This window comes from Bidens hawaiensis, unplaced genomic scaffold (genome assembly GCF_021521415.1).
Source record: "Bidens hawaiensis isolate Kalapana, Puna unplaced genomic scaffold, B.hawaiensis_p1.1 tig00030876_1, whole genome shotgun sequence".
NCBI lineage: Eukaryota > Viridiplantae > Streptophyta > Magnoliopsida > Asterales > Asteraceae > Bidens > Bidens hawaiensis.
In genome coordinates this window covers 55,493-170,099 of record NW_027495178.1, presented here as the reverse complement: position 1 = coordinate 170,099, position 114,607 = coordinate 55,493, and the positions used below count along the sequence as shown (strand labels likewise).

Genomic DNA, 114,607 nt, shown 5'->3' with positions numbered 1-114,607 from the left:
CTTATCGCTTGCGTTGTTATGTGAAGTTTGTTAACGTTAATACTAGTATAAAAATATTAGCTCATTAGTTCTTGTTCTTATCTTGTGTTCTCGAAAGACTTGTTATCCCTGACTGGCTTTGCTTTATCATTTGAGTGATTTACCATCTTGAACCGGTCTATTACACACGTGCGCACACACACTCCTCCGGGCAAACATTATATGGAGAGGAAGATGGGTGACCGGTTAAAATGGGAACATGGCATGGGGGTGATGGTTAATGTTTGTGATCCTTGAGGTCTCATGTTTGAAACCTGACTGAAAAGGGTTTTCATACAATGGTGGTTTCCTTCTTGATAGTATTCAAGTGTGAGTCAGGCCAGTGGACGGTTAACATCCCATCTTAGGAAGGCTTACTTGGACATTGGCAACAAGAATAATAGCAATGAAATTGATTTCATGCATACACATGGCTTCCTTGATTAGTTTCTCCTCCTCCTCCTCCTCCCCTGTATGCATGATGCATGGATGGATGGATGCATGCATGTATGTATGTAGTATTTGACAAGATGTCATGCATGTATGTATGTATGTATTTGACAAGATGTTTAATGTGATTTAATGCGATTTAATCGAGCCTTACACTCGATTAGACGTTATCGTTCAAATTAACGCGCATACGCAAAAGATTTTATTTAATTGGCAAGATGTTCATTTATGATAAAACCAAAACAATGTAAACCAGAGTTTTTGACATGATGAACCGTTGTAAATGTTAGATATTAACAATGGTGCTATCAAAAGATCTGTACATATTTGTTTGATAGGCCGTCTAACTTTTGAACTTTGACCCATATGAAAATGGGTTGAGACGGAACGTATCAATGGTTAGAGAGTTCGTATAACCTTCTGCTTTGGCTCGTTAATGCTACAAATCATTTTTGACATCTTTCCGATATTCACTTAAGTTTCTAAGACCTTATACATTCTTGAACCACTTATGTTACTCATGTTACTAATTTATACTATGGTTCGATCGATAAATGCTTGGATACTCGCGTAAATGTAACGAACAAACTTAAAACGAGTCTAGAACTTGTTTACCTTACTTCCAAGCTATAACATACAACCAAGTAATGACTTTGTAATACTTCTAACACTATGGAGATACTTGATTAGAACTTTTATATGGCCATAACACCTTTGCTTTGCTTGTATTTACCTTAATGTAGGGACGTGTTGGGGGATAATATGAGTATCTCTATAGAACCTCCTTATGGTACAACATCATCTTGATGAAGAACAAAGCTTTCTTCATGTTGAAGCACGCCAAAAAAAGCCAAAAACACTTGGTTTTCTCTTGATTTTGGGTATAATATGGATTGGGAATGATCAAAGGTATTATAAGATAGTTTGGGATGAAGAAATACGTTCATAGGACTTTCTTTTATATGCCAAGGGTTATAAAATGTCGCCTGCCACGTTAACATCATGATGTAAAAAATGGTAGTGTTGATTTTGCGTTGAGACGGACTGTCTCATCTTGTAATGGGGTGCCACATTGAGACGAGCCTTCTCATATTTGATACGGCCCGTCTAATCGGTCAAAACCACCATTCAGCTTTTAAACCTTGACATGGGCCTCCTAAAGTGGTTATACGGTCCGTCTAACCAATTTTTGGGCTATTTTCATTCTTAGCCCTTAAGTTAAATTTTGGGTTAATTACCATTTGGTCCCTTGACTTATAAAGTATCAAAATGAAGGTCTGAACGTTATCTTTACGCATGTGTATGCCTTCTTTTTGTTCGGGATATTATACCTTGGTCCCTTTAACTATTAAAGGTTGGCAAATTTGACACGAAGTATTTTGGATGTTACATCTATAAAAGCATTAAATGCCAAAAGTTTCTCTGCTTTGATAAGTTCCCCTACCATGCAATTTTAATGCTTTTGTCATATTCTGTGTAAGCTTGTTGCCACCAAAGACATATCCCAGAATTCACATGAACACAATACAAAGCTTATGCTCCATTCGAATAGTTTTGGTTACATCATTTTACACATAAAATAAAGTATAGGAACACGTCACATGAAAACAATACAAAGCAATACATTTAATTGAATAAAGAGACATAGCCAAGCATATGAAGAGAAGTCACAAACTTCATGAGTGGTTGACTTTCTTCCAACTCTCATAATCGACTAAAAACTCGCACTTAGAACACTTGAATATCATCCTGGAATAAAGTTGCATCTTACCATATAAATGGTAATGAACATCAGCTGCATTCTGTTCAGCAAATGTGAGAGGATGTGGGTGAGTCTAATGGGTGCCTCCAAACTTCAAATTTAAATGCATATTCACGTTGCGTGTATAGAAGGTATAGGTATGTGTTTCAGAACTTAGTATTAAAGGAGCACAAGCAGAATGCATTGACTGATCACACTTATCACAATGATAGAAACAATAATGAGGATTCAGTTTGTTCTCACAAATTTCACAAAAATATTCACTCTTATGGGTTTCAACTGGGAGGTAACTCAAGCGCATGGGATGCTTGTCATAAACGTGCCTAATTGTCTCTGGCAACAACAAAGCACACCCCAGATGTATATATACATCGCAAACACTACAATTGAAACCCATCAGTTTTGCCGAATAATCAAAATTTTTGAAAATGTCGATACTAACGGGTAAAAGACACATATGGCACTTAAATTCTTTGGGAATCTCCTTAACTCGTGATAGGAGATGACATGGGTGAGCTTTATGTGTGATATTTTCAGGTATAAACGCACAACTAACATCAACACAATATTTGCATTCGAGGCAAACATAAGTATACCCATTGCAAGGAAAGCCACAAGCATCACAATGAAATATGTTGAAAAACACATCTGGGGCATTTGGCATTAGAACGAGGGTATGTTGTGGGTGACCTAGGTGGTTGTCGATTTTTGATGGGAGACGAGTACACCACTCATGAATAGCAAAGTTGCAACTCTCATCTTCATCTGCCCCACACTTGTAAAACGGTATCTCCATGATTGGTCTTAAACATGCATTGCATATTAGTTGTATCTTTTTCATTGGGTCGTGACACATTATCAACGAATTATTTAATGAGGAGGTTGATCCCCCTAAACTATCAATGTATTTTGTATCAACTAAAACCAGATCATGTTGATGATAGATAAGTTGTGGGCTTACCTCATCAGTTGTAGGCCTAGTTTCTTTTGAAAATAGATGTTTTTGTATGTTGCAAGTTTCATCAGGAAATGGTAGATGGAGAAGATGAGGATACTCGGCATCTACAAAATTTTTAATGGTTGGTGTAACTTTGTCTGAAAGATTGAATATATAATAACATGGTTAGTGTTACTGTTATGACATCTCAAATAACGAACCAACTAAAAGGATTAAATCATATTTATAAAGATTTACTAATTACCTTGATGCACAATGGACATGAAGGGCTCTCTTCTTGATGTTGCACAATCCACATGGGCGTAGTACATACATTCTCGCATTTGTAAATCCAACGTCGGTGAATAAAATCAGTGTCGCATACTCTGCATTTTGGGTAGTATAAAGCTTTTTGTTCCTTCTTGGGGAAGGAATAAGAAAGGGTGAGTGGATGGTTATGATGGAAACGGTCATTTGTAGTTTGAATTAACAAACTTTTTGGTAGCTTAATACAACTTGAGTGTATTGTGAAGTCTACACATGTGGTACATAGAAAGAAGACTCCTTTATGTTCTTTACCACAAGCATTACATTCACATAAAATGGGTTTGGAGAGGAGAGACACTAGTGGGTGTGGGTGGCTTGGGTGATGGATCCTTCTTATGTCCTCATCCACGACACATTTCACATAAATGGTGAAAAAACAAAAAGAATCTGAGTATGGACACATATAACATATATTAGCACCTTTATGTTTTCTTTTACAATAAGAACAGGACCAATGGAAACTAGGTTGACTGAGGATAAGAGGATGTGGGTGTGATGTGTGTTCTAACGTTGTTGGGAGCTCTGCACAGAATTTATGGAGATGGTAAACACATAAATCATCTAAAATACATTTGTAGTAGTACTTGTGGTACTCGTTGATTTCTTCTCCGCACCGCTTACAAGTGCATAAAAACTCTTGTGTAACGTCAAAATCATCCACCTCCTCCTCCTCATCGGATTCTTCTAGTTTTTCTTGTAAATCAATAAGCTTCAGTGGATGCTCGTGTGGAATTACCTTCATCATAATTATTTATGTTTCTCTCATAAGACTCATAGGATTCTTATAGCAAGGAAGATGGTTCTTCTTGAAAATCCATGTAACGAAGTGGATCTCTTTAAGTTTTCTTTTTATATTTTATACTCCTGCTTTTTCCATCTAACTACGTTTCTTAATTGGGTTTTGGGGCTTTATTTAAGTTACTTGCAACTGGAAGCAAGAATGTTGTGAGATTAGAAAGATAGATATATAACAAAAGTTGAATTAAAGCTAATAATTAAATTCAAGTATAAATTAAAGGCCAAACATATCAAAAAAGAACTTTATTTGTTAATTGGGTTTTGGAGTTTTATTAAGCTACTTGCAACTAGAGGAAAGAATGTTATGAGATTAGGTTGAAACATAATTAAAGTTGAATTTAAGTTATTATTAAACTAAAAAATACACCTCTTGATGATTACTTTTATTTTTTTAGATTTTGGTTCCAAATAATCAATGAAGCATAAATTAAAGCTCATTGAAGAATGAATGTATTTTAAATTTAAACATAAGTTAACACTTGGAGAATTTCCAATAGCAATTTTGGAACAAATAGGTGACACATACCGTTGGGGTTCAGGCTTCAATCACACATGAACAAAACCAAAAGAAAAAAACGAGAAAATTCCTAAAATAGCCTATTTATAGAATGTGGTTTCAAGTTTGTCCCTCCAACTTCAAGTTTCCAACTTTGTTCCTCTGGTATCCCGTCGCCGGCGACATGTTAGCGAACACCGACGATGTGTTAACATAACATAGGGTTGACAATGCGTTATGTTGGTAACATAGGGTAGCAACGATGCGCTAATGTTTAAAGCAGGGGTTCCACGATGCGTTAGCTGATAACACATCGCTGCTACCCTATGTTAGCAACATAAACGTATCATGTCCCCGGCGACATGTTAGCGAACACCGATGATGTGTTAACATAACATAGGGTTGACGATGCGTTTATGTTGCTAACATAGGGTAGCAGCGATGCGTTATCAACTAACGCATCGTGGAACCCCTGCTTTAAACATTAACGCATCGCTGCTACCCTATGTTAGCAACATAACGCATTGTCAACCCTATGTTATGTTAACACAGTGTCGGTGTTCGCTAACATGTCGCCGACGACGAGATACCAAAGTTACAAAATTGAAAACTTAAATTTTGAAGGACAAACTTGAAACCAAATTCTATAAATGTGCTATTTTAAAAATTTTCTCAAAAAAAATACTCATCAACAAGAACTTGTATTTAATGCTTAAAAGACCCACTTTCGTTCACTGCAAAGACATTAAATACACCCAAAATAAAACTAACCATGTGACACAATACTATGTCCTAAAACAACTACTTGCTGATCCCAAAACATGTTTATTTGACCAACTACTCTTCTAATTAGTACTAACCCTTGTTCTAACTAAACATTATATACATGAAAAGGAACAGAAAACAAGATATGGAGATGACAAGCGTTATGAATTTTGGTTTTATATAAGACTGAGGGTAGTGGGGCGCGGATATAGGGGCGTGGACGACGTGGTAGCCGTGCACAACACTACCCCAGTTGCGTGGACATGGGTGCGGACGACCGGGGCGAGCCAGTCTGCGGGGAAGAAATTTATCCGCTGGACATGGGGGTGGTGAATATAGCCGTTGGAGGGGAAGAAATTCAAACATTTTATATTTTTTTTTTGTAACAAACCATACCACTTCCACTATAAATAACAACACCATTTTAGTATCACCTAAACACTTGGAATAAGAATAACACACCAAACTATTAAGTTGTTTATATATGTTATCCAAATCACCACTACAAATTGTGAAAACCTTTTAATCTTCATCAAACAAGCACCAGAGTGCAAATTCATGAACTCCGAAGTTAAGGTAAACACATATAGGGTCAACTTATTTTATAAAGAAGGACAAAAATGAGAAGGATAAGAAAGATTTCTAGCAAAAAAAAAATAAAAATTCAAACAATATAATAAAAATATCATAACTCACGATTTAATAAGAAAAATAAAACATGTAAAAACGCAAAAAATGTTCCACCGTCTTCCTCGTTCTAAAAGAAAATAAACAATGTTGATGAAAAAACATCATTGTGTCTTTTTATTTATCACTGTGTATTGTGTATAAGTTTGTCATTGATTGTACTTTTTTTCCTTGATATTGTGTTATATTACTCGATATTGTGTTATATTTTGTTCGGCATTGTGTTAAATTTTGCAACCTATTTTGTCTTTGGTTATATATTACTGTGTTATTTGTTCATTTTCGGCATTGTGTCTTTTCGTCGGGTTTTTTTTCTGGAACGGCGAATGACGGGGGAAACATTTTGGTTTTTTCTTTTTCATTTTTTATTTATATTTTGAGTTATGATTTTTTAATTATTTTTTGAGTTATGATTTTTTAATTATTTTTTTTATTTTTTGTTGATGAGTTTTTTGTGTGGCCACAAATCCTTCTCACACTTTTCATTTTTCTCTCATTTTGTATTTTAACTTTACCTATATGATATATTAAGCATTTATTATATGAGCCGAGTGAGCTCGAGCTTGACTAGGCTCAAGCTTACTCGCTTTGTTTAGTGCTCTTTTTTATAAGCTCGAGCTCGGTCTCATGTGTAGTACCTTAAACGAGGCAAAGCTTGGGTGTGTGGCGCGAAGAACAAAAGAGTTGAGACTTAAAAATATGCTAGGCTTGTTTGGACTCGACTGGCGTAAAAGCTCTTCCAATAGAAAGATTGAGCTCGGGCTCGACTTATTTCGAATATTTATCGATCCGATTTCAAGTAACTCATGAGCGCTCGTATGTTTGTGTGAAAGAAAATGACTAAATTGGATTATAGTGAAGTTAATAATCTGTGTCCGCTTTGACTAAAGCAAAGCGGTATCAAAGTCAAAATTGGTTGCTTCATTGAAACGTTTCAACTCTTAAGAGCTAAAAAGTCTAATCATCGATTTAATTAAAATCATAATTTACAAATTTATTATATGAAATGCTAAGCTATATTTTTACTTTTGAAAAATATTCTTTATCTTATTAAATATTATTCATGTTTGTCAAAATATGATTTTTCTTTCTTTTTTTGGTATAATTATCACTCACCTATTTTTATTTTATCAAGAACCGTTACTGTGAGTTCAACGATGGGCTTCGTAATGTATTCAAACTTGAAAACCACGGGTGGGAAAATTAGATCGAACAAAACAATTTGCCACACTAAAAACGACCCAAGTGCAAGACTAAACCAAAGTATTTTATTATTATTATTATTATTATTATCATTATTATTATTATTATTATTATTATTATTATTATTATTATTATTATTATTTGGTTTAGAGTGGTGTGTGTTTGGGTTAAATTAAACAAATTTCAACTTCATGATATGTTTAACAGACGGTTTTGGGTGTTAAACTTTACATTGATGGGCTCACGGATAAACGGACGGATAGAAAAAACCGATCAAAAGAATTATATTAAACTGCAATATAATTAAGAATTTTTATTACATGCTAGCAAAAAATGAAGTTTGTATGTTGTTAAAATTGTGTTGAATAAATTTGTATGTTACATCAATAATCCAATTTTATTTTCATAAATACATAATTCAAAGCATTATGATTTCATTTTGGAATATAATTTCAAGTTATAAACCAAAGAACCAAGCCTAGGTGGTCCCACCTTGGTATGAAGTCTTTTATTATTAGATCCAACTAACAAAATGATTTTCTTTTATAACAAGTCACTTTCCAAACAAAACCAACAAGTTGAGATTAATTAAATCTACATTTTTGGGTCAGTTTTGGTCTAAGTTTGGATCTTCAGTTTGTTTCTATTCAAACAGAGTTCTTGCCTATTTTATAGTTATATATTTGATTGCTGCATATAATTTCTAAAGGCTCGTACTCACGATATCAAGATGTGTAGTAAAATCTCTAAATAGTTGAGGGTTACTTTTATGATAGACGTATTTAAAATAACTATACTATAAAAGCAAAAGCAAGGTTATGTTTTCATATGACATTATTTTAGGGTTTGACATAGGATTTTACGTAGACGTCATATGAGCAGTTTCATATTTTACCATCTCCTATTCTAAAGACAATAATTATGTTATAACCCATGACCCAGTTTTCAAACTAGAATAATGACCCGGTTTCTCTTCAAATACATCCATCTTCATATTATTGTGTGATATTTACCAACTCCACTTAAGTGGTAATTGTGTTAAAATTCTAAACTTATAAATGATAGTATATTGTTAGTTCACTTATAATTTATACTAGCAAATCATTAAACATTTAAGTCAATATCTAATGTTGTATTTAAAGAGGTTTTTTTTGAGATTTTTAAATTGTAAAAACAAAATTATCATTATTTTATCTTATGAATCTATAACTTATGTTATTATATACATATTATTAAATTTATTTTTTTCTGTTTTTTATTAATCACTTATGTAACATACGTGCTTTATCATATTTTAGTTGTAAAGCATAAACAAGTGTTTATCCGATTTCAGTTAGAAAATAATAGAATACTTTTATTTCATTAAAAAAAATGGTATGTGGGTTATATCTTCCACATACAATCCAGGCCGACCCGAACCGAATAGAAACCAACCAATCAAACAGTTTGCTTCCAAAGGTGCAACTGCATAGACTTATTCTTATCCTTACTAGCCACCTCACTTGTCATGTTTCTGCCACGTGTACGTTGAGCCAAAATTTTATCAATATTTTAGTTAAAAGGTGCTAATAAAAAAATTACTATTTTCTTCTCGAAATGCAATTACTATTTTCCATGGCATGGTTTTAACCACAAACATGTTTTGACAACCCAATAAAAGAAATACAAAAGTCTTTTCTTCTTTTGGTTTTGTAGAATATCTATTTAATTTGCCTTAGGAAAACAAATAAATTTTCATGTTTATGAATATTTACTGTTTTAACACTATGCTATCATATTGTGGTGATAAAAGTGTTCACGTTACCTAGCAAACACCAGAGTTCAAGCCTTATAAGTGACTAAAAATGTGAAGAATAAAAATTGGTTGTTAAAAAAAAGACATTAGTTATAACCAGACCTGGCTATCTTGACCAACAATCCCAAAAATAGGTATCAACACCTGATTATGCATTATGTGTGTAACAAGGCCGTAAACCATAAGCAAAATCGAAATGTATAGTAATTTAAAAAAAAAGTAAACCAACACGTTTTAACCTGAAAATACATTCCGACCCCAAACCCGTTTTCGACTGGAACCCATCTTGACATGTGACCCAAACCCAATCGACTTGACCCGCTTGTTAGTCCTAAATATAATCCTATCGTTATTTTTTTAACTTTTAAAAAATTTCTTGCTACCATAAACTGCATCTGCAAATCAATAAGATTAGGTAAAACATTTCTTGTAGTAATCTTCAATATGTCAAACATTAAACCTCTACAAGACGAACGCATGCTATTCCACACTAAACAATAGCAGTAGCAATATCTTTATTGATATCAAAATTTAAAGTCATGAAAACTTAACTTTAAACAAACAAAACAATATTTCATAATCAATTCTCATAATGAATTTCTTATTCCATAATAACAATAATGATAAAACATTAACAATATCTATCAAAAAAGAAACATTTTATAATTATGATCATGTTATATTTCTTTTTTCTAATCTTAATTAATTATTACTCATAACAAGATATAGACTACATGACAGGTTGGTTTTACCAGATTTATAGGGACAAAAAGATCAAAGAAACGGTGTCGTGTCACATTAGAAAACCCAAAGTGGGAAAAGATAATAATTAATTAATAACCGAACAAGCGATAAAAAATAATACAAAATAAAATAAATAAAATCTAAATACAAAACGACAATACGGTGGATTCATTCATTCCGGGACAAACTATTATGTAGGTTCCTGAAGAAGATTCATTCAATCAAATCAATTATTATTATTTTTTAAATTTAATTTTGCAGTCAGATCATAACACCCCAACCATATTATTATTATTTCCAATCAATCAATCAATCAGTGGTAATATATCTTCATTCTTTACTTTCAGCACTCATTATATTCAGTTAATATGTTTACTATAACTGCTTTGTTACATGCTAACTGTTGCTTGATAAATTAGTAATTTAATATTACCAGTTAAAGATCAGATCTTTCTTTAGTGTTTTTGTTTCTGGTTGTGTTTTTTGATCATTTACTCCAAAAAGTTTATATCTTTTTGGTTTTTGGAGGTGGGTTTTTTATTTAATTTTGTGGGTTTAATTTTCTTGATTTTTTGTTTTGTTTATGGTTGTGTTTCTTGATCATTTACCCCAAAAAGTTTAAATCTTTTTTGTTTTTGGAGGTGGGTTTTTTATTTAATTTGTGGGTTTAAATTTTCTTGATTTTTTTAGAAGAATTTAATTTCTGCAAATTATGTGAAAGATTTGATTAATTTGATTTTGTGGGTTTACTAAAAAGTTCAAATCTTTTTGGTTTTTGGAGGTGGGTTTTTTATTTAATTTTGTGGGTTTAATTTTCTTGAATTTTTTTATTATTTTTTTTAAAAGAGTTTAATTTCTGTAAATTTTTGAAGATTTGATTAATTTGATTTTGTGGGTTTAATTTTCTTGAATTTCCCTTATAAAGGAACCTTATTAGTTTCATTTTGTGAGATTTGATTAATTTATTATGTTGAAATTAGGGGTCTTTTTGAAGAAATATGAGTTCTTGATGGGATAATTAGAGTAATGGCTGCAGCAGAAGCAAGAGCAGTGTGGCAACGAACGAACCGATATTTTGTTCAAGAAGATGCGAAACGAGCTCCTAAATTAGCATGTGTTCCTCCACCATCATCATCATCGTCTTCGGTGTCGAAACAGACTGAGACGAGACCTCCAACGAGTGGAATTCCCGATTTTGCCCCTCCCACCGCCAACTCGGTGTACTCGAATCTTGAATCGGATTCAAGATGGTGGCTTAAGTTGCAGCCTAACTATATACACCAAAATGATTTGACTAACGAAAAAGTAAACACTTTAGAGTCCGAGTTTGTGGACGTTATGGATTCTCGGTCAACTGCGAAGGGTGACCGTTTAGTGGAAGAATCGTATGAGTTTGTGGAGATGGATTCTGTTTATGAAAAAGTGGATGAGTTTAGTTTGGATTCTGAGTTCCCTCATTGGATGGAGAGTGAGAAGAATCACGAGCTGCCGTGGTGGCGGATGACTGATAAAGATGAGTTGGCGTCCTATGTGTCGCAGAGATCACACGGTTTCATTGAGAATTGTGATTTACCTTCGCCTCAAAACGCAAGTTTTAAAAAGGACATGTTTGATCATGATCAATCACCACGTAAAGTGTCGACTTTTTCAATGCCACAAACGCACCAATGTCAAAATGCAGCTAGCCCGAATGCCGGTTCTGAGCCAGTCAGGTATACTTTGACTTTTTAAGTCAAACGGTTCACGTTTGACTTCCGTTTTTAATCATATGTTCTTTGGATTTGGTGAAGCAAACACTAAAAATTAGAAAATATTTTGGTAAATTTTAAGTATATGATGTATATGGATTAAATTGTTAGCTACAGTTTTGATTTTTGACTTCAATTATTGACTTTGACTTGATATGATTTCTAACCAGCCAATTAAGCAAACGGAGCAGTGACAGCACGGTTCACGGCAGTTCTAAAACTTCTGAGATGGATCTAAGCAAGCGTAAGCTTCTAGAAGCGCTCTGTCATTCTCAAACACGAGCACGAGAAGCAGAAAACGCAGCCAAACGAGCATACGAGGAGAAAGAACACATTGTGAAGTTAATATTCAAACAAGCATCTCAACTGTTCGCCTATAAACAATGGGTATACCTTTTACAACTTGAAAATCTTTATAACCAAATAAAAACCAACAAGATCGCCCCCGTGTTTCCTGCTTCACCATGGCACGTGCCTCGTCGAATAACACACAAAAATTTGTCGGTTAAGAAAAAAATCCGAGAAAAACAAGGTATTGGCGTTCCTAGTAGAAAACATGATATAGGTAAGTATGCTGTTGCTTTTGCTGTTGGATTAGGTCTTGTTGGTGCGGGTTTGCTTCTTGGGTGGACCGTAGGTTGGATGTTCATCTAGTCAGCGTAGTTGGTATGTTTGATGCAACTGTAACGCGTAGTGTACAAAGTTGTTTTCGTTAAATGGCTAGCTAGCTCTATATAGTATGGGTATCTTTGATAGTTTGTAACGAGTTTGCAATCAAACTTTGTGTTTGTTATGTGACATTCGATTTTTATTCATGTTTTAAATATTAATGTGAACTTTTATACGTAATTTTTCACTTTATTATTTTGAATAGTTACATATAAAAATTCTAATCCGATTAAGTATATAGAATCTGTGTTAAATAGACAACATACAATCTCACTATTAGTATTTCATTACAACTATAGTGTCAATTATGAGAGAGAGTTCAATTTCTTTTTTAAAAAATGATAAAATATGGCATTATTTCTTTCAGCAAAATATTTTAATAAGCCTTGAACAAACAACCTAAACTAATGTGCTGCTAGTCATATGAATTGACATTTAAACACTGGAAACATTTTTGAAATCGAAGATGAAATATTTTTGTTATTTTAGTAATCCTATCTAACAGCATAATAATTCCATCATGCCATATTTACTAGTGACGAGTAGCGGTTATCTGTTTAGTAAGTTGTATCGAATGGGAGTTGATTATAGTGACTTCAAGTAATCAACTAAACTTTTATGTGTATCATGCATATTATCAGTGTATATATGTTAAATTGTTAACATTATCAAGATTAGAACTTAAGATTATGTTAAAGGGGGAAGTTTTGTTACAAGTGAAAATACAAGGACCAGAAATGGCATATGTTGATTCTATACTTTAGTCCTATTTCTGTAATAGCTAGGGACTAATCTTGTCAAGTTAGAAGATAGTTAGTTAGCAATCGGTTAGTTGTATAATAACAGAACTTGTGTAACGAATTGAACAGCTAATGAATTGACAAGTTTCTCCTCGGTTATTCTTTTTTGATTTTTGTTAAGCTATACGAAGTGTCAAGAATTATAAAGCAGAGAAAAAGTCGATCTTGGTTGATATCAAATTTTGTGTTCGTCTTTTTGGGCCTGATTTCCACCAACAGCTTCTCCTATTTGTTCTAAATGATTTCAATATTCGTTTCATGCTTCAATTAGCAATAATTAAGTTTATGTTTAAATGCAAAGTGATTTTGGATCAATTTAGGCTTCAATGAGTTTTGAATTATGCTTCACTAATTAATTGAAAGAAAAGTATCATCTAGAGCTCTATTTAATGAGTTTATGCTTTAACTTTAATTTATACTTCAATTTAATAGTAGCTTTAGTATAACTTAATAACATCAATTATGTATCTATCTAATTTCACAACATTCTTTACTCCAGTTGCAAGTAACTTAAATAAAACTCCACAGCCAAATTAAGAAACATATTTAGATGGAAAAGTAGGATTTTAAATTTAAAAACTAAAAAGAAAAAAGTGAAAGAGATCCATCTCATTCATGGATTTCCAATTAGAAACATCTTTGTCCTTGCTATAAGAGTCTTTAGTCTTAACACATGAATACAAATAGCTATGATGAAGGTATTAGAACACGAGCATCCATTGAAGCTCATTGATTTACAGAAAAAACTAGAAGACTCTGATGATGAGGAGATGGAGGAGGAGGATCTTGTTACACAAGAGTTTATATGCACTTGTGAGCGGTGCTGGGAAGAAATCAACGAGTACCACAGGTACTACTATAAATGTATTATAGATGATTCATGTGTTTACCATCTTCATAAATTCTGTGCAGAGCTCCCAACAACGTTAGAACACACATCACACTCACATCCTCTTACCCTTACCCTCTGTCCATGTGATTTCTCTACATTCTGCTCTTATTGTCAAGGAGCGCACAAGGTTACTAAAGTACGTTATATGTGTCAATCCGATTCTTGTTTTTTCATCATTTATGTGAAATGCGTCGTGGAAGAGGACATAAGAAGGATCTACCATCCAAGCCACCCACACCCACTAGTGTCTCTCCTTTCCATACCCATTTTATGTAAATGCAACGCTTGTGGGAAGGAACATAAAGGAGTATTTTTTCAATGTACCACGTGTTTAGACTTTGCTGTCCATATTGATTGTATAAAGCTACCAAAAAAATTGTTAATTCAAACTACAAATGCCATTTTCTGCCATACCCATCCACTCACCCTTTCTTATTCCTGCCCTAGAGCGGAAATAGAAGCTAAATATTGCCCAACATGTAGAGCATGCGGTGATCATTTTTTTAACTACCAGAATCTTTGGATATACAAATGCGAGACATGTATTTACTACACACATGTGGACTGTGCAACATCAAGAAGAGAGTCATTTATGTCCATCTTATATATTGGTAACTAATAATTCTTACTAATACAAGTTTTATGCCTTCAATTAGTTCATAATAATAATAATAATGTTATTTTGTTTACAATATTTCAGACAAAGGTGCACCAATAGTTAAAAATTTTAAAGATGTCGACTATCCTCAACTTCTCCGTCTACCATTTTGTGATCAAACTTACAGTATACCCAAACATCTATTTTTCAAAGAAACCAGGTCTACAACTGATGAGGTAATCCTACAACGTATCAGCCATCAACATGATCTAACATTAGTTGATACAAAATACATTGATAGTTTAGGAGGGCCAACCTCCTCAAAAATAAATTTGTTGATCATGTGTCATAACCCAATGAAAAAGATACAACAATTATGCAATGTATGTTTAAGACCAATCATGGAGATGCCATTTTATAAGTGCGGGGCCCATGAGCACGAGAGTTGCAATTTTGCTCTTCATGAGTGGTGTATGTGGCTGCCGACAAAAGTTGACAACCATCCAGGTCACCCACAACATACACTCATTCTAACGCCAAACGTCTCGTGTGTCTTGTTCAACATATTTATTTGTGACGCGTGTGGTTTACCTTGCAATGGATATGCTTATGGCTGCCTCAAATGTAAGTACTATGTTGATGTTACTTGTGCGTGTATACCTGAAAAAATCACGCATAAAGCTGACCCAAATCATCTTCTTTCACCAGTTAAGAGGATTCCCATAGGAAATTCGTGTGTTATTTGTCTTTCAAGTTATATTCTAGATCCCATAAATCGTATATTTTTACCAAACCTAATGGCCTTTAGTTGTGGCATTTGTGATGTATATATACACATGAGGTGTGCTTATTTATTGCCTGAGATAATTAGGCACGCTTATGACAAACATCCAATGCAATTGAGTTACCTCCCAATTGAAAACCACAAAAGTGAATACTTTTGTGAAATTTGTGAAAACGAACTGAATCCACATTGTGGTTTCTATCATTGTGGTGAGTGTGTTCAGTCAGTTCATTCTGCTTGTGCACCTTTAATACTTCGTTGTGAAACAGAGACCTATTCATCCTTTCTAGGCCCCATATATAGGTTCTTAAATGTAAAATTTGGGGGCATTCATAATATTGATGGTCACCCGCATCCTCTCTTTCGCTCAAGGGGTTGCAACTGATGGTGAATGCAATATATGTCATGCACAACTTCAGTACAAGATGATATTTAAGTGTGTCGAGTGTGAGTTTGCAATTCATTACGATTGTTGTAAGGACTTAAACCGCTCATGATGTTTGTGATTACTCTTTCATATGTTTGGTTTTCTCTTTTTCTGTATTGAGTTACTGATTGTTCCTATGTACTTCCCTCCTCATTTTATGTGTACAATGATGTAATCGAAAGTTGAATTCTAGGCGTTCGTTTAGCACTCTTGTAATTGTATTGTTTTCCATGGTGAATATAAGAGTACAAGACTTCTTTATTTGAATATATTTGCATGTCTTAATGCGAGATTTGACGAAATGCCCAAGAGCCTTTTGATTACTTGAATTTTGTTACATAAGCTTCAAGATTAGTTCAGCATTTTAAAGAAAAAAAAAAGTCAAAATGCACCTCTTAGTTTCACCTTTCAAACCGTGTTTTAGTTGATTTTGTCATGCTTCTTGTCATAACTAAGGGGTTGTTTGGTTCATTCATCTTAATGAACTTCTGTCTCATTCAGCAGCAACAATAAGTCTGAATTATTCAGACCTATTTTTAATCATTCAGATTTTTTCTGTTTAGAATCAAAAAGTCTGAAGTCTGAATGAATCAGATGTTTACATCTGAATGATTCCATTCAAAATGCACCTCTTAGTTTCAACTTTAAACTGCGTTTTCTTTGATTTTGTCATGCTTCTTGTCATAACTAATTCTACTAACTCTTTAAAGATAGTTGACGTGCTTGAGGCTAGTGTCATTTAATTATAAACACTTGTCATATTTCTTGACCAACACATGAACGCCGCTCGTTTACTTGTGTAACCAATGGATCGTCTTAGGCAATGCTGCTCCCCACATCTCGTCAACATATGGCGTTTCGTCATCAAATTGATGGCCAAACCCTTCCGACTATCACCATGTGACCCTTGTTTGGTACAGCCAATCCGGCCAACGACACTCATATGAAGCATAACACTGTTTTAACCCTACAAAAACATTTACCTCCTTTTCATATGGAATTTTTTTATCACATCCCATCTTAAACCACATTTTAAACCTTTTAGCATTATGTATAAACATCCAACAACACATGTGTTCATAGTCTATTATTCATACCTATTTTCTCATCTTACCTTCAAATATTCCACGCACATATAAACATAAATGTTACATACGCGCGCTAATCAACTCTCGACACCATGCACCTAACATTCAAACATGCATAACCGAACATGTCTTTCAGCTCAAAAACTAATTAAATAGGGCATATATTACTGCATAACCGTTACACAAATCTTTGCGTGATTACTCCTTTTATCCTACACTTAACATAAGCACAATGCATGTATCATTAAGTTATTTATTGTATTTACCCTCAAAAACTAGCACCACTTGTCACAACGTTTGTTCTTTCAAAATTACTACCCGAATCTAAGGGTGTTACAAGTAAGTAGGCGATTTTCTTCTTCTATTATAACTGTACAATTTCACAGCTTCTTTTATTTGTTCTTTAATCGATTTCTTAAACTTGATTCGTGCTTCAGTTAAAGTCTTTAAGAATAATTTTAGTTTATGTTTACATGTGAGTGACTTTGAATCAATATAGTTCTTCTTAATGAGTTGATGCTTCAACTTTAATTTATACTTGAATTTAATAGTAGCTTTAAATTAACTTTATTTGTGTATCTTGTCACACCCTCAAAATCCACTAACGGAGTTTTACCGCCAGAGGGTGTGAACTAACAGGATCGGAATCATTAGTTATAATCAAACCATAAAACAAAGTTTCAAAACCATGAAAACGTTTACGAGTAATTAAATGCGGAAGCGTAAAACCATAGCAAACAATGTTACGTCACGCAGGACGACTTAAAACCCAATGATAACAGTTTAAAAATAAGTTTGCATAATTAAAATGTTTCAAGCAATGCATGTTCCTAAACCGCGCGCCCGCCTCGGCTACCTGAGAATAACATACTAAAAGTGTCAACACAAGGTTGGTGAGTTCACAAGTTATATAAAAATAGAGCGTTTAGCGTTTGCGTTCAGCGTTTTGCGTTAAGCGTTTTGCGTTACAGCGTTTTGCGTTACCAGATAGTGTTATGTCAATTATATATCTATAGGTAGCTAGCCTATAAAACAAGTATCATTAAGTGTTCGACACCGAAGCTGACTGTTTATCATTTGCCTTGCCACCAGGTCATCCAGACCATGGTATGTGTTTAGCCAAGATTACACCCACTCGACCTCCAGTCGAGTTTAGCGTTGGGTGGGGTTTGTCAAACCCAGTAGTACTACTCAACAATGACTCGCTATTATCCAATATTAAACGGTTCGATGTGAATGAAGGACTTTAGTTAACGCGTTTGCCACTTAGTCTTTACAAGTGATATATAATCTATATTAACAAAATCTTAAATGCGTTTCGGAGTATGTTATCTCCCCCAAGTGAAAAGCGTTTAAAAAGTTTAAAACGGGGAAAGTGAAACTCACTGTTTGCGAAGTATTCCCAAAATAATTCACCAAGATGCGCGTCACAGAAAAACTCTCTCTAGCGTTCTAAAACAATAAAGAGATTTTTCTAAGTGTCGGAATATTATTGAGTCTCTAGACCCGGCACATAATACCTATGCACACAAAATGTTTCGTGTTTCGTTTGTGAATCGTGTGTGACTTTAACAAGTGTATTTGTGATACGTTACATGTGTAAGCAATTATTTACGTATCATGTATTCATAATGAACATCACTAGCAATTACTCCCCGTAAGAGCAATTTGGTCAAATCATGACAATCAATTAGCAATTATTCCCCGCAAGGGCATTTTGGTCAAAACACGACAATTAATTCGCAATCACGTTGTTTCATGCAACTTTCACAAACTCAGCAGCTAGTTTCTTAACGACAGAATTCTACTTGAAAAACTAGTCTATTCCACCGATCATAGCATCACAATTAATTTACCAAAAATCATCACAAAAGCATATATGTCTTAGGTTTCCAGAACATATTTTATTATATTTTTATTCCACATATGTTTCTCACAATGATCAAAACATTACAGCAAACTCATAACAGTCAAATTCATGCGCAACAGAATGTTATTTGAAATTCCCGTTAAACGAAAAATCCAATAAATGCAAGACCACTTGGGTTAGGTTCCTAACTCAATAAGTCAACTTCCAGAGGTGGAACCAACCCAATTGGTCTCGTAGTTCATGAGATATAACATTTACAAAACAACCTAACAGCAGGTCTAACAGCTCAGCTTTGCACAACGTTTTTGTAAAATCATAAAAGTTAACTTTTACACGTCCAAAAATTGCAAATTTATATTCTTTAGAAACTAGACTCAACCTAGTTCACTGTAGTATCAATAATCTCAACCAATTCTCACATTTACATTTATTTACAGTCGTCTAAACATAACTTACAATCTGTCCAGTACCAGTTTTGACCTTTAATCACAATTAAATCGTTTGACCAACCAAAACACCTCCAAATTTGGCGTGGTTGGACTTTCTGAAAACTAGACTCAGAGTACTACTTTGTAGACTCATAATTTGCTCAGTTTGCTTTTATATTCAACAAGTTACACATCATTCAATCTTAACAATCACTGCTGTCAAAAACTCAGCAAGCCTAAACAATCATCTAACATGCATCCTAAGCATACGACATAACCCAAAACATGTAATACACATAATTAATCATAGAAAATTAGTAGCAACCCTCTAGGGTTTACAAACAATCAACGATTCATCAATCTTTCACCGTTCAAAATCACATATGATCCTCAATATCAACAACCAATACATAATCAATCATAAGAACACTTAATATGATATTCAATAGTTAGGGTTTCATATTTATACCTTAAAACGCAGAAATAAACCAAGGGAAACGTGAGGGGTGCTTAGAAACGAGTGTAGGATGCTCCGATTATGAAGAACAATATCAAAACAAGGTGATATGTGGGTGTGTGTGAGCTGCCGATCGCAAGGAGAGGGGAGGAAGGGGCTGCCGATCGGGGTAGAGGGAGAGGAGAGAAAAAGTGAGTTAGGGTTTAGGTTTATTATTATTTATAATAATACTATGTTACACTCAAGTCCCTCAACTTTCGATTGTAGCTTTTCTAGCTTAACTAACTAGTTCTAGTACATTGAGTTAACGTTTATAACGATGCTATCACACAACACATAAGTCTAACACATAATTATCACATAATTACTGTTTTGACGTTTTTCGTTTATTCACCAATCCTTTGCGTCAACTCGTTTGCGTTTCGGTGCAAATCCCGAAAGACTACACATGTAGTAAGTGTCAAGCGTCATTTAAACCCTAGTTTAAATGTAATGAGGTGTGCGTTATAGATTCAGTGATCTTAAGTTTGAATTGACGGAGTTGAGTTAACGGAGTTAACATGAAATTGACGATTGTCACATCATTCCCATGTTAAAGAATTTTCGTCCCGAAAATTTGAGTCAAGTCGTGACGAGTGTCTGAAAAAGTAAGAAAAAATTTCAGTTTGTCATATCATCCCCTAGTAGAAAGAAATTTCATCCCGAAATTTAATTCATACCTCCGGTGATTTCTGACGGTTTGCCGGGTTTCACGGTTTTCTGTGTTTGGTTAGCCCTTCAAAAAGGTGAGGATACTTTTTCTTCATTTGATCATCGCGTTCCCACGTGAACTCCGGTCCACGTCTCAAGTTCCAACGAACCTTAACGATTGGAATTTTGCTGTGCTTGAGCGTTTTGGTTTCCCAATCCAAAACCTCGACTGGTTCCTCAATGAAACGTAACTGTTCATCAACTTGCAGTTCCTCCAAAGGGACTACTTGGGTTTCATCAGATAGGCATTTCTTCAAATTGGATACGTGGAATACATTGTGTACGCCACTGAGTTCCGTTGGTAGGTCCAGTCGGTACGCCACCGGACCAATGCGCTCAGTTATCCGGTAAGGACCAACATATCGTGGGTTGAGTTTGTTTCGCTTACCAAAGCGAACCACACCTTTCCAAGGTGAGACTTTAAGTAACACTTGGTCATTCACTTGAAATTCGAGAGGCTTTCGGCGCTTGTCGGCGTAACTCTTTTGGCGATCTCGTGCTGCTGCCATGCGATTTCGGATTTGAACAATCTTTTCCGAAGTTTCGAGTACCAGTTCTGGACCAGTGATTTGGCTGTCACCCACCTCTGCCCAGCAGAGTGGTGATCGACACTTCCGTCCGTACAGCGATTCAAACGGCGCTGCTTTAATACTTGCGTGGTAGCTGTTATTATACGAAAACTCTACCAAAGGTAAGTGAGGTTCCCAACTTTTTCCGAAATCCAACACGCATGCACGCAACATATCCTCCAGGGTCTGAATAGTTCGTTCACTTTGCCCATCCGTCTGAGGATGGTATGCTGTGCTCATATCAAGACGGGTGCCTAGTGCGCTTTGCAGCGACTTCCAAAAGTGCGAAGTGAAACGAGAATCTCGATCAGAAATGATTGAGACAGGCACTCCGTGTCTAGACACCACTTCTTTCATGTAAACACGAGTCAGTCTTTCCATTTTGTCCGATTCCTTAATCGCTAAGAAGTGTGCAGACTTAGTCAACCGGTCAACGATCACCCAGATGGTATCGCATCCCGTCGGTGTCTTAGGTAAACCCGTAATAAAATCCATTGAGATGTGTTCCCATTTCCACATTGGGAGTTCCGGTTGTTGCAGTAGACCAGATGGTTTCTGGTATTCTACTTTGACTCTGGCACAAGTCAAGCATTTGCTCACGTAGGTGGCAATGTCGGCTTTCATGTTCGGCCACCAGTAAAGTGCCTTTAAGTCATGGTACATTTTATCTGAGCCAGGGTGGATAGAATATCGGGACTTGTGTGCCTCGTCCATTACCAGAGTTCTCAACTCTCCGAACCGTGGAACCCAAATCCGGTTCTCAAAATATCGGACCCCGTCCGATCTGGTTTCAAGTTGCTTGTTCATGCCCCGCATGAGTTCCGATGGAAGATTATCATCTTTCAAAGCTTCGAGTTGCGCCTCGCGAATCTGGTCAGGTAAGTTGGCATGAATCGTGAGTTGCAATGCTCGCACTCATCTGGGTTTATCTGTTTCTGTCCTGCTGAGGGCGTCGGCCACTACATTGGCCTTGCCAGGGTGATACTTGATGGCATAATCATAATCCTTAAGCAGCTCGACCCAACGACGCTGTCGCATGTTCAGCTCCTTCTGATCGTAGATATGCTGGAGACTCTTGTGGTCGGTGTAAATGGTAAACTTGGTACCGTACAAGTAATGCCTCCATATCTTAAGGGCAAACACCACAACTCCGAGTTCCAAATCATGGGTCGTGTAGTTCTTCTCGTGAACCTGTAGTTTTCGAGAGGCATAAGCTATAACCTTCTCGAGTTGCATCAGCACACAACCGAGACCTTGTATCGATGCGTCACAGGGTACCTCAAAATTTTCCGTTCCCTCGGAGAGGGCTATATTAGGGGCGCTACAGAGTTTGGTTTTCAACAGTTGAAAAGCGGATTCTTGCGCGTCACCCCAATTGTACTTAGTGCATTTGTGAGTCAAAGCGGTGAGGGGTTGAGCAATCTTTGAAAATCCCTCGATGAAACGTCGGTAGTAGCCGGCCAGTCCTAGGAATTGCCGCACCTCAGTCGGAGTCTTAGGTGCTTCCCAGTTTTTGATGGCCTCTACCTTACCGGGATCGACATGGATACCATTCTCGTTGATCACATGTCCTAAAAAGTGAACCTCGCGAAGCCAAAACTCACATTTCGAGAGTTTAGCATACAGTTGTTCCTTCTTCAATAATTCCAGAATTACCCTTAAGTGTTCTTCATGGTCAGCTTCGTTCTTGGAGTAGACGAGAATATCATCAATGAAAACAATCACAAACTTGTCGAGGTACGCCTTGCATACTCGATTCATGAGATCGATAAATACGGCTGGTGCGTTGGTTAGTCCAAAAGGCATAACCGAAAACTCGTAGTGACCATACCGTGTTCTGAATGCCGTCTTTGAGATATCTTCTTCGCGCACTCTTAGTTGGTGATAACCAGATCGCAGATCGATCTTCGAGTAGTAACTCGATCCTTGAAGCTGGTCAAACAGATCATCAATTCGGGGTAAAGGATAACGGTTCTTGACCGTCACCTTGTTTAACTCCCGGTAGTCGATACACATGCGGAAAGTCCCGTCCTTCTTTCGGACAAACAAGACAGGGGCTCCCCATGGCGATGAGCTGGTCGGATAAAACCCTTATCCAACAAATCTTGCAACTGGGTGGACAATTCCTGAAGCTCCGCCGGTGCGAGCCGATACGGGGCTCGTGCTATGGGTGCTGCACCGGGTGTCAACTCGATTTGGAATTCGACTTGTCGTATAGGAGGGAGTCCAGGCAAATCCTCCGGGAAAACTTCCGGAAAATCTCGCACAACTGGTATATCTTCAATTCGCTTCTCCTCCGCGGGTTTCTCAACAATCTGCGCCAAAATTGCCGGATGACCCTTTCGTAGGTACTTCTGCGCCTTCATAAGGGTAATGACGCTGGTGGTCATGCCGCTTCTCTCACCTCGGATCGAAATGATCTCGCCGGAAGGGGTAGTAATGTGGACTATCTTGTCGTGACATATAATCTCCGCTCGGTTCTCGGACAACCAGTCCATGCCGACCACGACATCGAAACTACTAAGCGTAAAAGGAATAAGGTCGATATCAAAGACATGACCTGACAGTTTTAACTTACATCCCGCAAGTACATGAGTCGTTACTATAGTCTTACCGTCAGCTAATTAAACAGGAAACTTAGCATCTAACGGAGTTGGAGTTAAGTCTAAGAGTTGGCTAAAGGCTTTCGACACAAAACTCCTATCAGCTCCAGTGTCAAACAATACAGAAGCAAAACAATCGTTCACAGGGAACTTACCAGTCACCACGTACGGATCATTGCGGGCTTGACCCGACCCAATTACAAAAGCTCTTCCTTTGCCATTGCTTCCACCACTACTGCCACTTCCATTACTTCCGTTGTTGTCGTTCTGTTTCAGCTTGGGACAATCTTTCCTGAAATGACCTTCCTGCCCACATTCGAAACATCCCTTCGTCGTCATAGTTGGTTTAGGAGCACCCTTTGCCGCAAGGTCTCCTCTACATTCCTTCGCCTGGTGACCCATCTTTCCGCATCTCTGACACTTGACACGGTCACATGGGCCAACATGATGATAGTTGCACCTATTGCACTTCGGATATTTCCCAGCATATCCGCTCGAACCCTGCCCGCTACCGTTGTTATTGTTGTTGTGACTCTGATTGTTAAAGCTCCGAGTGAATTCGGGCTTACGGTAGTGTTGTTGCTGTGGGAGGTTCGAGGATGAGGATCTGGTGTTGTCAAACTTTCTCTTTCCGCTGCTCGGGTTGCTGTTGCTGTTGCTGTTGTTGTCATTACTCGGGTTGTCACGGGCTTTAGCGGTTGAACCCCTAGGTGGTAACGCACCTTGGGTCACAGCTTGATCCATCAGTTTGTGAGCTAAACGGATCGCTTGTTGAATCGTGGCTGGTCTGGAAGACGTCACCATGCCCTGAATTTGCGGTGCTAACCCATCAATATACATTTCAATCCTCTTACTCGGCGGGTCTACCATCCGTGGACACATCACAGCCAACTCGTGAGAACGGGTAGTGTAGGCTTTGATTTCTGAACCCACCATCTTCAATGACCAAAATTCTGACTCTAACTTTGCAATCTCTTCTCTCGGACAGTACTCTTCTCGCATCATGTTCTTGAACTCCTCCCAGTTCATAGCGTTAGCCAGTTCCAATCCAAGGATCTGCACGTTCGAATTCCACCAAGTGAGGGCAGAATCCTCCAGTGTTCCAACAGCGAATTTGACCCTACTGGCAGGGGGACAATTACACATCTCAAATGCCGACTCGGCCTTCTCAGCCCAACGCAAAAAGCCTATAACTCCCTCGGTGCCCTTAAACGTACTGGGCTTGCAGTCAAGGTAATTCTTGAAAGTACACGTTCCAGTTGGACCTCCAGCTTGGTTCTGAACATGTGCGGCTAGAGCGGCCGCCGCATGGTCATTCAGCAGAGTTTGGAGTTCTGCTGCAGTCAGGTTGACGTTACCACGTCCGTGTCCAGCGTTTCTTCCATCTAGGTGTTATCATCCTTAGATGTCATCGTCTGAGGACACCTATGAGTGTGCCTCCTCCTCCGCCGGTTCTTCCTCCGGTTCTTCTTCAGGTTCCTCCTCGGGATCTTCCTCGGGATCCTCCTCAGGCTCCTCTTCGGGATCTTCTTCGGGTTCCTCTTCAGGCTCTGCCTCAGGCTCTGCCTCAGGTTCGGCTGCGTTCTGAGCAATTTGCATTTGTAAGACATCGCAACGCTCTAAAGCTATCTCGGTTCTAGTCCTTGCTACTTGGAGTTGCTCTTGCAAGTCTATCATCTCGGCTTGCATCTTTCTCATAATCTTCATCTGTTGATCACTAGCCTCTTGCATTTCCTTCATTGCCGCTGCCATGCGGGCAATCTCCTCCTTAGTCTCGGTTCCGTCTTTTAACAGTCCGGAAACGTTAGCTCTCGTATAGCGCATGTAACCCACATCACGCTCCAAACATGAAACAACAGCTGCGAGAACTCGCTCTACAGGTTCGGTTATGGGTGGTAGGGTGTTGGGATAAGCAGGATGGTTCGGGTGAGGTAACGGGGGAACTTGTTCGCGATAGACCATACGTCTGATCATGTTAGGGTACCAATCCCAGCTAACGTCGTTTTCGTATATGCCTCAGGATAGGCGGTACCTTTTCGGTGCGGGAGCTTCGAGTTCCGGGATTACACGGGGCGGCGATGCGGTAGGTATCTGCGGTTCCTTCCCGTGAGCATGAGTCATCGGATCAGATGAGGATGAGGGTGGCGGCGTCGACATTCCTACAGGTAAGCCGTGTATGCGCGCGCGTATGAGTAAAAGAGGTAAAGAGAATAGATAACAAAGACTACACAAATCTATTCAGTGCGTATCATTATAACTAATGGGTCGTCGTGGTTATAGTCTAGTATGCATGCAGCTTCTAGTTCGCTATAATCAATGGCTCTGATACCAATCTAACCCAAAACATGTAATACACATAATTAATCATATAAAATTAGTAGCAACCCTCTAGGGTTTACAAACAATCAACGATTCATCAATCTTTCACCGTTCAAAATCACATATGATCCTCAATATCAACAACCAATACATAATCAATCATAAGAACACTTAATATGATATTCAATAGTTAGGGTTTCATATTTATACCTTAAAACGCAGAAATAAACCAAGGGAAACGTGAGGGGTGCTTAGAAACGAGTGTAGGATGCTCCGATTATGAAGAACAATATCAAAACAAGGTGATATGTGGGTGTGTGTGAGCTGCCGATCGCAAGGAGAGGGGAGGAAGGGGCTGCCGATCGGGGTAGAGGGAGAGGAGAGAAAAAGTGAGTTAGGGTTTAGGTTTATTATTATTTATAATAATACTATGTTACACTCAAGTCCCTCAACTTTCGATTGTTGCTTTTCTAGCTTAACTAACTAGTTCTAGTACATTGAGTTAACGTTTATAACGATGTTATCACACAACAAATAAGTCTAACACATAATTACTGTTTTGACGTTTTTCGTTTATTCACCAATCATTTGCGTCAAATCGTTTGCGTTTCGGTGCAAATCCCGAAAGACTACACATGTAGTAAGTGTCAAGCGTCATTTAAACCCTAGTTTAAATGTAATGAGGTGTGTGTTATAGATTCAGTGATCTTAAGTTTGAATTGACGGAGTTGAGTTAACGGAGTTAACATGAAATTGACGATTGTCACATATCTATCTAATCTCTCAAGTCTCAACATTATTTACTCAAGTTGTTATAATTAAGTAACTTAAATAAAGCCCCAAAACCGAATTAAGAAACTTAGTTCGATGAGAAAGTAGGAGTACAATATTTAAAAGAAAACGTTAAAGAGATGCGCATCATTTTATGGATTTCACGTAAGGACCATCTTTTTCCTTGCTACAAGAGTTTTAAAAGAGTCTTGTCACAGAAATATAACTAACTATGATAAACGAATTAAAACACGTACATGCACTTGTAAGCGATGCGGAAAAGAAATCCACGAGTACCATAGGTACTACTAGTATAAATGTATTATAGATGATATATTCATGTATTTACCATCTTCATAAATTCTGTGCAGAGCTCCCAACAACGTTAGAACACAAATCACACTAACATCGTCTTACCCGTTGTCAATTTGATTTCCCTACGTACGCTCCTCTATGGTTCATGAAGGTACTAAAACTTCTGAGATGGATTAAGCTTCTCGAAGCTCTCTGCCATTCTCAAACACGAGCACGAGAAGCAGTTTACGCAGCCAAATGAGCATACGAGGAGACACATTGTGAAGTTAATATTCAAACAAGCATCTCAACTGTTTGCCTATAAACAATGGGTATACCTTTTACAACTTGAAAATCTTTATAACCAAATAAAAACCAACAAGATCGCCCTGTGTTTCCTGCTTCACCATGGCATGTGCCTCGTCGAATAACAAACACGAATTTGTTGGTTAAGAAAAAATCCAAGAAAAACAAGGTATTCGTGTTCCTAGTAGAAAACATGATATAGGTAAGTATGCTGTTGCTTTCGCTGTTGGATTAGGTCTTGTTGGTGCGGGTTTGCTTCTTGGGTGGACCGTAGGTTGGATGTTTATCTAGTAATCTTAGTAGGTACGTTTGATGCAACTGTAACGCGTAGGTACAAAGTTGGTTTCGTGAAATAGCTAGCATTATATATAGTTATGGTAGATTGGTATCTTTGATAGTTTTGTAACGAGTTTGCAAACAACCTTTTGTGTTTGTTATGTGACATTCGTAAATTGTATTTACATGTTTCTATCAATTATATCGCCCATCGTAGCAATATTTGTTTTAGCTAAATGGGTTGTATTCGCGTCGGCCCATGAATATACGAGTCTTCTTTGGGTTCAATGAATATACGAGTCTTTTTCGGGTTCGTGTCGGACTCAACCTCCAAGCAAGTCTATTTTGGCATCTTTATTTCAATACTTAACTCTCCACAATGGTAAACTCTCATAATATTATTTTGAGATTCTAGTAGTAATTCTATTTGTTTGGTGGCTTGATTTATTGATTAATATTTTTTATGGGTTTATTGTACGGATGGTCCTTGTGGTGTGTTCAGATACGGATGGTTCCTGTGATATGTTTAGATAATTAAAACATTGGTCTAAACTTATACTTTAACATAACATTGGTTGGAGACGGGTTGAATTTAAGTAAAACCGAACACTTTCAATCTTGCCACGGTGAAAGAGAATTTCGCTACTTACTTCAACATCTGGCGTTGAAGTAAATTTTTGCTCTCGATACACAATGTAGGTAAAAAAGGGTAGATGACGCAATGTAGGTAAAAAAAAAGGGTAGATGTTCTAACATTATCGTGTATGTCTATGGCTGATTTCTCGGGTGTTTATAGTCGTCAACTTGGGCTTCGATACACATTAGAAAACGTTTTAGGATTTTTGTCTTCGATTTCACAGCTTCTACCTTTTGTTCTTTACTCGATTTCATAAATTCGGTTCATGCTTTAAATTAACAATAACGTTAACTTATGATAAATTTCAAAGTGACTTTAACTTAATTTATGCTTCTATGAGCTTTAATATATGCTTCACCGATCGAGTTTTGTTAATAAGTTTATGCTTTAACTTTAGTTAATACTTCAATTTAATAGTAGCTTTAGTTTAACTTTAATTATATGTTTGTCTAATCTCACAACATTCTTTTCTCTAGTTTAACTATAATAAGTTAATAACACTCCAAGGCCCAATTAAGAAACATACTTAAATGTTTCATGGATTTCCAATAAGAACTATCATATTCTTTTATATAAGGTGTTTGTTTTTTCAGAGGTAAAATATTTGTAGTATATGGATTACATCTGCAGCCATCTGTAGCAAAAGAGGTGGACCAAACCTTTGCAGTCTGCAAAACGAATACTGTTTGTTTTTTAACTTCTGCAGACTGCTAAAATCAAATAGAAATTTTTAAGTAAGCTGAAATTTAAATAAAAAAGTTCTTCAACATCGAAATTTAAATAATTGTCAAATAACAACGAAATACTATTTACAAAACCACAATAACATTTTTTTAAATCACTTGTTTTGTACTTTGCATAAACAATGTTATTTGATAGAGGTTGTGCTTAAAACAATATTGAAGGTGAATTGTGAAAGTTGAGAACAATTCCTCTTCTGTATTTATTCTTTCTTTTGCCAACATATAAAAATATACAACAAAGATGAAAATACAAAGAAACTTGTTTTAGTGTGAAATATTATGTTCAACAAGATTATTATATATCAACAAAGCCCAAGCCTAATTCATCCTATTTTAAAGCCTAAATGTCCAATCCTATAATCTTAGGTTCATTCTCGTCAAATCTGATAACATTATTTCTTTAGCAAAAAAATACATGACCATTGTCATATGGAGAGACCACATATGTAGATTGCTAAAATAAATGCCAACGTCTGTAAATTGCTAAAATAAATTGGTGGTGGTGTACGAACTGTGGTAATGGGGTAGTGGTGGGTGGTGCTGGATGGTGATATTGGTAGTGGTGGGTGGTGGTAGTTAGGGCTGTTCAAAAAGCTCACGACTCGAAGCTCGCTCGAAATTCGTTCGAAAAAAGCTCGGAGAAAGCTCGCTCGAAATCGGCTCGATTGTAAACGAGCCGAGCCTAGCTCGACTCGATTTCTAAACAAGTCGAGCCTGAGCTAGCCCTGGCTCGACTCGAGCTCGCTCGATAGGCTCGAACTATTTTAATTTATTATATATATATATACATGCATGCATATAATTATCGAGCCCAATTATTTTAACACATGGGCTTTCCTTTAATCCAGCCCAATTTCCTTTCTCACTCCATAGTTCATATTCATAATTCCATATACTGAGTAACTGAGAGATGAGACTTCATAGTTAACACACTCAATAATCAGTATACATTCCATTTTCCACCCTAACCCTAGTCGCTCATATTCACCTCCGCCGCCGGTCGTCGCTCATAGATAATACTTCTCTGCTTAATTTTGTATTTGGTTTGGTTTAGACTTGTTGAACATATTTTGTTTCGATAGTGTTATTAGACGTATTTATTTAGTTTGTATTTGGTTGGTGTTGATCTCAACGTCATATTTATTTAGTTTAGCTTGATGGTTGCATATAATTTTTATTATTACAGGTAAACTCGAGCCAAATCGAGCCGAGCCGATTCGGCTCGATTTAAAACCGAGCCGAGCTTGAGCTCAATTTTTTAGCTCGAATAAGAGCTCGAGCTCGAGCCGAGCCAGCTCGATTGAATATCGAGCCGAGCTTGAGCTCGCCTTGGCTCGGGCTCGTGAACAGGCCTAGTGGTGGTGCTAGATGGTGATAGTGGTAGTGGAGGGTGGTGACGATGGATGGTGGCGGTGGAAGAAGGTGGTGGTTGTTGGTGGTGGTAGAAGGCGGTGGTGGTGAACGATGGTGGTAGACGGTGGCGCCGGCGGACGGTGGTGGTGTACGGTGGTGGTGGGTGGTGGGCCGTGGATGATGGTGGTGGCGGACGGTGGGCGGTGGTGGTGGCGAACAGTGGGTGACGATGGTGGTGGCGGTGGACGGTGGTGGTGGGTGGTGGGCGGTGGATAATGGTGGTGGCAGACGGTGGGCGGTGGTGGTGGCGAACAGTGGGTGACGGTGGTGGTGGCGGACAGTGGGTGACGGTGGTGGTGGTGAATGGTGGTAGTGGTGGTGATGGTGGACAGTGAGTGCTGGTAGGGTGTGGTGTTTTAAAATTCTGCAGACCTTATAAGATTTCAGAAGTGGATGAGCCAAGTTTGCATCAAGAAGAGCTTGCGCAGACGTTTTTTAATGAAACATCTTCGAGAAAACAAACAGCCTGCGAATAGCAATGTACGTGGTCTGCACGGCGCTGACAAAAGAAGCTGCGCAAACAGTTTTTAGAAAAACAAACAACACCGAGTATTTTAATAAGTTTATACTTTAACTTTAGTTGATACTTCATTTTAATAGTAGCTTTAATTTAACTTTAATTATGTGTTTGTCTAATCTCACAATGTCACACCCCGACAAAAGGCGGCGGAACATGCCGGGGTGCAACGATTGCTCATAAGCGCATGACACTATTTAAAGAGACAATATTTAACAAACTCATTTCATTTCACAACATCGAAAATGTCACATAACCAAATATTCATAACTCAAATACAACAAAATATAGCAAATCAAATATTGTTCATTTTTGCTAATATCCTAACGGTATTTGTGACGTTTTCTTCACCGAACTCCATATTCAACCTAGATGCAAACCTGTAACATTTCATAAAATAAAGTTTATCAACACAAAGGTTGGTGAGCAATTCATAAGTTTGAACAATAGATATATAGTATGAAAAGCCACAAAACTAGTATACAAAACCATAAATAATAGCTATAAACTTGGATAAATAGTTATCGCTAACAAGTTAGCGACACCCAACTATAAGGGGTTGCCAAATAGTTTAGGATTTTATAGTTATCGTTAATTGCATTACGTTAACGACACCTTGCCATGAGGGGTTGCCAAATGGTCTAGGATTTATAGTTCCACCATCCAAAAGCGATAAACACATTGTCAAATAAGCATAGAACACCAAATCGAGCAATTATTCAAGTAAGGTATACAACAACGTTTGTGGTTTAAGACCCAAGTATAAAACATTTAGTTTAGATAAGTTGAAATGTCACCCCCAAAATAAAATATAGAAAACGGGGTATGAAGTTACTCACGTTCAAGTAATAAATTTGAAAGATTGATTATTTGGAGATTTGCCGGAACGACGAATTTAACGTATGAAGCCTAAATAAAAGAAAGTCTTGGATTTAGAAAGGTTGTCTTGAAGATCCTTAAATAAAATAATTGTTGCAAAAACTAATCAATTAAAGTTCAAGGTTTAAAATGTAACTATTTAAGAATTTATAATAATAACCCTTTTAAAAAATAAGTTTGCTCAAAACCGGGTTAAAGTATCTAACCTTAATATTTACTTAACCAATGTTAAGTAATAAGGTGGGGAAAATGCTAAAATGCAAGTTCCATTAGGCTAAAGATACTAAAACGGGTTTTTAACGAGTGTTCGGGTTGTCGGTTCGGGTCTTCACAAATGGTCAAACCCAAAGTCAACTTTCCAAAATATTAATTGTTATGAGATAACTCATTAAAACATACTAACACTTAACCAAGTATGTATATCTATTGTTTAGAACTAACAACGCACGTTAAGCGAGTGTTCGGTTTTGTCGGTCCAAACTATGTTATGAGATCAAGTTGGATCCAACTATTCCAAGTACTTAAGAAAATAATTAAAATCAGTTTGTAAACTATTTTTTAAAGAAATATACAAGTCTTGATAGCTAAAAACACACTTGTGTGTCTTAAGCGAGTAAAAGTCGGTATAGTTCGGTTTGGTTCGGTCTCCATCTCACAAATAGTTCATATATGGTTTCTACATGCCTAAATATCATAGAACTTGTATATTGGTTTATAAATGAAGAAAACTTAAATTTTACAACAAAAAAAAGTTAACTACAAGTCTTTTAAGCAAAAGTTTCGGTTTAGTTCGGTTTCCATCTCCCAACGAGTTCATAGATGGATTCCATATGCTTAATATCAAAGAATTTGTAAAAATGATTTTTGAAACTCAAATCTAGCAACAAACATGTTTAAACAACTATTTTAACAAAACTAGTAAACAAAAGTTCGGTTTCCGGTTTGGACTAGTTTCGGTTAAACCGAGGTTAGTCTTATAAAAACCCACACCATGGAACTTGTAAATAAGATGAACAAACTAAAGGGTTAGAAGTTAGTCATAAGTGATATGTATAATAAGTTATGTGTGTGTAAATATATATCAAGAACACGAAGTCCTCCATGAAGCCTTGCCTTATGACATTCGAAACTTAACTAACCAGAGTCGGTGAAGTAACAAATAAAGGAAACAAGGGGTGTGTATTATATATATGTTGTACCACCATATTCAAGAGTTAGTAATGTTAGATGAACAAGTTAGAATGAAAGACTATAGTTAGTTTGACTTGAGAAGTCAAAACTTCAAGAATACATAAGAAATAACAACCTTGAATCTATGGAGTTTTGAGAGAGTTTTTGGAGATGTAGCAAGAGTAAAATGAAGAAGATGGGTGTGTATATATAGGGAAGGAGTGAAGGGTTGGGTATAAAGATTCTTTTATGGTTTGTATAAAAATGGGTATGTTTAAATGGTCAAACAATGCATAATATAAAAAAAACCAATATTTTATATATTTTAAATGACAAGATCCAATATTTTATATATTTGAAATGTTCGGGTTACAAACGGGTCGGGGTTACATAACAAAAGTGACCCGAAATTGACGAATGTCACACACAATATTCTTTTCTCTAGTTGCAGGTAACTATAATAAGTTAACAACACTCCAAATTCCAATTAAGAAACATAGTTAAATGTTTCATGGATTTCCAATAAGAACTATCTTATTCTTAACTATAAGGGTAATAAGAGTCTTATCATATAATTATAAATAACTATGATTAAGGTATTTGAACACGAGCATCCATTGCAGCTCATAGATTTACAGAAAAAGCTAGAAGAATCTGATGAGGACGAGGACGCGGAGGAGGAGAAAGATTTTATCACACAAGAGTTTTTATGCACTTGTAAGCGGTTCGGAGAAGAAATTAATGAGTACCATAGGTACTACTATAAGTGTGTTATAGATGAGGAATCATGTGTTTACCATCTTCATAAATTCTGTGCAGAGATCCTAACAACATTAGAACACACATCACACCCACATCCTCTTACCCTCTGTCAACTTGGCTTCTCTAGGATATGCGATTATTGTGAAACACGACACAAGGGTGCTAAAGTATTTTATATGTGTCCACGTTTATGTTTTTTCACCATTTATTTGCAATGTGCAGTGGAAGCAGACATAAGGAGGATCTATCACCCGAGCCACCCGCACCCATTAGTGTCTCTCCTCTCTATACCCATTTTATCTAGGTGTAGCGCTTGTGGGATTCAACATAAAGGTGTCTTTTTTCAATGTACCAAGTGTTTGGACTTTGCGGTACACACTGATTGTATTAAGCTACCAAAAAGTTTGTTAATTCAACAGACTACAAATGGCATTTTCCGCCATACCCATCCACTCACCATTTCTTATTCCTTCCCTATGGAGGAACAACGAGATAAATACTACCCAAAATTCAGAGTATGAGATGCTACTTTTTCTTCCCAAGAGAAGCTTTGGATTTATAAATGCGAGAAATGTATTTATTATACCCATGTGAATTGTGCAACATCAAGAGAAGAGCCATGCATGTCCATCTTGTATAGTGGTAACTAGTAAATATTAATATATGTAATTTGTTTCCTTTAATTAGTTCCTTATTTAAGATATTATAACAATAACCATGTTCTGATCAAAGGTACACCAACCATAAAAAATTTCAAGATGCCGACTATCCTCATCTTCTCCGTCTACCATTTTCTGATCAAACTTACAGCATACCCAAGCATTTATTTTCCAACGATACTAGGCGTACAACTGATGAGGTAAGCCTTCATCGTATCAATCATCAACATGATCTAATTTTAGTTGATACAGAATACATTGATAGTCTAGGAGGGTCAACCTCCTCAAAAATCAATTCGATGATAATGTGTCACAACCCAATGAAAAGGATACAACTATTATGTGATGCATGTTTGAGACCAATCACGGAGATGCCGTTTTACAAGTGTGGGGAAAATGAAGATGGGAGTTGCAACTTTGCTCTTCATGAGTGGTGTACTCAACTGCCAACAAAAGTCGACAACCACCCAGGCAGAACATACCCTCTTTCTAATGCCAAACATCCCACATGCGAATTTCAACGTATTTATTTGCGATGTTTGTGGCTTGCATTGCAATGGGTATGCTTATGTTTGCCTTGAATGTAAATACTATGTTGATGTGACTTGTGCGTTTATACCGGAAAAAATCACACATAAAGCGCACCCATGTCATCTCCTTTCAAGAGTTAAGGAGACCCCTATAAGATTTAAGTGCATTATGTGTCTTTCATACATTAGTCAAGATCCTTTGAGGTATACTTATAAACCGCAACAACTAGGTTTCGGTTGCAACATCTGTGATGTATATATACATCCAAGGTGTGCTATGTTATTACCTGAGACAATTAGGCACGCTTATGACAAGCATCCCATGCGGTTGAGTTACCACCCAGTTGAAAACCACAAGAGTGAATACTTTCGTGAAATTTGTGAGAACGAATTGAATCCTCATTATTGTTTCTATCATTGTGATGAGTGTGTTCAGTCAGTGCATTCTGCTTGCGCTCCTTTAATACTAAATTGTGAAACACATACCTATTCCTTCTTTACACGCAACGTGTATACGCATTGGAGGCATTCTTAAGACTAGTGGTCACCCACATCCTCTGTCATTTGCTCAAGGGATTGCAACTGATGGTCAATGCAACATATGTCGTGTGCAACTTCAGTACAAGATGATATTTATGTGTGCCGAGTGTGAGTTTGCAGTTGATTACGAATGTTGTAAGGGCATAAATGATTCATGAAGTTTGTGGTTTCGTTGTCATATGCTTGGTTGTCTCTTTTTTTATTCCGCATTTTGTGTGTTAAATGATGTAACCAAAAACCGAATTTGAGGCGTGTAATCCTTTTATTTCTTAGTGATTTTAATATCTGCTGCTTATTTATTTGAATGCATTTGCATGGTCATTATAACATAATTATTAAAACTTTCAATGTATGGTAGTCAAAATAGTTATTCATAGTGATTTTGAGATCAATTGCTTCTTGATTTTTATCCGCTTGATTCCTAATTTAGTACTGCTACCGCAAGTTATATGTTCGATGCAATTGTAACACAGTGTACAAAGTTCTTTACATGAAATGCCCAGCTAGCCCTACACTGTTTAGTCTTTGATAGTTTGGTAACGAGTTTGAAATCAAACTTCTGTGTTCGTTATGTGACGATCGAAAATTGTATGAACATGTTTCTATCAATTCTATGATCAGTGGTATCATAGTTTGTTTTAGCTGTGTTCATATCACTCGTTTTTCAGGTTCGTTTCAGGCTCAACCTGCAAACACATCTAGTTTAACCCCTTAACAGCGATTATAAAGCAAGCCATCTCAAACTCAATAATTATTGTTAAGGATGTACTTTCATTTTTATACTTTTAAGTAAAACATACAATGCTTACTCCAATCATGCTGCAATTTCCATTCAGTCTTAACAAAAGTCAAACTTCAAGTAGTCACATATGATGTTTTTATAAAACAAATTATGTTCATATAATGCAATGTTGCAATAAACAATGAATAGCTAACACATGACAACAAAAATGAAAACTTGGAAAGAATCCTAGAACAAATAATAATAATCCTTGGGAAAACAAACACTCACCAGTTAGGATACTATATTAGACACATAGATTTGGTGAAACTCAGAACCATATTATTGGTTGCTTCGGTCTCTGTCACCGGGCCGGGTCAAAGGACAGTCTCGGCGCATGTGACCCTCTTGGCGACATCCAAAGCACACCCCCTTCATGTCTTTCTTTCCTACCCCATTCTCTTTTTTGTGTTGACTTCTTGAATCTTCTTCATCCTTCAACGCGTATATCAAATTATCAAGAGTTAAATACTCTTGTTGCATCAATTTCGTCTGAACATGTTTCCAAGAAGGCGGGAGTTTTGAAATAATAACACCAACATGAAACTTTTCATCAATGTTTATCCCGGTCGTACTAATAACACCTGCAATCCTGTGAAGCTAGTGGACTTGTTCAAGAACCGAAACACCGTCAACCATTTGAAAACTGATGTAGTTGTTGACATGAGATGTTTTTGTTCCATAATCATCATTATACGTCTTGTTAAGGTCGTCCCATAATTGTTTAGCATTTGTAGATTTGACTGAGTATTGGTCAAAGAGATGGTCAGATAGTGAGTTCAAGATAGTGTGGCGACAGATGTAATCGTCATTGATCCACTTTTGTTCACGGGATTTTGAACGGTTGATTTCTTCAAAAGATGATTCTAATGGAACGGGGAATTTTGGGCATGGTGTAACGATGACATAAAATAAATTTAACTGGTTTAAAAAGAATTCCATCTGGCGTCTCCAGCAGTAGTAATTTTTATCCGTGAAACGTGTGGTTGCGATGGGAATGAGGGGATGACACGTGTCAGCTTCATAAGCCAGCCTGTTAGGTGGATTTGAAGAAGGTCCTGCTTCAGTTTGCATCTTTCTGTTGTCTTTATCTCTGAGTTAAATCAAATTTGTGAATGTTGTTATTAGATAATATACATGCATATTCGTAGGCTAAAATACAATCATGAAATAGTACCAGAAACCCCTAAAGGCGTATCATTATTTATACAGGAATACAAATATTTATATTGCTATATGAACCGAATTCTCAAACAAATATAAAGTAAGATCATAAATATGTTTGCTAAGTATATTGAATTTGTGTTAAATAGCTAACACAAAATCTCACTGTTAGTATTTCATTACAACTTCTTTAGGAAATGATAAAATAAACCAAATCATAATTAGCCAGTTATTAATACGTGGATGTATCGTGATAAACTGTAAATTAACAAGCTCTGCCAAAAAATTTATCATAAAAAGTAAGTTGTACCTCGTCCTTGATTCCATCTTTGTAATGGCTTCGTCTATATCAGAAAAGCTTAAGCAAAATGCTGACCATTCATTAGGGTTCAACGTAATTCCTGAAAAAAGAAAACCAAAAACCAGAAATAAGATCAAGACTAAACATTATAAAGAAGAATGATTAAGATAAACATATCATCAACATAAAAGAGATACCATCATATCTCCGCTTACCTTGTTTCTTATAGTACTCCCTTATTGCCACCGATTTTGTCCCTTTGCACTTCTCAATTGAAACTCTCATCTGACCTGCTAACTATGCAAACCAAGAAGAACATGAATTAAAAAATAAGACAAATTTCTAACAGTAATATATCAGAGCATATAATAACGAATGAATAGGGTTACTAAATTTACCAATTCAGATTACTAGTATCAAGATTCATATTTTCACAAGCCTTGAAAAAACATAAAATAAATTCTGAAATCTGAACATCAAATCATTTTTGTTAATTTAATAATACTAGCTAAACGCGTAACAGTTCATCATATCATATATTTAACCGTGACGACTAGCAGTTATGTTTACAGTAAGTTTTATCAAAAGGGAATTTAGCTTTCATATATGACACTTAACATGTTTATATCAAATGGGGTAGGTTCAAAAGGGAACTCCAAAAAAGTAGGAAACTGAAGAGCTAAATCCCGATTAATCGCTAGTTGCCACCCCACCGCCCGACTAGCGACTAGCGAGTTATAACTTACAACACTGATCCTAGCTAACCGCATAATAATTTCATCGTGACATATACTTAACCGGGACAACTAGCAGTTATCTGTTTACTATCAAACGGGAGTTAGATTGAATTTAAAGTTTTAAACTAAACTTCTATATGTATCATTTATTTCATCAGTGTATATATGCTAACATTATGTCATTATCACGATTAGAACTTAGGATTAGCTATATTTATTAGGGTAGTTAAACTTCTAAGTATTTGGCCGTTAACTGTCAGATTTGATCGATCAAATTACACGTTTGGAATTGTATTTGTCTTTGTAGTTCATTTATCTATCAGATGCTATTATCATAACGCATTCATTTTCGTTAAATCTTTGTTATCCATATCAATCGGTTCACATTTATCATCAAGTTCTTATTTTTTTTAACTACAATAACCGCTGTTCTCGATTTTAATTCTTTCAAGCTAAGCTTTGGCATATGATATCTAACATATTTATATCAAATTATACACAATATTAAACTAGGGGTGAAAACGAGCCGAGAAACTCGAGATCGACTCGTAAAAAGCTCGATCGAGCCGAGTTTAATCGAGCTCGAGCCTAAAAGAACGCTCGTTTAATAATCGAGCCCGAGCTTCACTTATCAAGCTCGAGCCAGCTTGCGAGCCTAAACGAGCCTGTCATTTATATAATTTTTAAAAATATATATTTAATAATTATTAATTAATATATATATAATGTTATGAAAAAATAATTAAAAATAACTTAAAATAAATATTTTTATACATAAAATTATAATAGAAAAAAAATATAAAAATAATTGATAAATAGTAAACGAGCCGAGCCCGATCCAAGCTCAAGCTTGAGAATCTACTCACGAGCCAAGCTTTGAATATAGAGCTCAAAACGAACCAAGCTCGAGCTCTGTGTAAGTTAAACACTCGGCTCGGCTCATTTGCACCCCTAGATGCCAATCTTCAAGTCAAAAATCAATCATTTTAACAGCATAATACTATTATTATTATTATAATAATAATAATAATAATAATAATAATAATAATAATAATAATAATAATAATTAGTATTATTATTATTATTCTATTCATCCGAGTAAATATGACTTAAACAACCCTAGGCATACTAGAAATCTATAACAAACATTATCAAGTTCCATATATCACACACACAATCAATCAAAACTTATTAAATACTTCATCTAATTATTTTAACCTAATTATTAAATAACATTAGGTTAAATTGTTTAAAACAACTCACCCTGCATATAATACGTCCACCGGCATCTTCACCGTTCCGGTCATCAACGGACAAATTATCCGTCTGCACTTCGTCCGCCGTGTGTTGTTCTTCTCGGACTTCATCGGTCGGAGAAGTAGACAGCAGAAACGACTCAACGATTCGTCTAACTTGCCGCTTGCTGTTGAGATCGGAGAGTTGGACGCTGAGTAGTTTCTCGGGCCTGGTTTCGGACGGAGAGTTCGGTATCGGTGTTTAAATCGGCGGACTTGAGGATTCCGATTACTGTTTCTTCCAATTCCAATTCCATTGGAGTGAGTAAGAGTAAGAGTAAGAGTAAGAGGAAGCAAATGGTTATGGAGGGAGGGGTTTATTTTGCAATTAAGAAGGAAGGTGGGTGTTTGGAGGGGTTTTAAAAACTTGTTTTACCTCGAGCTTGGTCGAGATAATTAAACGAGCTTTATACACGTTTCCGTTTCTTGCCAATTACATCCACATCACTAACTCAGTTAAATTTAATCGTTAGGTCAGAGGTAGACATGTCTTTTCACTATTTATTTATTATAATACTTATTTTAGTGAACTGTGGTTTTCGTCCTTGTGGTTTGTCCAAATCTGTGGTTATAGTCAAATAGTTTCAAGTTTGCAATTTTCATACTTGTAGTTTCATTTCACTTGCAATCAAACCCGAATTTATTAACCTCGTTAATTTTGGTCGTTAATCCATTTGTGTGCCCCTCACGTGACGACCAGTTTTGTCGTTTCTCTCCCTAAATAAAATAAACTTCAGCTTTAATTCGCAAGCCCCCTCACGTGAGAGGCTGGGGTGTATGGGGAAAAAATGAACAAAACTACCCATCACGTGAAGGGTACACTGATGGGTTTAACGACCAGACTTAACAATATTAGGGAATTCGGGTTTAATTGCAAGTAAAATGAAACCATAGGAAAGAAAATTGCAAATTTGAAACTACTGGACTAAAACTGCAGATTTGGACAAACTAGAGGGACGAAAATCGCAGTTCACTAAAATAAGTATTATAATAAAGAAAAGGTGAAAAGACATGTCTACCCCTGACTTAACAATTAAATTTAACGGGGTTAGTAATTTGGATGTAATTGGCAAGAATTGGAAAACGTGGAGGGTCCATATGCAAAAAATAAACTTTTTGGACTAAATTCGCATTATTTGACAAACTGCAAGGACTAAAATGTCACTTTACTCTTGTTTTTAATAGGATTAGTTTTGCCATTCAAAATAGGGTGATGGCGCAGCTTGTTTCCCGCTTATGTCTCTTTATTGTAATTTGATCCTTTTATTATAGTGATATAATATATCAAACATTGATATTTAGGGGAAACATAACATACAAACTAAAAAATTGTTCTACATGCAAATCAACATTATGATGTAGTTACAATATTTTGTATATATAATTACACTATTTGATTTACACAATTAGACGATTAGTACGTTAATTTAATTTGTATCTTATTCAACCCATATATTTATTAATTAAATTATATCCGTTTTAATTATTTATGTATTTTATAGAAAAAAAAACCCTTAAATAAGCATGAGCTTGACTATACAATGTTAAGTTAATATACATAAGTCCATAAAAGGGTCAAAACTTAAGAATACATGAGGCTCATTAAAGCTCAACGAATCTAAATGAGCTTCCCATATAAGGCTCGAGCTTGGACTCGATAACTAAACAAGTTTCATTTGAGGCTCGTCTCGAACTCGAAAAATATCAACTCGTTTCTAGTTTTTTAACAGACTCGGATCGAACTCGAAAAAGATCAACTTGTATCAAGTTATTTCCCGGGCTCGGATCGAACTTGGAAGTCGTAAACATTTGATAGAATAATGTATAATAACATCAATTAATATTTTTATTAAAGAATCAACTTCTTAATGGCATATATTTCAATTTAAAAGATATAGCTTATATAATAAAACCACGAGGATGCAAATAGAAAATAATGAAAGACAAGTTATAGTTTTCTACAGTTCAACAATTCTATGACGCCATTGTGTAACCTGATTTAAACTAGAGTGACTAAAATAAATTCTCACAAAAGTTCAAAGAAAAATAAAAAGATAGGTTCCACTGAGATAGAACTCGGGTTACTGGATTCAGAGTCCAATGTCCTAACCACTAGACCTTAGAACCATTTTATTTATGTGTTTATCAATAATGTATTTGTACTTGTAAAATGAAAAATCAATTTTACTTTTCTGATTTACGACTGGTCTGACTACTTTTAGTTATATACAAAAGTATCTCTTTTGAGGATAATAAGTACTTTTTTTTCCATAACATAAAACGTAATTATATTTGTAAGGATATAAGGATACATCCATTCTAATAAGTTATTTCATGATTTCTTGAGAGTTGACTTTTTATGGTGTGTGTTGTCATACTACGATTGTCTTGCATCGTTATCATAACTCGTACGTTTGGTGATGGCCGAATTAGTTGTTGCACAGACTTTTGGAATCATTACATGGTGTATACGGACCGGTTAGGTTTACTCATTATATCTAAAAGTCATTCGGAACTATTTTTATAAATTTTTGCTATTAAAAATGCAAAAGCAATTTTTGTGAAAGATGGCATGCAGGACAACATAGACAAAACTACTAAGCAATAAGTAAACCACAACATAAGTTCAAATTCGATAAATTGTGATATTTACAATGAGAATCGTTCCCTTGAGTTTACTCTTATTGGTTCAAAACAAATCCTTACATTTCATTCTTAATGTTCCAAGATCCTCCAAAAGTTTTTTTTTATCTTCAATATTCTTTAAAGCTAATTCGATAAACGTCACAAAAATACATTACTTAAAATAACTAATTATGCATTTAACCACAAACCCGTATTAGATTATTTTCAACGTCTTGAGATGGAGAAATTCGGACCGACGTGAAGGACAAAGGGATGAAGGAAGACATGGGACACTAGCATAACAAGGGGAGAGTGGAATCTTCACAAGCGGGTTAAAACGAGAAATGTGATAGGGAAGATAATTAGAGGGTCGCCTGTGATCCTTCTCATGAGGAGAAGAGAAGTACACGTTCTTCGTTTGCAGCATTGGAGAGGGTCTATTACTTGTATTAAGATTCAAAGGACCACTTATTCATATGTATCTAAGAACCACTTACCATCATGAAATAAACTAGACAAAAAGGATTATATTTATGTAGAATATGATAGCCTTTATGAAAAACTTGTAACATAATCATATATATATATATATATATATATATATATATATATATATAATCCCGTAAATCCTTTTATATATAACACAAAACGAACTACATCTGGATAATGGGTAAGCGAGCAACAAGCTGCGCTGCTATCCCCTTTTGAATCGCAAAGCCTATTCTACTAAATATAAATCTTTGGTTCCTCGGGCTCTGCGAGTCACTGTGGATAGAGGTGCACAAATCGGTTTTTTTAAAAAAACCGGTTCGGTTATTATCCGGACCGGTTTTTTTTGGCCCGGAAAAAAACCGGTTCGGTTAATAACCGGACCGGTTAATAACCGGTTTTTGTATCTGAAAACCCTAACCGGTCTAACCGGTTAGGACTTTTTTAGAAACCGGTTAGAACCGGTTAAAAACCGGTTTTTTTATTAACCGGTTTTTTAAAAACCGGTTTTTAGGTTAACCGGTTTTTTTTTTTTTTAAATAACCATTATTTTTTCACAGTATAAACAAACCGGTAACTACAAGGCAAACCGGTAACTACAAGGCAAAACGGACTGACTCCATTCTTTGCTTTCGTTGTTAGGGTTATTTGATTGGAAGATTAAAAACACATAACTTTCATTTATAGCTTTTACATTAAAAATACAAACATTAAATCGTTATCGCATATTCGTAACTCAAAAATACAAACATTAAAGAATGCTTAGACACGATTACATTAACAACTTGCTGTTTCTTACTCATTATTTGCCTCCATGTTTGCTGTTTCTTTAACTAATTTTCTTCGCTACCCGATCCCGAGCTATTCCTTAGGTAATCGTCGTACGCGGCTTCTTCATCGGTCATTGGTTGAGTGTGTCCTTGATTGACCTCGTCTTCATACAAGCCCGCCTCATAGTCCATTTCCCCCTCGAGTGAGCGTTGATGTTGTGCCCTATCTAAAGAGTCCAAGTAATCCTTGTAGCAAATCGACATCTCTACAGCTGGTGGAGTGAGTCGAGTCCTCCTAATCGATATAACCCTGCCAGAAACAGAAAAAGCAGACTCCGAAGCTACCGTGGAAGCTTGGACCGTTAGTAAATCTTTGGCCATGGCGGCGAGGATCGGAAACTCATCCTCCTTACCTCTCCACCAAGCCAGCAAATCAAGACTTCTAAATTCATCCGGAGTCATGTGTTTCACAAAGTTGGTACCACCATACCTTCCAAGTTCACTGCTTGGGGTGTTTACCTTTTGACGTTTACCGGCGTCTTCCCAAATCATGTAGTACATCCCCATTTCAAAGTCGGTTTGGGATTGGGATTGGGCAACAGCTCTTAACGAGTCATGAATTTGGGAAGACGACCCGTATTTTGTAAGGTAAACATCATACATGTTTGACAAGGTGGTGTTGAAAGCATTCTTTAAAGTTTGGTTATAATAGGGGTTTTGATCGTCGTTTAACTCTAGCTCATCACAAATTTTTTCTATTAAAGCTTCAACACCACCAACATTGATGCAAGGGTTTAACGCAGCAGCACATGTCAAAACAGCGGGTAGTTCTTGAAAATATTTTCTAAATTTTTCTTTCATTTTTACACCCATATCAAAATAAGGTGCACCCCTACAATGAAGTTCACTCAACTTTGTGCACATGACAGCAATTTTTGGTAAAGCAATGGGGCTTGTTGGATAGTAAACCCCGGATAAACTAGTTGTGCAAGATTTAAAAATTTGAAGGACCTCCGTAACGATCTCAATCAATAACCAGTTTCTAGGATCGTACGGTGCACATTTACCCCTACTTGACAAAATTTGATGAAACGCAATTAATGATTCTTTTTGTTGGATGGCTTTCTCAAACATATCACAAGTCGAGTTCCATCTTGTTGGACAATCCCAATTTGGCCCCAACCATTGACAATTAGCTTCTACACAAAATTTTTTGTATCTTGAAAATGTTGTATTGTTGCTAAAAACATCTCGTAACATTCTTTTAAAATTGTTTCTTTGCGTTTCGATCACGTTTAACCCATCTTGCACGGCCAAGTTGATAATATGTGCAATCCATCGGCTATGAAAAAACGCTCCATCACAAATAGGTTTATACTTTAATTTTAAATGGCCAACCGCGGCCGTATTGTTGGACGCGTTATCAAACGAAATTGAAAAGATTTTATGTTCAATCTTGTATTGTCGAATGACTTTATCCAAGAGTTTAAAAATATTTCTACCCGTGTGCGGGTAATCAAACAATTGAAACGCAACGGTTCGTTTCATCATTTGCCACGACTCGGGGTCAACCCAATGAGCCGTCACACAAATGTATGAGTCGGGCGAACCATTAGGTACCGACCACACATCCGTTGTTAAGTTTACACCAGTTTGTAAGTTTGAAAAGTATGAAATTAGTTAGGATTTAGCGTTTTTCCATGCTTTAAGACAATCTCTTCTAAGGGTCGAACGACTTACGTGTTGGTAGCGTGGTTGAACATACTTTTGCATCATCTCCGTGAAATGAGGGTTGTCGAAGTGGTTGAAAGGAAGTGTTTGTTGAATCACAAAGTTTGAAAACTGTTGACGTACCGCTTCAAGGTCGTACGTAAACACCGTTCCTTGAGTCGTCATCTCCGGCTGCGAACTACTTCCCGATTCGTCCTTCAAGGCCTTGCAAAAGGGCCTTTGTACATGCGCTTTTAAAGTGGAGTTTGCATCTTTGCCATAAAACTTCAAACAATGTTTGCATCGAGCTTTTTGGCTACCGTTAGACATTTCGCATAGGTCGAAATGTTGCCAAACATCTTGGTTTCGTTTCGTGGGGATGACCCGAACGACCGTTTCTCCCGTGTTCGAGGCACCATGTTGACGGATGAAGCAGCACTTTGGGAGGCCATGATAATCGACTACGAAATAAGAGCGTATGGAGTGGTAATGTGGTATAATTGAGCGTGAGATAACAAAATAATCGCGTATGAAATAAACGTTTAGAGCGTTTGGAGTTGTATAATCGAGTGTGATCTAACCAATACCCAACCTAAACTATATATAGATGTTTGTGGGGGTAAAATGGTAAAAAAAAAAAAACGGTAAAAAAAAAAAAACGGCTATATAGTCGTTATACAACGGAAAAAAACCGGTTTTTAACCGGTTTAACCGGTCGGTTTATAAAAAAACCGATTAACCGGTTTTTTTATAACCGGTTATTAAAAAAAACTGGTTTTTTTTATAACTGGTTCGTTAACCGGTTTTGGCTCTAAAACGTGTAACCGATATACAAACCGGCGGTGTGTAAACCGGTCAACCGGTTTTTAAAAAACCGGTTTTCTTAAAAACCGGTTTCCGGTTTCAACCGCCAAACCGGTTCCCGGACCGGTTTTTTTTGACCACCTCTAACTGTGGACCACCTTCTGCACCCGCTCCAAGAAGCGAACCGCCTCGGGAGCTAGGGATCCAAAAGTGTCGAAGGCAAATGGAATGAACACGTGCTGATTCTCCAAACACGATGTCTCATGCTTAGAAACCTTCATAGACTCCGCTCTCAAAACCGCCTGTCCCGGTACGAAGCCACTGTCTCTCAGCCCCACCAACGGGGACACCCCAGTGAGGTCAACACACGCATGCTTACCCCCTGCCCAGCCAAACACAAGAACATCCGCAGGACGCATGGTAGATCTTCCCTCACGCGGATCAGTCAAAAAGTTAACAGGTGCCTCTTTCTTGGCTGAGATCCCGGCACGTCTAAGCACATCCCATAACACATCTCTAACCCAGTCATGACGATACTTGAATCCCGACAATTCCTTACAGTGGAGGGCATGCTCACCGAATCTATCCAAACAAGCTTTTTTACAAATGGGGCATAATTCATCTGGAGGGAAAAAGGGAATCATAAGCCGGTATTTAAGGATGGCTCTGTATTCAACTGCCGACATCCGTTGCCCAAGACCTTCAATGGGCACAACAGTCAAAAAATCCTGGGCATGAGCCCCCTTGAGACAAGCTAAAACTGCCTTTTGTCTCGGGGTCATATCGAATCTCTCCTCCAAATCATGTACGTGTTTACCATAAAGAGCACTCGCCAAGGTTTGTTGAGGTTTCTTGGGGGCGGTCTCCTTATCAGTAAAACCGCCTATATCAAGGTTCGGGAGAGTTGTTCCAATATTACCAAGTGCAAAAGAGTAGTCAGGATCTACCCCCGTAACACCAGCGTTTCGCAGGACGTGGTCCTGCAATTTCCACGACTGAGAACTGGAAGCCACAAATGCATATGCGGAGACATCCTCAGCCGAGAAAATTCCTAAGCCTCCGCAACGCATAGGAAAGGAAGCCAACCTCCACTGGAGGTCCCCAAAATGCGGTCCTCCACACACAACAATATCTTCAATTGCCCCCCGCAGGCCCGCATCAAAGATGGACACCTAATAAAAATATGAAAACTAAATTAAATTAATAAAGACAATGACAAGTAAGCTCTAATAAAAATAGTATTATCTTCTAGCATGTAAAGAAGGTGATGTAACCAATCCACACCTAACTCCAAACCTAGAAACAAGCAAATAAACCTTAACATGCAAAATTTGTGTAAAAGTTACCTTAAATTGTTGTTATCTTTCTCTTGGCAAAGCAAAAAATGATGGACCTCCAACCTCTAGCATATATCATTGTCCTAGCATTTCTTGTATCAAAAATTATATCCTTATGGGTCACTAAACAAACGAGTCATAGACTCCCATCAGGTCCCCCGAGATGGCCCATAGTTGGAAATCTTCTCCAACTAGGGTCGCTGCCTCACAGGGACCTGGCTTCTTTTTGTCAACGTTATGGACCACTGGTTTACCTTCGGTTAGGGAAAGTGGACGCCATCACCACTAACGACCCTCACATCATCCGTGAGATACTTCTCAAACAAGATGACGTTTTTGCATCCCGACCGCAAACCCTAGCCGCGGTTCACCTAGCTTACAACTGCGGTGATGTGGCACTCGCACCTTTCGGCCCTCGTTGGAAATGGATGCGACGAATATGCATGGAACAACTTCTTACAACAAAGCGACTCGAATCGTTCGCGAAGCAACGCGCGTCCGAAGCCCAACATTTGGTGCAAGATGTATGGGCTTTGTCTCAAGCCCATGACCCAATTAACCTAAGAGAGGTTTTGGGTGCATTTTCTATGAACAATGTGACCCGAATGTTGTTGGGTAAACAATACTTCGGGTCAGGCTCAGCCGGCCCTAAAGAGGCCTTGGAGTTTATGCATATAACACATGAACTCTTTTGGCTGCTAGGCTTGATCTATTTAGGAGATTATTTACCATTTTGGAGATGGTTCGACCCGTATGGCTGCGAGAAGAAAATGCGACAAGTAGAGAAACGTGTCGACGATTTTCACACAAAAATCATCAAAGAACATAGGCGACGAAAGACGAGTTCGGAACAAAATGATGAAGGAACTATTGACTTTGTTGATGTGTTATTATCTTTACCAGGTGAAGATGGTAAAAAACATATGGATGATACACAAATCAAAGCTTTAGTTCAAGATATGATAGCTGCAGCAACAGACACATCAGCAGTGACTAACGAGTGGGCCATGGCTGAAGTAATCAAACATCCATATGTTCTTAGAAAAATCCAAGACGAGCTTGACAACGTCGTGGGCCCGGACCGTATGGTGTCCGAGTCAGACTTGTCAAGCCTGAACTACCTACGATGCGTGGTTCGAGAAACCTTTAGAATGCACCCTGCGGGACCATTTCTGATCCCGCACGAGTCGCTACGTGCCACAGAGATTAATGGCTATTACATTCCTGCCAAGACACGTGTGTTTATTAACACACATGGGCTTGGGCGGAACACTGCCATCTGGGATGACATAAATGTGTTCCGCCCCGAAAGACATTTGACTAGTGACGGATCTCGAGTGGAGATAAGTCATGGGGACGATTTCAAAATTTTACCGTTTAGTGCGGGAAAGAGGAAGTGTCCGGGTGCGCCACTTGGCATAACGCTTGTGTTAATGGCGTTGGCTCGGCTTTTTCATAGCTTTGATTGGAGTCCACCTGATGGAGTGAAATGTGAGGATATTGATACTGAAGAAGTGTATGGAATGACAATGCCTAAAGCCAAACCATTAATGGCTGTTGCAAGGCCTCGTTTAGCAAGTCATATGTATAAGTAACAAATAAAAAAGGTTGAAAACTATAAGGAAAATGAATTACAATTGTAACAAACACATAAATAAGATTAGTATGAAAAAAATTTATATATGGTACTTATGATAGACCTACATAATTGGATCAACCTTAAGTTCTAAAGTGTATAGATTGTGATTTCATAATTTGCAATGTGCTGTCATGTTAAACTCGTTTGCAATGGCAAATTCATTAACTTAAACTTGCAAATGCACTAACAATTTTCTTTTGGCTGAAAAGAATCAATGATAAGTTTGATAACCAAAGGGAAGAGTGTTATTAACCTATTTGAAAGATATCTGAGAATTGAAACTTTGAGAGCGTTTTTGAGATTTAAGGCAATAGCGAACACCTTTTACTTTTTAGTGTTGTCAATAAACTAACACATTCGGTATTTACAATAACCCCATGTGGTTAAAGGGTAAAGAATACTCAAAAAACCAATCATAAGATAAGACTGCTTGTTATGGAGGGCTTTAAAACCTCTGTTCAAGCGTCGTGTCCCTGCCATATAGGCAGTGGAGGCTTTAAAGCCCAATTCTCTCAAAGCACGCTACCATTTAACTTAAATTATATTTTTTTAAGTCTAATTCAGCTACCCTTGAAAACATGAGCTGGCCCCACCACCATCCCCTTTGACGACCGACAACACATTGCAGCCCACCCTTTTACTGCCCCCCAATTTAAAGCCCAACAACGAGGGGTCTAATACTCATAACGCAGTTTGAAAAAGACTAGATTAAAATATAGATGTACAAAAAAACCGATGTCTGGGTATAGTAAACCAGTTTCTAACCCGACCCACTTCATAAAAACACACTGGTTTGGGAAAACCAGTTTGGACCTTACTCAAACCGTCAGTTTGTAGTTTCATAACTTCATTCACTGGAGCTGGTTTTGGACCAAACTCGGTTTGTAAAACATGTAAAAAACCGGTTTTTTCCCAAACCAGTTTATAACCCCAACCAAATCGATCTCATAGGTTCAAACATTTTTTCTTCTAAATTGGTTTATAACCCGAACCATTATTTTACAAACCAATTTTTATACCCAATTGACCAATCCCGTTCGATTTATACCCCGAACCAGTTTCCTCCTAAACCGATTTTGTACACCTCTAGATCAAAATTAACCCCCATTAATAACATGTTGAACCGGTTATTGCACCCGGTTTATAAGAAGTGTTGATTCGAATGAACGCTAAGCAGATTTAGAACAAATAATAATCTAGTTTACTCTTATAAAGTTGCTTAATTGGTGAGTCTTTATTGTATTTTAATCTAATCTAGTGAAATATTTTTTTTCAGTTACTTGGTTTAAGGCACTCCAAGTGTTTGTTAAAATGCCTAAATGAAAATGAGTATAAAAAATGTTCTTGATTGTGTTATTAGTTTCATTACATGTGTTTAGTAATTCAATTTCAATTAAATTTTTTGTAAAGGTGACTTCAAGGGAGCTGTATAGTTGCCATGTTTCGTCGGCTCGCGGTATCGGTGTTACCTAAATCAAGAAGGTTGTTTTGTAATAACAGCAGCCATGATCTTGCCAGCATTATAGCTGAGCTTAACAAGGTATACATCAAGTTTATTTTTTTGTCACTTTAACAGTTAAATATGGTTTGTTTGTTTCACTGACATTGTATATACAAAGATACAGTCTTGTAGAACTTGCTAGACGGGCAGTGGGGTACCGACTACCATTAATAGGGATCATTGGATAGGAATTTTAATTTTTATATGTAATTTTAAAAATAATATATACACACAAAATTTTTCAAAATTGTATATATAATTTCTCAAACTTATTAATTGGATAATCGGATTGGATTAATAAATATAATTTTTCGAATACGTCAAAAATTTTGACAAGTTTTAACAGATTTTGACCAAAATTTGAACAGTTTGGGCCGATTTGGACCAGCTTTGGCCGACTATCGATTATTGAGTCCGAGTTTTTTGAAAAATAATTTTTCCGGGGCAAGTAAATTGTCAAAAAGCTTGTTTAAATATAAAAACTCGTCCCGACAAATTTTTAACTCCTAAATACTCATCCCGGCCAATTTTGTAAAAAAACTCGTTGACTTTAACAATCTAGTCGGTCCGAGCAGTTTGTGATGAAAATTTTGGGAATATGTTGTAAAATGGGGACAAAACTCGAAACTTTCTTCTAAGAATGAACATTTTCGGAATTTACCTATTTTACAACACTGTTTATCTTGGATTTCAGGAGATGGAGTTCGTGTTTGGTGAAGCTCCACCTACAAGTCTTACCGGTTCAAGAGAAAGCCAGCCCGTTTCTCAAGATTCCGAGTTAATATCAACCGATGATATAAAAAATGAATCCAAACTGACCCATGTCGGTGTCAAAGGTGAAGCCCAAATGGTGGATGTTTCTCACAAAGATATCAGCAAGAGAGTTGCCATTGCTAGCTGCAAGGTTATTTTGGGAAAAAAGGTATTTGATTTAGTTTCAGCCAATCAGGTTGCCAAGGGGGATGTTCTTAGTGTGGCAAAGTTAGCTGGAATAACAGGAGCAAAGCAGACTAGTAACCTTATCCCACTATGTCACAATATTAATTTAACGCATGTTCGGGTTGATTTGAGATTAAACCCTGATGATTATTATGTTGAAATAGAAGGGGAGGTTGCTTCGACTGGGAAAACTGGGGTCGAGATGGAAGCGATGACAGCTGTTACTATTGCTGGTTTGACAGTGTATGATATGTGTAAGGCTGCTTCGAAGGATATTCGGATTACGGATGTGCGTTTGGAACATAAAGTTGGAGGGAAGAGCGGTGATTGGTCCAGGAAGAAATGATAAGAGTGTGGATCTTAGTGGCACACATTTTTCGGTTTTGTATAAGTACTCTAATAAAAGAATAAGGAATATTTGTACAACATTTCCACTCGATACTTGCACTTTATTTCGTATGCTCACCTATTACCAATGTCTTAAAAACCAGACTAGTCGTGAACACGTTACCCTCTTGGACAATGTGTTTTGTTGTATTGAAGTCACAATGAAGACTATAGACTATAGAAATGTTGTGATTGATGGCCTAGAAGGCTAGAAATTATCTTCAACCTTATTGCTTATAACTTTAACCAATTTACATAAGTTACATAAAAGTGAATAATTATATAATTTTCTATAAGAGTAAAAAAAAGCAATAAGTCAAATGTCACATTTTAGGTCATAATGTTATGATGTTACCCTAGATATAGAAATAAAATGAAAAGGAATTTATCGTCTTGCATACCAAATACATCCACAAAAAAATTCAAGTCTTCCTCTTCCCAACTGTATCTGCATTGTTATTATTATCTTCCTACATTTTGAGCATAACTTACAAAAATATCTATAACCCAACCCTGTCCACTGGTCTCATTTTCTCCATCTCCCACAACAATAAAATAAAATAATAATAATAAATAAATAAAAACCCAAATAACAAAAACCTATCAAGAAAAGAAAAGCACCTTCTTTGCCCCTTCCTTCAACCTTCCTCTCCCCCTGGTTATGGATTCATCATCTTTATCCTAATAATATGGGTGGGAAAACAAAAGCTTTTCTATTTCTTCAAGATTCACACATAATCTTGATCAAGATTCATCATCTTTAACCTAATTTGGAGGGAAAACACAAAAGCTTTTTAATTTCTTCAAGATTTACAAAACCCACATAATCTTGGTCAAGATTCATCATCTTTAACCCAATTTGGAGGGAAAAAACAAAAGCTTTTTAATTTCTTGAAAATCAAACAAAACCCACAAAATCTTGATCAAGATTCATCATTTTTAACCCAATTTGGAGGGAAAAAACAAAAGCTTTCTAATTTCTTGAAAATCAAACAAAACCCACATAATCTTGATCAAGATTCATCATTTTTAACTTAATATGAGATGGAAAACAAAAGCTTCTCAATTTCTTGAAAATCAAACAAAACCCATAAAATCTTGATCAAGATTCATCATCTTTAACAAAAGCTTTATAATTTCTTGAAAATCAAACAAAACCCACATAATATTATTCAAGATTCATCATTTTTAACTCAATTTGGAAGGAAAAAACAAAAGCTTTTTAATTTCTTGAAAACCAAACAAAACCCACAAAATCTTGATCAAGATTCATCATTTTTAATCTAAATTTGAAAAAAAAAACAAAAGCCTTTTATTTTCTTGAAAATCAAACAAACCCCACAAAATCTTGATCAAGATTCAAACTTTGTCTATACCCAAAAATGGATATTGATAACATTGAATGTGTTTCAACCTCTGATGTAATGGATGAAGAAATCCCACGTCATCATCATCATCGTCATAGTCATAATAATAATAATCATCATCGTCAAAAGAATCCACAGGTCCCCAAAAGTCATAATAATGTTAATAATAATGTTGTTCCGTTGGCGATTATTAACCCGACAACGAGTGTTCATGAGCTTCTTGAATGCCCTGTTTGTACCAATTCAATGTACCCTCCAATTCATCAGGTTTGTGTGTTTTGTTTTGTTTTATCTTTTTAAATTTTTATTTTTATTGATGTTATTAAATTGCGTTGACTTTGGATTTGACCTATGTTGATTGAGATTTATATGTTGAAACTGGAATCATATATTCATATCACATGATACATGATCTTATAATCGGGATATGGACTTAATGTGATTTGGGGTTATAGGTTTTTTTTGTTCTGACTTTTTGGTCAAACAATTTAAGGGTGTAGACGAGCCGAGCCCAAGCTCGAGCTTGACTTGTGAGTCGGTTTTTCATAGGGGTGAGTAAGAAACCGTAAAAACCGATCCTAAACCGAAAAATCCAAACCAAAAAAACCGAACCGAAACAAAACCGACGGTTTGGTTTTATATTTTTTGTAAAAACCAAACCAAACTTACGGTTCAGTTTTGATTTTGCATGAAATAAAAAAAACCCAAAACACCGAACCGAACTGGAATTTCTAAATTTTTATATTTTTATTTATTATTTTAAATAATTAATAAGAATTTAATAAATATGTAACTCGAATATTATTTACCAAATGTATAATTATCAAATAGTTTACAATCAACAAAATTATTTATACTTATATTTATTATTTTTCCCCAACTTTTTTTTCGGCCTAAAATATTCAATATCAAATGAAAAAATTGAAAAAAAAAACGAAACAAAATTGAAAATCGAAACCAAACGTTTTCAAAAAACCAAAAACCTAAATTTTGGTTTTTGGTTTTGGTTTTAGCTTAAAACCGCACCGAACCGCACCACGCACACTCCTAGTTTTCAAGCTCGAGTTCGGCTCGGGCCCGGCTCATTTATTATTTATTAACTAATCCATATACGTTTTTAGTTAATTTTATTTATTTTGAGAAAACCTTTAACATGCCTAAGCTCGGCTCGAGCTCATGTGCAGTACCTTAAACGATGTAAAGCTCAGGTGTGTAATGTGAAATTAATACATAGTCGTCCAAAATAGTTAAAACTCAAAAATACACTCGAAGAGCCTAAACAATCTTCCCATAAGAGGCTCAAGCTTGTGCTCGATAAGAATCGGCTCATTTCGAAGTTCGCGAGCGTCTCGGCTCGTTTGCATCCCTAAAACATATTTTGATCAAATTAAAATTAGTGTGAAGTTTGCCACTAGTTTTCTTTTAATATCTATAATTAATTATCATGAAGTCAAAAAAACCCATCTTTGAAACCATTGTGACAGATTTTATGTTAAATTCTTTGGTTTGGCCTCAAAAGTCAACTGCATGGCTGCATCTAATCATCTATGGTAATTTTATACTCTTTTATTTGTAATATTGTGCAGTGTCACAACGGGCACACAATCTGTTCCACGTGTAAGACGCGTGTACACAACAGGTGTCCAACATGTCGACAAGAACTCGGGGACATAAGGTGCCTTGCTTTGGAAAAGGTGGCCGAATCACTCGAGTTTCCGTGCAAACACTTCTCACTCGGGTGCCCCGGGATCTTTCAGTACTATAATAAGCTGAAACATGAGGCTGTTTGCAACTTTAGACCGTACAACTGTCCATATGCTGGATCAGAGTGCTCGATTGTTGGCGATATCCCCTTTTTAGTTTCCCATTTGAAAGATGATCATAAAGTAGACATGCACTCCGGATACACTTTCAACCACCGTTACGTTAAGTCCAATCCACGCGAAGTTGAAAATGCCACGTGGATGCTTACGGTTAGTATGCGTTTTCTGCTATCTGACTTTGGTCAAACACTCAAACCTCTTAGTAGTATAATCATGCAAAACGAAAAAATCATATATGGCCCTACAAAATAGTTAGATTATTAGATATATCAACCCGGTTAGATCTGTAGAAAACATTACTATAGAGGGGAGGAGGGGTAGAGGACGACCTAAATTGACGTGGGATGAGAGGACTAGGCATGATTTGATAGACCTAAATCTCTCAGAGGACATGGTTAGGGATAGGAATTCTTGGAGAAGTAGAATTAAAGTTAAGGACTTTTAGGGAGAAATGAATACCTTAGGGGCCTTTATTTACCTTATTTTTGGTCACACACCCTTATGATATTTTCTTTTCATATATATATATATAGTATTATCATTTTTACTACGTGCTACTATCAATTATACTATAGTTGAACCTTGATTTCCTTTTATATTGCCGCATACATATGTAGTCAAGAGCTAAGGGTCTCTCTGAAAGCCATCTCTCTATCCCATTGGATAGAGGTACGGTGTGCCTACATCCCACCCTTCCCAGACCCTACTTATAGCTTTGCTATTGGTGGGACTCCACTGGGTATGATTGATTGATTGATTGATCCAATTCATTAAAAACAATTTAATAAATGACCATTTTACCCTTATTTTTTTATTTTTATTTTTCAAAGCTTTAAAATTTCGTATATGCCCATTTTTAACTTCAAGATTTTTTAACTTCAAATTTTTTTTATCATGTGACACTCTGGTTCGAGTTAGATTGCTTATCATTCGATTATACCTGTTCGATTGGATTCGAACATACAAATAGTTAGATTATCAGATATACCCAATTCATTAAAAACAATTTAATAAATGATCATTTTACCCTTATTTTTTTATTTTTATTTTTCAAAGCTTTAAAATTTCATATATAATGGAAAGGGTAGAATGGTCATTAAGTAAAATTTTGTTATGATTGTGTATATATGATATTTTAGTTTTAGTTGGGATATATATGAAAATTTTCAAGTTATTAAGGTTATATATATGAAGGTAATAGTAAACTATATGTATACAGGTGTTCAACTGCTACGGTCAGTATTTTTGTCTGCACTTTGAGGCGTTCCAGCTCAGCATGGCTCCGGTCTACATGGCGTTTCTGCGGTTCATGGGTGACGAAAACAACGCACGGAATTACCGTTACAGTTTGGAGGTTGGTGGGAATGGTAGAAAGCTTATATGGGAAGGTACCCCTAGAAGCATAAGAGATGGTCATAGGAAAGTTAGGGACAGTCATGATGGGCTAATAATACAAAGAAATATGGCTCTCTTTTTCTCAGGTGGAGATAGGAAAGAACTCAAGTTGCGGGTCACGGGTCGGATATGGAAAGAACCGCCTAACTCGGATTGGTAGTAATGTGTGTATTCCAAATCTGTGTAGTTAAACTTGTGCGTCTTGTTTTGTGGGACTTGTGTGTAATTTGGACCGGCCCGTAGATGCAATCGAAAGAGAATGGTCAAGGAGGTGTGTTTTTCGTATTTGTGTTGAAATTTTTTGGGTAATGATATTATTGATGTGAGTAATATGATTCCTATGCAACGCATATGGATACAGTTATATGAAGGGTGACAAAATGTTTAATGCATTAAATTCCAATATGGGTGACAATTCTGTTTAGTCAAAAGTATTTGATGCAATAAATTCCATGTGACAATTTCTGTTATGACAGGGAAAAAAATGGTTGAGTGGTCATATCTAACATGTTTGATAAACGTGTTGTGTTCATGTTAACTTGTTTAACCAAACGTATTTTCTTCATGTTGACTTGTTTAACTAAATGTATTTTGTTATGTTGACTTGTTTAATCCATATGATTAAGCATGTCAACTCACTAACTCGTTTTATGACTACCCGTTTTACCTGTTTTTTCACAAAACCATCCTTAATTCCTTATTACTACATTCACAACTTGGTTATCACTAGTCAAATATTAGGTAAATGAGTTAAACATGTATTTGTTCGACTTACAAAATTTTAAGGTACAAGATATTGTTCATGTTTAATCCAAATAAAGTGTTCACTTAATTGTTCATGTTTAATCCAAATAAAGTGTTCACGTTAAGTAATCAAGACCCAACCCATAAGATTTTGGCACCTATACGGCTATACATTCCAACATGGTAACAAGGGATGAGCGGGTACTGGAACCGAAAATACAGGTACTGGTTTTCCCATATTCTTGATACCGATACCGGTATTGAAATGCTCAGTTTAGTATTTGTACAGTAACGATATTGAAGGCAAAATTCGGGAATACCGATATCAAAAACTCAAAACTTGATATCGAATCGGTACTCGTATCCGTTTTACTCATCCCTAATGGCAACATATCCCTTATGAGTCCAACCATGTTAACATGTGTCAAGAGTCTACACCACCTATGATTTTTTATTTGTATGGATAGCCCACAACATTATTATGGGGTCATCATATGATGTTATCTTCACCAGTTACCATCATCAGGTTTTGGAATACAGGTTTGAGACCACTCCAAGAAAAAGAATAATGAAAAGCAAGCAACTTTTAACTGTTTTAAGGATTCAAAACATACCCACCATCATTACCACATGTGGCAAGAACATATGCACATAAAGTCTTAATACACCAAACAAACATAGGTACATGCTACTTATAATCCTAGATCGATTCTAGCCAACGATCCATAACCTCAGAAACAGTCTTCATAAACGCAGCCTCACTCGAATTAGGCAGAACAAGACCTTCTGCTTCTTCAACTATCTCTTCAATCACAGATTTCTTATTCAAAGTCTCCCTACACATAATATTCCCAATCACAAAAGGCGTAAACCCTTTTTCAACGCCTTTCTTAAGCAACATAGTCGATATCCTTAACGTCTGTGCACATTTTAAAGGCAAATCCCATCCATAAAAGTTAAGTAATGAGATATCTTCCTCCGCATCCAATGATTTAATGTACTTTACCGTTTCAGGATTAAACGGTTTATGCGCTTGAGGCCAGTAAAGCCAGTCAAATGTGCAATCTTCAAACTATAGTAAAAAACAAAACCATGTTATTATACAGTATTACAGTTTATAGCTTATATTTGAAAAACAATATGTCAATATTATAAAACTTACACTGGTAGGAAGGCAGTAGCCATAATCGATAGGAATAAGAACAAACCGACCATTTTCACCTTTACTAGCCAAAATATTTCCCGCGTGTCTATCAGCATTAGCCATCCTAATATCCAAAACCGAGATCTTATGCACTTCATCGACAGGAAACGAACCCGGACCCATATCCTCACAACTTCCATTATTCTCCATAAACATCTGTAGCGAACCGAGCTTCTCCTTCACACCATCCGGATGGTTAAACCCTTTGTGCAAGCACGTGGTTAAAAACGTAGGTGGGACCCCAGAAAAACCCTCGTGGTCTAAAATATACGCAGCAACTTCCCTAAACGCACCGTCACCAACCGTTGTTGTCCCCTTTTTAGCCCTTCACCATCCACCGATAAAGGTAACCCTCTAGGGTTATTAAATGCCATTGGTTCCTCATCAATCGGTTTAAACACAGATAGATATTTAGTCCCCGATGCATCCATCATCAAATAAGCTCCACCTGTGCCCTCGGATGACCTTATCGGATAATTCCCTTTAGTTAAATCATCATAGGTCGAGTTAATAAGGTCTAATATTACAGACGGGAGAGTCACCTTTGGGTTAACAATAACCAGCTCCAGCCGAATATCATAGTTTAAAGGTTTGTTAAAAACGGACTCATATACTCTATACCGTGAGCTCCATTTCTAAGCTGTCTGTCAGCAAGATCACATTGTTTTATATCGTTCAATTGTGGTGCAACAATCGACAGCTCAAAATTCTTTCCAACAGGTTTGGCTCAGATCTTTGCAAACTTCCTAACGTACAAATGGATGACTGCGTCATTATTATTCTTACAGATCTCATTTACAAGTCTGTCATCCTCTAACTGCTCTCCTTTAAACAAGACTTCTTGTTCATCAATGTCAATCAACCCTTTCTTCCCCTTTGCAAGCTGTCGTTTCACATAACCGACATCGTGATTCTTTTCAACACGAAAAGTAAACTCTTTACCACACGCGGTTTTCACATTAATCTCTTGAAGATCAGAAACCCTAACTACCAAATGCACTACATTCCCGTCACTAACACCGTAATCTTTAACCAAAGAATTGTTCCTGGATAACTCCCTGCCTCCACAAACTAACTTTTGGTTCTTCACTACAAAGCCTTTGTAACTTAGAATCCGAAGCTTCACTGACTCAATCGAATCCGATTATAAAACTCTAAGTGGCACCACCGAACCAGATACAGCCAGATGAATCGTAATCGCCTCGTTTATATTAACATCATATGGCAAAATTGTCTCGCCACTGCGTGGACTGATTGCAACTACACCGGCTGACGTCATGCGCTCCCTAAATTCCAAACCAAATCAGACACTCAATTAGAGGTGCAAACAAGCCGAGCTGCTCAAGCTCATATTAATAAAAATACTTAAATCAAGCCGAGCCTTTTCAAACTCGAGCCAAGCCCGAGCTCGAACCTTATAGGGGAAGCTTTCTTAGGCTCGTCGAGCCTTAACAAGTCTGGTGTGTTTTAAGTTTTACCTCTTTTGGACTTATATGCATTAACTTCACAATGCACAACCGAGCTCGAGCCGAGCTTTGGCTCGTTTAAGGTACTACATGAGCTCATTTTAAAGTTTTTCTCAAATATGTAAAAATAATTAAAAACGGTATATAAATTAGTTAACAAAAGCTCGGATCGATAAAAAAGCTCAAAAACGAGACAATCATTCTCGAGCTCGAGCCACAAATAACCTTCGTTACGTTATCGAACCCCAGCTCGATCCTTATATTAGAAACTTGCTTTGGCTCGTCCAGCCTTAACGAGCCTTGTACATTTTTAATTTTACCTCTTATGTACTTATATGCATTAATCTCACACCGCACAACCGAAATCGACCCGAGCTTAGGGCACGTTTAAGGTTTTTCTCAAGCATCATCATCATCATCATCATCATCATACTCAGTATATCCCACCAATAGCAAAGCTATGGTAGGGTCTGAGGAGGGTAAGATGTAGACAGCCTTACCTCTACCCCATGGGGATAGAGAGGCTGCTTCTGGTGAGACCCCCGGCTCGATAGTAGTTTTGCATCAAGCCTTGGACATATTACATAAGGCACATAGCACTCAATCATCGGGACGCCGGCTGATTGGTGCATGTACCCTTGTCTTTCGGCTATCAACGCCACCACATGATGCCTGATTAACCTTCCATCACTTTTAACGTTATTTTCACAAAATTAGTAAAATAACGTCAAAATTAGTGCAATTTTACTTTTGCCACCCGAGGGTTCACACATATATACATTATACGCGCGCACCGCAAGCAGGGCACAAAAATAATTAAAAAACATTTATAAATTAATTAAATAATAAATAAATAATAAACTAGTCCAGCCCTAGGTTGAAAAAACAACTCGGCTCGGCTCGGCTCGTTTACATCCCTAAATTATTATTATTACTCCCTCCGTCCCAATTTAAATGTCCTAGTTTGACTTTTCAAGTCTTTCTTTTGCAACTTTGACCGTAAATATTTTTGCTCGTGTCATATAATACTTGATGAAAATTGTATCAATGTAAATACATTTAAAACCCAATCCATTCATATATTTTACATCAAGTATTATGTAACACAAACAAAAATATTGTCGGTCAAAGTTAAACAAGAAAGACCGAAAATGTCAAAGTAAGACATTTAAATTGGGACGGAGGTAGTATTATTATTATTATTAATATTATTATTATTATTATTATTATTTCCAAAGCACAAATTAGGTGAAAGATTAGAAACTAGTAACCCTAGGTATCGACAAATGGCTATACAATGTAATTAAATTAACCTTCGTGACATCAATTTACGAATCGAAACCCTAATAATAATAATAATAATAATTGATGAATAATGATATTAATAATGACATAGTATGCAGTGTACTGTGGATGAAACAGAGGATTCTTACCGGTTTAATTAACCAAGAATCAACAAATAACGTATTTTTTAAACAGAATTTGACGGATTCAAAGTTGAACGATGAGCGTTGATGGTACGAATTACGTGCTCATAACGATTGGCTGCTTCTACTTGTACCAAAAGATACAAGAGAGATTTTATTATATTTATTATATTGTTATAAAAGTGTGTAGGGTGAACGGTTAAAAACTTAAAAGGTAAGTTATTGATCGGGCCCGGGTTAAACTTTCGAGTGGAATAATTGGGTTCTGTTTAAAGTCGGGTTGAAGCGGCTACTTCTTGGGTCTCATAAGCATCTAGACATTTGAGGTTTCTGATGACTTCTTGCATGTTTTGTGTGGAAGCGGACAAGACGGTGGTACATCTGTTTGTTACGTGTTGTCTGGCTTAAGCGATTTGGTAACATATTTTGCATTGGTGTAAGAACCCCAGTATTTTTTCTTTTCTTTTTTTTTTCTTTCGGGATATCTTAAACTTGCATAAATGCATGGAATTTGCTAAGAAGAAAGCTAAGGCCTTCCAAGTGATTACGTTAGTGACAATTTGGTGTATGTGGGAGGCAAGGAACACGTTGTTGTATGTAATTATACTTGATATAATTATCGGTGGTCTATATCTACGGCACCGTTGTTTGTAATTTGTTAATAATTTCAGACTTTGAGTCACAAGTCGATGAATTTGAGAGGATTTATTTAATTCTTATAAAATGTATCAAACTTTAATAAGTTTTTCGAGGGCCTAATTATCTTTATGTGAATGATGTGAGGAACCAGAAATGAAATATTCATATTTAAAACATTATAAGTTATAATATTTTAGTTGGGTGAGATTGAATGCTAAAGTGTTTACTAGTTCTGGCCAGGGTGAAATTGACATCATACTAACATCAAATTCATTCTTTATTTGTAAAGGGTATCATACTCACCTTTAGACTCATTTAGTTGGGACCAGTGTTGACAAATAGGTTATAGTTATATTTCTTAATTGTGTTGTAACTAAAAACCGATAATGTCTTACCTAACAAGTTAGGGTTAGTTTATATAAACTGAGTTACGGTTAAACATTATTAAACACATGAGATGAACGGAGTTAGGGTTTGATAACGAGACACGAGTTAAGTATAATAGGGGTTTTAGAGTTATTCAATATTCGTCTCGTGTGTATTTTCGTTTTAGTTATATAAATTCGTTCGTTTTGATGAGTTCTATCAATTTGTTCTGAATAATTTTCCACTGTTGTTACCATCCATCTGCCCGCTTCTCAATCGCTCCACCTTTGTAACCTCCTGCTTCATCTTCAAATTCCCATGACAAACTAATTTCCGTCTTGAGTCCCACAAAGCCGAAGATGGGTTCGACGGTCCAAAATAAGGTGACTCGTGAGTCGTGGCAACACCCGAATTGATCAACAACGATGGTGATTATTGTTTACTAGTTTATACTTTAATATTTTAAAATCAATTAGCTATATTACCACAAATAAGTCAATAGATGACAACATATTTATTATAAGTTAGTTTTATTATATCACCATCCATAGCATCAAATTATAATTGCCATTATGTCATACCTAGTGTTAACAAAAACTTATTATAAGCTTTTACCCCAATATACAAAGGAAGTAACCATTGACAACCATAAACAAATGTAGGTTAGCTGTTTATAGGCTCAAAAAGACACACATTTGACCTTACAAAAGTCAAATATATTGATTTAGTGCAATAATGTTCTCATTATTAACCTTCTCTATCCATACTTGGAATCAACATCAATGGAGGATTTCAAACCCTTGTTTCATCTCCTAATCATCCTCTATCTTCTCCCACCTTCATTATCATCATCACCGTTCGACTGCCCGATTTCCTTCTGCGGCTCGAACGCATACTCGGTCCGGTTCCCGTTCCGCGTGGTCGGTCAACAGCCCGGCATCTGTGGTTACCCGGGCTTCAACCTAGGTTGCGACAAACAAGGAAAACTACTACTAAACATCCAAAATTCAGGAGACTTTTCGGTCCGAGCCATTGACTATAGATTGCAAATTATCCAACTCTACGACCCGTCAGGTTGTTCAGCTGCTAGAAGGTTAACTTTAGACCTTTCGGGCTCGCCTTTTTGGGGCTCCCCGACCCGAAACTATACTCTTTTGTCCTGCCCGATCGATGTCGATATGACTGGTCACACCCTCGTTGGTTGCATAAGCAATTCTACACATTCTACTTTAGCCACTTCTGAGAGATTTGCTTTGGCACTAGCTAACCAAACCGCGTGCAGGATCACTGGTTCTATACAGAGCCCGATAGCACCGTATCAAGATCAAGGCGGGATCACATCTAACCTAAATATGGATATAGCTTTGTCATGGGATGACCCTAACTGTAAAGAGTGCACAACGATTGGCGGGATTTGCGGTTACACAAATACCACAAAGCAAGAAGTTGCATGCTTTGACAATACCAAAAAAATTAAAGACAAATTTTTTCTATATAATCCTCATTTTTCGAAAACTAAACAAAAATCTCACTGATTTACATTTTCAGGCAATAAACATCAGTTGATAGCTGTGATAGTTGTAGCGATAGCCCTAGGTCTACCAGCCATCGGAGCCTCACTAGCCCTGGTGTGTTATATATGTAAGGACCGCAGAACTGTGGCCACGTGGGATGCAAGAAACGGGATACTCGGTTCCAGCATGGTGCCATCAGAGACTGCTACCAGTATGGTCAATGGTCTTGACCGGTTGACCATAGAGTCATACACGAAAGTGATTCTAGGGGAAAGTAAACGGCTTCCAGGACATGAAGAAGCAGCATGCTCCATATGTTTAACTGATTACAATGTTGAAGATATTGTCAGATGCATACCTGAGTGTCGACACTGCTTCCATGCTGATTGTATTGACGAGTGGCTGAGGGTGCGAGGGACGTGTCCTGTTTGCAGGAACTCGCCTACTCCGGGCTCGTGTGACTCATAACGTGTTCATATGTTTTTTTTGTTTTGTTCCCTGCTTTAGTTCTTCCCAAAGAACATAATAAAAGATCGGAAATCCGAGAACAGTCAATGACATTTTCACTAATAAATTTGTTAAAAACAATTAATTTTTTTGTGCACAAATACATTATTCAACTTATTATATGTCCATGTCAGCAAATATAGTACACATTTCATATACATTAACATGTAACTGGTTTCAAGGGTAAAATGGACCTTTCAGTTAACGATAATATTAACTACCAACCGCTGCGCAATGTACCAAAGCATAAGGTGACAAGATAGTTGTACCAGGAAGTATGTTTATAGTGAAGGAAAGTGATATATAAAGAAAACTAGTTAAAAATTCAAAGAGGCGAGAACATGGAGGCTGCCAAGATGACTGGTCAAAAGTCAAATACAGCAACAATGACACTTCACCTCATCATCACCAACTATGTGTTTTTAATTGTTCTACCTTCCATGCAATTTGCCCATTAACAATGATTATGATTGTTGTCAAGGATTATTCTCAATTTTTTATTATTGCCTATGTTCCATGTCAAATGTTGACGCCTTTTGAGATAGACGAAGTGTTTCGTATTTATGATCTTGACCAACTAACACTCGTGTCTATATATTGAAAATGTTAGTTCACGACGACTTAGGTAGCTGATAGGTGATTTGGCATATTTTGGTTGATTTGCGCTAGTTGCCTAGTTGGTTTAATTTTGGTATATTTTGTTTCTGGGATCTAGGTTTAAAGTTGTTGTACAATACTTAAGCTGCTAAGGTTTACACATATCTTCTTAAGTTGTACATATAGCTTCTTAGGTTGTATTATATGTATTGTTTATGTTTAAATATTAACAATGTAAAATTGTCATGGATAATTAACTTTATACTCAAGAGAGGTAAGGCAACAGTTAATTTATGGGGATCAAAATAACAGTCAACTAAATACTTAAGCTATGCATATAACCTTAATTTATGCAAGCACAATCTCCTATTCCTAATGTTAATAAAGCATAGACAAACAACAAAGTGAACACATAGATCAACATCAAGTTGCACATTAAGAAACCAAAAGACAGGTACTTCGGATTAGTATAAAACCACATTAGCAGAGTTGTCAACAACACGTTACACCGAAACAAAATATTAAGTACTTTGTATTAGTAATAACACATTAGCACGGAGTTGTCAACGACATATGACACTGAAACAAAATACCATGTAGAGAAACTTATAAGAGTTTAGAGTTCTTCCAAACTAAAAGAGTTTAACGCATAAACAGAGCAGAAAGAACAAATGAACCTTCCAACATAAGATACAAAACCGAGTGAATCACTTCTTAGCGAGCAGCTTCTTTGGTAGCTTCTCCAATGGAGTGGTTTTCAGAAGGTAAAGCCTCGCTGCACGTTCTTGCAAAGTACCACCGCACTTTAATCCCCTTTCCTGAAGCTCGGTTTTCAGCCTTTCCAAACCTAGAACCTACAAATCAACAAAAATAAAAGGAATCATACAATGAACCAACCTAAAAAAATAACTTTTTTACAATGCAGAAACCATCAGACATATGCAAAGGACGAGATCAGTCTAGATTGAAGCATACCTCTAACTCTGAGGCCGAGTTAAACTCATCAAAGTTCAGTGGCTTCTCAAGGTCAACACAGTCACTCTTTGCAGACACGTTTTCTTTATCGGTCATCACTTTAGAATCAGAAATTGTAACTTCAACTTCAGTAGTTGTAGTCTCTTTCACATCTGAAACGATTTGAAGTTCACACTGTTTTTCTTCTAAGTTACCAGATTCGGGTTTGGTGTCATTCTCCATTTCAAGAGGAGCCGAATCATTTGAGTTATTCACTATGTGCTCTTCAAGTTTATCTTCAGAATCTTTAATGGATCCCAAATGTTCTTCTGTAATGATCTCCTTTTCTTCCTCTGATGCACTTTCAGATGAGCACCCGACTGAAGATTCTCCTTCAACTTTTCCACCAGTGACAGATGCTAAACTTTCATCTGCTTCCTTATTCGAGTCTGACTGGTTTTCATTGTTTGTAACAACAGATTTCTCATTCTCTGCGCCCATTTCATCATCACTATCTTCCTTATCCGTGTCATCACCGTCACTGTCACTGTCATCCACTTTTCTCTTCCCCATCCTGCATAACAAATACAGACACACGTTATTGACATGCAAAATTAACACAACAGTGTATTTGAACTTTGAAGCATCCAAAACTTCATATTCTATCAAAAAATATTTCATTTAACCTCTCACCGGAACATCAGTAGCAAAAACCTAAGTTATCATCAGACACAATCCAGATCGGAAAAAAGCATGTGTGAACAGACATAGCCTATCCTCACAATATCATTCTTTCAAGGCAAAAAAACGGTCAGACGGTAACATTAATGATTGTCAAGGGTCTACAAAATCTAAGATTGTTCAAAAACCTCATGGTGTGCTTTGTCAAAATCGGCTCATTTATAAACGAGCCGACTTGGTCTCGAGCAGAGCCCAAGCCAAGGTTAGCTCATGGCTCGTTTAATATTAAATCCAAAATATGTGTGTGTGTAGTTTGTAAATTTCGCATCATATGTATGTTACAAATATTACTTTTAGTTTACACAAATATATAATACATATCAACATGGATACAGAAATACAAAATTTTATAAAATAAACGAGCATGGCACACTAGCTAACTCGAGCTTTTGACGAACCAAGTTAGAGCTAAACATTTCAGCACGTTAAAATAAATGAGCCGAGCTGAGCCCACCCTGTATGGGATCAGCTTGGTTACAGCTCTAACCAAATCTCTCAAACAGCACACAACCACACCCTTAAGAAAACAAAAACGATTGCCTGAGTGTGATTTAAAAGACAGCAATCAAAATTATAAAAACATTTCATGTTTGATGCTAGCTCAGGTCACAACTAATGTAAATATTTTTTTCGCCTTTTGTAACATACTAACATATATTCATAGATACCAATTAATACACTTTCTTAACATTCACCCTGCATTTTGCACCAAAAATGCTCCTCTAAACTCATCAACACAAGCCCTAGCATAAACAACTAGCAGTAACCTCCAAATACTTAACTAGCTTTAATTCTATCTACAATTTTACGGCATTCATCGGTTTATGAAAATAACAAAAAATAATCAATAAACCTTACCAAATCTAGTCAAGCGGAGCCTGAGTTCAACGACGCTCGAACTCGGCTCGTTCCGAGCTCTTTTTCTAAACCTTGATCTCAGCTCATGAGTCGTTTTTTCACACTTGAGCTCGGTTCATTTATTATTTTATAAATTAATTTATATACGTTTTTAATAACTTTGTTATACTTTTAAAAAAAACCTTAAAAGAGCCTACACTCAGCTCGAGCTCGTGCAGTACCTTAAACAAGCCAAAGCTCGGCTGTGCAGTGCTAAATTAATACATAGAAGTTAAAAGGAGAGAAAATTTAAAATACACAAGGCGTGTTAAAGCTCAACATGTCTAAACGAGCTTCCCATACAAAACTCGACCTCGATAACTAAACAAGCTTATTATCGCTCTGATCTCGAGTAACTCATACACAAGGCATGTTAAAGCTCAACTTGTCTAAACGAGCTTCCCATACAAAACTCTACCTCGATAACTAAACAAGCTTTTTATCACTCTGATCTCGAGTAGCTCACGAGCAGCTAGGCTCGTTTGCACCCCTAAATCTTAAGTTACTAATCTCGAGTATCAATCAATCAATGTTCAATATACTAACCACAATAACAATAACAATAATAATAATAATCGATAGTTAAACGAGTTTTTTATCCTTTTTATTACTCTGATCTCAAGTAACTCACGAGCAGCTAGGCTCGTTTGCACCCCTAAGTTTCTATCAATCAATCAATATTCAATAGACTAACCACAACAACAACAACAACAATAATAATAATAATAATAATAATAATAATAATAATTTCTTCGCTTTCGTATCCTCCTCCACTCCCTCACCTTTCCTCTTCTTCAAAAACCCGCCAGCAAGCGACTCCCTAACCGACTTCTCCACCTCCTCCCTATACTTCTCCGAATCCTTCCTATACGATGCAACTGGCATTAGGGGAGAAGGTTCATCCAACGATACAGAGAAGACAAGGAAACCAAAGGTTATGTTCTTCGGAGAAACTCTCTAAGGGTTCCAAACCGGGGTGGGCACAAGCTGATATGCGGCCACCCAGTCATATCGTAGACTGTCGTCGTTCTGAAAAGAAAAACTAAATATCTTTTATAAAAGAGCAGGTACAATAAAAATCAACATCAAAATCAAAATCTTTCTGTTTATATTTCACAAAAATCTCTAAACAAGTTTTCACACGTCAATATTCATTCACGCGTTAAAATATAACAAAATCGTGATGTAACTAATAAAAGCTTTTTTTTTAGCTTCAAAAACAATTTGGATCCGAATTCAAAACGAGATTGCTCAAGAATGCATCTAGAAAATGCAATTCGATGGTTAAATATATTATAAGTTTACATTTATGTATGTCATTAGAAAAATAATGACCAAAAAATGTAATGTGAAGGTTTGAAGAGATGAAAAGGAAAGAGGTGTGAGTCGGTCAGTTTCTTGACATTAGGATATATAAACATAGTAAAGAATTGTTCATTTATATTTGTTTATTTCTTTGGTTAAAGTTAGATAAACAAAAATAATTAATGTTGTTTGTGTTCACTCGTTTGTTTGCATCCCTCATGTTTACTAAAGATTAAACAACTAGGATACATTACATTATTTTCGGATTTCCATATGAATGTCAAGGTTATTATTATACAATGATAAAGAACATCTACTAGCACATATAATGTGACATTTTATGACCATATATAACTCTCCAATTTGTATTAGCAATGCCACACGCATTTAAACTCATGATACTTATATGAACAATCATGTAATCCATGCATCAAATGGTTGGATTTCGTAATGAAAAAGTTAGTTATATGGGTAGGAAATTGTCGTACATACATATACTATAAGTACAAGGCATTCTAGTTTTACAGCTTCATCTTTTATGAGGAACACGAAACATGAAAAAGGTAGTCGAAATAATATGTTATGTTGTGATTCTCTTGGTACTTGCTAGGCCAAATACACAAGTCAAAGGCCACATACATTCATGTGAAAATCTCAGGGTTCGGTTATTGCCGTGTCTTTTACATTTGAAACATTGTCACCATGCCTGTAAAGCCTCGCCTTGTCCTCCTGTGTGCGAAGCTCCCCGTTGCCATGTTGTCTAAACCTTGGAACGGTAGCTAGAAAAATAGATTCTGACGAGGATGCAAAAAAGACATGTAGCTGCCTAAAGGAAACTGCGATAGAAAAATATAGGTTGCATGGTTCTGATATCTCTCGACTTCCAAAGGCCTGCTTGGTCGACATTAAAATTCCTGTGATCAGTGCCAAAACCAATTGTTCTAGGTATGTTCAACTCGATCTTTCATCACCCTAACCACTGAAACTGACTAAACCGTCCAAACAAAAGTAAATTGGCCAGTTTGGGATTTATTATGTTTTTTTATGACAGTTACAATGGTTTGGAGCTTAGAACTGCCGTTTAGCTTGTTTTTATACTTTTGTTTTTGGAAAATGCGATTATATACACATCTAATATCGATCAAGTATCTTTATTAGTTCAATTTTTTATTATACGAACCATAGCCTTTGATAAGAAAATTAAGTTCAAATACAAACCCCAAAAAATTCATATTGATTTGTCGCTTTTCAAAACCATATTAATATAGTCGTTTGTCTTGCGATTTCATCAAAACTAACCATTTAGAACCATAAACGTTGTAAATTGTTAAATATATTGTCAAGGTTTCTTGTCATATCATTACAATAGTTACAAGATATAACTTTATTACGTTTCCTTTGTGGCTATTTTGATTTTACTGATCATATAAATAGTTTATCAACAGTACACAATATTTTACAAGGCTTTCACTGTTCTATATAGTGTTTCTTGTGAACTTTGAAGTCCATTGGTCATTATTGATCATAATATTTTTTTTAACGCAGGTGGAGGTTAAAGAATATAAAGCATCGACAATAACTTTAGAAAAATGCGAAAGCTACTTCCAACGTTTGTTTCACTTACGTATGGGACTGCAAACATTATCGATTCTTCATGTGTTATAATATGAAAATCACCAACTCGTCCTTGTCAAGTTCAAAAAATAAGACTAATACATAAGAATATTGAATTAAGTTGTTAATAATGTAAATGAAGGTAGACAATATACGTAAATGTATTTTGAAACCCTATGTGAAATCAACTTTACGATTACTTAAGAACTAATAACCAAAAATTAATTGCACGTTAATATCCTGCTAATCAATGCGGTAAGATAAAACACAACTTAAAAGTTTATATGAGCCATAAACCAGAGTTCGATTTTACAAGCCTAGATAGCTTAGATAACTTGGTCTATTCCATGTAGGGTATCTATAAGCAAACATACAATCTACTCCGTAATAAACAACTCATGTGGCATCAAAACTGTCGACCAATACTTGTACTTGTATATAGGTTTTGAATAAATCCTGGAAATAAGAAGTTTGATTTTTCTAAGAAGGCTAGGAAGGAAAGTATTTTAGTCTACTATCTTAATATTAAAAACCCACTTAATTTAATTTCAAAAACCCACTTAAATTTTCACTCATTTCCTACAACCACCACCGCCCACCGTCACCCACCGCCACCACCTTGCCGGAAAAGTCTTCAGAAATTTCGCTGGAAAGTCACCGGTAAAACACAATGGAAAACACTATGAAAAAACACAATGAAAAAAACACTATGAAAATAAAAACACAATGAAAAATACAATTAAATTACACAATGTAAAAAACACAATGCAAAAAACACTATGAAAAAATAAAACATAATTGTATAACATAATTTTGTAAAACACAATTTTGATAAAACACAAGTTGTAAAATACCCACGGTTTTTATTTTTTATTTTTATATAGCAATATGGTTCTCATATAAAATATAAAAAAAACACTCGTTATTAAGGTGCAATTGTTTTGAAAAAAAAATGTCGTATAAAAAAGTTATAGACGTTTTAAAATGATAGGGAAATTTGACATGGGTCTTGCACGTGGAAAGAGAAAGTCAACAAATGTGTTATTCCTAATATGCCCTTACCATTATTTTACACTTGATTTTCACTCTAATCTAATCTCAACCATTAAAGTCTAAAATGAATAAACAAGATTATTTCTTATCATTTCTAAAAAAACTAATCTTCTTATTATAACTCAATCATTGAATTGAATAACTTCAACATGTTACATATAGTTATATATAGATGATAACTGTTTTAATTTCGAATGTCTCATAGAACAAATAGTTTGGACGAGGTAATGTAGATATATAAACATGTCGTTCTATAAATCTCTTAAAAGTACATGCAACAACAATCTTGATACCTCGTAATAATACTAAACTGTTGTTCATCACAAGACTCGATAAAGAAAGGAGCCCCTACGACATCAAAAAGTTGAAGAGTTTTGTAATTTCATATATCGTAATGCGATTCTCATATTACTAAACAAAATTAACTAAACATAAAGTCGTGTGTAATGAGACAGTACAGAGATGGATAAAACCCCTACACCATCTCTCGGTGCATTATGAGATTTTATAGGAGAACACACATTTTTACAATATAAAACCCATATGTATCTTAAACGGGTAATGATTTAAGGAATAATAAGAGACATTATACATTACACAAGTTTTCTATTATAAAATGTGTTACAAATTAAACAAAAGAACTCAACCCAAAAGACTAATTTAATGGGTGAGGGAAGCCATTTGTGGCTAGAGGTGTGTGTGGTGTGGTGTGGTGCGGTTCAGTGCGGTTTTAGGCTAAAACTAAACCGAAAACCAAAACTTTGGTTTTTGAATTTTTTGAAACTGTTCGGTTTCGTTTTTCGTTTTTTATTTTGGTTTCGGTTTTTTCTGTTTTTACTATTTGGGCTTAAAAGTTTAAGGCCGAAAAAAAAGGTTAGCAAAAAATAATGAATTTAGGTATAAATAATTTGGTTCATTATTAACTAATAGACTATTATATATTTGATCAAAAATATTTGAGTTGCATATTTATTAAATTATTATAAATTACTTAAAATAAAAAAATAAAAATAAATAAAAATTTAGGAATTCGGTTCGGTTTTTATTACATGGAAAAGCAAAACCAAACCGTTAGTTCGGTTATTACAAAAATATAAAACAAACTGTTGGTTTTTGTTTCGGTTTGAATTTTTCAGCTTTTTCGGTTTCTTCACACACTTATTTGTGACTTATTAACTTACATCAGCTGTTCATACACCGATGCATGATAAATCTCATACCTTGCAATAATTTTGATGCGCAACAAAATGTGATAATGTTGTGAAAAATAGTTAAAAAGCCCCATTAAGCATTACCTGAATAGTACTCCTTTCTAAAGTCGAAACGCTGTTAAAAATGCGTAGCCTCTGTCTGTTTTTTTTTAATTTGTTATTTCACTTTAGTTATCGATATTCGACCAATAATCACCTCCACTGAGATCCAAAACCCCTAAACGTTCTAATCTGCCACCATGTCTGAAAACCCTGAACCACCACAAAACACCGAACAAGGTACGTTATCTATCTATTTCTCTTACACGAATCCCTAATTATTAAACCAAACCTAATTGATTCCTTGTTTATAGGGTTGTCAGGTTTAGAGTATTTGACCTAGAAATCTATTAATTCATAAATTATTAGTAGATTAAATATGCAATTATCACCTAATAACTATAGAATTTTAAATAGTTTGTGATGTAGGTACCAGGAATTGAAACAAGAAATTGAGATGAACAAGATGAAGATACAGAAAGAATATTAGGGTTTGTATTAACAAGAAAAATATGAACTGAATTAACAGACTGACTCAGTCTGTTTATACAAACAAGAAAAATAGAAAAGTTACAATATCAGTCCTCTACTTCTAGAACAATCAGTATTAACCCTCTAACTATTATTAACCGTCTAACTAACTTGGAATTACATTTTAATCCTCCAACATACTCCCCTCTAATTCCAAGCGTCTTGTAGGTCTTCTACACCAAGCAAGAACCTCATTTCAGTGAACTTTACCCTTGGCAATGCTTTAGTCAAAGCATCAGCCTTTTGCATGCTACCACTAACAAATTCCACCCGAATTTGTTCTTTCTCTATACACTCTTATAAAATGATACTTTGTATTAATATGTTTACTTCTGCCATGAAAAACCGGATTTTTCATCAAAGCAATAGCTGACTTATTATGCACAAAGATTGTTACCATTTCTTGCTTCTTGCCTGTCACTTCTTCTAACAGCCCTTGTAACCACAAAGCTTGACATGCTGCAGAGGTTGCAGACATGAATTCTGCCTCACAAGAAGACAATGCAACAGTTTGTTGCTTCTGAGAATGCCAAGAAACTGGAAAATTATTGTAATAGAACACACTCCCTGAAGTGCTCTTCCCATCATCACTATCAGTTAAATGATTACTATCACTATACCCCACCAAACCTCCACCATCATGCCTCCCATACTTAATGCCAAACTGCATTGTACCTCTAACATATCTGACCAGATGCTTTATAGCCTTCAAATGAGCATCTCTTGGATTTTGCATAAATCTACTCAAATAACCAACAGCAAAACACAAGTCTGGTCTAGTTTGAGTCAAATACTTAAAAGAACCTATCAGTTTCATGTACTCAGTTGGATCCACTTCCTCTCCACCCTCAGTCTTAAATAACTTCAAACCATGTTCCATAGGAGTTTTTGTTTCATTGCAACCTTCCAACCCAACCATCTTGACTATCTTTTCAACATACGCAGACTGTTTAATCATGATTCCATCTTCACTTTGTGAAACCTCTATTCCCAAATAATAGCATAACAAGCCCAAATCTGTCATTTCAAACTTTGACCTCATTTGTTGCTTAAATTCATGAATTTCCACTTGATTACTTCCTGTCACAAGTAGATCATCTACATATACCCTAATAATCAAGGTTGACCCTGCCTTTATCCTCACATAAACAGCTTGTTCATGTTGGCATCTTTTGAAACCAAACTCTTTCAAGACTCCATCCAACCTTAAATTCCATGCTCTAGGAGCTTGTCTTAGGCCATAAAGAGCCTTTGACAACTTATACACTTTCATCTCAGCCCCTTACTTTTCATACCCTTCAGGTTGTTTGACAAAGACACTTTCTTTTAACTCACCATGTAGAAACGCAGCTTTTACATCCATATGATAAACTTTCCAACCCATTTTGGCTGCCATAGCTAACAACAGCCTTATAGTCTCTATCCTTGCAACAGGAGCAAAAGCTTTCTCAAAGTCAATTCCTAATTGTTGTACATAACCCTTGGCAACTAACCTTGCTTTGTGCTTTGTAATCTTTCCTGTAGCATCCCTTTTCAATTTGTAAACCCACTTTAACCCTATTGGGTTACATTTCAACGGAGGATCAGTGAGTATCCATGTCTTATTCTTCTCAATGGCCTCAATTTCTTCATCCATTGCATGCCTCCAGACCTTCTCTTTCACTGCTTCAAGATAAGACATGGGTTCCCCTTATTCAACAAGAAGAAGTTCAACAAGGTTAACATCATCTTGTCGACTAGTACCATATCTAACATTACCATCCAACACAAAATCACTTAGTCTAGAAGATAAAACAGAAGTTCTACTAGACCTCTTTTCAACTTGACCAGAACTACCTACACTTTGGCTTGTAGATGATTGATCAGCTTGAACTGGTTCAAGTTCTGTCACTGGTCGATCTTCATTTTCATTATGAACATGAGGTTCCTCTTCCACAGATTGAAAACTATCATCTGTGACAAAGAACTCAACCCAACTAGGAGTCCCATCATTCACCTCATTCAAATAGTTTGACCAATCCCAGTTCCTAGCCTCGTCAAACTTTACATCCCTACTAACAACAATTTTCTTATTAATAGCATCATACATCCGATGTGCCTTAGTACCTTCTTCCACTCCAAGATACACCATTGGCATACTTCTATCATCAAGTTTCTTTAAACCAGGCTTTGTTACTTTTACATGTCCAACACACCCAAAAACTCTTACATGTTTCAAATCAGGTCTCTTACCTTTAATAGCTTCATATGGAGTTATTTCTTTCAAGGCCTTAGTTTGAACTCTATTAAGGAGATAGACAGAATGTCTTACCCCTTCTGCCCAAAAGTCTTGAGGCATCGACATAGCCTTCAATATACTTTTGGTCATGTTCAAGATAGACCTATTCCTTCTTTCAACAGTGCCATTTTGCTGGGGGAGAATAGGGTGCAGTCAACAATCTTGTGATACCTTCTTTTTCACAAAAATTATTAAACTCAAAAGAAGTAAACTCCCCACCTCTATCAGACCTTAGAGTTCTTAACTTCTCTCCATACACATTTTCAACCTTACATTTAAAATATTCAAATGCTTGACTTTTGCTCTTAAGCATATAACACCACATGTATCTAGTACAATCATCAACCAAAAGCATGAAATACCTATTACCAGCTTGAGTTGTGGGAAGTATGGGTCCACACAAATCAACTGATACAAGTTTCAAAGGTACCTCAGCCCTATAGAATGACTGTACTGGAAAAGAGTTTCTTGAATGCTTACCAGCCAGACAAGCTTCACAAACTTGTGTTGGATGACTTATCAATGGTACTCCCTTCACCATTCCTTTACTTGTCATCTCTCTAAGTGACTCAAAGTTCACATGACCAAGCCTACCATGCCATAGCCATGGTTCACTATCAATCTTAGCCAACATACACATTGGTGAACCAATTTTTAAAGCTGCTTTATACAACCTATTTGGCGTTCTGTGCACTTTCAACAGAAGTTTACCAGTTCTATCATACAACCAAAGAAACTCATTTCTCATTACTACTTCACAACCACCTTCAGTGGCCTGCCCAAGACTCAAAATATTACTTTTCAAATGTGGTATATAATACACATCTGAAAGTAATCTTTGATCTTTACTCTTACTTTCCAAGACTATGGACCCTCTTCCTTCAATTGTGACACAAGAGCCATCTCCAAACCTAACTCTACTAGTTACATTCTTATCTAACTTTGAGAACATAGACTTATTACCTGTCATATGGTTTGAAGCCCCATTGTCAAGATACCACACTTGGCTTGACAAAACTTCTGATTCATAGTTTGAAGGAACAACTTTAAGTTCATTCAGAAATACCTTCTCCTTTTGTACTTCTGATTGAATCATCATTAAAGCAGGATCCTCATCTTCTTCAGTTTGTGACAAATTTGCCTCGTGGTTCTTAACCTTCACACCAGAACACTCACTAGCATAATGGCCTAAAAGATCACATTTGAAGCATTTAACACTTATCTTTCTTGGGTCTCTCTTTTTGTTTCTTGGACTGATCTCGATCACCATCTTTACCCTTCTGATTTGACCGATTACTGGATTCACCCTCATTATTTTTCCCCCATCTCTTGTTCTTAAAACCTCCCACCTTCTGTTTGGACTGCCATTGAGAATAAGTAAGTAGTAGCTGATCATCTTTAACAATTGCTTGCTTATTCTTCAGATTTGTTCTCTCTTCAAAGGTTTTCAACCTTCCAATTGCCTCTTGAAATAACATTGTGTCAAGATCCAAGAATTGTTCAATACCTGCAACTATCTGAATGAATTTCTCTGGTACAACATTTAGCAATTTGTGAACCATTTTCTTCTCTTCAAACGGCTCTCCCAAATCACTAGCCTTCGATGCGATCGCCGTCATCTTTGAAGCGAAATCATCAATACTATCACCATCATTCATTCTTATAGAGTCAAATTCATTCTTTAGGGTTGCCAAACGGGCTTTCTTGACCCTATCTGCACCTATGAATCTGATCTTAATTGCCGCCCAAATTTCTCTTGCTGTTGTGAAATTAGCCACTTGCAGAACCATCTCCTCGGGTAATGATTGGAACAAATACGCAATCGCCGCGTTGTTCTTTTTCACATCAGGATTCACCGGAGCCGGATCTGTGGGTTCGATTACATCCCACAATCCATGAAGATTGAATATGGCTTTCATTCTTACTGCCCAAATTGTGTAATTCGTAGCAGTAAGAACAGGGCATTGAAGTGGGATCGAAGTGTAGTTATCTCTCGGAGGTTGAGGGGTTCCCATTGTAGATCTTCGTGTGTACTTCTGTTGAAATCGGTTCTCCAGATCAATTGTTTGGCAATTGTTTGGATCAACTGAAGTAATATGAACGATTACACCTTCGCTCTGATACCAATTTGATGTAGGTACCAGGAATTGAAACAAGAAATTGAGATGAACAAGATGAAGATACAGAAAGAATATTAGGGTTTGTATTAACAAGAAAAATATGAACTGAATTAACAGACTGACTCAGTCTGTTTATACAAACAAGAAAAATAGAAAAGTTACAATATCAGTCCTCCACTTTTAGAACAATCAGTATTAACCCTCTAACTATTATTAACCGTCTAACTAACTTGGAATTACATTTTAATCCTCCAACAGTTTGTGATGGAATGTTAAACGATTGAATCAGTTTTTCGGGTATACCTGAAACTATCATCATCATCGTACCTGGTAAATACCACCAATAGCAAAGCTATGGTAGGGTCCGAGGAGGTAGGGTAAGATGTAGACAGCCTTACCTCTACCCCATAGGGATAGAGAGGCTGCTTCCGGTGAGACCCCTGGCTCGATAGTAGTTTTGCATCAAACCTTGGACATAAGGAACATAGAACTCAATCATCGGGACACCGGCTAATTAGTGTCTTTCAGCTATCAACGCCACCACATATGCCTAAGTAACCTTGCGCCACTTTTAATGTTATTTTCACGAAATTAGTAAAATAACGTCAAAATTAGTGCAATTTCACATTTGTCCCCCGAGAGCCCGCGCATATATACATTATATGCGCACACTGCAAACAGGGCGTAGTATACCTGAAATTATAGGTGGGCAAATAAACCGGTTAACCGAACCAAACCAACCCGAAAATGAAACTGAAACTGAACCAGTCGAAACTGATTATGTAGAAATCAGTTTGGAACCGATTGAAACTGTAGGTTAGGAATCAGTTTGTAATTTTCTCCACTAAAACTGGTTCCAAACTGGTTAACTGAACCGAAACCGATCAAAACCCTAACTGAAACCGAGCGTAACCTGGTCAAGAAACCGTTTTCAACCCGAACCTAAACCGATCATATACCGGTTTTAACTTTTGTTGACCAAACCGGACCGGTTTCAACCCAAACTGGTTTTAAGTTTTTAACGGTTTGTGCACGTCTACGTGAAACCCCTAAACGAGTAACCAATAACCAAACCGAACTAGAACGTATCGGGTTTGGGTTTGGTGAATTCGGGTTCGGGTTAACAGTCTCTCGGTTTGGGTTACGGGTTGTTGATAATAGTGACAGGCCTTATTTTTTATTAATAAGAATTTAAACTGTAGATTTGTTAACAATTATCTATCTGTTATTTTGATGCAGTGTGCAATTTTTTTAGAAAACCTTCGAAGAACAAAAACATAAGAAAACGAGCTCAAGACGAAGACGATGAGAAAGCCGGAGAACATGACGGACCTTCCGTCGTAATCACCAAGAAAAAGGCTATTGCACCCGACAATAAGTTACACTTTGCTACCGCGTCATCAAAACAAACCAAACAACAACAACCAGACGCAGATACAAAGTCTTCGATTTTCCAGTTCGATTCTTCAAAAGAAATTCAAGTTCAAAACGACAGCAGGGCAACCGCAACCCTCGAAACCGAAACTGATTTTTCACAAGACGCAAGGGCGATCAGGGAAAGAGTTCTTAAACAAGCGAACGAGGCGTTGAAAGGTAAGGGTAGTTCGGGTAATAACGAGAAGTTGTATAAAGGGATTCACGGGTATACGGATTATAAAGCTGGGTTTAGGAGAGAGCAAACAGTTGCGAGCGAGAAAGCGGGTGGGTCGCATGGCCCGTTGAGGGCTTCGGCTCATATAAGGGTGTCGGCGAGGTTTGATTATCAACCTGATATTTGTAAGGATTATAAGGAGACAGGGTATTGTGGGTATGGTGATTCGTGTAAGTTTATGCATGATCGTGGAGATTATAAGTCGGGATGGCAGATGGAGAGGGACTGGGATGAAGCGGAAAAGGCGAGAAAGAAGAAACTGGCGCTGAAAGGTGACGATGAAGATGACGACGATGATGAAGATGATGATGAAGATGGGCTTCCGTTTGCTTGTTTTATCTGCAGGCAGCCATTTGTCGACGCGGTTGTGACCAAGTGCAAGCATTATTTCTGCGAGCATTGTGCTTTAAAGGTAATAATTTGTTAATGTTACATTAGACTTATATGTTTCGTCTGTTAACAAGGATTTTTTTTGTGATATGCAGCATCATGCTAAGAAGAAAAAGTGCTTCGTGTGCAACCAGCCTACGCTCGGGATATTCAACACTGCGCATGAAATACGAAAGAGGATTGCTGCTGAAGGAAAATAGTCTAAACATGTAACTTTCATTTCCTACTTTGTTTCTTTGATAAACACATAGTATGTAGCTATGTACTTTATTAGCCAGAATCGATCGCAAAAATCTGATTTAGATTATTTAAGTCTTAAATGGATTGACCCGTTCAACAATGTTTGCATTCATAAATGTGATTTGAGTTTTAATGGTTTGAAACTGAACATTCATAAATCATAAGAAAAAATAACCTATATTCTGTTTACAATATTTTAAGTACCATTAGAGAATTTACATTATATGATCATACATTATTAGCAAAGTAAGAAGTTGGAATAATCTATAAGGGATTTTTATTATTTATTTTTATAAGTAAATACATAACATAATTTACAAAACTGTAACTACTAGTTAGGAACAAATTAGAGTCTAAATCTCTAATGAGCATCATAAACCTGGTTATGTTAGTTTTAGTTTAGTTTAATGCTAGTTTCCTTGACATATCACGTTTCAACTTTCACGCCGCCTCTGTAGTAATCAGCCTCTTTTGACCCGAAACCCTTAACTTGTTTTCTTCATGGTTTGTTTCTTGACTCCAATGATGTGGAGACTGTGAAGTCAACAATGGCCACAACAAGTTCCTCTGCTCTTTCGGTTTCTTGATAAATGTCTTTGTGTGTTGTCTTATGATCTCGTTTACAGCCTTTAGGTAGTTACTCGAGTCATGGTCTTTAAGGATTGTGCCATCTGAACCATAGGCGGCTGGATGTTGTAACGTTTCTATTGGATGTGGGGAGTTTAAAAAGGCCCGAAGTGCGTTTTTGGTTGAACCACGGGTTGTATTCTCCATAGTGTATAGAGCACTTCCGGGTGGGAGTAAAGGATGATGTGGCGACGACTTTTCATCCGGTTGGATAATGAACATTTTTCCCATTGGTGTATATAGCAAACTCTGCATATTTAAGGAAAATTAGATATAGGATATTAGAGTTTATAACTTCATATAGCAAACTCTGTATACTTACATTTTTATTTAGGCATGGATGCGAGCGGAACGTGCCACACAAACGTTTAAGTAATTGCGCGACATGGTTCGGGTAATTGCACGAAAACGCTCTCGGCACAATGTCTCGATGCATCATGACACAGTGAACATGGTTCTCGTCTAGCCCTAACTGGTCAAGAATCTTCTGACCGTTACAGAACACAAACGGTGAACCGAAGGTGACCACTGGTCTTAAAGCCGATGGTTTGACCACATTCCTGGTCAATAACATTAAGTTGACTAGTAACGAAAGACTCCCACCGAGAGAGTGACCTGTAAATTGAAGCTTTGCTCGTTCTCCGTATCGGTTCATATGTTCTATAATATGTGGCATGAATTGCTCGTATATTCCCTTTGCTGCCTCGTATATTCCCCTGTGAACTAGCACGCCCGTGTCCTCAAATTTAGTCGGTTCAAAGAAGAGATTCGCTTGCCATGATGCGACCGAATCCGAGCCCTAAAATTGTCAAGATATCAAATAGTTAGCGCTCACATATCACAGTTTCTTAACGGTTCTTATCCGAGCGCACGGTTTGATGTATTTGAATACCTGGACGATGAAACAGCGAGTGTATATACTCGAATCATCACAAATAAACCATTCACACGGGGACGAATGAAGCGACTGAAGATCCTTTGCAGCCTCCTGTTTTTCCTTCTCGGGAGCTGCAACAACCGCTGTCATGGTGGTAGCCGCTACATACGCTGCCATCTCTGAATTATACACTCTTTGACAAGAATCTGTCTTCTGTAAGATAATATCATCACCTGTTTGGGATTGTACATATGTTGCTGCTGAGGCTGCTATCTCGTAAGCAGCAGAGGTACGGGTCACACGTTTTTCAGCCCTCTTATTCGCTGCTGAAGTTGTAACGGGCCCACAAATTGATTCAGCTAATGCTTTTCGCTCCAATGAAGATGTTACAAATGTCAAATCATAGTATCTTCTTAAGTCATCCTCCTACAAGAACATCATACATTTTTAATTTTTTTTTCGACGCATTCGAAAGTAAGTGAGCAAGATATAAGGCTACACAGGGGCTACAAAATGGGGCGTTTTGTGCCCTGTGGCGCCCAGTCAGCAAAATGTGGGTTATAATAATAATAAAAGGGAAGGAAGAAAGGGCGAGAAATACCCCCCCCCCCTCTATCGCCCCAAAAATCGCCTTGGGGTGGGTGTGGGGGGGGTGCGCCCAAAATCGCCACATTTCGCCCATAATTGCCGCCCACTACACTTGGCCTAAAAGAAAACGTACCTCGATCTCTGGGATTACATAGGCCATGTTACATAGAAAAGCCAGTTGCGATAAGTGTTTGGTATCAGACCACGACACGTGCTTCAACATTCCCGAGAACGTCTCCTGGTTAATTATTACATCGTCTTCATCATCACTGTAATCTGCATCACAACCGTCTTCACATTCTTTCTCTTCCTCATCATCACTAACGGGCTCGTTATTTTGTTTCTGAACCCACCGGCTTCTAATTTCCACTAGCATTTCAACCCAATTAGCCCGTCTTTTCTCTTTTTTCTCCATTTCTAAATACCCGTCATCTGTCTTGACTGCATGTGGAGTCATCGAGCTTGATAGCTTTGAGTTGAAAACGCCCATCGATCGGCTGTTTTTCAACTTTGGTCTATTTATCGATGCCTTAACTCGATTAGCAAAGTAACATAAATTGTTGTCTGAATATGTTCTTTGCATTCTTGCATGCTGTCTTAACTTTTGACCCGAGATTGACCGGTTAAGGATGTTTGGTCTCTGGCTTTCTGTTCTCGGGGTGGTTGGCTGGCTGGAAACCGACATACTACCGCATGCCATCATTAGCAACACGAAAAGCTTAACTAACCTTCAGATTGCCTGAGACATGTTTCACTAGAATATGAGTAGTCGGTTGAAACCGAAACAATGAGAGCTTTCGACATTTTATAAGACATTAAAGACGACAATCTAGGACTTTGTTATCAACGTTGATAACATTAGCTCATTCTAGATAATACCAAAGTGAACATATATTCTGAGGGATCTTTTTAATTCTTTTATATTTTTTATATTTTTAGAGATGCTAAAATGTTTATAATAGTAAACTGAACGTGACCGGTATTATCTCTAAGGTAACGAACTTTGACAATGAAACATTGACAATGAAACCGAATAACAGTATGTTTGTATTGTAATTGTCTTGTGGAGTTGATATCAATGTGAGGTTTTTAGAGTTGTACCGAGGTCTCTTGCTTCGAGTGTCATGTCTAGTCAAAAATAAGTACCCGTGGAAACGCTCTTTAATGGAACTTTAGCTTTAGTTGGTCGTGACCAAGAAACCACCGGTTTCGCTTGGAAGAATTCTTTACAGAAGAAGAACAAGTTTTTTCCTTGACCTTTCTAGGAGGATGCTGCCAAAGGGAGTGGCGATGCCATACACAAAAGGGACACTTGAAAACATAATTTATAACTAGAAAGAATCATATTAGCATTGTTCCAAGTTCCGACCTAAGCTGAAACTTATAATCCGAATAAGTATTAATTTTAAATAATACTCTTAATCCGTATTTACTTTGAATACGGGGAAATCTGGGGATGACTGTACTGTTATCTAATATAAATGATCGCTCGAGCATTTCAGGTTGGCCTGCTCGATAGGTGTTTAAGCGGCATTGGACCTTCATTGAACACTCTTAATGATGGGTCACTTGGCATTATTCCGTATATATATATATATATATATATATATATATATATATATATATATATATATATATATATATATATATATATATATATATATATTCTTAATATGCACAGAGTTGTAAAAGTTGGCGCACGCTAGTCTGGCGGTGGGGGTAGAGACTAGCGATTAATTAGATTAGCTGGAATTGGCTGGGATTAATCGGATTGAAATTTATATGTAAATTTTCATATATACATATATATTCCAAGTTTTATGTATAAAATTTTCAATTTTGATCGATGTTGGACAAATGAGGACTAATCGGTAACAAGTCGGCGGGGTGGAGGCTAGTGATTAATCGGGATTTTTACAACACTGATTATATGCCTATTAAATTTATGACATCATAGGCCTTATTCCAATTGCCCATGCTTTTGCTGCTATCGCGGATCTTAAATCACCCTATCCTTTGGATCTTTGAGTTTACTCGGGCTCGGCGTCGCAAAATGATACAACCGAGATCATTGAGTTGGGTTCACCTAAACATTCTGAGGTTGCAACCAAGACCACTCCTAAAAAAGGTTAGGAGGTTCCTAGCACTAAGTGTGTGGTTGTAAACAGTAACAATCACGGAAGCAACCATAATGCGTGGCCCCTTGGTAAACAGAAAAAAGTCTGCGACCCTACGATGATGAAGGTTGGTATGGTTCCGGATCCAATCAGTTCGTGCCCGAACATATTTTTCTACTTATCCTCCGTGATTCGTTAGGTATTTTCTCGGTTGGTTTTAGATTTGGTATGGTGGTGTTCATGGTTTTGCTAGTTGTCTTTTTGGTGATTCCCTTCATGTCTTTGTAGCTTTTCTTGGTGTGATTATGGGTTGTTTCTAGCTTCTTGCTAGTTTTATTTCGCTGAATGATAATTCTTTTGTTTTAAAAGAAAATAAGAAAGAAGTCGACTACGGGAAAACAAAAAGTAAATATGAGAAGAGTATTTGAGTACATAATATAGTTTTATTATTTTTTTTAATTTTTTTAAAAGTCAGTATACTTTAATATGATTTTTGAAAAATCATATACATATTTTCTCGATTTAAATAGTTTTATAACAATAAACTACAGTTTAATATGGACTATTAAAATTCGTTTTAAAATAAAATTTTATAACATTAAATGAAGAAGAATATAGTTGCTACTAGACATCCCTAGAATCCAATGACTGATGTGTCAGGAATAATCACTTAACAACTTCCACAAATTAGCAAATTCTACTGCTTGAAACTTATTTTAAATTGCAAATTCTTTTTCATCACATCATAACTTAAAAGCGTTCTCATTTTGATACTATCATGAGAAGTTTTAACTTTTAAGTTTAATATTATGTAAGTAAAACTTTTTGTAAATTAGGAGTGAGTAAAAGATAGAGGCAAAACATATGTCACATTAGAGAAATAATATTAAAACTTTTACCTAATTAATTTAACATTTTTATTTTAACAACTCACTTCTCATCTTTTATATAGAAATTCACTATTCATTTGCCATATTTCAGTAATATTAAATGAATTTTGTTACATTATTACGTAAGGATGTGGAATACAATTTAAATGCAAAAGTCAAAATAAAGCCATTACACTTCATTTCCCATGTCATAACCAGACGGTGGCTGATGATAATATGTTATAAATAAATGATTTAATATTTCTTTTATATAGACTTATATTGTTATAAAAAATTGTACTAACGGAAAATGACGAAAATGCCTATTTGACTAGTCAAAATAAACAAAATGTTTATTTATTCCAACTTTTTCTTACAATGTACACCTTCAATCTTGTCGACCCATACACTTTTTAGTCATTAGCCGACAAGATTTTCATTCAACAAAATTCTGCCATGCGCCATAAAACTATCAAATTGAAAGCATTTTATAAATCGTCAGAGCCGACATGATCTTTTAGGCGTCTGACGAGATTAATCTTTTTGGCTTTTAACGAGATTTCATGAATACGTTACATAATATTGTTGGTTAAAAATTCCGTAAAAAACAATTAAAAGCAATCGATTTTATGAGATTTTGGGCTGCACATTATATAAATATGATGATCAAATGAACATTTTGGCCATCTTCACATTAATAAATATCATATGATTCACTAAAATTAATAAAATAAAACAAAAATATTCTGACATTTTGGCCATCTTCACATTAATAAAAATCATATGATATACTAAATTAATAAAATAAAGCAAAAACATTCTAATTTGGGTCTAACATGTAGTCCGATTCATAGGTTCAAATGAACTTAACCGGAAAACAATGCTGTTTTCACTGCAATATTAATCAAATATTATTCCTTAAAACAAGCTCATGCACATAAAATCACAACATATTCTACTCATAATTTCACTGTATATCATAATAATATCATATATGCATAACCACCATAACACAACATAACAAACCATTTTAAAACGTACAATTAATCATATACATACCTGAATCCTCGAACACGAATCGGCTATCAACTCAAGCGGCTTTGGCAACGTTTTAAATCGGATTTTGTAATAGACAAATCTGCATAAAATTTACACCAATCAACTAAACCATCAATTTGCTCCGAATTTTCCTCAATTTTGACTCGGTGCTTAGATCATCTTGATCGATCCACCGATCGATTGCTACATTTTCCAATATCTAATTAAATTGTTTAATTATGATGTTTTATTTGTGTCAAGACGCATTTACGAAAAATGATTTAAAAAAATAATTATATACGGATCTTTGCAGTTTTACTCAGCATTAGATCCGTATATCGACAGATGGTGTTTTCGTGTGTGACATGGGAGAGAAAAAGACTTACATATGAATTCTTCTGTTGCGAAAGTTCTAATCAACAGAGAACTCTCGCAACAGGATTGCCAACAAATGTATGCCTCGATGACGATTCGAACGATGTATTCGTTCGATCAGTCGGTTGTCTCAACAATTTCTTAAACGAATTGTGATGAATGAATCAAACACGCATATATATATATATAACATTTAATAAAATATGTATACATGCGATGTGTATATTCTTTGTGTTGTTGAAGAAAGGAAGGAAAGATGAGAGATTAATATTTGTGTCACTCTTTCGGTGTTTAGTAAGGTCTGGTGGGACTTATATATATATATATATATATATATATATATATATATATATATGGTTTACATGAGAATGAGAAAGACAGAAATAATGTCAGTGATTTCACTCTTGCCACGTATATGTCAATTCATTAAATTCTTTTGACAACAAACTCATTCATTAATTTCAACTTATTCGAAAACTCCTTAAAATTTTGAGACTTAGAGGTGGGACGAGTAAAAAAAATATTATAAAGTCACGTTTTTAATTATGTAATAAATAATTTAATAATTTTATTAATTAAAGTGTATTTTAAAAAGCCTGATATGTATCAAAGCAAATAATAATAATAATAAAATAGTAATAGTAATAATTAACAAAGTACTAAAATGACATATATAAAACTGAAGAAACACTAACCGGACCCCGGACAGATTACTGGTAACCTGGGGGTTGGAGAGCTGTTTCCCACGAGGGGTTAGACCCTTGGAAGATGGTTCTTCTGATAACCTGCAAAACAGACACCGTGAGCTCGTCACTGAGAAGGGGGGGGTTCCTCCTTGTGACCACCCTCCGGCGTGAGAATCAGACTAGATTGCTCTTTAAATATAAAAGTATATTAAGAGATTGCTAGAGCAGATATCAGGTATATATGATAAGATAAGATGATGTAAGATGATCATACCATTGGGGTATTTATAGCCGAAGGTAGGTTTCCAAGGGGTTTAACCGGCCCAACACGCTACCAACTGTAACCTATGCACGTGCCCTGCCTGTGAGTGGTGGATAGGTAGCGGCTGACACAGAGCAGGCGTGTCGTGCACTCTTCCTCTTCTGCCAACTACAGGCTAGGCACGTGGTATGGCAGGAGTTGGTGGGTAGGCGGCGGCTATTGGTCACAGTGCTGTGGCGTGCTGCCTGCCATGCTGCTGTCAGTGAGCTGTCGCATTCTTGGTCAGATCTTTTGTCTGTACCTCGTCAAGTATCACACAAAAGATCCTCCATCATACGGACTGGCTCATTTAGGCGGGAGTTTTCCCCCTCCCGCCTTTGCTCATTCCTTCAGGTGACACTGGGGAGAGCTAAGTGCCTAGTGCGTGTAGCCATGCTGCGCGGGTGGCCTTCCCTCATGGCTTGTATCCGAGGCTGCGGGAACAGGCGGAGTCCTTCACCATGGGAGGCATTTCCTGCGGGACCAGCTTGCATACTGCGCGTAAGGACGTCACGTCTCTGAGCATGGTTGGTCCTGCGGATCCAGTTGGTCTCTGCGCAGACGTCCCTGTTTAAGGTGAGTCTTGCGGGTCCAACTGGGCTCTGCTGGGACCTACCTCTTCAAGTCCCCCCAGTCCAATGTTCTTCTCATGCGTGTTTAATAAAGTGAGGTGAACTTTTGGACTTAAGCAAAGGGTTTTGAAAAGGGTTTTGTAAGGTTTTCCATGGGGATTCTTCCCGCGGAAGTCCTTGTCACTTGCAGAAATGCCCGAGTTTCCTGCTTGGTCTTTGGGTATGATGCGGGTAGGTCTATAACCTCCTCGCAAGTCAGGAGCATTGAGTCCCAGTTGTGTGGATTCTCCATGAGGTTTTGGTAGTTTTGAACATAGTGATCAATTATGTTAAAACCACCAATTCCATCCTGGAGCTTCAAACAACGTAGTTCTCAACGTTCCCGCTATGCAGGGATGTTATTTCCGTTTCCGCAAGCATTGCCCAGAAGATCCTTCCTGGTTTCAATTCCCAGCGGAGCGCTAAGTATGTGAAGGGTTTTGCCTTAACACTGTACCAGCGCTCGTCTTACGGTTACTTTACTTCCAAGGTATTCCTAGCGTCAATTCCCTGCAGGTGCTAGGTATGTGAAGGGTTTTGCCTTTACACTGTACCCGCACCTGTCTTATAGTTACTTGGTTGCCGAGGAATTTTTGGCTTCAATTCCCTGCGGGTGCTAGGTATGTGAAAGGTTTTGCCTTTACACTGTACCCGCATCCGTCTAACAGTTACTTGTTCGCCAAGGTTTACTTGGCTTCAATTCCCTGCGGGTGCTAGGTATGTGAAGGGTTTTGCCTTTACACTGTACCCGCATCCGTCTAACGGTTACTTGTTCGCCAAGGTTTACTTGGCTTCAATTCCCTGCGGGTGCTAGGTATGTGAAGGGTTTTGCCTTTACACTGTACCCGCATCCGTCTAACGGTTACTTGTTTGCCAAGGGGTAAGGGGTATTTTCCCGCTTACTTTTTAATATTTTTTAAATTTTGAATTTTGAAATTCGAAGAGTTGGTGGAAAGATAAGAACAGTCCAAACCTCTGAAACGTCGTGCGACGGTTTCTTCTGACTGTGTCAGGACGTGCAGGAAGTTATGGTGACGTGACAGAACATGGTCATTCTAGTTGCTTTTTCAGGCGCGTGGGCACGGGATTTCGGGCGCGTAGCCGCGAAATCTCTGGCATACGTCCTTGTGACAGCTGTTGCCAGCTTGCTTTTGCCACGCGTCATAGTTTCATTGCACCTTTGATTTCTCTCTCTTCCGTATTAAATTCATCGCATTAATTGCGATTACTATATAAAGGGGGAGAGGGTTATTTGCAATTCACACTTTTCACTTTCATCTCTTCTTCTCAAGTAATTTCCGGCGAATTTTTCTGTTCAGTAAAGCATTACCCTGAAATCTCTTTTCATCTTTCTTCCACCATGTCTTCTCATGATGCTGATGACCAGAAGACTGCTGGCGAATGCCAGTGCTCTCTTCCTGTCGATCTGTACCAGTATATCGTCAGGAAGTTCATGCTCGAGTCTCTCGAGCCTGAGTTTCCTGAACCCCACCATACTGTGTACGATGCCCCTAGTGGCAAGATCGGGGTTTATGCTGCATTCTTTGTCTACGGAAACCTTAGGTTTCCGTTGACAAAGTTTGTGTACCGTGTCCTGGAGAGGCACGGTGTGCACCTGACAGAGGTGCACCCCATGGCCATTGCCAAGGTCCGGCACTTTGAGTGGGTGTGCCGGATACTGGGCCTTGAGCCCCTCGTTGACCGTCTGATGACCTTCTACACTTGGAGGTGCATCCAGGGGTGGTACACTCTTACAACCCGTATCAAGGGTTTAAAGATTTGTACCACCGAGCGGAGTCTTCGCTCATGGAGAAGAGAGTTCTTCTTCATATCCGCTCGCGCCATCCCCATCGCCATGAAGTTCAAGAATGGCCAGGCGCTTCCGAACCTTCCCGCCCTCAACTACGAGGAGGCGGAATGGTTCTCGAAGATATCCCGGGTCCAGTCCCCGGTTTTCCGTTTTCCGGAGTCGGCGATGGTGATGCTGCGGATGAGCCGGGTGTGGAAGGCGGCGAATGCGGATAAGGTTCCGATCGTCCTTGAATATGGTTCGAACTCTGTCCCTTATGGTATGTCTTGTTTCTTTTTGTTGATTTTGACTTTTTTCTAACTTTCCTGTTTATTTCAGAGGGGAACGACCTACAGTCGCTCCTGAATCCGCGGGAGGAAGATGGTCCCGCACGGATGGGTACTCGTGCTCTGGACGAGAACGAGTTGCCCATCCTAGAGCAAACTGCGAGTCGGTTCGTGGAGGTTTACCCGCCGGGTCAAGAGATCCTGAGCCACCGACGGCCTGGTAAGCCTATCTTCTACCCTGAACCCCTCAATGCTGTGCCTGCTGCTGGAGTTCTTGACATTTCTTCTTCTGAGGAATCCGCAGAAGGTCCTCCGTTGGTGCGGAAGAAAAAGACTGCTGCCGGCGTGAAGGGGAAGGAGAAGGCCACAGCTGATCCAGTGGTTCTATCTGACACGGAGTCAGATAGTGAAGAGGTGGCGGGGAAGCCCGGTGGTGAGAAGACCACTGCTCCGGAGGCTACGACCGTTACCTCCGGAGAACCAACGAAGACGACGGTGACCGGTACCAAGAGGCCGGCTCCATCGGGTTCCTCCCCGCCCGTCCGTACGTTCAGGGTCAAGAAAACCCGTAAGTATAATCATAATGCCTTTGTAGATTTGTCAATAATTTTCTTTTAACACTTTCTTCTTTGTGCAGGCGTGGATGTTGACGCAATCCTGGGTGAAACGCAGGGGAGTACTTCCTCGCCAATGATGGTAGGCTCGGTCAGCCTTCCTGAGGCGTCGACCCAGTCGCCTGCGCTTGCATCCGCTGGTCCAGTTGGTCGCTCCGTCGAACCAACTGTTCCGGCCGAGATGACTTCACCGCCGGCCGTGAGTGCGATTTTTACAGCATCCTTCACGGAACCGGCGGTTACTGCTGCTTTTAAGGAGGCGGCGACCGCGGCGGAGACAACGTCGGCGACCACGGCGGCTGCCACCATGCCCGCGCCACCGGCACCAATGGCCGGACCATCAGGTACGCGCAGGGCTTCACGCCGATCTTTGCCACCTTCCCGTCTGCCTGACCTGTTGGATGGATTTCCTTTAGGTTCAGGTGATGGGTTTGGCGGCTACCGGCCTGTCATTGACCCTACAGGTGCGTAGGGTTCCTTTCTTTTTCCCTAATGTTTTTCATCATCTTTTCCTTACTGCTTTTGTTTCTTTTGCAGTGTCGGATTCCAATGAAGTGTATGTTCCTCGATGGAACATACGCCGAGGAACAACCCTTCGCACACCTGTGGAGTGCGTGGACTGGGCTCGCCACGCTGCTCCTCCGGGTGCGTTGGGGGAAGCCATGGTTAGCTACCAGGAGGGTAGGCTAACTAATGAGCTTCGGGTTCTCCAGGCCCGGATGCAGCCGCGCGTCGAGCTGCTTTGTCGTGAAAACGACAAGTTGAAAGCAGCTCGCGCCAAGGACATATCTGAGGCGCGTGCTCTTCGGGAGGAGAACCAACAGCTGGCGGCAGCTGCCGCCGACAAGGAGAAGGCCTTCAAGGCCCTCGAGGTTGAAGTTCAGGCGCGACTCGAGGCCCGCTCCAAGGCTGCCCAAGCTGTGAATGAACAGCTTCGGCTGGCCAGGGAGACTGCGCGAAACGCAACCGAGAGGGCTGCCAAGGCTGAAGCCGTTGCTGAGCCTTTGCGTGTGGAGAATGAGCAGCTTAAATGCAAATTAAAGGCTCTTCAGCATGCTCATGACGCCTTGGCAATGGAAGATGCCAAGAAGCTGCAAGAGATTCTTGACCAGAGGGGGGTGCTTGACCAAACCGAGCGGAAGCTTAAGGGCGTCGAAGAGGCTGCCGCAAAGGAAGTATTACTTGCCAATCTGAACCAAAGCGAAGCCGAACGCGCCCGTGATGAAGTGCAAGCTACCCTCCAATGGCTACTTCGAGAAGCGTTGCCTCAGGTATGTTTAGATTTATCTTCACGCATTTCTTTTGTAAGAAAAGGTTCTAATACTTGTGTTTTCTTTGTAGGTTGTGCGTCGGGTCTTTTCAGAGACCTCTTACGATGATGCTATGACCGCAGCCCTCAACGCTTCTCATGATGATGGGGAAAAGGCCGGCTTCATGCTTGGTCTAGGGTTTGTTGAGAAAGGCGTCCCGCCTTCCAACTTCCCTTTGTTCAATGTGGATACTGAAGCCATTTATGACCAAGCATTGAACCAATACGCCGCCTTCCCGCATCCAGTGGTGGAGAAGGTGGACGAAGTAGCTGCTGCTGATGATGGGTTAGCTGTCCTCAAAGCGTTCCTCGAACCACCCCGTTCTGACGGAGCGGGTCCAAGTGGTAGCGGCCCTGAGGCTTGATCCTGAAGATCCCTTCCCATTGCTAAGACTTGTATAGTTTTTTATTTTTTCTTTTAGGCGGGTAATTACCCGGCCATTCTTGTAATATATTCTTGAAATATTAATCTTTTTGCGTATAAGATTGTTATTTCCTTCTTTGGGTTCCTTGCTTTATAAACTTATGACTTGCATACTTAGTTTAAATTAGCAATTTTCCAAGTGTTTAGAATAAGAACCTTTGAACGTGGTTGATAGTGGGTTAAAGTTTCGCTTCCTCCTTCGTGATTGTGCGGGTAGAACCGTCACTTGCACTTGGTAGGATGGCTAAACTTTAACTTTTATCTAACCTGCGTGCTGGTTTTTCTTACTTTTTGAGGATAAGTTAACCTTTGAACGTGGTTGATAATAGGTGTGAAGTTTTGCTTCCTCTTTCGTGATTGTGCGGGTAGAACCGTCACTTGCACTTAGTAGGATGGCAGAACTTTACCCTTATCTGACCTGCGTGTAGGTTTTCTTTGCCTTTTGAGGATAAGTTAACCTTTGAACGTGGTTGATAATAGGTGTGAAGTTTTGCTTCCTCTTTCGTGATTGTGCGGGTAGAACCGTCACTTGCACTTAGTAGGATGGCAAAACTTTACCCTTATCTGACCTGCGTGTAGGTTTTTCTCACCTTTTGAGGATAAGTTAACCTTTGAACGTGGTTGATAATAGGTGTGAAGTTTTGCTTCCTCTTTCGTGATTGTGCGGGTAGAACCGTCACTTGCACTTAGTAGGATGGCAGAACTTTACCCTTATCTGACCTGCGTGTAGGTTTTCTTTGCCTTTTGAGAATTTTGAACCGTCCCACGCGCGGTTGTTGGTGCAGTTTCCTCGAATGATTCATGCGGATAGACCAGCACTTTCATATGGTAACTTTTTTCCCCTTCAACTGACCTGCGTGAAGGTTTATCATGCTTTTTGGGTTCGTGCGGGTAGTACCGCCTTCCCATGCAATGACGTTTTTTGTAATTATGCGGTGAAAACCGTCATATTAGTGTGTACAAAGGTATAAATGTAAATCATCGGCTTCGACGTTTGAAAGAGAATCATTTCCATTAGAAGTGGCTCTTGGCCTTTTCTGTACAAATTGGAATTGATTACACGCAAACTGTGTAATTGAACTCCCTTCCATGTTGGGACAGGAGTGCCATCGAGCCGACACGCACCTGTTTCGGGATCTCGTTCTTTACGCAGCATGTAGTCTCCATATTGAAGCTGATTTTTTATTCGTGTTTACCCCAGCCGTGGTTCCACACGCACCTGCCTGCCTGCTTAGCTTTTATTTCGCCACGAGGTGCGCGAGCGTCCCATCTCTGACGAATGTTTCGACCATGTCTTTTACGTCTATGCATTATTCAGTGTTGTGGCCTTTTGTTCTGTGATAGTCACAGTACTTGCTCCGATCAGCATCGTGACGATGTCGGATTACTGGAGGCTTTGGCCATGGGAGCTCTTCAGTAGCAAATATGTCAGTGACGCTTTTGGTAAGTGGCGTCCATCTGGAGTTCCGGTGCGGCTTTACATTATCCCTTTCACCCAATCGGTGCTGTAAGCCGGATGAGGTGTCAAAGTTTACCCTTGACTGCCAAATGCCTTGCTTCCGTTTTTTGTTCAATCGGGCGGTGAGGACGTTGTCCTCTCTCGTCCTCTGGGTGTAAAGGTTTGTGCTCTGCGGAAGGTCTCTACCCAGTTGCTTCTCCGTTTCCGCATAGCGTTTGGCTGCTGTCATGATGCCATCCCATGTGGATGGCATTCCATCTTTACCCGTTAGGGTGCGGATAAGCTCTGGGTCCTGCGCGCCCTGGATGAAGGCTGCGCGAACAAGATCCTCGCTGATATTGCCCAAACTTAACTTCTTTGAGTTGAAGCGAGTGATGAAGTTTGGCAGAGATTCATCTTCTTCGCGTATGCATTTGAGGATTGTCCATTGCTCCTCGGTATACTTTCGCTGCTGGCTGAAGTGTTGGCTAAACTTCTGCTGGAAGTCTGCCCAGTCGTAAATGTGGTTAACCGGTAAACGATCAAACCAAGCCCTAGCAGCCCCCACCAGCGTCATTTGGAACATGTAACACCACGTGGGTTCCGTCCAATTGCTAACGGTTGCCCCCGCTATGAACCTGTTCAAATGATCGTCTGGATCAGATAGGCCGTCATATGTGCCTATGTTAGGCATTTGTTTAGCACTCTTCGGGGCAATTGCTTCAGCAATGTCCCTTGCAAATTTGGACGTTCCTGCATTTGTAACATTTGGTCTGAACGTTTTAGAGAAGTCTCGTGGACTTCCGTCTATGCTTTTTGGTTTGAAGGCTTGTCCAAAATGCCTTTTCGGTTGGGTTTCCGTTTCTTTACGCTTCCCTTTTGCCTTATGACGAGGGTTCGCGTCGGAGTCGGATTCCTCCGAGTCATCCTCCCAGTATTCGAATTTGTCGGCCTGTTGCACGGAACGCAAGCGTTCGTTCAACTCAGCCTGAAATTCCTTTTGTCGTGCCTCCGCCCATGCCTTGACTTCGTCGAGAGTCTGGCGGGGGAGTCTTCGTTTTTCAAACTGGGTATCGGTGGATCCCAGTAGGCGGTCATTTACTGCACTTGCCCCTGCTTTAGTAAGTGGGGTAGTGTTCGTAAAATTTACTTCACTTGCTCCGGCTTCGGTAGCCGGAGTAGTGTTTGTAAAAACTGTGTTGCCGGTATCCCCCCCAATAGCTGGGGTTGTGGTTACCGGAATTTCTCTAACCATCTTTTGTAGAAAGTTTTGAAAAAACTGGAGAAAATTGTAGTTCTAGCTTTATGCACGGATGGCGCCAATGAAGAAACACTAACCGGACCCCGGGCAGATTACTGGTAACCTGGGGGTTGGAGAGCTGTTTCCCACGAGGGGTTAGACCCTTGGAAGATGGTTCTTCTGATAACCTGCAAAACAGACACCGTGAGCTCGTCACTGAGAAGGGGGGGGGGGTTCCTCCTTGTGACCACCCTCCGGCGTGAGAATCAGACTAGATTGCTCTTTAAATATAAAAGTATATTAAGAGATTGCTAGAGCAGATATCAGGTATATATGATAAGATAAGATGATGTAAGATGATCATACCATTGGGGTATTTATAGCCGAAGGTAGGTTTCCAAGGGGTTTAACCGGCCCAACACGCTACCAACTGTAACCTATGCACGTGCCCTGCCTGTGAGTGGTGGATAGGTAGCGGCTGACACAGAGCAGGCGTGTCGTGCACTCTTCCTCTTCTGCCAACTACAGGCTAGGCACGTGGTATGGCAGGAGTTGGTGGGTAGGCGGCGGCTATTGGTCACAGTGCTGTGGCGTGCTGCCTGCCATGCTGCTGTCAGTGAGCTGTCGCATTCTTGGTCAGATCTTTTGTCTGTACCTCGTCAGGTATCACACAAAAGATCCTCCATCATACGGACTGGCTCATTTAGGCGGGAGTTTTCCCCCTCCCGCCTTTGCTCATTCCTTCAGGTGACACTGGGGAGAGCTAAGTGCCTAGTGCGTGTAGCCATGCTGCGCGGGTGGCCTTCCCTCATGGCTTGTATCCGAGGCTGCGGGAACAGGCGGAGTCCTTCACCATGGGAGGCATTTCCTGCGGGACCAGCTTGCATACTGCGCGTAAGGACGTCACGTCTCTGAGCATGGTTGGTCCTGCGGATCCAGTTGGTCTCTGCGCAGACGTCCCTGTTTAAGGTGAGTCTTGCGGGTCCATACATATATATATATATATATATATATATATATATATATATATATATATATGGTTTACATGAGAATGAGAAAGACAGAAATAATGTCAGTGATTTCACTCTTGCCACGTATATGTCAATTCATTAAATTCTTTTGACAACAAACTCATTCATTAATTTCAACTTATTCGAAAACTCCTTAAAATTTTGAGACTTAGAGGTGGGACGAGTAAAAAAAATATTATAAAGTCACGTTTTTAATTATGTAATAAATAATTTAATAATTTTATTAATTAAAGTGTATTTTAAAAAGCCTGATATGTATCAAAGCAAATAATAATAATAATAAAATAGTAATAATAATAATTAACAAAGTACTAAAATGACATATATAAAACACAAACAAATTGTTTTTTTTTTAATAAAATAAAAGACACCACTAAGACCATGTGTAGTCAAAGCGTCCCACCATTGGGCATTTTGCGTCATGTGGCATCCCCGTTATCAATGAAGAGTTTTGCAAAAAGTGGCGTAGTGGACAAAACGCCACAACTCTCCTACAATAATTACATATATTCCCCTTTCTCCCCTCCCCACACACAATTTTATCAAAATTCATGCCATATCCGTGTTTTGTAGATAACGTTTGGTCCAAAACGCCAAGCCAAAAACCGCTAGGGCGGGGGGGGGGGGAGGTGCCTCCGGCATTTCAGAGCCAAAACGCCACAACGAGATGGCACTACGGATGGTTTAATAAGTATTCAACATAATGACATTTGATTTAATAGACTAACACTCTTTCGGTCTGGCCTTGATCCCAACACTATGAAAATAAAAATAATATAAAAAATACTATTACTGATCTCTAGTATTAGAGATGTCAAATGAACGTAAGCTCGATGAGTAAACACGAAATATAAATAATCTAGATGAATAGTGAAACAAACGGGTATATGAACATGACTATAGTAAGAGATACGTTTAGCACAACCTCACTTAATAATAAAAGTGGTAGACTTACCACACTCTTGTAAAATCACATAGATCGATTCGAATACTCAAGATATGAAATAATGTTACTCGAAATCTACAAGTAGACATTCTATGAATGGTCCGGATGGAGATTTTAAAGAGCATAAAAAGGCTCCGAGGAATCGAGGATGATAAATTAGTGTAAGATATATTTAAACATTTGTTTTCATCTCAAATTGGATTTTAGCCTTTTACTTTTAAATCAATGTTAATAAAATTATTTTGTGTACATGTCTACTTAATTTTCAGATGTTAATTTTTATTCGTACTTTCCAATGTGGTGTAGTGATAGAAATTATGAGTTTTCCAATAGAGACTCAGGTTTAATCCTCACAGACAACAATTTGAGGGTCATGGGTAGCTCAATGAATAAATACTAAAATCTTTGTGATCTCTGTTCGATCCTAAGGGCGTCCGGGTTTTACCACCAGTGAGCCTTTGGGTGGGTTTTTCTTAAAACTGGAGATAACTTGGAGGCGCTTAAGGGCTTCATACGACTGTGTTAGGCCGGCTGACAGTAGCTTTTGTCATTGGGTCACCCCGTGCAGAATACCTAGGCAATTCTTTGTTTGACGGGCGTTAAAGAAAAAAAATGTTAATTTTATTCTTATAAACAACATACCAGATTTATAATAACTTTCTATTTATGATAGCACCAACATAAATTTATTACGTCAAATTTGTGACGTAATTACTACATGCATAACTATTACTTATTTTTTCTCATAATACATCACCGAATACCCATTTTAGTAAAGGGTATTAATGGAAATTCACAAGTGCCTGGCAAAATGGGCTAAATGTGAGAATGCATGTAGGTGAGCGTGGCCCATTTTTGTTCCGGTCATTTTAAGAAACCCAGCAGCTAAGTATAACACAAAAACCAGGCTGGCTATGAAAACCATTGTCACTAATTTTTTATTTTAGTTATGAGAACCCGTTATCAGAAAATTCAATACATCCACCATATTTTATGAACAGTAGCAGACTAGAAAAAGTTTTCCATAGGATAGTTAATTATAGCTATATAGTAACTTTTTCGGTTTTCTTCGGCTCTTCGGGTTAGGTCATATAAAAAAAAGATAATCAAGACAAATTTGGGATTCTTGTGGAATAATGGACGATTCATTAAGTATGCTTTTTTTTTTAAATTTCATCTTATTGACTCAGGTGAAAAGAAGATACTGTTTTTCTTTTGGCCGGATTCGAGGAAAGATTATCCGAGTCAGCGAATTTGGAAGTCTTAGAAGACGATCCTTGACCGTAATTTCTTTTTGAGAAATAATTCCATTATGGGATCCATCCTCATTTTCTCCTTAAAGTATACATTAAAGGTTCAAATCAATTACATACATTCAACCGTCCTAAAACCTTAATAAAAAAACTAATGCATTAAAGAAAAGTAATCAAATGAAAGATTAGAATAAACTAAAATTGGATAATAACTAAATAACTAACAAAATCAAACTTATGGATTTTGATTTTTTAAACCTTGAGTTTTGGATATTGAAATGTTACTAGATGAATGATGAATTGACAAACCTCGAGACTCGAGAGCGACAAACAAGGGGGCATGCGAAAGGGGGCGACAACGCTTCTTCCATCGTTCGATATGAACAGTTGAAAACCCGACCCTCCGTTTGATTTTTTTTATAAAGTAAAATGCAAAATGTGGGTTTCCAAATTGAGTTAGAGAGAGATTTGGGCTTTCCAAGTTGAGTTAGGGCTAGATCTGAGCTTCTAAATTGCATGAAATGCTTATATTTATGTTTAATTGGATAAATTATTTATATTAGATCTTTAAATATGTAAATTTTTATTTTAATGGGGCCTTTCTCGATTTTTCATGAGGGTCATTTTCTAAAATCGAAATTCTATGGGTCAGCCCATACATTAGTATTGGGTCAGCCCATGATTGTGGACAGATAACTTTCAATGAATTAAAACAGAAAGGCAGAAAGCTAGTAAAAGCAAAGTTTGAACATCAAAAAACCAATAAAAAATAAAATTTGAAAATGAGACTCAGTATAAGATGCTTACACAATACCACCCCTTAAAAAAATATATTTTTTTCTGTTTGTGCAAAGCAATCATGCCACTAATCTAGTTCGTATTTTTCTTTAGAACAACACAAATTGTTTGTTTATATTCTATTTATAAGTTATGCAAAGAAGTTGTTACTTTTTTAGTTTTAAAAAATAAGAGAAAAATAACTATGAATATATTTTAGTTTCATCTTTATAATCCTTTTTTTTAACGGCCAACGAGTCCTCCAAATGGGTTACTGGCTATATTCACAATATTCGGATGCACTCGCATTTCGATCCGAGAAAAGCCCTCACATAAATCAACGCCCGTGAACACTCGCCTGAAGCACGTCATCTTTAGAATTAAATTTGAAATTGTAAAACCTCATACGCTAAATCTCTTGAAATATGAAAGTGTACGCGATCATGATTAGCTGATTACGTTGTTGCAACTTGCAAAGATCATTCTAAGACCATAATGTTAATGGAATGTGTACAAAATTTGTATATCTAATCCTAACCTAACTATATACTAAAAGTCGCTACAAAGTATGAAAAAGTATAAGCTTACCTAACGAACCGACCAAAATTACCTATCTATTGTAAATAATATTACTTTAATCATCATAAACTACAAAACATCTTTTTAACTTGTTTAAATTTATGTTTACCTTGTTAACAAAATATTTTGTCGTAAGTTAAACTGATACAACAAAAATAATAAACTAAAAGCTAAAAGAAAAAATGAGCATAGGTTTTTTAGTGTTTAAATATAGTTAATGCATGTGCATTTGTATTTTTAATAGAACTTGTAATATTAGAGTATTAAAATGCTAAAAAAATAAAAATGGGATAGCAAACGGGTCGTCTTATTGTCACGTGTCAACCCACAAAAATCATGACGTGTTGGGTTTATGTGCCAGTCTGCCAGACATGATTTTCAAGTTTGCGTCATGTTCTATATCATGACAGTTTTTCCATTTTCGAGTTTGTGTATGGTTTGACCCACTAACACGATGAGAACCCGCTTTACAATCGTAAACAGAAGCCTATGGGAGTGTGCAAAATTTTTGAGATTTTTATCTCTTAAATGTTTTTAGGTGTAAATGGTTCATAGTCTTTGGTCTTTATCCTTATAAAGATTGAAATATGTCTCTCCTAAGTGGTGAGAAATCAAGTTTCGTGGTGTATAAAAAAGATGTAGATTTAGGAGTACGATTAAAGAATGCATAATATAATCGTTCTAAAAAGAGTTGCAATACATTAGAATTAATTTCGGTTTACCAAAAGGACTTGTAGCCTAATGAGATTAATGTATGTGAATAGTCTTCTCACATAGCGTGCACAAATATTTTTTAAAGGCCAAATATATTAAAACGAAAACGCGAGAATTGAACTTGTATCAACTCTCTCAATCCAAGCTTGGGTTTTGCTTTTATGTTTCATTTTCTAGAAAATTATTTTGCCACATCACTCTTATTTGATGTTTTTTTAGAATTCGCATCCTTTTGTTTGATCCGCTTTATATGACATGGAGTGACAAAGCATCTAGACAAGTGTCTTTGCACTATTGGAGTTAGTTTTAACACAATTAAGACTAAAGAAGGATTTTGTGAAATTGATTTGATTTTTTTTAACGGAAGAGAATCTCAAGTGTAAAACTACTGCTTTCGAAGTTATGTCCAAAGTCAACTCTTCGACCGCTATGAGACTATACCCCTTGATGCACGGGAACCAGATGGAATCCGTAAACTCTCGCCCATGTCGGGTTCAAACGTGAGATTAAAACTCTGATTCGTACCTCCAACCAGATGTCTTTCAAACTGACCCAAATGGGAATATCTCACTAACTCAATGGATTTTATGTATGCTATTGTTATGTTAGGTTAAAATTACAAAAGTGTTAGTTTATTACAAAAACCACAATGTTAATCTTTAAAGAAAAGCATATAAATCTCTATCAAAAGTCGTTTTCTACGGGACCATCGTATGCGTGCTTCTTAAAAGATGATGTTATTTAAAGCCAATGTCACATCAATAAAATCACCTTTTTAGTTTATTAACTTATCAACAAAGTTAATTTATTGTATATATTTTTTAAAACATATTAGACGGATGTCTATGTTATCTTAAATTTTTGCTTTTAATCTCAAATTAAGAAAATTACATTACAAGTTGGTCTCCCAACTATATAGTGTTAACTTTTTATGTTAATTTATATAGTTGTTAACTTTTTATGTTAATTGAATATGAAATGACTTGAATATTACGTCTTAGATTTAAATAAATAACTATAAAAAGTTAAACCGAGAGTGAAAATGAGTGGGAGATCTAGAATTCACTAGACTAACGGGTATGGGTCATTTCCAACCCTTGAAGGGTGGTCCTCCGTAGACAATCCCTCCTTCAAGGGTAAACACTAAACACCTCACCACCACTTAATAATTCACGCCTGAAATGAGGGTGGTCGCAAGTTCCTTTGACCTCTCATCCAATCAAGCTTTTTTTCCTTTTCTTTTTGTTTCCTTTTGTTATTACATAAACTGATAGAGAATGAAGTATAACATGAGCTGAGTGGTGAGATTGAATGATGAAGGAAAAACTGAGTTAACACAGACATTACAAATGATAGTAAATAAGGATAATGAAACAGAACAGTTCACCTCACACTTACACTCATATCATGTTGTACATATATTAGTGTGAGAGGGATATATCTCAATAATGTGGCGTTTACGTGATGAATATATGACACTATTCCCACACACTTTTATAATCTTAAATAAATGGCATAGTCAACTATGCAACAAAGTAGAATTTAAAGTTCCAAACTAATCTTGTTTAATTTAACTATGAAAAGACTTTTGATAGTGTGAGATGAGAGTTTGTCATGGACCAGATGGGCTTTTAAAGAAAATGGAGCTCATGGATTAATGCCTCATTGACTCTGTCATATTATCTTGTTGAGTTTTAAATGCTCATTAGATGCTCGCCTTCAATTGTTTTTATTTTTTTTTATAAGGTGAATGATTCTTTTAAAAATTTGAGTGCTTTTAAATGTAACTTTTAGTTTTTAGATATTATTTCTTTTTTAAAAAAATTAGGTAACATAAACAAAACATTTATTAATATTGGCTAATATTTAGTGATTATTTTATTAATTACAACTTAAATTGAACATCATAGAACTTGTTTTAAAAAATAACTATTGAACAATACTTATAATTCATATATGTTTCATTTATATCACTTAGTATTAAATTTATTTAACATTTAAAATAACTTTTGCAATTTGCAATACCGAAATATTGAGTGGTTAATAAAAAAACAAATAACTGGTACACTTATAAAACTCGGTTATTACTAAATGAATTTTCATCTTTTTTGTTATATAACTTATGGCTATCACAATACAAATATGAAAATATGATAAATGGAATTTTACAAATAAATCGTGTCACATGTTGACAGGTTAAAAACTCAAAATGAAGCCAAACATGATAGTAACACAAAAATTGTGTCGACCAATGAGCTCGGCAATGACACGGTTGTTCACATGTTAACACAAAAACGAACCATTTAGCCTTAATTAATTATATTTTCTTTTTTTCCACTATATTAATATTTAAAAATTACAAGTTAACTTTAACAAATGACAAGTCTTCTATTTTTATTTTTGTTTTTCTTTCCAATAATCAACAAACAGAGAAATGTGTAGATATTTCGTACGGGGTGACCCAATTACAAAAGTTCACTGCCAGCTGACCCAACCCAACCATACAGAGCCATTAAGCGCTTAAAAGTTATCTCCAGATCGGAGAAAACTAACTTGTCCGAAGACCCACCAATGGTAAAACCCGGACGCCCTTAGGATCGAACTGAAGATCATAAAGATCTCATTTTCATTCATTGAGCCACACATACCCCCACCCCCCAAAAAAAATGTTGTTTGTAGGGATTAAACATTAATCCCATTGAAGAATCCAGACGTCCTACCACTACAAGCATACACAACATTTTTATCGTTTAAATTATTAAATAATAAATAATTTTATAAAAATAATTTATTTAGAATAACAATTCACACACTATCTAACTCTACTTTAACAATTTAAAAAGACAAAATCTTATCAAACACTATCATTAGGGCAAAAACACTTTAATTTCTTATTTAAAAGTTTTGTAAAAATAAATTAATCAACACCCGGTGGTGAAAATACCAACTCGACACAAATCTTACCCATTTAACAAAATATTATCATATTTGACCGGTCTGATTCGACTGACCCGACCCGACCCCGATCCGCTAGAAAGTAGAATCAAACTCATCCGTTAAATATTATATATATCTTTCCTTCCATCATAAACTTGTACCATACTAAATAAAAACAGTATCCCGTTGATAACGCATTTCATTTAGGTGGAATAAACTTTACACGATTTTGTATTGTCGATAGTGGATTTCACCAATCGGATCATTTGTTTCCTAGTGAATTCAATAATATTATTAATAAGTTATTATAAGCACATGCACTATTCCCACCACAAACTCCACATCTTCAAATATTCATCATCAAAAAATCATCAACACACATTCGAATCATTTCACTTTCTTCTCAATTCCAACCATGGATGCTGCTCAATACATCAGGAGACACCACAGGCATAATCCTGGTCATCAGCAGTGCGCGTCCGCCGTCGTTAAACACATCACCGCTCCCGTTGATATCGTAATTCATAATTCCAAAACTCTATGCATAATTCGTGTCTATGACCTTGTATAGATTGTTTTATACGCAATGTATGAAGAGTCCATCAACTTTATGATAACAGGTCAAACATGACACGATAACTAATTATCGTGTCATCTTTTCCAAACAAGAGCACAAACCTGTTAACATATCTGTCATGTCATGTTAACAGGCCTGTGCCAGAATTTGTCAGCCTTATGCACACAGTTTTGATTTTCGTACATGATTTTCGTACTTTTGTTTATTCGCTAGTAAAACACAAAGATCATTGAAGATCCGAGGTGTTTCTTGATTACTCCTTAAATCAACTATGTTTTTCTCTTTGTTTTTGATAATTTTTTAATACCATATATGTATTTTAATGTAGTTTTAATAATTGAAAGTAGTTATATGTCACATAGATCAATAATTTAGCTAAAGTTATCCTGATTAATGTTATTGGATGATTATTGACTTTTGTAAATTGTTTTCTAAAATTGATCAGGTTTGGTCACTAGTTAGGAGGTTTGACCAACCTCAAAACTACAAGCCTTTTGTTAGCCGATGCACTATGCGCGGGGATCTTAATATCGGAAGTGTTAGAGAGGTGGATGTCAAGTCAGGGCTTCCAGCGACTACCAGCACAGAGAGGCTGGAGCGTCTTGATGACACTGAGCATATTCTCAGTGTCAAAATTGTTGGTGGTGATCATAGGCTAAAGGTATGTATTAAAAATATGCGACACGTTGGTCACGTCTGGCCTGGCCTGGTCTGGTTTGGTTTGGTTTGGTTTGGTTTGGTTTAGATTATGTTTTAATTATTTTTTTTAATTATTTTGTAGAATTATTCTTCAATCCTGACCGTTCATCCGGAGGTAACCGAAGGAAGATCCGGGACACTAGTCATAGAGTCATTTGTGGTGGACATACCTAATGGCAACACTAAGGATGAAACATGTTACTTTGTGAAAGCCTTAATCAACTGCAACCTTAAATCCCTATCTGATATCTCCGAAAGAATGGCGGTACAAGACAAGATTTGAAAAGACGAAAGAGCCCTCGTCGTGGTTTGGTTCGTGCAGTTATTAATCAAGCTTGCTTCTCTAGTTCTCTATCCTTGATGTGGTTTGGTTTTAAGTTAATATGGATTTATATATAGTGAGTATTACGTATAATTGGTGATAGTTGATCACTAGAGTTGTAGCAGCTCAGTGTTTGCATATTGCTCATAATTGCAAACATTTGGTAGCGGTTTATATAATATTATGGTAATTTTCTTAAGTATTTTAATGCTTTTGTTATTTAAAAATATTAATATGATATTAGGGCTGACAATTTATACACGAGGCACGAATACACGACACGTACCTATACGACTTAACAGGTAACATGTAAGGCCTTAACAGGTTTCGTGTACTAAACAGGTATAAACAAATTTACCTGTTAATTTTCGTGTCTAAACAGGTAAAATACATGTTTACATGTGTTGCTACAACAAAGATAAGACCAATGATAGTGAATGAACTGGTTAGGCTAACAGGCTTCAAGGGATCAGATTAGCCTAACGCATGTCGTGGTGTCCCTCTACGTTTTGCAACGTAGAAGGAGGTTCACTAGTTAGTTGTTTGTTGTTATAGCTCACCGAAGATCAAGAACCGTGATGTTTGGAATCGGTTTTTGGATGATGTTCTTGGTGAAACTATGAAGTTATTGAAGTAAGAAAGAAATAAGCTAAGCGCATATTTCTCAAGGAAGAAGAGAAGATTAGGGAGATGTTGTTATCTGTCAAGATCTGTTGTGTTTATGTTTGTGACCAAGTCTTTCTTATATAGGAGAAGAGACTTAAGCTTTTCGTCCAGTTGTAACTAAACTAGTTCCCCTCCAGTTTGCCTAGAGAGTTGACCTTTGTGGGCGGGAAGGTTTGGACCGCTGGTCCATAACTAAAATAATAATACTTTATATGAGCATGTCCTTTGGTCAGAGGGGAAAATGATGTGAACAGTGATTTGACATCATACTGTAGCACGCGGGTACTTGTTTACATAAGTTTGGGCGGGAAATGAAGCTTTTAACCTTTTAACCCTTTTAGCGCTAACGTGTTGCAGCCATTTTATTATTTCCTTGGGCTACCCCCGTCATCAGCCCCCCAAGTCAGAGGGATTTGAGAAGTAAGCTCAAGGGCTTCTGATTTTTGCACACGTTTTGTCTTATTGCTTAAAGGCTACAAGGTTTGTAGGCTTCGAGGCTTAGTTCAGTTTTGGTTGTTTTTTGAATTACTGACATGACAGTTGATGTGATTGTAACTGTCAGATTGCGGTTCCCAATAACTGCTTTTTCATTTATAGTTATCAATGGGATAACTGTTCATTTTCTTCCAGATTTCTTTAAAAATTTCCACCATAAACATACTCAAGTTTCATTCAATCCACTACCAGGTTAGTTTCGATCCTTCGTTTTTCTTCAAAATTATGGTTGCCAAAAAGGATCTTTCGATCAGTTTTTCCCGATTAACCCAGGAAGTGGTTGAATCGTTTTGTGTTGAGTGGGGAATAGGGTTAAAGTATAAGCCGATTGCTCCGCCGGTCGATTCTTCATTCGATCGTTGTCTGGCGGGTTTTATTGCCTTATATTGTCGTCATTTCGAATTTTCTAATATCCGACACCCTTTTTCGGTTTTTGTTCTCAATGTTTTGGAGTATTACCGTGTATCGTTCGGTCAGATCCATCCGTTAGGGCTTGCTAGAGTTTTGCATTTTGAGGTTTTGTGTAGAGCCCTAGGTTATGATCCTTCATTATTGAGTTTTCGCCGTTTCTTTCGCCTAGCGAAGAACGGTGATTGGTACACGTTTGAACATACTAAGGTCGATGTGTGTTTGGTTTCCTCAGCGGTTACAACCCTTGGTTCTTGGAAGGACCGTTTTTTCTTTGTTTCCGATTCAATCCTTCCCTTTAAACCTGTTTGGAGACAACCCGAGGCTGTTCTAAATGAACCAGAGCCGGCCGAATCCGAGTTAAATGAGGTTTTTTTGAAATCGATTAGGAAGTGTCCGTCACGTCTTCGCCCTCTTCCCGAACATCTTCTTGTTTTGTTAGGAATTAGCAAACTTTTGGATACGCCTAATCGGGATCCCGTGCTTATGAGGGATAATAATGGTATGCATTTGTTTGTCCCGTGTTTGCTTTGTTTTGTTGATACGTTTGCTAATGATTTTCCTTTGTGCTTTGCAGTTATGTCTGCCTTAGACTTTTTGAAAAGTGATGACACCTCGGATGTTGGGTTCACTGATGCTGCGGCTGTTGTTGGGGAGGATTCGGTTGTTCGAGGGAAGGAGGGTCGTTTTGAAAGTGGTGATTATGTGGGAGTGCCAGACGTTAAAGGGTTCACCAAAACCGCTGTTCCAAAGTCTTCCACTCGTCGTTCCACACGACGTTTGCTGAAGTCTGTTGGCACCTCATCTTCTCATGAACCAGTTGAGGTTAGTGATGACATTCAGGTTTCTGAAGACCAAGGTCCAACTATGGAGGTTGAGAAGGAGCAGGGGTTGGTGGTTTCCAAGAAGAAGAAGTCGACTGGCATGCGTTCAAGGGTTGGATGGGAATGCAGTTTATGTGCCAGAGTGGAGTGTCAAGGTTGAGGATAGTTTCAAAGATCCCGAAGTTTATGCCGATGCGTTAGCTCATTTTGCTCCTCCGGGGGTTCGTGATACTATCTCCAAGGTGGAGGGTGATTCCATGTTATCCAGGTTGATCTTGAACTCTTGTAACTTTTCTGCCCTTTTGGCAGAAGGTGTTACTCGGTTTCGAAAGGGGATGGAGGAGTATGAGGAATTTATGAAGACGAAGGAAAAGATGAAGGCCTCTATGGCGTCCATGAAGAAGGAGGTTGAAGGTTTTTCAGAGAAGGAGAATGTGTATGTGAAAAGGATTGACGAGTTGTCTCGTGGCCATGAGATTGAGATGGCAGGGTTGAAGAAAGCCATGGAGGCTGACAGGGCCAAGTTGGATGCTGACCATGAAGCCTTCGAGGTGCAGAGGAAGGCCTTTGATATGGAGAAGGAAGGCTTGAAGGCTTCGGTCACCCAGACCTCTGATGACAATAAGTGGCTGATTGAGCATGGATTCCAACAGGTCGTGACTTACTTACTTCATTCTAGCGAATTCAACTCGGTGTTGGGCAGTGTGTATACGAAGCTGTTGGCCCATGGTAAGCATTTGGGCTTCATTGCTGGCTGCAGCCATCACGAGTGTGGTCAACCTATGGAGAAGTCACCCTTGTTCAACCGTGAAGCTTACAAGCTTTTTATGGATTCGGTTCATGCCATGGAGAGGCTCACTTACCCTTATGTGGGTGAAGTGTCATCATGCTTTGGTAAGCCTCTTTCTGTGTTGCAGGGTTTGAAACCAGTCGGCCTTGATGAAAAAGCTGTTAATGAGGTGCTCGAGTCCTTGTCGAAGAAACGCTCCCGTTCCGGTGACAGTGAAGAAACTTTATCCTGGGGCAGCGACGGGTCTCATGTTGCAAGCCTCGAAGGCTCGGCTGTTGCTGATGTTGGCCCACAAGTCAAGAAGTCCAAGAAGGCTAAGGGTGAGGCTAGTACCTCAAAGCCTGTTTCTGATGTTTAAACACTTTATTCGTAGCTTTCTTAGCACCTTAAAACAATGTTGTGTAATTTTAAACAATGTAGGATTGGCATGGAACTCTTAAAGTTTCTGCCTTATGGTTATGTTTGGCCTTTTTGGCCCTTTGAACATTTTCTTGGGAATTCTTGTGATTTCCTTGTTTAGCCTTAATTGGCATATTATGTATGGATGCTTTTAGCTATGGCCTTGGAATGGCCTTGTTTATGAACTATAATGTTCTATGTATTTGTGTGTTGGTTGCTTGTCTTGTTAGTATGATGTGATTTTAGCTAACTTTCCTTAAGAAGTTTTAGTGCTGCAGTCACTTTTAGCTTCAAGGCTTCATTAGGTAAAAAGCACATGTTGGCTATCCTTTATATCACTACTTAGTGTATGTTTTTTGTTTTCGTAAACTTTTTGAAGCTTAAGGAACGAATTGGTGTAGGCTGTTCAGACCTGTCTATGAGACAAGTTTTAGTTGAAAAATTTTCTAAGTCTCATGGAGTTGGATTGACATAGGAACTCACCCCTTATACAGGTCCATTTAACCCTTGAACCTATTGAGCTATGTGGCTTGGGAGCTCATCCCCTTACATGGCCCTTGCCATGGAGTTTCTTGCTAGGTTCTCAACCTGATTATAGGATAGTAAAGACAAGTTATGACAAAAGGTTTATCATTCATTCAAGAGGTTGTTGTTCACAAAAAAGGATATTTATACATCTCTTGAAATACATGTTAAGACTTTGACTAGGCATGGAACCTCTTAAGGGTTTTGCCGTTCCAGTGTCTTAGAAGCTTTTTGCCTTCTGTGTTGGCCAGCTTGTTGGATCCACCCTTGTGGGCTTCGAGGATTGTGTATGGTCCTTCCCACTTTGGGCCAAGTTTTCCTTGATTTTCTTTCTTGCTGGCCTCGTTGTTTCGTAGTACAAGGTCTCCAGGCTTGAAGCGTTCATGCTTCACTTTTGCATTGTAATAAGCTTCCATTTTTTGCTTGTATTTAGCCTCTTGAATTGCGGCTTGATCACGAATTTCTTCAAGGAGTTGCAAATTCAACATGGTCTCATTGTTGTTTGATTCGAGGTCCATGTTGAGTGTTCTTTGAGTCACAACTCCGACTTCGGCTGGGATTACAGCTTCTGATCCGAACACTAGGCTGTAAGGCGTTCGTTTGTGGCTTGCCTTTTCGGTTGTTCTTATTGCCCATAGAACGTTTGGGAGTTCTTCAAGCCAATTGTTGTTGTGCCTTCCCAGCCTTGTTTTGATTCCTTCAACGATGGTTCTGTTTGTTCTTTCAACTTGGCCGTTGGATTGTGGGTATGCAACTGAGCTGAACACTTGAGTGATTCTGAATTCTTTGCACCATGTGCTAAAAGGCTTCTCAGCAAATTGTTTCCCATTATCCGTGACCAACACTCCTGGCAGCCCATAGCGGCAAATGATGTTTTCCCATACAAAGTCGATGACTTGTTTGCCCGTTATTTTTGCAAGTGGTTTAACTTCAGGCCACTTGGTAAAGTAGTCAACAGCTACTAGCAAAAATTTTACCTCACCTTTGGCAGGTGGGAATGGACCAACGATGTCAATTCCCCATTTGTGGAATGGCCAAGCCGAGGAGATGGGGACTAGATCGTGGTTGGGGCTTTTTGGGACAGGTGAATGAATTTGACAAGATTCACACTTCTTGAGTTGTTCGGTTGCATCTCGGTGCAATGTGGGCCAGAAGTATCCGAGGTTCATCAATTTTGCAACCACCGTTCTTGGCCCAAAATGAGCTCCACATATCCCCTCGTGAACCTCTTTGATCAGATATTGACTTTGTTCGGTGCCCACACATCTCAGTAGTGGTGCAAGGTAGGCCTTTTTATAAAGGATTTCTCCTTGCAACACATACTGTCTGGATTTGATTCGAAACCTTTCAGCCTCCATCTGGTCCAAAGGTAACTCACCATTTTTGAGGAACTTTTCTATGGGAGTCATTCAATTGGGACCTTCTTCAGTGATTACATCTTGAACCTCCAATTCTTGAATTTAAGGAGTTTTCAACACTTCCACCAAAACTTTCTTGGTGAGGTGTGCAAATGTGAGTGATGCTAGTTTGCTTAGGGCATCGGCTCTATTGTTTTGTGATCTTGGGACTTGTTTGATGGTGCATTCTTGAAACGCGGTCATCAACCCTTTTGCCTTTTCTCGGTATTTCTTCATGTTGGGCTCTTTGGCTACATAGCTGTCATTGACTTGACTTGAAACAAGTAACGAGTCTGTGAAGACTTGTAGCTTTTGGATTTTCATCTCTTTGGCAATCTTCAGACCAGCGATCAATGCTTCGTATTCAGCTTCGTTGTTGGTGGTCTGAAATTCAAGTCGAAGAGCATATGTAAATTCTAACCCTTCGGGGTTGATTAAAACGAGCCCAGCTCCTGACCCTTCGATGCTGGAAGCTCCATCGGTAAAAAGCTTCCAGGCTTCAGGGTCAGAAGGTTCAGTGGCAGTTGTATGTATTTCAGGAATGACTTGCTTTAAAATTTCTACAATGAAGTCCGCCAAGACTTGGGCTTTGATAGCTTTTCTTGGGACATAGGTGATGTTATGTTCACCTAGTTCCACAGCCCATTTGGCTAATCGGCCTGAATTTTCTGGTTTTTCAAGCACACTTTTGATGGGTTGGTTAGTGACCACTTGTATAGGGTGTGCTTGAAAGTACCTTCGAAGCCTTCTGGCCGTTTGAATTAAGGTCAGGGCAAGTTTTTCCAAAGGAGGATATTTGACATCTGCCAGTTTTAGTGTTTTACTAAAGAAATAAACGGGTACCTGAACTTTGTCTCGTTCGATGGTTAGAACCGCGCTTAATGCTTCTTCAGCGACTGAAAGATAGACATAGATCAGTTCTCCTGTTTCAGGGGCTGCAATAGCTGGAAGTGAAGCTAAGTGTCGCTTCATTTGGTTGAAGGCTTCTTCTGCTTCATCCGTCCACCTAAAATCTTTCTTATTGGTGCAACCCTTTAGTGTTTTGAAAAAGGGTAGAGACTTCTCAGCAAGCTTGGAGGTAAAACGCTTCAAGGCTGCAAGCCTTCCATTCAGACTTTCCACTTCTTTTTTGCTTTGTGGGGATTTGGTTTCAAGAACAGCCCTGACTTTGTTGGGATTAGCTTTTATGCTTTGTTTTCCCATGATGAGCCCCAAAAACTTGCCTTCTTCGAACCCGAAAGAGCATTTTCTAGGGTTGAGCTTCATGTTGATCTTTCTCAAGTTTTGGAAGGTTTCTTGTACGTCTTCAAGCATTTGATGCTCGGTTTTGCTGTTGATTACCAGATCATCAACATAAGCTTCCAGGTTTCTGCTGATTTGGCCAGCAAATGCTTTGTCTATCAAACGTTGGTAGGTTTCACCGGCGTTTCGGAAGCCAAAGGGCATATTTTGATAACAGAAAATACCCTTATCCGTGTGGAAAGAGGTTTTTTCTTCGTCTTCCACTTTCATGAGAATTTGATGGTAACCCTTATAAGCGTCGAGAAAGCACTTAAAGGGATGGCCGGTTAGAGAGTCAACCTTGAGGTCCATCTCGGGTAAGGGATAGCAATCCTTTGGACATGCTTTGTTTAAGTCTTTGAAGTCGATGCACATCCTCCAAGACTTGTCAGGCTTTCGAACCATGACTGGATTAGCCACCCAAGATTGATACTTGACCTCACGTAGGATCCCAGCTTGTACAAGCTTTTCAACCTCTTGGCATGCTGCCAAGCTTCTTTTAGGAGCCAGGCTCCGTTTCTTTTGGACAACAGGCTTAACATCGGGAGGTATTTTCAACTCATGTTCTGCAATGCTTCGAGGGATGCCTGTCATGTCTTCCGGGCACCAAGCAAAAACATTGCTGTAGTTTATCAACAGCTTTTCAAGGTGTGAAAGTGTTTCTTTGGAAAGGCTTGTGTTTACCCGTACCTTTTGTTCATGGTACTTGGGGCTTATGATTAAGCCTTGCTCTTCGTCTTTGCTTTTTGAGTTTTCCCATTCAACCGTGTAAACCTCTTGGGTAGGTTGAAGGGTTGCAATTCCCCTGTCAGTGGGAAACTTCACAGCCATGTTGAACACACATTGCCCTGGCCTTCCTATGATCACATCATAGTTGGAAGGTGTGTTGATAACCACAAAAGTGAGTGGTTTGGTTTTCTTCATCTTGCCTTCACTAAAACAGACATCAAGGGTTAGTTGGCCTAAAGGCTTTAAGGGTACATCGGCGATACCTTTTATAGATGAATCGGAGGGTTGAAGCCTTGAACGCTCTTCCCTGCTCAGCCGGTTGAAGAATCCTTCATACATGATCTCTGTGGCCGCCCCTGTGTCAATGTAGGCTTTGTTTGTTTGAAGTGTTCCCACGTTCGCTTCCACCGTTAGAGGGTTTGAGAGTAAGTTACCTTGAGGCGGTGGGAAGCAGATGCATTGAAGCTCCCAAGCCTCCAAGCGTTGTCGTTTGTGGGGAACACCTTGGTCTATATTCACCATATTCACTTCTTTGCTTTTTTCTTCCAGCCATCTTGTCTTTGACCCCTTTCACCAAATGAGCCAATTCTCCAGATTTGACAGCTTCCTCAATTCTTCTTTTGAGTTGAAAGCAATCGTTTGTGTGGTGACCTTTTTCTTCGTGAAACTCACAGAACTGGGTAGAGTTTTCGTTCTTCATGCTTTTGGGCAAGGGTCGAGGAGGTCGGAAGTTGTGTTTCACTTCTTCGGTGGCAAGGATCTCCTGAGGGGTTTTGGTTAAGGTTGTGAAGTTCACAGTCTTCTCTCTGCTTGGAGGGTTCCGGCCTTCAAGCCTTCGTTGATCTGAGCTTCTATGATATTTGTCATAGGGATTGTAGTTCCCTATCTTTCGGTTGGGGCTATTACCTCTCCAACTAGGAGCTCTCTTTCTTTGCTCTTTGAAATCAACGGCTTCCTCGCCTCGGATATGAGCTTCAGCTCGTTCGAGAGCTTCTTCAAGGGTTTTAGGCGGGCACTTGTTAAAGTCCCTTGTTAGGTATTTAGAGGTGATGGCGTTCATGAAGCCTGCCACCCTCATTTTTCGTTAGCCCCCACATATTGTAACCCTTCTTTCTTGTACCTTTCGATGAAGTCTCGAAGGCTCTCGTCATCTTTTTGTTTTATCTGGAAAATGACGGTGGCATCCTTGACGTACCTTCTTTGTTGTGAAAAGTTGGCCAAGAAGCCCTTGCTCAGATCATCGAAGCTTCTAACGCTTTGAGCAAGAAGATCATTGAACCATATCCTGGCTGATCCAACTAACGTTTGCATGAACATCAAACAACATTCAGCATGAGACCATTTTTCGATTATGGCCGCCCCAGTGAAGACCTGGAGGTGGTCTTCGGGATCTTCAGTCCCATCATACGTTTTTATATGGGGTGGCATCTTGATTTTTGTTTGAAAGTCATAATCGGCGATTTGTTGAGAGAAACAAGATAGGTTACCGGGCTTGTAAGGTTTCGCCAGATCTTCGTCTAGCCTTACAGCAGGATTATGACTTGTGGATCCTTGGTGAGCACCCAGCGCTTGGTTGATGAGTTGGGTCCAAGGGAAGTGTGCCATCATTTGAGCCATCATCTGAGGCATGAGGTTAAAGCCTTGAAGGCTTTCAGGGATTGCTGCTGTTTGGTTTGTTCCCATGGGAGTTCTCATTGCTGCACTTCGAGCCAAGGGCAAGACCGACATGGCCTGCTCCCATGTAGTGGCTGTGGGAGGAGCACTTGAAGCTGGTGACTGCCATATTTGGTCGAGAGTGGTCTCGTGTCCAAGGGGTTGTGAAGTAAACAAGGGGAAAGCCGTTGGGCTTGGCCTCCCATAGGTGTAAGGAGACGGGGTAAAGGGTTGACATGTTACACTTGGACCAGCTTCAAAAAGAGAAGTAGTCGGTCGTGAGCTGGTTAGAGGGGAAGGTGGACGTCCGAGTGATAATGAGGGCTCCGATTCGTCATAATCTAGCCTTATTCTTATCCATTTTCTCTTTCTAGGCTCACGT

The 114,607-nt window shown here is 37.7% G+C and overlaps 9 protein-coding genes and 3 pseudogenes across 14 annotated transcripts; 7 read left to right on the top strand and 5 right to left on the bottom strand.

Annotated features, from left to right (window-relative positions):
* Positions 1 to 2,303: 2,303 nt before the first annotated feature.
* Positions 2,304 to 4,236, bottom strand: LOC143581335 (uncharacterized). The gene is made up of 3 exons (XM_077064155.1): positions 4,065 to 4,236; positions 3,663 to 3,881; positions 2,304 to 2,563 (listed from the first exon to the last, which is right to left on the bottom strand). The coding sequence occupies exons 1-3, from the start codon at positions 4,234 to 4,236 to the stop codon at positions 2,304 to 2,306; spliced, it is 651 nt and encodes a 216-aa protein (XP_076920270.1).
* A 5,894-nt stretch (positions 4,237 to 10,130) lies between these two features.
* LOC143581326 (uncharacterized) lies at positions 10,131 to 27,811 on the top strand. Of its 4 annotated transcripts, XM_077064145.1 has the most exons (4): positions 10,131 to 10,301; positions 10,963 to 11,694; positions 11,901 to 12,425; positions 27,687 to 27,811. In XM_077064145.1, the coding sequence occupies exons 2-3, from the start codon at positions 11,009 to 11,011 to the stop codon at positions 12,382 to 12,384; spliced, it is 1,170 nt and encodes a 389-aa protein (XP_076920260.1). In that variant the 5' UTR covers positions 10,131 to 10,301; positions 10,963 to 11,008; the 3' UTR covers positions 12,385 to 12,425; positions 27,687 to 27,811. The 4 variants fall into 4 exon arrangements, with proteins under 4 accessions (XP_076920260.1, XP_076920259.1, XP_076920261.1 ...); XM_077064144.1 differs by lacking the exon at positions 27,687 to 27,811 and having other exon boundaries at positions 11,901 to 12,534; XM_077064146.1 differs by lacking the exons at positions 10,131 to 10,301; positions 27,687 to 27,811 and adding an exon at positions 10,314 to 10,510 and having other exon boundaries at positions 11,901 to 12,534.
* Positions 27,812 to 36,295: 8,484 nt separating this feature from the next.
* Positions 36,296 to 40,002, bottom strand: LOC143581342 (uncharacterized). Its single transcript, XM_077064163.1, has 4 exons — positions 39,728 to 40,002; positions 37,943 to 38,024; positions 37,737 to 37,827; positions 36,296 to 37,355 (listed from the first exon to the last, which is right to left on the bottom strand). Exons 2-4 carry the CDS (start codon positions 38,010 to 38,012, stop codon positions 36,863 to 36,865), a joined length of 654 nt encoding a protein of 217 aa, XP_076920278.1. The 5' UTR covers positions 38,013 to 38,024; positions 39,728 to 40,002; the 3' UTR covers positions 36,296 to 36,862.
* Positions 40,003 to 47,408: 7,406 nt separating this feature from the next.
* On the top strand, positions 47,409 to 49,089 carry LOC143581323 (cytochrome P450 703A2 pseudogene; annotated as a pseudogene).
* A 1,008-nt stretch (positions 49,090 to 50,097) lies between these two features.
* On the top strand, positions 50,098 to 52,014 carry LOC143581341 (cyclic pyranopterin monophosphate synthase, mitochondrial-like). 2 transcript variants are annotated; one of them, XM_077064161.1, is made up of 3 exons: positions 50,098 to 50,359; positions 50,544 to 50,673; positions 51,329 to 52,014. In XM_077064161.1, exons 2-3 carry the CDS (start codon positions 50,572 to 50,574, stop codon positions 51,917 to 51,919), a joined length of 693 nt encoding a protein of 230 aa, XP_076920276.1. In that variant the 5' UTR covers positions 50,098 to 50,359; positions 50,544 to 50,571; the 3' UTR covers positions 51,920 to 52,014. The 2 variants fall into 2 exon arrangements, with proteins under 2 accessions (XP_076920276.1, XP_076920275.1); XM_077064160.1 differs by having other exon boundaries at positions 50,098 to 50,673.
* A 526-nt stretch (positions 52,015 to 52,540) lies between these two features.
* On the top strand, positions 52,541 to 56,906 carry LOC143581325 (E3 ubiquitin-protein ligase SINAT3-like). The gene is made up of 3 exons (XM_077064143.1): positions 52,541 to 53,594; positions 54,914 to 55,300; positions 56,370 to 56,906. Exons 1-3 carry the CDS (start codon positions 53,343 to 53,345, stop codon positions 56,703 to 56,705), a joined length of 975 nt encoding a protein of 324 aa, XP_076920258.1. The 5' UTR covers positions 52,541 to 53,342; the 3' UTR covers positions 56,706 to 56,906.
* A 1,083-nt stretch (positions 56,907 to 57,989) lies between these two features.
* Positions 57,990 to 59,774, bottom strand: LOC143581324 (phosphatidylinositol 4-kinase gamma 4-like; annotated as a pseudogene). The gene is made up of 3 exons (XR_013143805.1): positions 59,237 to 59,774; positions 58,452 to 59,108; positions 57,990 to 58,361 (listed from the first exon to the last, which is right to left on the bottom strand). The product of XR_013143805.1 is annotated as a phosphatidylinositol 4-kinase gamma 4-like (transcript).
* Positions 59,775 to 63,150: 3,376 nt separating this feature from the next.
* Positions 63,151 to 64,373, top strand: LOC143581334 (putative RING-H2 finger protein ATL21A pseudogene; annotated as a pseudogene).
* Positions 64,374 to 65,481: 1,108 nt separating this feature from the next.
* LOC143581333 (uncharacterized) lies at positions 65,482 to 68,486 on the bottom strand. Its single transcript, XM_077064154.1, has 4 exons — positions 68,384 to 68,486; positions 67,103 to 67,244; positions 65,985 to 66,537; positions 65,482 to 65,863 (listed from the first exon to the last, which is right to left on the bottom strand). Exons 1-4 carry the CDS (start codon positions 68,484 to 68,486, stop codon positions 65,717 to 65,719), a joined length of 945 nt encoding a protein of 314 aa, XP_076920269.1. The 3' UTR covers positions 65,482 to 65,716.
* Positions 68,487 to 72,959: 4,473 nt separating this feature from the next.
* LOC143581340 (zinc finger CCCH domain-containing protein 1-like) lies at positions 72,960 to 80,151 on the top strand. The gene is made up of 3 exons (XM_077064159.1): positions 72,960 to 73,063; positions 78,992 to 79,815; positions 79,889 to 80,151. The coding sequence occupies exons 1-3, from the start codon at positions 73,024 to 73,026 to the stop codon at positions 79,991 to 79,993; spliced, it is 969 nt and encodes a 322-aa protein (XP_076920274.1). The 5' UTR covers positions 72,960 to 73,023; the 3' UTR covers positions 79,994 to 80,151.
* Positions 80,152 to 80,453: 302 nt separating this feature from the next.
* Positions 80,454 to 83,115, bottom strand: LOC143581338 (phospholipase A1 PLIP1, chloroplastic-like). Its single transcript, XM_077064158.1, has 4 exons — positions 82,259 to 83,115; positions 81,553 to 81,963; positions 80,983 to 81,459; positions 80,454 to 80,909 (listed from the first exon to the last, which is right to left on the bottom strand). The coding sequence occupies exons 1-4, from the start codon at positions 82,826 to 82,828 to the stop codon at positions 80,475 to 80,477; spliced, it is 1,893 nt and encodes a 630-aa protein (XP_076920273.1). The 5' UTR covers positions 82,829 to 83,115; the 3' UTR covers positions 80,454 to 80,474.
* Positions 83,116 to 103,603: 20,488 nt separating this feature from the next.
* Positions 103,604 to 105,269, top strand: LOC143581322 (abscisic acid receptor PYL9-like). Its single transcript, XM_077064141.1, has 3 exons — positions 103,604 to 103,977; positions 104,483 to 104,698; positions 104,819 to 105,269. The coding sequence occupies exons 1-3, from the start codon at positions 103,876 to 103,878 to the stop codon at positions 105,017 to 105,019; spliced, it is 519 nt and encodes a 172-aa protein (XP_076920256.1). The 5' UTR covers positions 103,604 to 103,875; the 3' UTR covers positions 105,020 to 105,269.
* The last annotated feature ends 9,338 nt before the right edge of the window (positions 105,270 to 114,607 follow it).

What these genes read in the sequence shown, in the direction of transcription:
- LOC143581340 (XM_077064159.1), top strand. Translation starts at nt 73,024, where the DNA reads ATGTCTGAAAACCCTGAACCACCACAAAACACCGAACAAG. An exon ending in ACCACAAAACACCGAACAAG is followed by an intron (nt 73,064 to 78,991) that starts GTACGTTATCTA and finishes ATTTTGATGCAG; the next exon opens with TGTGCAATTTTTTTAGAAAA. An exon ending in GCGAGCATTGTGCTTTAAAG is followed by an intron (nt 79,816 to 79,888) that starts GTAATAATTTGT and finishes TGTGATATGCAG; the next exon opens with CATCATGCTAAGAAGAAAAA.
- LOC143581341 (XM_077064161.1), top strand. Translation starts at nt 50,572, where the DNA reads ATGTTTCGTCGGCTCGCGGTATCGGTGTTACCTAAATCAAGAAGGTTG. An exon ending in TTATAGCTGAGCTTAACAAG is followed by an intron (nt 50,674 to 51,328) that starts GTATACATCAAG and finishes CTTGGATTTCAG; the next exon opens with GAGATGGAGTTCGTGTTTGG.
- LOC143581326 (XM_077064145.1), top strand. Translation starts at nt 11,009, where the DNA reads ATGGCTGCAGCAGAAGCAAGAGCAGTGTGGCAACGAACGAACCGATAT. An exon ending in GCCGGTTCTGAGCCAGTCAG is followed by an intron (nt 11,695 to 11,900) that starts GTATACTTTGAC and finishes ATTTCTAACCAG; the next exon opens with CCAATTAAGCAAACGGAGCA.
- LOC143581335 (XM_077064155.1), bottom strand. Translation starts at nt 4,236, where the DNA reads ATGAAGGTAATTCCACACGAGCATCCACTGAAGCTTATTGATTTACAA. An exon ending in CCACAAGTACTACTACAAAT is followed by an intron (nt 3,882 to 4,064) that starts GTATTTTAGATG and finishes GTCCATACTCAG; the next exon opens with ATTCTTTTTGTTTTTTCACC. An exon ending in TTGTATTAAGCTACCAAAAA is followed by an intron (nt 2,564 to 3,662) that starts GTTTGTTAATTC and finishes TGTTGTTGCCAG; the next exon opens with AGACAATTAGGCACGTTTAT.
- LOC143581338 (XM_077064158.1), bottom strand. Translation starts at nt 82,828, where the DNA reads ATGATGGCATGCGGTAGTATGTCGGTTTCCAGCCAGCCAACCACCCCG. An exon ending in ATGTAATCCCAGAGATCGAG is followed by an intron (nt 81,964 to 82,258) that starts GTACGTTTTCTT and finishes ATGTTCTTGTAG; the next exon opens with GAGGATGACTTAAGAAGATA. An exon ending in CTCGCTGTTTCATCGTCCAG is followed by an intron (nt 81,460 to 81,552) that starts GTATTCAAATAC and finishes TGACAATTTTAG; the next exon opens with GGCTCGGATTCGGTCGCATC.
- LOC143581325 (XM_077064143.1), top strand. Translation starts at nt 53,343, where the DNA reads ATGGATATTGATAACATTGAATGTGTTTCAACCTCTGATGTAATGGAT. An exon ending in TGTACCCTCCAATTCATCAG is followed by an intron (nt 53,595 to 54,913) that starts GTTTGTGTGTTT and finishes AATATTGTGCAG; the next exon opens with TGTCACAACGGGCACACAAT. An exon ending in ATGCCACGTGGATGCTTACG is followed by an intron (nt 55,301 to 56,369) that starts GTTAGTATGCGT and finishes ATATGTATACAG; the next exon opens with GTGTTCAACTGCTACGGTCA.
- LOC143581342 (XM_077064163.1), bottom strand. Translation starts at nt 38,012, where the DNA reads ATGAGAGTTTCAATTGAGAAGTGCAAAGGGACAAAATCGGTGGCAATA. An exon ending in GGAGTACTATAAGAAACAAG is followed by an intron (nt 37,828 to 37,942) that starts GTAAGCGGAGAT and finishes TTCTTTTTTCAG; the next exon opens with GAATTACGTTGAACCCTAAT. An exon ending in AAGATGGAATCAAGGACGAG is followed by an intron (nt 37,356 to 37,736) that starts GTACAACTTACT and finishes GATTTAACTCAG; the next exon opens with AGATAAAGACAACAGAAAGA.
- LOC143581333 (XM_077064154.1), bottom strand. Translation starts at nt 68,486, where the DNA reads ATGCCAGTTGCATCGTATAGGAAGGATTCGGAGAAGTATAGGGAGGAG. An exon ending in AAATGTTTAGCTCTAACTTG is followed by an intron (nt 66,538 to 67,102) that starts GTTCGTCAAAAG and finishes TTTGTTATGCAG; the next exon opens with GATGGGGAAGAGAAAAGTGG. An exon ending in ACTCGGCCTCAGAGTTAGAG is followed by an intron (nt 65,864 to 65,984) that starts GTATGCTTCAAT and finishes GTTGATTTGTAG; the next exon opens with GTTCTAGGTTTGGAAAGGCT.
- LOC143581322 (XM_077064141.1), top strand. Translation starts at nt 103,876, where the DNA reads ATGGATGCTGCTCAATACATCAGGAGACACCACAGGCATAATCCTGGT. An exon ending in TCACCGCTCCCGTTGATATC is followed by an intron (nt 103,978 to 104,482) that starts GTAATTCATAAT and finishes AAAATTGATCAG; the next exon opens with GTTTGGTCACTAGTTAGGAG. An exon ending in GTGGTGATCATAGGCTAAAG is followed by an intron (nt 104,699 to 104,818) that starts GTATGTATTAAA and finishes ATTATTTTGTAG; the next exon opens with AATTATTCTTCAATCCTGAC.